We start from the raw sequence: 143,473 nt of genomic DNA on the forward strand, positions 1-143,473 counted from the left end.
CCAGGTCTTTGGGACCCTGCACCCATGTGGCAGACCCTGAGGGGGCTCCTGGCTTTAGATTGGCTGAGCTCTGGCTATTGCAGCCATTTGGGGAGTGAACCAGGGGATGGAAGATCTTTCTGTCTCTCCTTCTCTCTGTAAATCTTTCTAACAACAACAAAAGAATCTTAAAGACATTGCTTTCCAATCATATTAAAAAATACAGAGTATATGGGAATATGTACATATGGGTTATGTGCAAATATCACCTTACTTCATGTAAGGGAATTGAACAGTCATGGATTTGGTGCCTAAGTGGAAGAAAGGGAGCTTGGCTACAACTCCTCTGATATACTGTACAGAAAACAAACCTACTAAAGATGTCAATCACACAAAACATGATATCCTAGCTTAGGGGACTCCAATAATGGTCCATATTTGCTTGGCCGCCTCCCCCAGCTCTCCCCACAGCCAGCTCCAGTGCGCCTGCATCCAGCTATCTGCCCAGATTCTTTCCTCCTTTCCTTCCAAGGCAGCAGGGATTCCTGCTTAGCAGTTATGCGCTGGTTTTCCTTCATCAGTTCAGATTACAGGTCTCTGGGGAAGGAACGGATACACCTTGCCCGGGCTTCTCACTGCTTATAGAACGAACTCTTCAAGCTTCAAATACCGCTCACAATCCCAAATTAAAAAATTGTTCAGAGGCAGCTTAACTTTAACATTTTATTTTGTGTAAAAAAGGGCAAATTTAGTGAATTATTTTCATCTTGTACACAAAGTTATAATTTTAATGCTTTTCACATCCATGCTGAAAATTTGCAATTTGGTAAAAATGAAAGGAACATAAATTTCCCCGAAGGAATTTTTCACGCCATCATATATATACACTTCATGAGAAAGTTTCAAACACTTTCTCAATGATCACAAGTTACCAGAAAATAAAAGATTAAATTTATACAGATATTGATCTATATATCAAATACATACAGAAATGATGTAAAAACCTTATGCAGTTTACTTTGACCTCTGTCCTCAAAAGAGTTGCCCAGGGACAGATGCTTCTCTTTTGTATAAATGACTGTGGCTTTATTTTAAAATACGAAAAATCAAAGGAAGAAACCCAGTTTAATCACAGTATTTTTAAAATCCCTTCCCAATATTAAAGGATCATTACCAAATATATAGCACCATAATACAAATATTGATGGGAGAGGGTGTTCACATCACACAAAATTAATAATTAAAAAAACAAACAAACACTGAAAACCCGTGTTAGTATCCGAGAATAAGAAGTTGATAACAGCTTTAACTTTCCTCATACACAGCAAGGAAAAGGTTAAAGGTTTAAACTACCAAAAGTCCCCAAATAATCCTAACAGAAAACAAAAACAAACAAAAAAACAAAAAAAGAAACTCCAGGTCAGCAGTACACTTTGAACTGTAAGAGAATGGGGCTGTGGGTTGTACAGCTGCAGTTATGGCTAAGACATCTCTCCTCTGCACGAACTGCTTTTCTGTTCAGCAGCAGCAGGGGTTAGAGTCTGAACAACGAAGAGGGCTACGATTGTTTTAGACCGTATAAATCCTTACCAACCTCGAACTGTTGGTCACGGAGTAAGCAAAGAACACTTCATGAACAGGTGGAAAACTCTAAAACACTTGAAAGCCTGGTTTTGCTGTCGAATTGGAAGCTTACAGAACTAGCTACAAATGAGCACTTCAGAATTCACAGAACTAATTCCCAGGACTGACTGGCTCCAAATCGTAACCCTCCCTGGTTTATTCAGATCTCCAGAGGTTTAATCCTAAGGTACTAGTAAATGACACCACCCAACAGGTCTGTTGTGCCTGTATCACTAAATCAGAGTCCTGGGTTTAATTCCATCAGTCTGAGAATAAAGTCTGCTGTGAGCCATGCTTTAAGTTTGCACAATGATTCTTCAACATTAAGGATTTGGGAAGTGCGAGCATATCACATTTACAGTAGGCCCTCTCAGCAATGTTATTTAAGATAAATATCCAGTAATTGAACAGGTCAATTCACACACATCTGCTACGTGAGAATCAACCTGCGCTGATGTGATCTGCACTGATGCCCCAAAAGTCAGTATTACGAAATGGTGACATGTGATTCCATACATTCTTACACTATAAAGTAACACATTTTACTTCCAGTAGCTACTATAAAACCTTATGTTATTAACCCCTCTTGCATAGAATGAGGTAAACCTGTGCGTATTACCAATGCTATTATTCCCAAAAGTAGAGCATTATTTTAGAAAATAAATTGCTGGTTTTTAATGTTCTATGCATTTTAAAATTGAAAACAAAAATCTTACCTAAGACAGTCTCCTGGGGCTTTCCATGAACATTTTTTTTAAAGCATTCCATAGGCTGAAGGACTGTAGAGGTTAATCATTTTGATTAATTTCTAATTAGCCCTACCTATATTCCAGAGGAGATGGTCAATATTACTACTCTGAAGAGGCCAGGCTAAGACCCAGAAGCACTTGTAGAACAGATGCAGTTAATTCCTGAGAGTTTAGTTTATGAACCTCACTGGTAAACGCTAGAGCTCTCCCATTCAGTCACAACTCGCTAGCAAGGTACAAAACGCAGAGAGCAAACCTTTCACCAAGTTACCCTTGTATCCTTGTTTGTTTAAAGGAAGCCACACGAATTTGAAAATAGGGAATGTTCACAATGGTCCAAATCAGTTACTGTTAAAATAAATTCTGAATACAATTAAAGACGATTCATACTACATCTGGAACTTTATGAAAATTAAATTTCTTCAAATTATTTTATAAAAACTGCAGGATAATTAAAAATGGAGCTGGAATGATTTTGAAATCTCAACTTCTTTTGGTTTTGAACAACTTTTACTTTGGTTCTCCTGCTAACACAGAACATCTGTTTTGGGGAGCGGATATACTAGGTTGTTGATGGAGGGGAATGGCAGAGAACTGATCAGAATCCCAATTGTGGGGTATTTTTTAGTAAGCAAAATAAAATGAAATTAGGACAATATTGCATTTTCTCCAACCCCTCAACTGGTACAATGAGATCCTGTATATCTTATCAACCATTCCAGTTTAACACTCTAGTGTTAAATTTCAATTTTTTTAAACGTAAAACAGAACATATAAAAGTATCCAGAGTTCTTCCAGTTTCATACAGAACTCCAAATAAATTTCACAGAGTGAAAAACATTTCTGTACAAACATTTAAGATGGGCTGCAATAAAACGCCAACAAGCAGAATCATGACCGCTTCCGTGATGTGTGGTGACGAACCTCTGCGGAGGGTTCAGTTGCATATTTCTGCAGCAAAGGAAGCTGGAGATGTGACTGGCCTAACTTCTAGAATCCCAAAGTCTCCCAACAGGTACCAAAAAAGGTTCATTTGTAATGACAGTTCATTTGCATTTGCAACTATATCCTTCTTAAATCATTTCCTTCAATCCTGCTACCTAAACTTTAATCTTACCAAAAAAGTTAGAATTTCAGTTCTTGTTAACAATGCACATAAATCCAAACGTGGAAAATATTACAAAATTCTTTCAAAAGCTTCAAATACAACACAAAAAGTGTCCATCTTTATAAATTGAAAAATTTCCCCTCCCCCGCCCCCGGCTAAAATAGTTTCCCCACCCACCTGAAAAATCTGGAACTGAAATCTTGTCTGGTTAGCAAAACATCCCAGTAGAATAGCCCTGCTGTACAGCTGGGTTGATTAGAAATCAGTCCTGTGTCCAAACTGCCCCCACCCACCCTCATCTGAGCCACCTCACGGCTCTTGCTTGATGTAGAAGTTGGCAGAGCCATTGCTTTCCTGATCGGATGCTCCTTGAAGGAAATGATAATCTTCTCCATCCAGCAATTCCTCCTTTAGCTGCAATGTAGTCACTGTACAAAGGAGAAGAAAATGGAGGCTGTCACTATGCCTTTCCAGAATGTCTGAACTGCCTTTAATCTTCATGTTTTATCAAGCTTAACTGCTTCATTTTTGCAGGTTAAGTCTTAAAAACATATCCCACAAGTATAAACATTTAATTACTTTTAACTTTTCTGGTATATTAGCAATTATGGAATTGAATTATGAACAGAATACTGAATATTGAACATTGCATAATGAGAACCTTCAATGGAATGTGTTCAAGAAAAAATGATCACTAATTTGACCACAATAATTAGACATTCTCTTGTAAGTATTCACTTCTATGCTAATGCGTATAATGTGCGTATGATGTGCTTCTGGCATGGTTCTGAAGTACAGTACTTAATGAATAACACAATATGAACAATATTTTAGTTAAAGCATTTACTGATACCAGCAATGTTAAAATCTGAGACAAATCTGCTAAATGCCTCAAGTCTTGTCTATAATTCGTTTCTAATGAAAACAAACCAACAGTGAAGGCAGCCCTCAATTCGTGACTTGTCACGTTCCAATAGCTTTTTTATTTTGAATGTTTGATTTAGACAGAGACAGAGAACTACCATCCATTGGTTCACTCCTCATGTGGTCACAATAGCCAGGGCCAGACTAGGTTAAAGCCAGGAGCTTGACTTGGGTCTCCCACAAAGGTTCAGGACCCCATGTTCCTTGGGTCATCTTCTGCTGTTTCTCCCAGGTCATTAACTAGAGGCTGGATCAGAAGAGGAACAAATAGGGCCCAGGTGCGCTAGCCTAAGTGGCTGGATCCTCGTCTTATATGTACCAGGATACTATATGGTTGCTGGTTTGTGCCCTGGCTGCTCCACTTCCCATCCAGCTCCCTGCTTGTGGCCTGGGAATGCAGTCGAGGACGGCCCAAAGCCTTGGGACCCTGCACCTGCATGGGAGACCTGGAAGAAGCTCCTGGCTCCGGATTGGTTCACTCCTCAGCTCCGGCTTTTGCAGTCACTTGGGCAGTGAACCAGCAGATAGAAGATCTTTCTGTCTCTCCTGCTCTGTAAATCTGCTTTTCTAAAAAAAAAAAAAAAAGGGGTTGAAACAACCAGACAACCAAAACATGAACTGGTGCCCATATGGAATGCCAGCATTTCAGGCAGCGGCTTTAACTACTCACAATGCCAGCCTACCAGTAAGGTCTTGATTTCTGTGGAAAACGGTTTATTTAAAAAGCAGATTCATACACTTACATACAGGGAGAGGGAGACAGAGACAGATTCCTATCATTTGCTGGCTGACTACCTGAATGTCCAAAATGTCAAAATACTCAGTGCTGGCCTATGCGGAAACCAGGAACTCCAACCAGGTCTCCCACATGTGTGGTAAAACTAGAGCCATCACAGACTGTCTCCCAGGAAGTTTAGCAAAAGTTGGGTAGCAGCAGGGCCTGGAACTTCATCACAGGCTCTCCATCATGAGATGTGGACATTTCAAATGCTGGCTTACCTGCTCACCTGCCCTAATCCCCACCGAAGTCTCCATGGTTTTAAGTGGGGTTGTTTCTGGGTAGTCAATGAAGTCATGATAGTCAGAATTGCTAGCGAAAGGAATGTTCTTTCTAATGCATTGGCAGGGATGAAGAAAAAGAAAATTTAATTTTATTGACCCAAAACATTTTATATCACAGATTTATATCTGTGATTTTCCTACCTCCTTTTTTGAACTTTTGTTACTGCCCAGTACAACACAGGACCATTGGATTTGTTTACAATCTTTTCCTGACACCAATGCTCCTTCCTATAGACTTCTAAAATTTTACTTCCTGGAGCCAGTGTTGTGTAGCAGCTTAATTCACTGCACCAGCATCCCATATGGGCACTGGTTTGAAACCCAGCTGCCCCACTTCAGATCTAATTCCTGCTAATGCGTCTGGGACAGCAGCAGAAGACAGATCAAGTCCTTGGTCTCCTGCCCTCTCCATGGGAGACATCACAGAAGCTCCTGGTTCCTGGCTTTAACCTGGTTCAATCATGGCTGTGGCTGCCACTTACGAAGTGAACTAGTGGATACTAGTTTTCTCACTAACTCCAGTATAAAAAAAAGATCTTTTAATAGGCACCCTTGGAGGCCGCAGGTGATGGCTTAAGCAGTTGGCAGACCCAGACTGAGTCTGTAACTCGTCTTTAGCCTGGTCCAACTCCAGCTGTTGAAGGCATTCAGGTGGCAAGTGCGGTCAACCAGAGATGAGAGATCTCTCTGCCTTTCAAATAAATTATTAGGAAAAAAAAAAAAAAGAGGCTTCACACCAGCACAATTTAGCATCTTTCCAAGATCTGGTCAGTGGGAGCAGAGAGCTGTGACAGTCTGTCCACCACGCCTAGCTCAGGCTACCCACAGTTTTCACTGAGGTCAGACGTTCCTGTCCCTGCAGGCAGCTGGATCCAACAACAAAGGGAGAAAAGTGTTTCTGTTTCCGTCTACTAGTTGTCTTTTGATTAACAAACACGAAAGGTTGCTTATACTGTAGGTTCCTCCTGTTTCATTCTCTGCAGTCATCTAACAATACTAAATATACTAAAAAAGAACATTCCAAAAGTAAACAATTCATAAATTTTAAATTGCTCGCCATTCTGAGCTGCATACTGAATCCTCATGCTGTCTTGCAAGACATGACTCATCCTTCATCCAGATTATCCGTAACCAACGCTACTTTCCATGGGCCACCTAGGTTCTCACTGTCACAGCACTGCAGTTCTTGTGCTCAAGTAACCATCGTTTCACTGTAAAGGTCCCAAGGCGTAAGAGCATTGATGCTGACAACTTATTCTTAAAAAAAAAAAAAAAAAAAATCTATTTTTATTGGAAAGGCAGATTTACAGAAAGGAGAGACAGAGAGAAAGCTCTTCCATCCACTGGTTTACCCCCAAACAGCCCTAACAGTTGGGGCTGATCTGAAGCTGGAAGCTGATAGCCAGGAGTCCCTCTGAGTCTCCCATGTGGTGCACAGGCTCAAGGACTAGAGTCATCTCTGCTGCTTTCCCAGGCCATCAGCAGGGAGCTGAATGGGAAGTGCAGCAGCCAGAACACAAACAGGCACTCATATGGGATGCTAGCGCTTGCAGGTGGAGGATTAGCCTGTCGAGCCCCAGCATGGGTCCTGATGCTGGCAACTTTATTACAGCATACTGCCATGTTTGCTCTCTTCTTTTGTTAGTTGTTAATTTCTTATTGTGTCTAAGTTATATACTGAACTTTGCCACAGGTATGTATGTATAGCAAAGTTTCCTGTAATATACAGGGTTGGAACTATTCTTAGTTTCAGGCATTTACTGGGAGTCTTGGGCCTAACCTGTTAGAGAGGCCTACTGTACACAGACTGCCAATTGGGAATTGCTAATAATGAGAAAAATCTTTTATAAGGAAAATTAGAGGACTCAGAAAAATATTTTCATGGGTGGTAGGAGAGTAAGCCGTTTAGGTTTTTAATGAAGGAATAACAGTGCCACCACAAAGAATATTAAAATAGCTACATTTAAAACTGGGACCACGTTCTGGCATAGTGGGTAAAGCTGCTACCTGTGATGCTAGCATTCCATCGGTTCAAGTCCTGGCTGCTCCACTTTGATCCAGCTTTCTGCTCATGCCCTGGACAAAGCAGCAGAGGATGGCTCAAGTGTACGGGCCTCTGCTCCCAACATGGGAGAAGGGGAAGAAGCTCCTGGTTTCAGAACGGACCAGAGGCTGTGTTCCTGCCCTTGTGACCATCGAGGGAGTGAAGTAGCAGATGGGAGATCTCTTTCTCTAACTCTGCCTTTCAAAAAAGAAATTTTTCTTTGAACTTTTGGTAACGGTAATGATACATTTAATAGCACCAAAGACAGAAAAGCGAATACACCATGTATATAAGAGCAAAACAAACGCCAGGAAGACTGTTGGAAGGTAATGCAAACAAGACTTTGTGCAGCTTTTCCCTTCTTTAAAGTTGCTTAATGTAATAAAAATGCTTTTTCTGGAAAATATCAAACACATAATAATCCTTCAAATCCAAACAAAATAAATCCAGTGTTAGAGACATTTTTAATAACTAATACTATGAAAATGAGCACATGCAAGAGAACAAAATCAGGTTTCATTAAAGGTGCAGTACCCACAATAAAAGGTTGATCACAACGACACCTAGTTGTGTGATGATCAGATGGCTAAATGGATGGGAATTAACAGGCTGCAAGATCAAACACGTTCCATTCAAACAGATGTTTCTTTTAAATGTAAGATATTCTAAAGCACACTCTGAAGCTGTTTGCATGGTAAGAAATGGAAATGATATGTTTTAAAAAAGTCACTCAACAAAGGTGAAGCAGTCACTCGGATGTGGAATGTTTGTATGCAGTTTGTTCCATGGAATCTGGCGTCTTCATACTAATAATCATCTTTTTTTCTTTCTAGGCCTTAATGTCAATGAGTGATGGATGAAATAAAATAGATCCTGTGGCTCAATATCACCTTCTACACAAAGGCTTTGTCCTGGTTCTATTTTTCAAAGAAATTGCTTTGTTGATGCTAACACCAAGATTTCAGGGATAAAATAGCTGAAATAACCTATTGTCTGCCACAGAGCCCATAAGCAAGGACTCTCAACAGCCAAGTAACCCACAGCCTTCAGATACTGTAGAAATGCTATCCTTCCAGTTTCAAGAAAGTAAAATCACACCATGGCCCATCAGCTCCACCAGCGCACAGAAGCTGCTTCAGGACAACAGCAGGACAAAGTCTCAGAGGAGGCTGTGCGGCATCCATCTAGTGCGTCTATCTAAATTTTTGGGTTTTGTCAATTGCAGAAATCAAGTTCTGTTTTACATGAATCAGAACATCTCATAAAACATGACCCAAACCTCCAAAATGAGTCTGTTTCAAGGAAATACATGCAAAATCCAGTAAAAATGTCAACATATTCAGAACTCTACAATGTCCAACACTTAACAGCTAGAAGACTGTACCATAAATAACCAGTGCCAAAACAAAAGTTCAACAAGTAAAGCAACACAAACTGCTAACATTCTCCAGAAAGGTAACATCTGACTTACACATACAGTCGGTGGTTCACAGAGTACTGTCATCATCTGCTCTAGCCAGAGGATAGACAGCAAAGTGACAGGCACAGATGACCTCCCCGGGGAGAGGCAAAGGCTAAGGGACACACACTGAGACAGCAACAAAAGAGGCTGGTATCTTTAGGTGCAAAAATATTACAAACTGAAAGAGGAGAACATAGAACCAGGAACTAAGTTCCATGCAAAAAACAGCACCCCTTTAGTGAATTCTTAATCTTAGCGAAAGCAATCCAATTTAAAACCAATGATGAAAGAGAATACATGCCAAGTCAACCTTGACACTGCATGTTACACATCTACATCTAAAGCACACGACACATGAGTGAAGTCTTTCTATGACAACATATTTGTCTGAGTGACGACAAGGGCAAAACTCTCAAGTTTTCCTTACAACCTGCTACCTTGTTCTAACCAATTAAACTCAGATTAATTATCACCCATTTAATCATTATATGTTTATAAACATCACACAAACCAATGCCAAATTATACAACTATCTTGTTTTCCTGTTACTCAGCTAAGACAGTGGCAAATGACACCATCAAAACCTAAATCACACCAGAACCAGACACATCATTTCCCATGAACTGGACACTCCAGAATGCTAGCGTGGGAGTTCCTTAGTCAGACTAATCCCTAACGACACACTTCTTTAGCGAATTCTGCCATGTGAACTCCTCAACCATCAAATGATGAAACGGTACGTGACTCCCAAGTGTACACACCAAAATAACGATCCTATTCAAAGGCTCAGAAACATTTTAGCACAAGATAAACACTCTTCCCTGGTGATTTGTCTCAGTGAAGTGACCACAAACGACCAGTGAAAATGAATTTTTTTCATTGAAAGAAAAAAAGCAAACTTGACTGAGTCAGTGTTTGTCCCACCAGGCCACGCCGTGTCTCCCACCACCCTGCCCAGCACCTTCGCCCTCTGTAGTACCTGTGATGCTGACGGACTCATTACCTGGTTTGAGGCTGGGACTCAACTCCCGGCTAGTGCTGGGAGGTGGGAAGGCCTCCGGGGCTGTCAGTGCTGCAAGGGTTCGATACAGAGGAGGAGTCAACTCTTCGTCCCCAGAGAAGCTCCTCCGCACCCTACCCGACCTGGGCAGGCTCGACAAACTGACAGGCTTCTTCCCAACTGGCATCTTCCTCTCTAAATATCAAGTCAGACTACAGTAAGCTTTTACTGACATGCTGGGTAAGAAAAGTGCATCACATAACTAGGAAGGGCACGTTGCAGAGGACACTCTGAAACAACAAACAGCTACGCAAAGTCTGTGCTTCTGAAAATGAGCGAGCCCGTGTGTGTGTGTGTGTGAGCATGTGCGAGCGTGTGCCAGAGGTGGAGGATGGCAGAGGCTGCTCCTACCTTCTCATAGTCTGATAATTCTGGTCCTGATTCTCAAGAATAAAAAAAAACAAGAAAAACAAATCAAACGAATCAGAGAAATCAAGCTTGAGGTAGAGTGAAAACCCAAGGGAAGACAGAAAAGAGCCAAGGCTTTCAGGGCAGCACTTCTCTGTCCGAACAAGCCCCGGTGAGCTGGAGGTGGACGTCTGAAGGTACTATCTAGTGGCAGAAATTGATCAGCAGGAAATCAGCTGCTTGAGTTTTTAGTTTATTCTGAAAAGCCCTGAAATCCCAAACTATCTGTTTCCAAGTTCCTAGGTAATCTAGCTTCTTCTGAAACAAACCTAAGCCTAAGATTTGATACAATGCTTTTATCAATGAAAAAATACTCCACAGCCGAGTGCAGGCCATCAAGCAGGTCAAAAACCAAGATATTTACACATCTTTGTGACTAAGTTATGCCCATCTTCTTCCTAAGCACACAATGGCCCAGGTAGTTATGAGTAATCAGAAATCATGCTTTACAAATTCAGAGGAGAAAGATCACAGTAATTCTACAAGACGAATCTACAAACTAAGCCACTAGTTAGGATCCTGTCAAATCCCAAATAAAATCAAGTGCAGCACCATGGGCAACTACTTAAACTTTTTCTAACACACTGCATACTTCGAGGTAGAAAGAGAAGGAACAATCCCCAACTGCTTACAGTAGTGTCTGAAAATGATGACCTTGAAGACAGAAGTTAGTACTGCTTTTTCTGTTCTCAAGTTCCACACCTTGATATAAAGGTTTTCAAGCACTGTCAGTTTGTATGAACCCATGGGCAGGACATTATTCTCACATTCAAAAGTGCTGGTTAGTAACTGCTCCCTGATAGCATGAAGGCAGCTAATGACAAAAGCTAACAAAGAAGTCAATCACTATCCATTTATTGGGGGCTGGTATTGTAATGCAGCCCATTAAGTTTCTGCCTGCAGTGTCAGCATTCCACACGTGTCACTTTGAGACCTGGCTGCTCCACTTCAGATCCAGCTCCCTATTAACTGTCTGGGAAAGCAGCAGCAGATGGCCTAAATGTTGGGGCCCATGCACCCATGTGTGAGACCCAGAGGAAGCTCTGGGCTCCTGCCTTCAGCCTGGCCCAGTCCTGGCCGTTTTGGCTATGTGGGGAATGAATCAGCAGGTGGAAGACTGTTTCTGTTTCTGTTATGTAACTGCCTTTTGCCAAAGAAACAAAAACAAACAACAAACCAAAACCAAAAAATACCCCACCCCCCCAAAAAACCCCAATTATCCGTTTCTATAGAAAAATAACTACTACTTAAGAATGTCAACATTGAGGGCCCGGCATGGTAGCCTAGTGGCTAAGGTTCTTGCCTTGCAAGTGCTGGCTCTAATCCCGGTGGCCCTGCTTCCCATTCAACTCCCTGCTTGTGGCCTGGCAAAGCAGTCGAGGATGGCCCAAAGCCTTGGGACCCTGCACCTGTGTGGGAGACCCGGAAGAGGTTCCTGGCTCCTGGCTTCGGATTGGCTCAGCTCTGGCCATTATGATTACTTGGGGTATCAATCAGTGGATGGAAGATCTTCCTCTGTATATCTGACTTTCCAACAACAAAAAAATCTTTTAAAAAAATCAATATTGATAAATGATTTTAAATAATAAAGAAATCTAAGGGCTATAAGATGAAAGAACAGAGCCAGAACATAACCTAAGGCAAATAAAAATAAATAAAAAGTTTGGTGGCCCGCTTGCTACTGACTTAAGTATGCCTGGAATGGATGATTTGGGTTTCTAAGCCTCAAATTAATTACTTAGGGTTTGTGGAAAAATTTTGAACATTTTGTTTGAAAGTAATAAGATTATTTACATGTCTTTCACTCTAGCAAGTGCTCCCGAGTCTGCAGAGGGAGTTCCAAAGTGTACATCACACTATTCAAACCCCCTGAATTCTGAATTCCAGAACACAGCAGGCCTTGCAGGTCTCTAAGGAGTGACTGCGGGTTTGTATGTACTTCTTCTTCTTTCTATACCTCTAGGACAATTTAAAGCCACTAGAGATGATTCCGTAATATTGAAATCTATTAAAACACGACAGTTAAGGAACATATTAAATCTAAGCTTAATTCATTTTTTCCCACAAATCTAGAGATCTGGTCATTAAAAATATCTAAAAATTTGGATGCTAAGATTTCAGCAATTATATATTTCTGTGTTCCCAGCCCAGTATTTCAAAATAATCTAAACTCCACAAACCAGAAAGAAATCCTGCAAGAATCATACTGAGGTAGGTGTATGAACTCTATACAAAATATTGATAAATTAGGCATAAAAAGTATGTCCTTTAACCACTGAGTAATAATAAAAATTAATTCAGTGTCTTAGAAAATTGTGAAATCTAAACAACTTGTCTATCAGAAGGCAGAATGAGGCTATGTTCACCTGCTCCTCACGTTGCACAAAGCTGAGGGATTATGCCCGCCACGCTTTAGGGTTCACTGACAGAGTCCCCATGTTAAATTTTCAGATACAGAAGAACCCACTTTGCTTTCCTGGAATGCCACTGCTGAAGTTCTCTGAGGCAACTCTGGATCCAGCAAGCACTAGATGGTGACATTTCAAAAGTTTATTAAGTTCCTAAGTTCTTTTTGGGTGAGCAAAAATAATCCCAAGGTTGTGGGAGGCTAGTGCTAATAAAAGCCAGGTTCACCTGCAGGTTACCACCAGTGAGTCTGACATCTGTTTTGGATCTGCAGGAAATCTGTTTTTCAAATTGCCACTACAGGGCCTTGAATTTCTTAAGCTTCTCACTTGAAGAATTCTAAATAAGGGTCAGCACGGTGGCTCAACAGGCTAATACTTTGTCTGCCAGCACAGGCATCCCACATGTACCCTGGTTTTAGTCCCAGCCAGTCAAGTTCCTATCTAGCTCCCTGCTTGTGGCCTGAGAAAACAGGATGACTCAAAACTTTGGGATCCTGAACCCACTTGGGAACCCAGAAGTTCCTAGCCCCTGACTGACTCAGGTTCAGCCTCTGTGGCCATTTGGGGAGTCAACTAGTGGACGGAAGGTCTCTGACTCACCCTCTCTTTGTAAATATTCCTTTCAAACAAACAAGGAAGCAAGCAAGCAAGCAAGCAAACAAAACAAAACCAAAACACCAAACCAACCAAACAAAAAAAACCCACTGTTTTAAAGAGCAGGGTTTACTTGACTCTTCATGCTGTTTTTACTTGGTTGTTAGATTAGCATTTATCTGAACAAATGACAAGTCAGCTAAAACATCTGATTCAGTTCTGATAAGGTGTACTTTTTCCCTTTTTATTAACATGTTAAATAAAAGAAAACAATTTTATCTCTGAGTGAAAAATTTCAGGGCTTAGTTTACTATAATAGTGAAAATGATTTTAAAACAATGTAATACAGCTAACATTTCATATTGCTTTGGCTATTAATGCCAACAACTAGTCACTGGAAGGTAAAATAAAACATGGAGTAAAGAAAATGCTGCTTAAGTTTGATTTTGTTAGCCATCAATTTGGATTTCTTACAACATCATTCTTGAAAGAGAATTCTGCTTTTTCTTTATAAAAATGATATGTTTATTGGACTCCAAGTCTATGGTAAGCAACAAGCATCTCTTTTTTAAAAAACAAAGTGTTAAAAAAAATTTTCAGGAGGTTTATGTAGTATTTCAAGAATCATTCAAAGGTTCTATCCTTTTCCATGGGCATGTTAAATTTCAAAGTAATCATTTCTCTTGTCAATTAAAACCTTAAGTGGTTCTCCTTGTTGAAGAGGTTTGCCTTTTATGGCATACTGCACCTTTAAGCATCATACATAATGAATACACAGCAGTTTCTACTTTCTATGCAGCAATACTCTAGCAGCAATCAGTTAAGAATTAGAAAACCTAGGTAAACACCATGTGGTGACCCACTTTTCTTATGTCCTTTGTATTGCTGGGACTTAGCCTTTTTCTTCTGTTTTGATGAAGCGGACTGGCTTTCTCTGGATGCTGAAAAAACAAAAGGGAAAATTGGTACCAGACAACTGCTTACAATTCTGGATAAAATTTAGATGAAGTATCTTTACCAAGACCACTATGTTATACAAATACATGATGATATGCAAATAAAGATATTTGCTCCTACACAACCAGGAGCTTCAAGACCACACAGGTGTCACTATTTCCTCAACAGCACTTAGCATATGCTCACAGACTCTGCCTGTGATGCTAAACTTACTGAGGCCGTCAATCTACCTGAATTTGGTGACTGTGTTTCTACAGTCATGCAGCTGACTACTGAGCTCACACTGGCGGGGACACACGGTCTGACTGTTGAGCTTGTTGCTGAGTCTCAACATCTCACCTGCCAAACAATCAGACATTGGTATATTCTTGTTCTGTGAGCTCACAGGATGATTGGTGTGACACAGTCCTCTGGAGAAGTGAAGTTTTTACAAAAGAACACCTTTACTGTATATGAACTTACACTGTGATGCTGGAGGCTGTAGCTGATATCCAGTTAACTGACACCACCCTACAGGATAGAGGTCAGGGGACTCACAGTCTACCCACTGATCGTATTCTTCTTCCCATCCATCAAAATGTATCCTCAAGAGACGATGAATAATTCGAGTAACTGTAGCTACACATATTAAACGTGGCTCCATGAGGTCTACTGCTTCTAACTTCATTCCCACACGAAATCCATGATTTGGAACATCCTGACAGAGGCAAAATGTTAACACTTGTATAAAGAATGTACAACTGAACTGTCAATAAACAGCAGAAGTCAAAGCAATGCAGCTAAACAACAGAGCCCCAAATCTCAAATTGTTTTATTTATTTAAGTGTATTATGGAAGTGAAGCATTTGGGAATTAAGAAATGCATTACTTTCTATTTTACTCACATTAAAAACAGTTTGGAAATAAACTTCAGTTATTCAGAAAAATGGTTTGTTATTATTTATTTATATTAATGCACACTAAGCAATTCTAATACTAAGCAAAGACATCCTCATCAAAAAAGATCTGCATTTATGGGTTATCAAAAAGAAATGCCCACAGAAGATTTGCTCCAACATTTAAATTTACCTTATTAAATAGTTTCACTGGTGCTGCAATGGAGCCAGTTTCCCTGAGGTAGTCAAACCATTTAAAAGGAAGTTTTGTGTAACCTAAAAAAAAACAAAACTGGAGTAAGTGGCAGTTCATTGAAATGAGAATACTAAAATGCAAAAAAAGACACACAATGCATAGTTTCAGGTTTTAGCTTACATGATCAACTTTGACCTCAGGCTCTAACTCTGTCGGGTGCAATGATCCCTCTAAGGGATACAAATCTCATCCCCTTTCTGGACACACTGCTGCGTCTGTCTAACTTCATGCAAAACCGATTTCCTTTTCCTCAGTGTACCACAAAGATGATCTTAACTTTTTCAGAAATAGGCTACACAACAGTCTAGTATTTAACATTTGAATTAATGCTTTTCTTCCATTCAAAGAAAATCTAAAGGTGGAAATTTATTTCCTTAAATTAAAAAAAAAAATGTACACAATAGCCTGTTGAGCACATACTATCATCAAAGTTTAAAGCATCAATTTACATTGTGAAATGTACAAATGGCTCTGGAAAAATTCTGTCTTTATGCTATTTATTCATATAAGCTTACAAATAATGGCTTGCTTCAGGACACCAAACAATACTTGCTGTGTATATATTTGTATCACACATACACTACCTATTTGCTACACATATAGAACCACACAGCAAGAACATCTAGGACTATGTTTTATGTAAACGAATCCTGTGTGGAAAGAATGTAAGAATTAAGCTCCCATGTTCATATCAGTATGGAATACCTCTGGGTGGAGTAAGTTCAATCATATTAATTTCACAGAAACCGACAGGGAAAATAGAAGGAGAGGTCGCATGGTAACAGAACCAGTCAGACCCGTCTGCTGCTTCTGAGCCATCAATCCCAATCATGAGGAATCCATCAGCCAGCACCTTTCAAAGGAAAAGAAGCCCAAGTGTCTGAAATTAGATACCATTATTAGAAAAAGATGACATTTTGAATTGACACTGTAAAGAAGAGTAAATCTATTATCTAAGGATCTCTCAATAGTGAAAAATACTTCTCTGCTAAATTATGTTAGCCAACAGAAATTACAACAAGAAACCTATGTAATTTTCCAGTGTGTGCTGGAAATCAAAGCAGAATTAGTGAAGCGACTTCAGAGGTTTGGGAAAAATGCTGTCTTTGCCACCAGCAAAGCCGCTCACTCTTGCGGTAGCTGAAAGTGCACCAATTATGTGGGCTCTAAGTCCTATTCAGCAACACCTTACTTCTTCCCCACTGACATTTCAGTTTTCCAAGTATGCACTGTCAGGAATCTGGAATCAGGAGCAGGGCCGGAATTTGAACTATGATACGGGATGTGGATGTTCCAAGCACTATCTGGACTACCATGAAAACGCCCACTGTGACTTCTAATTCTTTTAAAGTTTTACTGGTCTATTTGGAAACATGAGCAGGAGGGAGAGACAGATGACTATCTGGTGGTTCATTCCCCAAATGCCCAGCACAGTGGAGTCTGCGCTAAGTGGAAGCCAGGAAACAGTTTGTCATGGGAAGGGCAGAAACGCAAGCATTTGAGCCATGATCTGCTACTTCCCAGACTCACTAGCTGGAAGCTGAATAGGAAGCAAAGGTAGAACTTCACCCTAGGCACTCAAATACGGAACCATCACTTGCTGCCTCCCAGGTTATGCATTAGCAGGAAGCTGGAGCCAAGGCCCAGACACGGACATCAAACCCAGGCACTCCAATATGATACCTAGGCATTGTAACTGGCATCTTAACCACTAGGCTAAATGCCTTGCTTTGTGTTTTCAATTTTTAAATTAGATTAATTATTTTGAATAGTTATTTGAAAGGCAGAATTACAGACAGAAGATGATTAGCAGGGGGATAGACTGAGTGTGCAGCAGTCGGGTCTCTGATTGGTGATCGTATACTAGCAATAGTGGGGAGGCCCAACTCCCTACGTAACAATGCCGGCCCATTTTGCTTAAGTTTTATCAGGTAGGTGTCCTCACTTGATAAGGTAAAGAATAGGGTTTGGAACCAATCTTATTTAGCTGTATCACTTTGAACACAGGTATTTGGGATACTCAGCTGCCACAGATTTTTTTTTTTTAAGACTTTATTTTTTATTGGAAAGTTAGATTTACAGAAAGAAGGAGAGACAGAGAGAAAGAGCTTTTGTCTACTGGTTCACTCCTCAAGTGGCTGCAACGGCTGGAGCTAAGCCTATCTAAAGCCAGGACAGGAGCTTCTTCCGGATCTCCCACATGGATGCAGGATCCCAAAGTCCTGGGCCTCCTCTACTGCTGTTTCAGGCACCAAGCAGGGAGCTGGAAGGGAAGTGGAATAGCCGGGATACGATCTGGAATCCATATGGGATCCTGGTGCATGCAAGCCAAAGATTTTAGTCACTATGTTACTGCGCTGGGCCCTGTCATAATTATTTTTCAACTTTTTGTATTTAAATGGAAATCCTAAAGTTACGCATTTAGGTAAGTAGACTTTGGATCAGTGGCTCATAAATATAGTTAAACAAGGCCTTTGAAAATGATACTGCCAAGGTACCAACCAGAACTCACTAAATCCTAGTATGGGAGGGAAGGGGTGCACCTGTCTCGAGCTTTTAAGCTTCTCAGGGAATTCTGATTAACTAAGGATATATTTGTGCAAATAAAATGGTAGCAGATTCCAAATAATCATGACAGCAAGCCATATACAAAGATGACTCAATAAGAGAATTCATGTTTCTCTTGAAATTACTAGAAAATCTCTCTAGATTTAGCCACACACATTTTATATCTACATTAATATGGTAGAGAGGCAGCCTTCTATTGTATTCTGTGTAAAACCTAGTCTCTTACCTTTCTAATAGTTGCAACACATATTGTAGAAAGATTTAATGGGTCTATAGCTTCCAATTTCATTCCTTCTTTGAACCATTCCCCAGTTTGGTCTACTTCTTTTACCTAAAGAATTATATGAAAGCACATCTACTATTATAAATGTTGTCATCTTATCATAATACAATCAAATTTGAAAAGGTTTACCAGATGCCTTCTCCTACCTACCTAGTATTATAATTCAAACTTTTCATTAGGAAGCAAGTTTCAGATACATAAAACAGATTTTAAAGGATAATTAGAACAAAAATGTGACACCTATGGATTATAATGTCTTAATCCTTTTAAGTGAACATAAGTGATTTTCATAATCTTAGGAAAAAAACCCACAACCCTCTTTCAAAGCTAATTTACAAATGAGGGTTCTTATAAAAACTTCTTACCTTAGCAAATAAATGTGGTGGTGTATCAAAATGTCCATCCTGTTTCTTTGTAATATCTACAAGGAAAAGTTACATACTAATCTGTCAGCATTTGTGAGAAGACCAAAAAACCACGTTTCTTTGAAGGCTTCAAACTCACAAGGTATGTAATATTCTAAAGGCCTGGCAGAAAGACACGCCTTCTACATTCACCGTGACCCAGATGCTCTCAGTCAGCTTCCTCGCCAGGGGACGTGCATATTCATACATTTCAGCCAATCAGAATGCCAGTAATTCCATTTAGGGAATTCTAACTTTAGAGGTATGTTTTAATGTGTTTGGTATCAAGTCTAACCACATCTAATCCTTTTATTCTGATTATAAACTGTGATGGAAAGGGAAAGGCTATCTTTAGATCTTTCAGAAGATCTAAAGAGAAGAAAGATTAGAACATTAAAGTCTATGCTATAAGTCTGTTGCTTTTTCAAATCAGAGGAAGTGGAAGAATGTAAATGATGACATTAATACGGTGCGAACTATTCAGTAATTAAAGTTGAAGAGTTCAGGATTCTTTTTTTTTTTTTAAATAGACACTATTATGTAGAAAAAATAGCCAAATGAGCATAATTTAGCCTCTGTCATCTTTAAAACAGAAATTCTTGTAATGGATACTTACCAGATCTTTTGAATCGATGGCCTATACTTCGAGACCAACCGATATGATGGATCAACGGGCTGTGCATATGACACCAGAAGTCATCTGTTCTGTCTTCACTCTCTTCGTACACCAGCCTTAATCTTCCTCCAATGACACTTTCCACCACTGCCACTCGTGTTCGACACAAATGCCTCTTGTCAACCACTTCTACTCTCATGCAAGGTTTGAAAGGATATTGCATACTCTCTGAAACCTTGAAACAAAAGCAGATGAAAACTTTGGGAATGCATGACAAAGGCCCATAAATAATTCAACACTGTACTTTAAAAATATTGACTGTACTCTGTATTTAACATAGATCACCCAGTAGATGAGGAATTCCTTAAAATTACCCTGTAAATTACCCTCTTTTTGAAAGCTGCTCAGTCCTTTATCAGAGCCTGTTTTTACCTTTTGTGAGAAGTCAGGAGGAAGGGTTTTGGCACCAGTCAGTCTTTTCACTAGAAAAGCTTTCCAGTTTGTATACTTATGTTGAATAGCTAAAACAAAAGAAATAACTATTTTACACTTCAGCAAAAAATGGAACTGCTTCAGAAATAATGTATTTTAAAATAGTGATAAATTTCCCTGCAAGTCACAGTATCAGTTACAGTCTTGAAAAGTAACAAAAAACAGAAAACAAGTGTATCACTTGTTGGCAAAGTTACTTGGTAATCAAAAATAGTTCATTACTTCATGTAGTGCTAAAGTGTGAAATAGCCTTAAAATACATATATTTAAAATTAAAGTGAGGTTAATTACATGTTTAAATTTTTAGATTTATTTAAAGAGGTGGGGGGCAGGAAGACAGGGAAGGGGGAGGAAGGGTGGAAAGGAGACAGAGATTTTGACTGATATCCCACTCTGGTTTACACCTCAAATGCCGCCAGGAGCTGATAATTCAGTCTGACTTTCCTGCCTGGGTGGCAGGAATCCCGCCAACTAAGCCATCACAATCTGCCTCCCATGGTCCATAGTAGTAGACACTGGAGTTGGGAGCAGACCTGGGATTTAATCCAGTACTCTGAAAAGGGATGGGTCATCCCAGGTGGCAATTTACTTACTGGGCCAAGCACTTGCCCCTAGGGTAATTTTTATAAGTTACTTACTTCTAGGGGGAACAAGAGGTTTTCCACTGGCTGCACACCAACCAACTGGATGTATATCAGAGCCACATATATTGCACCAGAAGTCCAGACCCGAGTCATTTTCAAATCCTTCATATCTTAAAAGCGCATTGTAACCTGAAACCAACAAATCATTGCATAATAAGGAAAAACAAAACGATACAGTATCCTGTGGTGTTCAGTTTTCATTGGCATCTGCCATAGAATGACCAGCACTTTAAATGACAAATGGGTAGGGCCCATCTTAGGCTGACTGAGCAGACTGTGGCTGGGTCTAAGAATCTGTATTGCTACCCAGATGTTGTTCAATGCCATCTGTTTATACTGAGTGTGGATCCTCCTTTCCACGCATTTCAGTTTCACCCATAATTTCTCAGTGAAAATTAGGGTGGGATGGTTTCCTAATGTTTAGTTTTGTAACAGAGAAGGTTATGACAAGTTAGTAAAATGCTGTCACGTCACAGAAACCCAGTTATAGCATATTTCAAAATTATTTAATCTCTGTAACTTGATGAATAATTACTCCTGGATAATCCCAGACAATCTTACTCTATTATAAAGCAATATCTGTTAATGCTACATGTGCTCAATAAACACAAAAGTTGGCGAGATCACTTAAAGACACTATATTTAATTATTTAATGCAAATAGAAAGCCTTATTTCCTGGAAGTAACAAAACATATTTATCGTGCTTGCAATTTAACAGCACATACACTGATAAAGGTTTAATTTAAGACTTTTAGTGGAATAAAGAAAAGGTCAATAAGTGTATTTCTGGCCAAAGGCTAAGGCCGGTTAGCATTTTCAAAGTTAAGACTCCACAGTGAAGATTAATGACATTCAATCCTTACTTTTAAAATTCAGTAGTTTACAGAATAATTTATGGGCTTGCTAATTACTGATTAACTGTAGCATATTAGCATCAATTATTAATTACTGGTATTAATAATTAGTATTAATTATTGATGAACTGTAATGTCAATATCAGGATAACTTCTACAATTGCATTAAAATTGTTTAAGAGAAGGTCTCTAATGCATTGAGATAAACCAATATAAAACCAGAGATGGAAGAAATAATTCTAGTATTAAATGCATTGGCTATTTAAATGTAAATGACTTCTACAAATAGAAAACAAATGGTATGCTGGTTTTAAATGACAGTGTAGGGAGCCATGGTGTGGCTCTGCTTCTTAAGCTGCCACCTAAGACGGCGATAGTCCATATCAGAGTTCTGGTTGCAGTCCTGGCCTGCTGGGTGTTTTGGATCCAGCTTCCTGTTAACATGCCTGGGCAGGTAGTGGACAGTGGCCTAAGTATTTGGGCTCATGCCATCAGGATAGGAGACCAGGATGGAGTTCCTGGATCCTGGCTATTGTATACATTTGGGGAACAAACAAGCTGATGAATGTTCTCTCGTTCTCCCCCATCTCTCTGTTTTCATATAAATAAATCTTTAAAAAGAAAATAATTTTCATAGTGTAGAGGATAATGAAGGCCTTTAGAGAGTGCTTACATGGCTGGGAAAATGTTCAAGGTAAAGCTAGGGGCTTCAACAAGGTGATATGGGTAAGAATAGAGCTAGGGGTTCTCTTTCTGGAGGAATTAAAGCACAAAGATGACGCCATCAGCTTTGTCTGAACAGATCACTGGAGTATGGTACTCAGCAAGAGCTAAAAACGTGGACCATTTTCTTCCTTTAAGGATGAACTCACCGAAGATGACAGAGCAGAAAAACTGAGTTGAGATTACTTTCAGCAGGACAGTGCGGAATGCAGAGGGCCTGGGGCAAAACAGCTGGAGATGAGAAGTAGGATGAATCAGCCACCTCTTTCAGTAGCAATCTAGGGACAACTTTAAGATCTGAGTGGCTGTCCCTTCTCTAAAGCACTACAGCAACCTGTCATCTACTCACAGAGTACTTTTTCATAAATGCCTGTTAGTTCTGGCAATTGTGCGCTTGATGAAAAAAAAGAGACAACTTCACTATGTATTATTTTTTCACAGTATCCAATACAGTTATTACTTTCTCTTTTTTAAGATTTATTTTTATTTGAAAGGCTGAGTTCCAGACAGTGAAAGAAAGACTGTTCTTCTAACTGCTGGTCCACTCCTCAGATGGCTAGAATTGAGCCAGGCTGATGCCAGGAGCCAGGAGCTTTTGCCAAGTCTCCCATGTGGGTACAGGGAATCAAGCACTTAGGCTATGCTTTGCTGCTTTCCCAAGCAATTAGCAAGGAGCTGGATCGGAAGAGGGGCAGCCTGGATTTGAACTGGTATCTAAATGGGATGCTGGCACCTCAGTTGAAGATGTAACTTGCTGTGCCACAGCTTCAATCCCTAACGTGGCTATTTCCTCAGTGCTAACGTCACAAAGGCTCAGGTGCAGTAGAGCAGTGGAATGACAGAATAAAGAGAAATCAACAATTGTTTACGTTTGCCATCACGGTCTTCATAACTTTTTTTTTTAATACTCCAGCTTTTGTTACTTCTCGAAGTATACTATGGCTCACAGATCTGGCTAATACACTTCAGTGTCCCCACACACACAGTTCCATCGGCACACAGTCATGCCCAGCCATGGCTATGTGCTGCAATTGCTGCTTTTATGCTCTATTGGTAGAAATGAGTAGATGGATAGATGGCACATGGCCTGCAAAATTGAGAATGTTTATTATCTTGGTTCTTTACAGAAAAATTGACCAACCTCGCCTTATATTAAAACCTCATTTATTTGGAAGTATCTGTAAAATACATAAACTTAAAAAAAAATGTTACAAGCATCACTGCCATTTTCTAATGAATAATGACATGCTTTTCACCTGCTAATTTTACAATTCCAGCGATCCAGAAGACTTTGGTGGGCAGGCTGCAGTCTGTATTGGGAACTTCTACCCTCACGTTTTCTGAGATATCACCCCAACAGGTTCCCATAGGTGCCTGTTACACAAAAATCATCAGATTACTGTCTCATTAACATAAAGCCTAAACACACACAAAATTAAGCATTTTCATTAATGGAGCATTAAGTTAAAAATGCCATCTTAACAAATGTATTTTTCTCTAAAGATGTAACTATCATTCTCTTATCCTTAAGTTTTATTTGGAAAATACAAGTGTCAGTGTCAAACTCAAGATGAAGATAAAATTAATGCAAATTAGATTCAAGACAAATTCAAAATTCAATACTATCGTAAAACAAGAATTAAGAAGTAATTTTCCTAAAATATAAACTTTAAAACAGACTTAATAAACTTACTATTTTCAATATGTACTGAATGTATACACTTTACCCTAATGTCTAGTTTTAGAAGATCTAGACAGAGTAGAAAAAAAATTGTTCCAATCAGCAAAGTGCTTCAAAAAAACTATATAAACAAAACTTAGTTATTATTTCCAAATTAAGCTAAATTGATAGATTACAAGCCAAGGCAGATATGGATGAAAAACACTGGATAAAGTTAATAAAAAGGTGGAATTATTTGAAGATGAGTATTATGGTAAAGTGTTAGATATCTGATTGTTTCAAAACTTCTTGGCAAGGAATTACCATACACAGAACATGTTAACATCAGGCTTGGTGCTCACCAGTCACCAGACCAAACAGGCAAGAAGTGGAGGTGGAAAACCGGTAAAATGAGTAGTAATACAATGGTGTTTTCTGAAATCTGTTCCCAAACCACAATTTCTTTTACATTTTAATCCTTAAAATCCAAATGCAACTCAAAATTATCTGTAACTTACGTAATTGAAAATTAAATCGAACTAGTGCATTTTGTAATACACGTTAAGTGCTGACAAACAGTCTCTGTGGCCCTGAAGAACCAGATCCTTAAATGTAATTTAGAACCTTGATCAAAAAGAAAAGAATTAAGTAAAGTTATAACAGACCTGATCATAAGAACAAAGCAGAAAAAAAAAACAGCCTCAAAGCTCAAAGATGAGCAAAGACATGTAAGAATCATAGCAGCCAGCCACTTTGTACAGTGGGCATGTGTCTTTCTAGCAAGGCCCTGGTCCTTGGTAGATGGATCCATCCAACTAGCGGACTAGCCCACAGCACAATTCATTCACTGTTACCCCAATAATGGATGCAATCTCTGCCGGAGAGGAAAAGAATGTCAAGTGATCCAAACTAGGATGTCTAGAAACCAAAGACAAATGAATCAGCAGCCACTACTTTCGGATATAAGCAATCACCCAACGCACCTCAATTAACTTGAATAACTTAGGAAGGGCACATGTACTATTTCCTCAACTTGTGCAAAAAAACACCAAAAAACAAACAAAACAACAGTGTTTTCATTATTACTAGCTCTTCTTTAAATTGAAAAATTGGACTCTTCAGGTTCTGCTACTCCCCTTATAACATTCTAGACTGTAGGGCAATCCCTGTTGCCAGCAAATATCATCAGAAAAAGAGGCTGGAAGGAAGATAGGTAATATAGATGAAGCTAATAATTATTAATATCAAGATCATGTATCCATTTCTGTGGGGATGAACCCAATTAGAACAGATTAAGCATTCATTAAATTGTACTAAATCAAAGTCAAGTATCCACTCCTCTTTGGCTGTATATCTGTGAACTGCATGCTTTTTTCATTGAGAAGAAAGAGGCATGGTTATGCTGACAAGTTGGAGGTGAGGCTGACACGTTGCTAAGCAAATTTGGCACATGGGACTTAACCTTTTGAGAGCTAGATATGACATTTTGTCACTTGTTTTTCAAGCCTTCACATTTGTTAAAATTTAATATGCTCACTTAAGAAATTAACATTCATTTTAGTGGCAGACACGATGTTTGGGTCCCTACAGTCTGGATTGGTATAGGAGAAAGTAGCAGAAAGTGACATTTGTTCTTGCCTGTAAGGTTGTGGTTCTGCTAGGCCCTCTTAAACCAATCCATATGGTTCACTCTAAGAAAGAGAATTAAGAAACATCAACAAAGAAGAGCACCAGTCATAGCATAGAATGTGCTCAATAGGTTGAAATAATAAGGTAATTTCACAGATACAACTGCCCTTAGGTTTAAAATGAATATTCTTAAGTTGGAAGACTAAATGACCCAGGGCTTGACAGCCATCTTCATCCAAGTCATCTGTCTTCTCCTGCTGGCAGGAGGGATACCTCTCAAAGTCTGGATTGGCACAGCATGAACCAGCAGAACCATAATTTACAGGTAACAACAAATTTACCTTCCAGACACAGGATGCGAGGCCCACCTCAGGCTCCTCCCAAACAAGGAAGATCTGCTGCACCACTTCCTGCTCCAGGGCCACTCGTGAGGGCTATCTGGGAGCGGCTCTCCTTCCCTGCAAGGTAAGCTGTCATCAGGTCCTGCAGGACATGGCCAAATCCAAATGCTGAGGGGGCCCCAACACCAATGTGGGTCACCTCCACCTGACTGTCTGTTGGAAGACAATAAGTGGGCGGGAAGTCTTATTTTCTGTACTTCAAGAGCATTCCCAGACAGTCCCAAAGCCCAGAGGGCTAACACTCAAATTGTAGAGGGCCTATTCACTGCATACACATAAGGTAGAAACAGGATTTCTCTCTGCAGAGCTGCCAACTGTAATTTCTCATAAGCACACACAACCTTCAATGTTAATAAACAACATGAGTAGGCGGAGTTTAGAGGCAAAGCTGTGCACAAGTAACCGTGAATCTATCCCAATTACATAGCAAATGTCTATTAAGTCACCACTAAAACACTCTAAGACTAATAGGCACGATTACTAAGGTGCATCTAGCTGGGAGAGGTAACATATTTCACCAAAAAGGGGAGAGAGAGAGAGAACTACTTAACAGGATTAAAAGTAAGTAGGAACAGAAACAGAAAAACAAACAAACAAAAAACAACAAAAAAACAACCCAGAAAACAACCAAAGAAGCCAAAAAACCCATTAAAACAAAACAAAAAACACCTGAAACTACTCCCACCTTCCCCAGAAGTCCATTCACATTCTGATTTAATATCAGAATCTACTTTTTGGGGTGGTTGTCATGAGAGACTAGGAATATAAGAAGACAAAAGGAAAATGGAAGTAAGATTAAGGATAAGCAAATGCCATGCATAAATAGACAAAGTAGAAGCTACTAATTGGAAAGGTATATTACTTTTTTTCTTATAAAGAATCATATCAAACCAGTGCTATTTAAAAATTGTGAAATGTGGGTCTCGCATGGTAGCCTAGCAGCTGAAGTCCTCATCTTGCATGTGCCAAAATCTCATATGGGTGCCGGTTGTAATCTTGGCAGCCCTGCTTCCCATCCAGCTCCCGGCTTGTGGCCTGGGAAAGCAGGAGAGGACGTCCCAAAGCCTTGGGATCCTGTACCCGAGTGGGAGACCCAGAAGCTCCTGGCTGCTGGCTTGAGATTGGCTTAGTTCTGGTTGTTGCGGCCGCTTGGGGAGTAAATCAATGGACGGAAGATCTTTCTCTCTCTCCTCTCTTTCCAATTAAAATAATTAAAAACAAAAATCTTTAAATCATAAAGGCAGATTTTACAAAGAAGGACAGAAAGATTGTCCATTTGCTGGTTCATTCCCTAAATGGGTGGCTGCAATGGCCAGAGGTGAGCTGATCTGAAGCCTGCAGCCAGCAGCTAGGAGCTTTAGCTGGGTCTCCCAAGTGGATGCAGGGTCCCAAGACTTTTGGCCATCTTTTATTGCTTTCCCAGGTCACAAGCAGAGAGCTGAATGGCAAATGGAGCAGCAGGGACATGAACTGGTGCCCACATGGGATCTTAGCAGATACAAGGTGAGGATTTAGCCATTGAGCCATCATGACAGGCCCATTATTCCTCTTCTGACTCAACTCCCGGGAAAGCAGTTTGATATAGCCCAAGTGGCTTGGGCCCCTCTGCCACCAATGTAGGACATGCAGACAGAGCTTTGTACTCCTGGCTTTGGCTTGGTCCAGACTTGGCCCTTACGGCCACTTGGGGAGTGAAATAGCTGATGTAAAATCTCTTTCTTCTCTGTCTCTCCCTCGTTAACAATGCTTTTCAAATATTTTTGTTTGTTTTTAAGAAACATAATCAGGTTTCTTCTGAAAAAAAATATACATTTATTGGAAAGCCAGATATATAGAGTGGAGGAGAGACAGAGAGGAAGATCTTCCATTGATTCACTCCCCAAGTGGCCACGATGGCCAGAGCCGAGCTGATCAGAAGCCAGGAGCCAGAAGCTTCTTCTGGGTCTCTCATGCGGGTGCAGGGTCCCAAGGCTCTGGGATGTTCTCCACTGTTTTCCCAGCCACAAGCAGGGAGCTGGATGGGAAGCAGGACTGCTAGGATTAGAACCAGAGCCCATGTGTGATCCTGGCATGTGCAAGACAAGTACTTTAGCACTAGGCTATCATGCTGGGCCCATAATAAAGTTAATCTATTACTAGTATATCTTTAAAAATGCTTTTAAGCCTAAAACCACATTAGGGTACCTTGAAAAGCTTATACAAAATACACTAAAGAGTAAATTTATTTTGGTGTAAAAGGCCTTGAAATCCATGATTAGATTTTTTTGTTAACAGGTGAGGAACAGCCCCTCAAATTTTAAGAGGAGTGAAACACTGCATACACATTAGGTAGAAACAGGATTTCCTTCTGCAGAGCTGCCAACCTGTAACTTCTTATAAGCACAAGCTTCAATGTTAATAAGTAACAAGAATAGGCAGAGACTACATGAATTCCAAAATTTTTTTCACACCAAAATTAACATCTTTCAATACTATTTTCCATCAACTTTCTGATGTACTTGTCTTGGACATTTGGTAAAGAAGTTATCACTGATCTAAGCCTTTAAATAATTTTTTCACAGGTGGCCTCCATTGTGTCACAGCCAGTTGAGATGTCACCTGCAATGCTGGCATCTCATCTGAGTGCTGGTATGAACCCCAGCTGCTCCACTGTTGGCAGGGAGTTGTTTCTAATCCAGCTTCCCGCTGACACATCTCAGAGAGCTCAGAGTTCCACGACTGGGGCCCCTGACATACAAGTGAAAGACCTGGTAGGGTTCTAGGCCCCTGGCTTTGGTCTGGATGACTGGTTGTTGCAGTCATCTGGAGCGTGAACCAACAGGTGTAAGTGTTCTCTCTCTCTCTCTCTCTCTCTCTCTTTCAAAAACACTTAACTAAGTAACTCTTCAAAAGAGAGAGTAGAGATTTGGGATATGGCTATGAATTGTGTAATATTTCAGGTAACTGGATTGCGTATGTGCCAGTGGTTCTGGAGGTCGTCTAGTAGTTACGGCTGTTTTAGTTTAGGTAAATTTCATGTTCCTACAAAGACGAACTGGCTAACAGTGAATGCATTCTCAGAATGTGTCCCTGCTGTAACACCACATGTATCAGTGAAAGTTGAATGAAAAAAAAGTATGATAAATCCAGTTGTGAAGTTATAGGATGCATGTGTACAAAGGACTTATTTTTGGAATAAGATGAAAAAATATTCTCTAGGGAGAAAAGAGTAATTATAACATGTATTAGTGATGACAATCATTAAGATAGAATATAGAGCTTAGGTACTAAACAACAGAAAAGTGAAGTCTGTTAAGTATACAAGTGAAGGAAACATTTTAGCCTTTGCATGGTTTCATGAGCATATTTAATATCAGCATATTTTGGCTTGTGTTGTAATACTTAGGAATGTTTCACCTCATTATTTTGTAAGGCAAATAATGAGTCAAAACAATTCTTGAAATTAAGACTACAGTCTTAAATTCTTTCAAAAAATTTTAATTAATTTATTTATTCACTCGGAAGGCAGAGTTACAGAAAGAGAAGGACAGAGAGAGACCTTGCATCCTGTGGATCGCCCCACAAATGGGCTGCAATGGATGGAGCTGGTCCCGTCTTGAAGAGCCTCTTTAGTTTCTCCCACATGGGTGGCAGGAGCCCAAGTACTTGGGCCACTTTCCACTGATTTTTCTAGTGGCATCAGTAGGAAGCTGGATCACAAGTGGAGCAGCTGGGACTCGAACCAGCACTCACATGGGGTGCCAGTGTCACAGGCAGCCACTTTACCCATATGCCACAGTGCTGACCTCTAAAATTTTTCTAAAAAACACTAAGAGTGCTTTAAAGCTAAATGTTCCGGAAACACAATCTAGAGACTCTTCCCTTGGATTAACAAACAAACAATATTGAAAAACAATTTGAACTAAGGTATATGATACATCTGACTGGTACATGGTACTATTTTGAGAGGCCTCCTAACTGCCCTTTTAGGACCAATATAGACATTGCTTTTAGAATCTCAATTTAAAAAAACACATTAAAAAACAAAGGGCTGGCATTACAATGTGGTGAGTTAAGCAGCTGCTGTGGCACTGCATCAAGGTGCCAAGTCTGTACCTTTACATCTAGCTCCCTGCTAATGTGGCTGGGAAAGCAGAAGATGCCCAAAGTGCATGCGTGCCTGCACCCAATGTGAGACCCGGATGGAGTTCTGGGCTTCTGCCTTCAGCCTAAATCATCCTGGCCTGTTACACCCATTTTGCAGAGCAATGCAGCAGACAGAAAAATAAGTCAATCAATTAAAAAAAAAAAAAAAAAAAAAAGACTAGTATGAAAAGCAGGTTAAAGCCCCAGAGTTTAAATTACAGTCCAAAAAAAAAAAAAAAAAAGAAATTATGGTCCACTTGCAATTTACTCAGAGAAGTTAACGAGTTCTTTATTTATAAAGACTTTGGAGCTGGCACTATGGTGTAGTGAGTTAAGGCACTGCTGGGATGCCTGCATGCACACCTCATGTGAGTGCTGGTTCAAGTCCCACTTGGTCCACTTCTAATCCAGTTTCCTGCCAATGTACCTGGGAAAGCAGTGGGAGATAGCTCAAATGCTTGAGACCCACTTGCCACATGGGAGATCTGGATGGAGCTCCTGGTTTTTGGCCTTGGCATACCCCATCCCTGGCTGTTGTGGTCGTACTGGGGGAGTGAATCAGAAGACAGAGGTTCTGTTTCTCCCTCTCTTTGAGAGTCACTCTCTTTCAAATAAGTCAATACTTATTTTTCCTTTTTAAAAGCAAATTGGACTATGTATGGCTAGAGGACTTTAAAGACACATTTCAGCTTTGTGACTACATGATTGAGGGTTCAAAGTGCTGTCACCCAATTATGTGCTTCCTCCCCTCAGGGACTGCCAAGGAAGGGACAACACAGGGTCAGGCAGGAGGCTTGTTGGCACCACTCTGCCTCTCTAGATCCATTTATGCAGCTTCCTCTCATCTCAGCTGTTCAGAGGTATGAATAATATTTTATTGGGAATAAGGGGAAATTGAATCCTTCAATCAAAGGTCTGAAAACCACCCTCAAGATAAACCATCACAAGAGACTGATTGCTATCATAACAAACAGTTTCTAAGAAGTAGACATGCAAACTGAAATTGGATCTCTGTTGCAACAAAAAACAAAAACAAAAAACCAAACATTATTGTACTGGAATGCGTATTAACCAACAGTGTGCAGACATTTAAAGGTAAGAGGATGCAAAGATCTCTATTCCCGAAGCTCTATGATTTTAGAGGAGAATGCTGGGCACAGCAGTTAAAAATGCCAACTGGGACACCTGAGTTTGAGTCCCAGCACTTCTGATTCAGTTTCCAGTCAGCGCACACGCAGGGAGGCAGCAGGTGATGGCACAAGTACTCGGATCCCTGCCACCCATCAGGCAGACCAGGATGGAGTTCTGGGCTCCTGGCCTTGGCCTGGCCCCAATCCAGCGGTTGAAGTCTTCTGTGGAGTGAATCAGCAGAGAATCATTGTTTCACTGCCTTTTAATAAGTAAAATAAGTCCTATGACTTTAGAACTAATCAAAGTTCTAATTGCTAGAGAACAAATCTTACTTGGTATTCTTACTTCAGAAGAGGCTGGGGTAACTTAAGGAAGACAGACAGTGGAGTAGCTCTTTTCCACCTCAGTCCCTCAATCAGAAAAGCTCTGATTCCATGATAAACACTGTTCTTCTTCCCTTTGTAAATAATGATTAGAAAAACAATCCACAAAGCAGGTCCGAGGGTGGGGCTGGGGGAAAGTCCCTACTGTGTGATCAAGCAGAGAAATGAAGGAAGAGGATCCACCTCCTGAGCGAGGTTTGTGCAGCTGTAAGGTCTTAGAGACAACTTGCAGGATGCAAGGCAGGGCCCTGTATTCCCAACAGCTCCAGATCCTAGGGTTTTTCAAAGTCCAAGCCTCCAATTCTCCTTGAAGACCCAGAGAAGTATCTTCAGAAAACAGAGAACCACCAAGTGAATTCTCAAGGACTAAACGGAGATAGCGTAAGGTCTGATTTCTTTGAGTGGTTTCAAACTGAGATACTGCCTAAGGTAAACCAACCCCCCAAATATCCAAAATACAAAAAGTAAAAAAAAAAAAAAAAAAAAAAAAACCTTGTCTCCCCCCCACCAAAAAAAACCTTTGCGAACCAAAACATACGTAACAGTTACGGAATTCCTGTTTTTTGTTTTTTTTTTCTTTTTGGTAACTGAAAGGCAGTAAGGAAGGCCAAGTAGAATACCACCACACGGGCATGGATAATCAAGGGAGCAGATGTCTGATCTCTGTGTCTAAGCAGCAGTGCATAGTCACGGCCAGCTGCTGCATTCTCAGGGACAAAACTCCTTATTCTGAAAAAGCTAAGGTGGACATATACACCAACCCATTTCATTAATATAAGAGGTTTTCTGGGAAGAAATATAAGGGTACTTGAAAAAGTTCATGGGAAATGGAACTGTTCAGATGCGGACAGGAAATAAAATATGCCTTTACATCTTCAAAATGTTTAAAGAACACATTCCGACTCATACACAAAATCGCTTCACAGGCCTATGCTACTAAAATCTTAAAAACACGGAAGAGAGTTTAAGTCTATCCAGAAAACAAATGTTCTGGAAAATGGAGATGAAAGAGTAAGAATTTAATTCTGAGCTTCTTGGCACCAGAAAGACAGAAGAGTTAAGGTCGCTTTGTAATTCTGTTTAAAGCTGCTGCTGCCAGGTATCTATGAGGTCTCACAAATGAGGCACTACTGTCAACACTACAACAAAAATAATTCACCTGTTTCGCACTAAGACAGGTTGAAGATAATGAGCCCACTAAGGGCTGTGTTTTCATTTATACTTGTATTACTGAATTAATATGCTTGACTTTGCTAAAAATTTCTACTGGCCATGAATGAATGAAGGTAACAGGATCCCAAGTTCAGTTTTGTTCCCATGCTGTTATTTAAAGCCCTAAATGAACAAATTTTCAAAAAAATTTTTAATTTCTCTTTTTTTCTTAAAACACCTAAATACATGTCAAACATCTAATCAGGCTTAAAAAAACACTGGAGAGAATCACATATAAATAAAATCAAAAGCCAAGATATATCTTAAATTCAAAATTCGGAATCACTCAGGCAGCAGTGGGTAACTTTTCTTTTGTTAAGGGTTATTTGGATAATAATAACATCATTTATGGGCCATATAAAATTATTAGCTTAAAAATCAGCCTGCTACAAACTTATTAAATTTCAAATTCTACCTGTGATTGCCTTGGCAAGTCCAGCCCAAGGCACTGTGCCTGTATGGCCCACAGGCTGGATGTTCCCCCCGCCTGTAAGAATTTCCAATCTTCTCACTGCACACTTGAGCTTGTAATACAACATCACGAATAATTTTTGCTTTGTTTTTGGCAATTCTTCATTTGACATTACAACAAATTGGAACAAAGATTCTATTTATAAAAATTATTAGGTTATATTATGACAATTTACACAACATGATGAATGGATTGTTAAGTTGAACCAAATGACACCGACAATATGCAACCTCTTTTACTAGATATACAAAACCAGCAATTTTATATAATTCAACATGTTAAAATTAGACAAGATTAATGGTTTTCCCTGTTTAAAAATCCAAAATGCAATTTCTTTACAGGGAGCTTTTACCCGTAAAACTTGGGTTATTTGTAGGTACCGATAAGTTTAGTGATAAAAGGGAAGCATTTTAATTACAATGTATCACAGAAGTCTCTCCTAACCATAAAGTGTCAAACTGTTATTGCACCTTTGGATTTAAACAGTAAACACACATATCAAAACAAAAGGTGAGAATTCTATACTCACATGTTTAAAACATGTAACTGGCGCTGCGATAAAGCTATTGCTATTGATGTAGTTTCCCCAGCTGAAACCTTCCATGGAAACTGCTGAAATAAAATAAATTCTGATTTATCACAAGTTTCAGATCTTTTATTCACAAGGTCATTATTGTTAAAAATGTCAAAGGGCATAAAATTAGTTGATCTCCTTTAAGAAAAATGTATTTCCGTAAAGACCAGAGAATTCTCTATTACTTGAGATTTGGCTTATATTGTGTTTGCAAGCAAACAAAAATTTCCAAAGTCTTCTACATGGAACATGTGCTCTGAGCTCTCCAGCTGGCAGTGAGCAAAGCACAGCTGGAGTGTCCACAGAACAAGCACTGCCAGGCCTCTGTGGCAGTTGATCGGGTTTTCTTCTCACTTAGCTCTTCCTCTGGACCTTAAAACTATCTCCCCATTATTCCCTAATATCTTCGCGAGGGCTTTTAGTAATTGCCACACTTCCTACTTATCTCCTTGCCCTGTGTTCTTGCTAAGAAATTTCTACCAGAAATGGTCTCTTCCTTGCATTAATACTCTCCTCTCCCCATCCCTTTCAAGTCCGTTAAGTGTCCTGTTTCTTTGTCCATTTTCTCCCAATGTTCCTTATCATTCATAGCACAGAGAATACACAAAAAACAAATCATAAGCCAAATAATTATCATTAAGAATATTTCCACAAGCACTAGAACATGATCTACAATAGCCATCACTGGGAAGCCTAGATTGATAATATTATAGGGCAAAGAAAAAAAAAGCACGCAAATCTAAAACTAAAAACACTCTTAATTAAACATAGATTTGGCCTAGTAATTAACATGCTGGTTAGGGTGTGGCACAGTAGCCTAGCAACTGGAATCCTTGCCTTGAACGTGCCAGGATCCCATATGGGCGCCGATGGGAGCTCTATATTAAGCTTCAATAAAAATTAAAGACAAAACAAAATTCCAAAACTAGATGTATGAACACCAAACATTATATTACCATTACATTAATGAACATTACCTGCTTTCGTTTTTGCTTGATTTTGCAAGGTAGCTTGATATTGAGCGTATGCGGCTAGTTTAGCAACTAAAGGTTGTTTCTGAAGAACTTTTGCTTTCTTTGTTGGAGGCTTACCCTAAAACAAGAACAGTTAAGTAAATAGGATTCTTCTTCACCCCCTGCCACTGAAATTTAATTTGACTGCATACTACTTATTCTGCTTACGTAAACAAAGGTTTAGAAAATTATTGAAGCAGGGGAAACATACAAGTAATTTTAACAAGGAAAAAAATGTTTTCTTAAGTTCTGCTACAATGTATATATATCTACACAGGTGGCAGAGTTGGCATAGCCTAAAACAGCAATATGCAAATTAATATGTTAATAAAAATTATATCTGTAAGATGTTAACATATAGGCTGTGATGGACACTTTATTCCTTTATACAGTAGCTATAATCAGTGGTTATTTACTCATGCAGGCTGCCAAGCATTGCTATTTATATGGTAAGAGAAGATAATTTAATGTTCAGAGAGCAAGTGACTGAGGTTTATACCTTTAGTGCTAACGCAAAAGATCAATGAAAAATGATCATGGGCCAAATTCAGTGTGACAAACTGCCATCCATGTGGGTACAGACCACTGCCAGGATCTTTAGGTTTTGTCTATCTGAAATATAGAAATACATCTAAGTGATGTATTTCCTTAATCTGAGGACTTAAGTAACTCAGTGCTATGTAATGATCACAGTAAACGAGAATAAGAAAAATGTGATCATATAACCAGATATTACAAAAACCATTTAGGTAATACCTTTAAGAGTTGTTTATATGAGATACTATAACAACTTGGTCCAATGGTCACTCTTCAGTCATTCTGAAGGTACTGATGTACACTTAATAAGCTAAATTACTTTCTTTGCACACGTTATATGTTTACAAAAAGATTATCTGAATCAACCAAATGTATCTGGTCAAAGTATCAGACAGATTGTGCTCAAAAGCACAAGGCAAGGACAATGGGGATTTAAGATGATCACACATTTTACTTTGATGTTAACTCAAAAGGAAACGAGGGGGGGAAGAAAATGGTTTAAATTACTTGAAGGTATACTTTGTATAAACAGGTATTCAGCATATTTACAGTTATCTGGAAAAGAGTATTTTTAATTCTTTTATGCAAACATTCATAGTTCATTTTAGATAACATGCTTTGTCCATCCAAAATTAATTGTTTAATTAAGAAAAAATTAAGTGGAACAATTTTGGAATCCCCTCATTTCCTAAAAATGTGGGGCGTAACATACTGGTTAAACTGGGTGGAAGGTGGAGTGCAGTGAATCACAATCAAATGACAGATAAATGGTGAAAGCCACAGAAATAACAGATATAAAGAATAAGAAGGTTTCTGTACCGTTACCTGAAGTCTGGCCAAAATGCTTGCCTTCTTGGAGTTGGACGAATAGCTTCTTGAACATGAAACGCTACAGAAACGCTTTGTTTTAGAGTAAAATGCATCTCGTACACCAACCATCCCACACATCTCGCAGGTAGCTAATCAACAAAATAAGAGTTTGGGTGTTAGGATCAAATGATACATTTTAATCTAACAACTCAGTAATATCTCCAAACATCTAAACATCTTTGCTAAATATTTGCCCTGAAAATTTCTTCTGTTTCCTGTACAAATGATAAAAGATACCCACATGAAATTTAGGAAAAAGATTGGTATGACATCACGATAAGGGTTTCCAGGTCTAATAACAGCTCAAGGTCTGAAAGGCTTTAAAAAGGCTGAAAAAAACAAAACAAAACAAAACAAAACAAAACAACACAAAAACACCACAATCAAATGTTAAGCCAGTTTAACTAGCATTTCCTTAGTGCTTACCATGTGCTTGGCATTTTTGCATGAACTCCTACTTTTGAAAGGATTATAAAACACTGGAAAGTGGGCTTGGCAGCGTGGCCTAGTGGCTAAGGTCCTTGCCTTGATCCCATATGGCCACTGGTTCTAATCCCGGCAGCTCCACTTCCTCTCTGTCTCTCCTCCTCTCAGTATATCTGACTTTGTAATAAAAATAAAATAAATCTAAAAAAAAAAAAAAAAAAAACATTTAAAAAAAAAAAAAAAAAAAAAAAAAAACACTGGAAAGTGCAACACAACTTTTTGCTACAAAGCACTGCATTAACTTTAAATTTACTGCAAAGGTTGAGATCTGGAAAGAGCTAACACTTCGATAAAAGCTAAAGGCAAATGCAAGACAAAAACAATGGTAGAAGCAGTAGAACTCCTGACTACCATCGTACATAATGGACAACACTCTGAGAGTCAGAATTACAAGAACATGGTTCACAAGGGCAATAACACAGCCAACAACTGCCTCAGTGGGTCAGTCTCCACCCACACAGCTTGACTAGAGACTTGTATCATCAGATGAAAAAATGCTATCTGATAGGGCAGAACACAGAAAGACTTTCTATGAGAAAAATTCCAGAATATTTTGTTAAAAATTCACATAAAAAAAAAAACTGTGTGGTTCAAAAGGGATACTGAATCCATGTCAAGAACCATCAGCCAAAGCACATGTCTGGAGACCTGGATGCAAATGCCACCAGTGTAGCGTCTTCATGTAGTGCTGTTAGTGGCCATCTCTCCAGTATTCAAAACAGTGTGATATATACAAAGTCTTGAAAACCTTTACTTCTTTTTCTGCTAAGATCATCAGACTGGTACAATCCTTGACAAGAATGTATAAAAACATGACATCTGAGAACAATTCTCATGTAGTTTTGTCAATCAGGATTGCAAAATCTGGGCTGGAAGAGAAGACACCTCAGCAGGTTTTAACTGATAGGATGACCGCACCTAGTGGGCTCTGATAAATCAATGTTTTTATACAGTCTGCAGGACTATTTGCCCCTGTGCTAGAAAATGAATATCTATTGTCAATGATGTAAAACTAGAATATTATTAGATGACAAGCATTCAACATGAGGTAACCAAATCTTTAATCAAAATTTCCAAGACCAGGGCCATGGTTGTGGCATAGCCGCTAAAGCAGACACCTGCGATGCTGGCATCTAGTGTTCTGGCTGCTCTACTTCCCTGACCCAGCTCTCTGTTAACGACCTGGGAAAATGCCACCTATGTGGGAGATCTAGAGGAAACTCTTGGCTTTTCCCAGGCCCAGTCCTGGCTTTTGAGGTCATCTGGGGAGTTAGCTAGCAGATGAAAAATCTGTTTATCCCTTTCTCTTTCAAATAAATAAATAAATCCTTAGGAAAAAGACTGCTAAGACCTAAAATGTATAAGAAAAAGGCTACAGGAACAGATTCAATTTCACACCTGGAGATAAAAATGCAATCAACTGCAAAAACACAATAGTAATTTGAACTGGTTTAATTTAGGTAGCATCCTAATGCTTCTATTTTAATTTTGTCCCACTTGCTTTCCATAAGGTAGGCAACACAAAGAGATCATACACAAGACTTGGTGTTTTCAGCTGGAATTATAAAGTTCGGATTCTGTGTCTACAAACAGCCACATAAACAGTTTTTTTCCCCACGTAAATACTGTAAGAAAAATGACAGAAGCAGTCAAACAAAACACTCTTCAACACAAAACTGTACCATCGATGAAGGTTAAAAATGCTCACCCATGCCAGATTTCCCATCCGGATATGTGTAGACTTGTCCATTGTTTTTGATGATGGGGAGGTTAGAAGGTAAAGGAGCAACTTCTTCTTCACTCTCCTCAGAGCTGGAGCTGCTACTTGTGTCCTCACTGCAGCTATCATAACCGTCAAACATCCCGGATGCGTCTCTTCGGTTCCTTGTGGGACGTGAGGAACGTTTGGTCTTAGGAGCAGAGCAAACCAGACACATGTAAGACCTCAGCGTGCACCCCGAGACTGGATCAATGAAAATATAGCCTTGAGAAGTAATTTTATTTGTACTGAAAAGCCAAATGCTTGTGTCAAAATGGAGTCCTTAACATCTAGGAAACAAACAGCTAATTGTCATGTTGACTGATAGGATTACTAGTTATGCTGAGAGCACCGAATGTGAATCAGCAGCTCACATACAGGTAGGAGTTGTGCCTAACAAGGTGTGTCACTTCTCTTCCATAAAAAGATTAGATCAAAAGATCTGTTTTAAAAAGAGGCTCTACACATGTTCCAATAATGTTGCCACAATCCCTAACCATTTTTAGCACTCTTTCAGAATTTTAAAAGTAAAATCTAATGCTTGTGTTCACTTTTGAACCACTCCTTCTCTATGTTCCAACAGTTTTCCCCCATTTGATCATCCATCTTAGAAAATAGGATATTTAAGTTATGTATTTTTAAAGATGTATTTTTATTGGAAAGGGAGATCAGATTTACGGAGACAGAAAGAAACATCTTCCATCTGCTGGTACATTCACCAAGAGGCCACGACGGCCAGAGCTGAGCTGATCCGAAGCTAGGAGCTTCCACTGAGTCTACTGTGCAGATGCAGGCTCTCCAGGCTTTAGGCCATCCTCCACTGCTTTCTCAGGCCACAGGCAGGGAGCTAGAAGGAAGTGAAGCAGCTGGAACATGAACCAGTGCCCATAATGGGATCCCAGTGCTTGTAAGGCGAGGAATTAGCTAATGAGGCATTGCATCACACCACAGGTTATTTCTTTTTCCCCTAGGTTACATATTGTTAAAAATTCAAAATTTGCTACCATTAGGAAACTTAAAAAGAATCAGATTCTGAAGGTAATTTCAAAAGCAAAGTTCTAGCAACATTTTGAACTGCTAAGGTGTTAGGTAATGGGACAATCCTTATTTAGACAGCGGGGTTGTGAACACACCAGGGTCTGGCGCTGCAGCTTCACTACCTGTTAGCTGTGAACTTGAAAAGTTACAAATTTCTTCTTTTATTCATTCAACAAAACATTTACCAAGCATTTATGTGTATCACAGTGACTCAGGTGAAAGAGTGAAGGACAGAGTAGACAGGACATGTGGATCTATACCGAGCAGCTCCTGAGCAAGGGCCCCTGAGGACACGGCCATTTCAGCAAGGGCACCCAGCTGAGATTCAGTGGTGAGGAAAGGTTTCAGTGAGGGCTAAACTCTCAGAACAACAAAACAGTATCTGGTGCTGAAACATTCTAGACAAAGAACAAGATACAGGCACCTGGGCCAGAATCAATGTGGCACACTGACAGGTAGGTGCAGCTGGTGTCCAGAGTGAGAAGTGCGGGTCAGAGCATGGAGCAGTCAAATCGCCAGGGCCCTTTAAGGCAGCTTAAGTAAGGAAGTGATGGTTTTCTTCTGAGGATAACAAGAAGACACAGTGAACTATTTATGGCGGTGTCAGGCCCATACATTTAACAAATACTGGAGTCCAAGTTCTAATCAATGCATTCTGGCCACTTTCACGCTGAGGTGACATCTTATAACCCTAGTTTTCATACAGACTTGTCTATGACAGAATCACTGATAACAGACATCTCGGTATCAGTGATTATTAGCTGTCAATATTTTCAAAAAGTAAGAATATCTTTAATGAAAGTATGCATCAAATACAGTTGAGAAATGTTTCTTATTTCTCAAGGTCTATCTGCATCTTTAATATCCTATGTACACCGAGATCATAAGAGGGACATAAGGCAGTCTTTCCCAGGGCATCTTGAAGGACTGATGCCTTCTGATATTCTCTGCTTCCGGCACACACAGGAAATGCGCATGGACACAGCGGCCCGAGGTCTCGGAGCGCCCCAGCAGGGCAGCCATGAGCACACTAGTTGGTAAGCCACATTCCAGTTCAGGAATGCTTTGCTAAAGTTTTTGTCTTATGCTAGGGTAGAATTGATTTACCTGTGTAAAACTTACCATGTGTTTTACTGTGGGGGTAGCTTGACTGGAAACTCCTATATCCCATATAAACCCTTGAAAAGGGACTGCAACTCATGAAAGAATGGGCAAGGAATAAAAACTAAATCATGTGCACAACAGACTGACAAGGGAATCTCTCCTGCCCACACCCTGGGTGAAGAAGCTTGTCTAGGATTCTGAAATCACAGGTCTGCCCTCATGATAAAATCTTAGGTTGTAATTAACCCTACCCTCAACAGGTAGAAAATCCACAGCCAGGAAATTAGAAGTAATCCAGAACTCATGGTAATGCCCTTTGGCAACCAGGCAAGCCTAAATCATATTGGTAAATTCAAGCCTTTCAGTATCCCGAGATTTTATCAAATGAGAGCACAATTAAAAATATCAAATATATAATACACAACCCACTCCAGAAAGGAATCAGTAGGAACACATGAAGAATTCTCAAATTATCAAACACTAAAAATGCAAGAAACAGTATAAAACGATCTTACATGACTACTGAAGGAGAAATACAACTATCACCAGATGAGCAAACACCCCAAAGAGGGGCTGGTACAGTGGCTCATCCTCTGCCTGCAAGCGCTGCCATCCCACAGGGGCAGTGGCTCATGTTCTGGCTGCTCCACTTCTCAGCGAGCTCCCTGCCAATGGCTTAAGAAGGTGGCAGAGAATGGCCCAAGTCCTTGGGTCCCTGCACCCACGTGGGAAGCTTAAAGGAAGCTCCTGGTTCTGGGTCGGCTCAGCCTCAGATTTTGCAGTTATTTGGGAAGTGAACCAGTAGACGGAAGATTTCTCTCTCTCTCTCTGTAAATCTGCTTTTCAAGTAAAAATAAAGACTTGAAAAAAAAAAAGCCAAAAAGATTAGGCACGACTAAAAAGAATTAGGGAAATGGGAAATGGAAGGTAAATGTTGAGAAAACAACAATACAGCAGAGAACAGGACAGTAGGAAACAAGAGGTTAAGACGATAGAATGGGAAGATCCAATGTCTATTAACCATCACAAAACTCATTGGTCCACCTCCAGCCTAACCCAGGTACACTTAACCTGACCAGCTGCTTAAGACCGGCCCATTCAATATGATGTCATAGGCAAGGACCATTGATCATCTGAGAAATGCTTTGAAGAGTATGAAAGATGAAAACTGGGCCCGGCAGCGTGGCCTAGCGGCTAAAGTCCTCGCCTTAAACACGCCGGGATCCCATATGGGCACCAGTTCTAATCACGGCAGCTCCACTTCCCATTCAGCTCCCTGCTTGTGGCCTGGGAAAGCAGCCGAGGACGGCCCAAAAATCCTTGGGACACTGTACCCGCGTGGGAGACCCGGAAGAGGATCCTGGTTCCTGGCTTCGGATCGGCGCAGCACCAGCCCGTTGCGGTCACTTGAGGAGTGAATCATCGGACGGAAGATCTTCCTCTCTGTCTCTCCTCCTCTCTGTATATCTGACTTTGTAATAAAAATAAATAAATCTTAAAAAAAAAATCTGATATTTAAAGTTAATTCTCATGTATGACATAAAAAATGGGTTTAATATATGTGAATATATATACATATTTTTTAAAATGGTGATCTAGTTGTGCCTGCACTCATTCCTAAAATGTCCACTTTGTCCCAGTGTTTTGAACTGTCACTTTAAGGGTTGGTTCTACAAGTAGCTGTGTGCATTTCTGGACTTTGCACTACAGTTGTGCAGTAGTCCAGGACTGACTTAATTAAATGCATAATTGCTCTGTAATTTATCCCATTAATTTCTACCTTTCTCCTTATATTTCCTTTTTTAGTTTTCTTGACTTTCTTCTTCTTTTCATTTGCTTTCTCTGATGCAAGAGATTTTCACTGTGCTGCTGTGTTTAGTATTCCACTGATTCTGATGTATAGTATTCTCAGGAGTGAAACCATCCTTTTACATTCCTCTTTGATACATCAGTATCAAACTGAGGCACACTTTGGAATGTTTATGAAAACACAGGACTTTGTTTTGGTCATTCTGGAAGGTTTCCCTCTATACTTCCCTGTCACTACCTCCCAGCTTTGTAATGTGGCATACACACCGGGCAGCCCTTCTCTGACACGTTTGGGACCAGAAGTGTTTCAGAGTTTGGATTGCAGCATACCGGCACATACGCAATGAATTAAAGACGGGACCGAGGTCTAAACATGAAATTCATGTCTTACATACACCTTATATGCATAACATTCTGGAATATTTCAGATTAGGGATATTAAAACTGTACTGAAGATTTTTCATACTTGGAGTAAAATTACACACATTTTGGGGTCTGTGTGTGTGTGGTTTTTTTTTGTCACAGCATGTTTTCCAGATTCATCCAGCTTATGGTGTTTTATAAATGGTTCACTGCTTCTTACTGCTAAGCAATATTCCACTTTATATCAATATAATATAGCTTATCTTTTCTCCAGGTAGATTTGATTACTGTGAACAAAGCTGCTATGAACTTTGTTGTACAAGGAGTAGTCCTCCCTGGTTCCCTCAGCAGATACTTGCCCCAAACGCCTGTGGATGTGTGAAACCACAAGCACCACTAAATCCTATTTAAACCACACCTACCTAAGACAATTTAAGTGAAAATTAGGCAATGTAGGAAATTAGAAACAAAAAGAACTGTAACAATATACTATAATAACATTCTCTCTCTCAACATGTCTTACTGCAGTGAGGCCAGGCTAACATAAGCACTGTGAATGCAGGCTGCAACAGAATGGTTCTTGCATACACACTGAGGTACCCCAACAGCCAACCTGATAACTGACAGGCACAAACAGGAACGCACTGATTCATGCTCTGGGCCTGAGGAGTGCAATGCTGTGGGATTATCTGCCTCCTAAGACTTACAATGCTATATTCATGAGATCACAAAGTTCAAAAGAGGAATTAATAGACTCTCTCAGGACAACTGGACTTAGTAATACAGAGCTATTTAACTCTTCTTGACCGAATTCCATCAGGAGGATATCGAGTACAGTCTGTCACAGTGACATACTCCTTAGCAGCTCACAAAGGCCTTCTTTCTTTCTAAGTCACTATAATGAGGAAAATAAATGATAAAGATTTAGAATTACTGGGCTTTGGTTTCCTACAAATTCAGTGCAAAGGTAAGAATAAATTTACATTGATGCCACAAATCTAAAAGAAACCACAAGCAAGTATCTCACTTAGAGAGGCTGAAAAGTTCCCAGACATCTTTATAATAATGCTGTAAGGTTTAAAGCAACAGTGAACAAACAGAAACTATTCTTTGATACATAAGAAACATAATTTTCATTTGTACTCAACACGTGGTTCTATTACTGTTGGGACTTCGAATGTAACTATTCCTTGGGTCTTAGTTTCCCTCTTGTCCAAATAAGGAAATATCACTTACCACACAGCAAGGATGTATGATAAAATAACTTCACATGGGCTTTCTATTCTTCAGACACAAGCTAGGAATCCTTAAGTATGATCCTGAAAATTAGTGAAAAATAAGATGACTGTGTCAAAATCAACTCTGAGAACACATACTAGCCTAAAGCAACTTAAGTTCATTAACAGCTATCTATTACCTCTATCCCAAAACACTGTAGTGGCAATCAAGATCACCTGTTAATATGTTACTATGGAGAAACTAAGTAAAGCAGGTTGCTCAGCCTTATGTTGGTTCAACAAAACACTGACAGATAATGACATGGTGTTTGCCTTTAAAAAATATAAATGAGACTTAATGATGAAAATACATAATTACTAAACAAGAATAAGCTACAGGGAATTAATAATGAAACAATTGAATATCATGCTTTTTGTAAGAACAGGAATTACATAATGGTGAGGAGGAAAAGAAAAACAGGGATTTTGGGGAGACATCATTATACTTAATTGGTTTATAACCACTCACATATTCTTATACACTGCTCATCACCTGAATCAGGGGGTCCTCAGAAACCTCTGGCAGGTGGCACAGCTGATATCTACCCTGTCACTTCAGATGAAAAAATGAAATTCAGGGAGATTATGCAATATTCCTAGCATTATAGCTCATGAGGTGGCAGAGCCAGCCCGACAGCAGGCTGACTTTCCAGAACCCACTTCCATCACACTGAATTTTAAACTATCAAGGCCAAAGTCAGAACTGGAAGCTTGGAAATCATCAAAGCAGTGTCCTTGCAATCAATCAATATGAAAACTTCCTGGGTTTAAACTAAAAAAACTCCAAAGGGTGATTCTAGTCATCAACTAAGCTTTGAAAACATTGTTCTGTAACTGCAAGTCTAACATGGCAGTCATAAGGCAATTTCAGTCTGTGTTGATGAAAATATTGAGTTCTTCCCTCTCATAAGCTACTTCGTAAAAAATATTCAACTGTTGTATGTGCATTTTGGCTCATCTACTGCACAGCAGCCACAGGCCAGTTCCCGGCAGAACTGAATTCTAACTTCATCTGCTGGAGTATCCCATCATATTCCATACTCAGGGTTTGTCTAAATGGAAGTTATTTCCTTTCCACTTTTATTTAGGTATTTATCTGGTGTGTGTACGTTCTAGCAAAGTAATTAGAGAAATTTCAAATTTGTGGCTCATCGTCCTTGACAATAACTCTTAACCAAACAATGTATAGAACTAAGAAAACCAACCAACCACTGCCCAAAACAATTGACAGGGCTAGTGCTGTGGTGCTGAGCTGCTCTCTGCAGTGGTGGCCTCCCATGAGTGCTAGCTTGAGGCTCACTGTCCACTGCCAATCGATCTCCCTGGTAAAGTACCTGGAAGGCAGCAGTGGACGGCTCCAGGGTCTGAGCCCCTGCTACCCACCTGGGAGACCTGGGTCAAGTTCTGGACTCCGGGCTATGGCTCTGCCATGACGGCCATCTTGGCAACTGGAGCAGCAGATGACAAACTGTCACTCTCTCTTTCAAACAAGTACACCCTAATAAAAATGATTAACCTAAACCAATCTACAAGCTCTGTATAAAATCAAAGTCATCCTGGAGAGTATAGAACACGGGAGACATCCTTTACTACTTGCAGTCCCGGCTCCCCTGTCCTGGTGGTGCTGGAGCTCCTGGAGTTCAAAGCCCGACATGAGTGGAACCTATTAACTGGCTTACCTTGAAATAACTAAGCATGAAATATAAAATCCTACTTAGCAGACATTTTCAAGATGTCAAATGGAGGAACTCAACCCTGACTTTTTTGGTTTTTGAATGTGGTCACTCAGACCACTGAGCACTTTTGGCACAATAATGTAGTAGTTTAATAGCCAAGAACCAGAATTTTACCTCCTTTGACTACTATGGCAGGTTTAACAACCATCCATAAAAAAAAAAATATGGGGCCCGGCGGCGTGGCCTAGCGGCTAAAGTCCCCACCTTGAAAGCCCCAGGATCCCATATGGGTGCCAGTTCTAATCACGGCAGCTCCACTTCCCATCCACCTCCCTGCTTGTGGCCTGGAAGGGCAGTTGAGGACGGCCCAATGCATTGGGACCCTGCACCCGCGTGGGAGACCCGGAAGAGGTTCCAGGTTCCCGGCTTCGGATCGGCGCGCATCAGCCCGTTGCGGCTCACTTGGGGAGTGAATCGTCGGATGGAAGATCTTCCTCTCTGTCTCTCCTCCTCTGTGTATATCTGGCTGTAATAAAATGAATAAATCTTTAAAAAAAAATATGGCAGTGTCTTCTTTTAAAAATAAAACCAGTTATTCCTGTCTAGTGTGTTTAGAATGCAAATATCTCCAAAGTCAGTCAACTTTAGTCATGACAGTTCATGCTGAAAGTGAGCAGGAAAACAACTTGGAACTCTGTACTAATGAAACATTTTAAAGATACAAACATGCAGCTCAATTAATTTTCTCTCATGATGCAGTATTCAATTTCATGTTAAATTCTACTTTCTAACTTCAGAGAAAATGTTATGTCAGAGTTAACACGAAATTAAAACTTGGACATAAATAAACCCACATAACATAAGACACTGTAAGAACTTTACTCAAACCAGAGTTGTGCCACAATATGTAAGACATGCAGAGGCCTTAAGTGTGGTATTCTTTACATAAGTGACTTGTTATTCAGAAAAGATGGTGCAAAAAAAGACAAATGTTTTCTTATTAAACACTCTTTGGTTTTGAGGCAAACAAATGAAAAACACAGTAACAGTCTAAGCACTCAGAGGCAAAGTGAACAGTTCCAAGTCATAAACGAGGGAGAAGAAAAGGGGTGTGTGCGCTAGCCTTTTAAACAGGGCATCAGCAACTTCAGGTTACACGCATTCCCTAGCTTGGCATAATACATGCTGTGCTTTGGCTTGCCCTTCACCGGAATTGCAAAGGGGAACACACGCTCCCCCTTCCCCTTCTGCTGCTGGAGCCGCACAGCTGACAGAAAAATCCCTAAGCGACAATGACATTGGATTGCCTCAACTACCAAGGGGTAAATACCTGGAAGCATTAAAATACCAACTACAGCAAGCAATGTCGGGATGTGGTGGTGTGCATCAAGGAGTTGTTAAAGGCGCTTGGGAGAGTGGGAGACCAGCTCGCCAGGAGCTGGAGGGAGGCTGTTCTGCCTCTCAGCCCTCTACCAGGTGAGGTTTGTTTGGGCTTCAGTGTTTTCCCCACAAGGCCATCTGGGGCTTCCTCAGGGAGAGGGACTTAGGCAACCGGCAGCCGTGCCTCACCGCAGCGCCACAGAGATGACGCGCAAACGTCCAACTTTGAGAAGCTGCAGGGACTGGTGACAGCCAACAGCCTGGACACTCTGCTGCGTGTGCACATCTCACACACACGCACACGTCTTCAGACACAACTCGCCAACACCTGAAAGCGGCCAAAGTTTTCAGCGGACCCTCACCCTCTCCCTCTCGAATTCTCTTTCCTCCACTTCCCCGTTGTTCTTTCCCAGCACACGAAATATAGGCCAATGAACAGTGGGGTGGCTGAGGAGGATGTGAGACAGAATTTGAGAAGTACACACACACACACACACATACACACACACACCCAGCGACTTCACCAGGCCCTGAATGACACGGGGCGATCCCACAGGACAGGGGCTTTCCTGGCACACACGCCCGACCCGGGGAGGACTACCTACCGCCTGTCAGGGAGGCTGCGGGGCGGCGGCGGCTCGGCGTGACCTCTAACGTCTCCTCCGGCTCTGAAACGTCCCCAGACGGACTTGACCCGAGAGAAAAGCCCACCCGCCCGGGCGCAGCCCCGACACCACTCCCACCGCGCCTTCCCACACGTGCCCACCCCGCCCCCTGGCAACCTCGCCACCTCCACGTGCGCGACGCCTCGCGGCGCCTCCCCCGGCCAAGCCCCCAAGCCACCCGGGAAGGGCGCTCTCGACCCTCCCACCCGCACTGGCTTGCTATTACTATTATTATTATTATTATTATTATTATTATTATTAATTTCCCGTTCCCTTCAGATCCAGCCGCGGCCGGAGCCGAGGTGGGAGAGGGGAGGGACGCGGGGAGATACAAACTTTTTCACAATTTTCTTTCCCGTGGCGGAGGGAAGCTCGGCCAGCCCCAGGCGGAGGGCGTGTTGGGGGGAGGGGAGCCCCGGCGTCGGTTAACGGCCGGGAGGGGGAGGGGGCTCCGCGGGTGGCGGGGGCGTGGGATGGAGGAGCGGGCCTGGGAGCGGGGGTCCCGGAGCTGCGGGCGGGCCTCCCCCCACCCCAAGCTGCCACACAAAGCGGCCGCCGCGCTCGGCTCTCACCCGATCCTTTGTGTTTTCCATCAGGGCCTCATGGGTAGGGGCTGTCCGTGCTCCCGGAGCCCGCGGCGCCCCCGCCCCGAGGTGGGGGGCAAGGGCCTCTCCCCGGGATGGCGGCGACGACAGGGGTCCCCGGTTGGGCCCAGACCCGCGGCGGCTGCGGCAGCCCCCGGATTTCCCCCCCTTTAACTCGGGTGGCCCCAGGATATCAACAACATTAGCATAGCCCTCCCTCCCAGCGCGCCTGCGCCGTGACCCGCGCCCCGATTGGCCCACTTCCCCACGTACCCTCCTCTCGCTCTTCCAGCGTGGGACCCTCGGCAGGCTCCGTACGCTACGGGCCGTACCAAGACCGAGGGTGGAAAAGGTAACTGAGGCTGGTGTTCAGTCGGGTGGCTATGAAGTCCGTAGGGAGAGGAGGATTTCCATTCGGTCATCCCAGTTTACGCTCCACTCCTCTTAAGCCTCTTTCCATATATTCCAGCAGCGAAGTTGTGTTGGAAAATGTTTCCACTCCAGTCACGCCGCTTCCCCCTACACCCGGAAGGTGAACTCTCCCGAAGGAACGCCCACAAGGGGCGGGACAGATGAGAACGGCGTGACGTAGTGAGGGGGTGGTGGTGAGTGTTGGTCACGTGGCGAGAGGCTGCGCAGGCTCCTTGTGACCCTCGGGGCTGCAGCGGCCGCTGACGGAGAGGTGCCTGGGCGCATGCGCAGGGGTTTCCACGTGAGCGCCTGCGTTTCTTCTCCAAACTCCGCGATGCCGCCGGAACGTAGGCGCCTGACGAAACCGGGCCGGAAAACCGGAATGAGGCCGGACCGTAAGAAGCGCACGAAGGCAGCCGGTGTAGCCGGGCCCAGGACGGGCGGGCCGCCCCGAAAGGCCGCCCCTTCATCCCAGCGGAAGGCGCCGGCGCGGCCCAGCGCGGCGGCCGCTGCGATGGCCGTGGCGGCGGAGGAGGACGAGAGACTGCTCCGGCAGCGCAACCGCCTGACGCTGGAGGACGACAAGCCGGACGTGGAGCGTTGTCTGGAGGAGTTCATCTTCGGCGACGTCGAGGACGACGAGGACGCGCTGCTGCGGCGCCTGCGGGGCCCGCCGGTGAGGGAGGCCGCTCGGGCGGGGCGCGCGGTGGGCGGCGAGGCCCCGGGGGCGGAGCCCGGGAGACCTGAGACGGCGGGCCGGGCGCCCCGGGCGCCCTGGGCGGCGGCGGGCCGGCGTCCGGCTCGGCTCGCGGGATCGGGGGAGTCCCTTCGTGGGCATCTTGCAGTCGGCGTGTGGGCGTGACGCTCGCCGGCTTTGGAGCAGGGTTCTGTGGGTCTTGGCCCCTTCCGCTGGCACAGGGGTAATTGCTCACCTGATGACTGGCACTGGCTAGGGGACAGCCCATGAGACCCGGCTTCCAGATTCGACTCCGCCCCGCTGGAAAGGACCCAGGCCAGGCGACCTGTTCCCCTACCCCCGACCTTGGGCTGGAAGGACCTTAAACCAGTGGCAGGGCCGGTAGAAATCACCTAGCTGTTTCTCTCGCTGGGGTTTTGGGAAGGTTCAAGCTCGCTTTAGAGCCGATATCATGTATTATAGATTACATTTTGATAGTGTGGGATAGTTTCTTAAGGAGGGAGGAGACCAATAATAGTGAAAAACGAAGAGAGATTCAAGCAAGGATGTGAGACGAATTGGGACATTTAGCCTTGCTAGCGTCCGAGCCTGCGGTGTGTGCCCTGCCAGCGCTGTGCCATGCCTGCCTTCGGATGTCAGCCTGTTCTCCTACTGGGTCGCTAGCTGTCAGCAAGTGGGCGTGGTGTCCTTGACCCTTGCAGCCCGTCCTGCCCGTGGTGCTGCTCTCTGGGTTTTCTGCTTCTGTCTCCAGCTTCTCTCGCGGCAGCCTCAGCAGCATTCATCATGGCAGCATTCCACCAGCCGTCCGACTGAAAGGGCCAGCTGTCTGCCGCCATGGGGTGGAAAGCTCAGGGCTCCAAGGTGTCTTGTCTTCTGTCCGTAGGCTCCTGTTTGTGAAGACTCCGGTGACTCGGAAGTGGAAAATGAAGCAAAAGGTGGTTTTCCAACTTCAAAGAAGCCAGTGTGGGTGGATGAAGACGATGAAGATGAAGAAATGTGAGTTGCTTGACTTTTCTTCTAGAACACCTCTGGGCACTTGAAAAGCTATATTGCAGATTTTAATATTATTCCCTGTGGATATACAATTATGTGGAGAGTTGAGAAACGTTGAAAGTGCAGCCGAGGGTCACTGTCCCCCGGGGAAGTCCTGTGCTTGCCTGCCTGACTGCCCGTGTCGGCTGTGCTGCGTGGGCTGGCCAGGAGAACAATGTCTGTTGTCAGACCTGAGTTTTGCCAGTTACCCATTGCCCATGGGCATGGTTAGAGTCTGTCTTTTTGATTTATAAAGTGCATCTATATCAGGAAGCTCTGGGGATTAAATGAAATAGCACCTGTAGAATTTGTTACGCAATGCTGGGGACTGAACAAGGCTTAAAAACAATCCAGCTAGCGCATATGAAATGTAAGTTCATAAATGAGAATCCACTGGCCACTTATGTTTTGATTTTTGTTCTCTACGAAGTCCTATTGTAAGGACTTCTCTCCGCTGTGTTGTGGTTCCTTCCACGAATTAACCACATTTCACAAACCTGCTGTTAGATACATTTTCTTATTCTCATAAGTTAATGAATGTTATATTTAACTTTGAAATATATCATTGTGAATAAACGTGTTTTAAAGGCTTTTGTAGTTTCTTAAGAGGTTTTTGAAGAAGTATTTATCTTTATTGGAAAAGCAGATTTACAGAGAATGATCTTTTATCTGTTGATTCACTGCCCAAATGGCCACAATGGCCAGAGCTTAGCTGAGCCAGTCTGAACCCAGGAGCCTCTTCTGCGTCTGCCACATGAGTGCAGGGCCCCAAGGACTTGGGCCATCTGCTGCTGCTTTCCCAGACCGTAAGCAGGGAGCTGGATGGGAAGTGGAGCAGAGGAGACACAAAGCAGTGCCCTTATGGGATGCTCGCGCTTGCAGGTAGATTAGCCAGTTGCTCCATCGCGCCAGTCCCAAGAAGGATTTGTTTTTTCTTTTTGCAGTAGAATTGACCCAAGAGCCCAGACGCTTTTAAGGCTCTGATAAATACAGTTAAGATTGCATACTGATTTTTCATCGCATTAAAACGATTAGTTCATTTCAGTCCATACTTGTAAGTAGTTATTTCTTTTTAAACTTTGTCAGTGGTGATGTGAAATATCTCAACTTACTGTGAGCTGAGAAAACATTTTGTTACTAGCTATGGGCATTTTTTTCCTCTATTACACCTTTGTCTACTGGTCTGTCAGAGGTGTTTTCTTCATGATCTTAGTATGCTAATTCCTACTGAGGACTTCAGACCTGTTATTGTCAGATTCATTGCAAATTTTCCTTCAACACAGAAGTTAAGATTTTAAAAAATTTACTTTATTCAAAAGGCAGAAGGGCAGAGAAAGACGCACAGAGACCTTTCATTTGCTGGTTCTTTGCCCAGATGCTGACAAGCCGGATGTACGGAACAAGCTCTAGGTGTCCCTGTGGGGCGTGGGGCCCAGCGATGAACCTCAGGAGGAACCCTCACTGTTGCTCCCCAGGGTGCACCCGGCAGGAAGCTGGGCTTGGCAGTGGAGCAGGAGCTGGAGCAGGAGCTGAACCCGACACACCGAGGGGCCCACACTGCTGCACCAGGTCCCCGCCGCCTCAGTGTTTGCTTGAACCTGTGTCTTCCTGTTGTTTCTAACAGTATGTTGTTTCTCAGGGACACCATTCACCTGTGGTTTTCCTTCAATATATTTTAAAGTTTGATTTTAATGTATTTGTAACTTTTCAGTTTATTTGTGGTTTATTTTGGAAGATGGTGTAAACTTTGTTAAGTCATGATGAATTTTTAGTGTAGAAATCCTGCCAAGGATGGACTGGAGGATGTCGGAGGCGCCTTTCCGCTGCAGGAGGAATGACGAAGCGTGTGACGCGTCTTTTGTGTTACAAATCTTGACCTGTATTATTTTTTCACATTTTTTCAATAAATATATTCTCAAAACACTAAACACAACAGCTGTTTGTGTTGACCTTAGAAGTCACTTAAAATATGCTTTTTTTTTTCTTGTAGGGTTGACATGATGAACAATCGATTTCGGAAAGATATGATGAAAAACGCAAGTGAAAGTAAACTTTCGAAAGAGAATCTTCAAAAGAGACTTAAAGAGGAGTGAGTGTCCCTTTTCTTGTGATGGACTAAGGGTCTGTAATCAGTGGTTTCGGTTGATTCTGTTTTTAGCTCTGGCAGCTTTTTGGATATTCAGATTTCCGTTTGGTCGTCCTTGCTGTTGGAGGCAGTAGTTGGGGATTTTGAAGGGTAGGAAGAAAAGCAAACACAAAGAAAATTTGAAAAAAAAAAAAAAAAAAAACGCTTGAAATTCTATCACTCAAATATAATCAGTGATAGTATCATTCACTTGTTCATTTGGATATGATAAATGATATCATTCCCATGATTTTCTCCTCTGTAAATTTGCACATATGTGAACTCCTGCCATCTGATGTCCAGTGGGATTTGAACATTTGGCTGCATCTGCTGTACATGTTTGGGGTGTGTCTTTTCCCAGCAGAGAATGAAGTATGTTTGATGTGGAGCACTAGCCCTACTTTTGTCACAGTGTGCTGCCCGATGGGGTGAGCGGGGGAACCATTTTTCTACCGAGGGCCTTTTGGCTGTTAATAACCTCATTCGTGAGACATACAGAAGTACCAGTGTAAAAGTGATCTTGCTGTAGGTTTACTGGATTTCAGGTCCCGCCTGTGGTTGCCTGGGCAGGGGCAGACCAGATAATTTCATGGTTCCTTCGCTGGCATGACATTAAGGGTGTTGTCCTTCCTGCGTGCAGTGCCATTATCACAATAAAGTAGTAGTTAATGACCTGTCCAGTTTAATTTCTCCAATTGTCATACGATGCGTACATTACATTTGGATTTTGTCTTTTTGTTTGTTTGTTTTAAAGATTTATTTGCTTCTTTAGAACTTTGAGTTACACTAAGAGGAAGAGACAGAGAGGGACTTTCCGTTGGCTAGTTCACTCCCCCAGTGCTGTCATGGCTGGAGTTTGGACAGGCCAAAGCCAGGACTCAGGGATTCCTTCTGGTCTCCCACAAGGGTTTAGGGCTCAGGCACTCAGGCCATCTTGTACATTAGCCGGCAGCTGAAACAGGTGGAACAGCCACAGGGGATGTTGGTGTTGCAGGTGGCCGCTTTACGCGCTGTGCCACAGTGTTGGCCCTGGCTGTGATGTCACTTAAAACTGTTTCTTTAAACTAGTACATCCATCTTTTAGTTTTTTTCCTGTGACATTAATTTTTTTGTGCTGTTTAGATAGTATTGTGTTGTAGAATGCCTTGCATCCTGAAAATGTCTCATTTTTTCTTTCTGTAGGTGAAATTCACATAACAAAGTTAACTATGTTGAATGACACAATTTACTGGCATTTAGTATGTTGTCAGTGTCGTACAGCTGCTTCTTAATTCTCCTTCCAAAAGACTTTCACCTCCCTAAAGGAAAACCCTTGTAGCAGTCACGCCCATTTCTTCCTCTCAGATTATTTGCTGTGTTGTTCATCTTGTTCTTGGGTGATCTCTGTTTTCTGTAAAAATAGACACAAGAGCTTGGTTAGAATCAGATTAAGTATTTTTGCAAAAGGAGTGTTGAGATGGTGTGGACTTCTACAGGGTGAGAAGGCCCTCTGTTAGTGCTGCAGAGTGCGCCCCCTTCTGCTTGCTCACTGCAGGTGCCTCTGGGGTGCCCCACCCTGCTCTGGAGGCCAGTGAGGGCTGGGGAATCTGTGAAGTCCTGGGGCAGTGAGGGCCTGACTTGTCCCAGGACAGTCTTATCTCATGCAAAGCATTCTTGATTTTTACTGCCTTTTTTTTTTTAAACAGTAGTTGTTACAAATGTTTTAAAAAAATTCTGTTATTCTTGAACAGTCCCCCTCACCCACAAAAAAAGGGTCTTGGAAATTATTGATGTATAAAGTTGGTTGTATTAAATTTGCTGAGCCAGAGAGCATCCTGTGAGTGTCTCCATGAGAGGATAGGGATGTAGGATTGCGATTTGTCTGACAGGTAGTTGGTACAGATGGTCAGGATGAACTGCACAGGCTGTTGGAGCAGTCACTGTGGAACGCAAGTACTCAGAGTTCCTGGTGTCATGGTCTGTCTCCATTTTTGTTTTTTAAAAAAGATTCACTTATTTAAATACAGAGAAAGCTATCTTCCACTCCGTGGCTCACTGTAGATGCCTGTAACAGTCCGAGAGAGGCCAGGCTGACGCTGGGAGTCTGGAACTCCCCCATCGAGTCTGGCATGGTGGGGAGCACTTGGGCCATCTGCCGCTGCTTGCCCAGATGCATTAGCAGAGAGCTGGGTGGGCACTGGAGCATCAGGTCAGGAACAGTGCCCATATGGAATCCCAGTGCTTCCAGGGGGTGGGTCAGCCAACTGAGCTGTTGCACCAGGCTCTGTGTGAACAGCTTTAAACCTTTGGAACTTGCATGGATTTTGTTGCATATTATGCTGTTTCTCATTTTAAATTCTTTTTTTTTAAAGCACATTTTCTCATTTTTTTTAAAGATTTATTTGTTTTTATTGGAAAGTCAGATATACGGAGAGGAGAGGAGACAAGAGAGGAAGATCTTCCATCCGCTGATTAACTCCCCAAATGGCTGCAATGGCCAGATCTGAGCTGATATGGAGCCAGGAGCCAGGAGCTTTTTCTGGGTCTCCCACGTGGGTGCAGGATCCCAAGGCTTTGGGCCGTCCTCAGCTGCTTTCCCAGGCCACAGGCAGGGAGCTGGATGGGAAGTGGGATGGCCAGGATTAGAACCAGCACATGCTGCGTGAGGACTCCAGCCGCTAGGCTGCCACGCCAGGCCCCATTCTAAATTTCTTGATGGGAATTCTTTCATTCTGCATTTTCCTGATGGACATTGTTTTGAAAAGAAGCACTCCCCTACTCTCTAGGATTTTTTCAGTATCCCTTTGGATTTAGAAATTTTTTCTGTTTTCCCCTAGATTCCAGCATGCCATGGGGGGCGTACCTGCCTGGGCAGAGAATAACAAGCGGAAAACATCTTCAGATGGTGAGCACTGATAACTCATACGTCAGAAAGGAAAAGCCTCCCCCCATTTCTATTATTTGAGCTTTGTTACGTTTGTTACAGCCTGAGAATTTTGAAAATGTGTTTTTTTTTTAAATGTCCTGTTTTGGAGTGTGTCATTTCACTGTGGGAAGCCCTCTATAAGTAATGTAAGATTCAAAACAGATTGAGCATCCCTAATTCAAAAACCTGAAATCCCAAGTTCTCTATCTGCCGCTCTGTGAACAGTGGTATGATGGTATAAGTAGCGAGTTCCAGGCCATCAAAATGAAAGATACAGGGTAAAGCGACTTCAGACTGTGTGTGAGGTACGCATGGGATGGAAGTGAATTGGATGTTCAGAATTGGACTCCACGCCCACGCCATCTCATGTGCGTGATGACAGAAAGGTAAACTCTTGGGCACTTGGGATTTCAGACAGATCAGATCAGAGATATTCAACCTGTGGCAAGCCGTCTACTGCAAGGTGATGAATTGTGTGTTTCTCAGCTGAACTCTGCTGCATAATGGCGTGTGAGGAAGGGAGGACAAGTGGTGCTGTGTGCTGATTCCGAGTCCCAGTGACGACATTACTAGTGACTTTAGCATCTCTTCGGAAATGGGACACGGCAGGTCCAGCGCAGGTGGTTACTCCTTTCATTAAAGGCTGTCTTGAGCTCCAGGTTCTAAGTTGGCTTGTGTGCTGATAAGGACGTGCTGCTTTGTGATGGTTTGGAGTGGGAGGATTTAACTGGGATTGGATTTGATGATCTGATTGGAGTTCTGCATTTCACACTTGGGCTTAGCCTTTGAAGGCCTGCAGGAACTCTGGGGTCTGTGCTCACGGAGGGGCGGAGCTTTCCTTGGTCCCTGGGGAATCTGATGGGCTTTCAGTTGACTACCACCCCCAGCTGCCCCCCTCCCCTGTCCACACCTGTCCCCTCACCGCATGCTGTTGACGTACAGGAGCCCATGCCTTGTTCCAGAGAGATGCTTTTGAAGGCTGATGAAATTATGACAGTGAGGCTGGTCTCTACCACTGTGAGATTCTTTTCTACAGCAAAATCTTTGCCTTAAATATATCAAATGGTAATAAGTATTTTTTTTTAAATTTTTGACAGTTCTCTAGTCCTCCCTTTTGAACTTATAAGTTTATTATAAAATGTTATCTTTTTTTTAAGATTTATTTATTTTTATTGGAAAGTCATATACAGAGAGGAGGAGAGACAGAGAGGAAGCTCTTCTGTCCAATGATTCACTCCCCAAGTGGCCACAGTGGCCAGAGCTGAGCCGATCTGAAGCCAGGAGCCAGGAGCTTCTTCCGAGTTTCCCACACGGGTGCAGGGTCCCAAGGCCTTGGGCCGTCCTGGACTGCTTTCCCAGGCCACAAGCAGGGAGTTGAATGGAAAACCGGGCCGCTGGGATTAGAACCAGTGCCCATTTGGAATCCCTACACAATCAAGGCAAGGACTTTAGCTGCTAGGCCACCACGCTAGCCCCTAAGTTTTCTTGCTTGCTTTCTTCTTCTGCTTCTTGTTCTTCTGCTTCTGCTTCTGCTTCTTCTGCTGCTTCTTCTGCTTCTTCTGCTTCTTCTTCTGCTTCTTCTGCTTCTGCTTCTTCTTCTGCTGCTTCTTCTGCTTCTTCTTCTGCTTCTGCTTCTGCTTCTTCTTCTTCTGCTGCTTCTTCTGCTTCTGCTTCTTCTTCTTCTTCTGCTTCTTCTTCTGCTTCTGCTTCTTCTTCTGCTTCTGCTTCTTCTTCTTCTTCTTCTGCTAATTCAGCTTCAGCTTCAGCTTCCATCTGCTGATTTAGTGCCCCGAATCAGGCATGACCTGGGGAAGCCAGAACTGTGTTGCTTTTGTATGTTTGTTTCAGGGAACGTAGCTGTGCAGGGCTGCTGGCACTCCCAGAGCCTCTTACTGCACCAAGCGCTTGGGAGGACTCAAAGCTGCGGGCAGCTCTTGAAAATTTTTCCTGCGGTTGATTGCACTTTTGATCCTGGGTGCAGGCTTTTCTAATCTCAATTCAAAGGCTGGGGTTTTACCAGAATCCCTCAAGAAGCTTAGGAGTTTTCAGTGTAGTTTTTGCTTGCTCTGTGTTTTGGGAAGCTTGCTGTGCTTCTCAGCTGTCTCTTGGGATCATGAGTCATCTTCCCAGGAAAAGCCGCCCAGTTAGTTCTGGAAGTTGTGGCACACTGTACTGACTCTGATCTTTCTGAGCGCAAAGTCCACCTTCATGTGAGTTTATGAAGCTGCATCTGTCCACTCTATAATGCATTTACCATTTTTACAAGTTGCTGTTTTCTATGTAGGAGTGGATTTGTTTAATTTTTGCTCTTTCTTGGGCCCGGCGGCGTGGCCTAGCGGCTGAAGTCCTCACCTTGAAAGCCCCGGGATCCCATATGGGTGCCGGTTCTAATCCCGGCAGCTCTACTTCCCATCCAGCTCCCTGCTTGTGGCCTGGGAAAGCAGTTGAGGACGGCCCAATGCATTGGGACCCTGCACCCGTGTGGGAGACCCGGAAGAGGTTCCTGGTTCCCGGCATCAGATCGGCGCACACCGGCCCGTTGTGGCTCACTTGGGGAGTGAATCATCGGACGGAAGATCTTCCTCTCTGTCTCTCCTCCTCTGTATATCTGGCTGTAATAAAATGAATAAATCTTTAAAAAAAATTTTTTTGCTCTTTCTTTATCTTGTTTATGTGTTACTTTCACTCCAGAATCCACGTTGGACTTAACATTCTATGCTAAAGTTTCTGTCACACTTCTCTTAATGTTTTGCGTTTTGCTTTGACCACTTGGAGTTGATGTTGAAAATAACAGAAGTTTGGGAGCGACAAAGGGCCACCTCCCTGATTCTAAAGACCAGTATTGTGGGTTTGTTTAACTTAGATGAAAGTGAAGATGAAGATGATTTGTTGCAAAGGACTGGAAATTTCCTCTCCACCTCGGCTTCTCTTCCAAGAGGAATCTTGAAGGTGAGAGTCGGTGAAGTAGGATCTGCCCAGCGTTTACCTCAACCTCCAGCCTGCTTCTCAGTTATTCGTGTGTGAGGCTCTCCTGTCTGTGGGGTGGCAATACACATGGTAGGTTTGTTTCCTTTCGTGAAAAGGCTTGAGGTATTACATTACGTCCCCTGTAATTCTAGTTCTGTTTGATTTCTTCCTTTGCATTTCTCCTCATTCGCTGTAGCAGCAGTGTAGTCCGTTCTGCTGTCACCTCGCTTGACACACTGCGGAGGCTTTCTGAGTGACCTCTCCTTTTCCACTTGATTTCTTCCCAAACCATTCTTCCCCCAGTAGCTTGAGGGAGGGTTTTTTTTGTGTGTGTGTGAAATTTAATTTTTATTGGAAAGTCAAATTTAAAAGAGAAGGAGAGATGTAAAGAAAGATCTTCCATCCACTAGTTCACTCCCCAAATTGCTGCAATATCCGGAGCTAAGCTGGTCTGAAGTCAGGAGCCAGGAACTTCTTCCGGGACTCCCATGTGGGTGCGGGGTCCCAAGATTTTGGACCATCCTCTGCTGTTTTCCCAGGCCACATGTAGGGAGCTGGAAGGGAAGTTGAATGGCCGGGACATGAACCGGCACCCATATGGGATCCTGGCATGTGTGCAAGGTGAGGTCTTAGGTGCCAGGCTACCTGCCACACCGGGCCCCTGAGGGAACTTCTTAATAAAACATGGGGAAGGGTCTTTCCCCAGCAGTTAAGATGCTGGTTGAGGTTTCTGTGTCCCGAAGTGGAATGCTTGGGTTCTATTTCTACTTGGGCTGTTGATTCTAGCTTCCTACTAAAGTGCACCCTGGGCGGCAGTGTGATGGCTCAAGAGCCTGGCTTCCTGCCACTTAGAAAGGCACCTGGGTTGAGTTCCTGGCTCCTGGCTTTAGTCCAGCTGTTATGGGCATTTGAGCCTATGGAGGAGCACTTTCTGTGTCTCTTACTTCTCTTTCCCCGCCCTTTCCCCTCTATGCTACCTTCTCTCTCTCAAATTAAAAACAAAAATTAGCAGGCCAGCCCCTTGTGGTGCAGTGGGTTGGGCTACTGCTTGCATCTTAGGCATCCCAAATCAAGTTCTGGCTATTCCGCTTTTAATCTAGCTCCCTGGGAATGTGGCTAAAGATAACCTAAACAACTTGGCCCAGGTCACGCATGTAGGAGACCAAGAATGCAGTTTCTGGCTCCTGGCTTTGATCTAGTTACGCCGTGGCCAATTGGATGGAAGCTCTCTCTGTCAGTTTACCTTCGGAAGAAATAAGTAGATCTTTAAAAATCAGCTCATGTGATTTTTTTTTGTTGCGTTCTGAAAGCTTATGAGTTAGTTACCATAGTCCATACTGCCCTTCCTAATGGGACTGTCCACTTCTTCAGCCTCCTCTTAGCCCTTACTGTCTGCTGATCTTTTTCTGTTTCTTGAACATGCTAAATCCTTTTGTGCCTCTGAACTTTATCTGGCTCTTCTGTGCCTGTGTGTTCTTCACACAGCTTGTTCTTGCTGCTCCAATGGCGCTGTGGAAAGGAGCAACCGGAAGTGTCCTGCACTAGTTACTGGTGCTGGGTCTAGCTGGCTCACTGCATAGCCAAGTGCCCTTCTGACATAGTGCTTCAGTTAATAGTTGTCAATTAATGGGTCACTCTATACAGAGTTCTCTTTCCTGTTCTGCAGTGGCGGGTATATCTAGATGGCACAGGGGAACCATTAGAATCTATTAGGGGACAGAGTGAAAGGCCCCTAGCCCTGAAGAGTATATCACAGGGAAATGACTGTATACTAATGCTGCAAGAATATGTGTTAAATTTAGATTTCTCCTTGGAAAGCAGCTTAGTCATGTCGTACTCTTCATTTGAAGGATGCTAAGAAATGGATTCTTGAGTTGTAAAATAACTGGCTAGACAGGGCTGAGATAGGGTCTTTTGGTTCCTGTTCCAGTTTACTTTCTTCTGCATTGTAAACTGTAATGTTTTTTCTTTATGCTATGAAGAAACTGATGTTAACCTGTTTGAATTGCTAAAAATTTTGGCTTCGTTTCTCCATAGATGAAGAACTGCCAGCATGCTAATGCGGAACGGCCTACTGTTGCTCAGATCTCATCTGTGCAGTTCCATCCGTGTGCGCAGGTGGTGATGGTTGCTGGGTTAGACAACGCCGTGTCACTGTTTCAGGTAGGCATTGCAAAGTCCCTGAAACGTGTTTCCCTGCAGCATGCAACATCCGTGGAAGTAACCCAAAGAAATGTTCTGTATTTACAGGTTGATGGAAAAACAAATCCTAAAATCCAGAGCATTTATTTGGAAAAGTTTCCAATATTTAAGGCTTGTTTTAATGCTAAAGGAGAAGAGGTTTTAGCCACAAGTACCCACAGCAAGGTTATTTATGTCTATGATATGTTAGCTGGAAAGTTAATTCCTGTGCATCAAGTGAGAGGTAAGATTTCTGCTGTGCACATAAGCTGTTCTCTCCCAGGCTGAATTTGTTTAACTATGCTGCGACATGAACTCACATCTATATGTGATGCTGACATGGCAGACAGTGGTTTTGCCTGTTATGCCACAGCACTGGTCCCAGCTGATCAATTTTTCTCAAACGCTAATGTGAAATTTATTCTTTTTATTTATGAGGTTAAAGGTTACAATCTTCTTCATGATGGGGTGCTTATGTGGTCAGCTGCTAATTTATATACATTGTTAGCTTTTTTTTTTTTTTTTAAGATTTATTTATTTTTATTGGAAAGCCAGATATACAGAGAGGAGGAGAGACAGGAAGATCTTCCATCCGATGAGTCACTTCCCAAGTGACCACAATGGCCGGAGCTGAGCCAATCCAAAGCCAGGAGTCAGGAGCTGTTCCGGTTCTCCCATGCAGGTGCAGGGTCCCAAGGCTTTGGACTGTCCTCAACTGCTTTCCCAGGCCACAAGCAGGGAGCTGGATGGGAAGCAGGGCCGCTGGGATTAGAACCGGTGCCCATATGGGATCCTGGCATGTGCAAGGCGAGGATTTTAGCCACTACGCTATCGTGCCGGGCCCCATTGTTACCTTTTGTGGCTGTTTTGGTGACAGTGCATTTTCATTTTGGGTACTGAACTTTGTGACAAGAAAGTATAATTTTTCTGCTTACATTTGAAAAGTTAGTTGATAAATTTACTGTTGGGAGAGCTGAATCTCTGACTTGAAATTAAAGAGGTAAATGGTAACCAAGGCAGAGAAGTTAGTTGAAGGTCTGCGATGACCGTGTGTTAGTGTTACAGTCAGTCGTTCATGAGGTCAGATTGTTTTAGACAAATATTTTAAGAGGTAAGAAGTTGTCAGTTAAAGAGAACTTTACTGAAAACCGTATTAAGCCTTTTTAATTGATTCATCTCTTTAGGTTTGAAAGAAAGGATAGTTAGGAGCTTTGAAGTCTCTCCAGACGGCTCCTTCTTGCTCATAAATGGCATTGCCGGGTATCTGCATTTGCTCTCAATGAAGGTGAGGCCATATTGTCGCTTGCTGGCTAAGGTAGCAGTGTGGGGGAGGTATTGAACCTGAGACAGAGACAGAGTGTTTCCATTTGCACGGGAATCCCCCAGCTACCTTCCGCAGCTGTGACTGGGCCAAGACCAAAGCCGGGAATGGCAGCTCAGCCCAAGGGTTCCATGGGGATTCCAGGGACTCCGCCACTTAGGCCACCACTACTGCCTCCGGGATGCATGTTAGCTGGGAGTGGTCGTGAGGAGCCTGGCTTGGGACCGAACCCGGGAGCTAACAGGAGTGTCTGCACCAGCAGTTGAATCGTTAGGTTAAATGCTCACCCCCAGAGAGAACTTGAGTATTGAGAACAGCGTCAAGTAGGTGTTAGAAGATAGAGAACTGGATTTTTAAAAAATTTTATGCAATGTGAACCTCCATACACTTAACAGTTTGATTAACAGTACTTATTCTTTTAGACCAAAGAACTGATTGGTAGCATGAAAATTAATGGAAGAGTCGCAGCATCCACATTCTCTTCAGATAGTAAAAAAATATTTACCTCTTCAGGTAAGTTACATTATTAACACAAGACAAACATCAGGTATGTTTCTATTTCAAGTTTAACCAAAATCCGTGTTTGATTTCCTATCTCCTTTGTAGTTAATAGGCCAACTTTATTTTGGGGGTTAATTTGTATCGCTATTTTCATTCTGAGTTAGACATGATAAAGGAGTAATTGTTAAAAGTGGCAGTATTCACATGTTTTGGTAAACAAGAGGGGACATGCATATTTAATACATACTTCATTTTTTTTTTTTTTTAAAGATTTATTATTATTGGAAAGCCGGATATACAGAGAGGAGGAGAGACAGAGAGGAAGATCTTCCATCCGATGATTCACTCCCCAAGTGAGCCACAACGGGCCGGTACGCGCCAATCCGATGCCGGGAACCAGGAACCTCTTCCAGGTCTCCCACGCGGGTGCAGTGTCCCAATGCACTGGGCCGTCCTCAACTGCTTTCCCAGGCCACAAGCAGGGAGCTGGATGGGAAGTGGAGCTGCCGGGATTAGAACCGGCGCCCATATGGGATCCCAGGGCGGTCAAGGCGAGGACTTTTAGCCGCTAGGCCACGCCGCCGGGCCCAATACATACTTCATTTTATCTTTTTTTTTTTTTTTGAAGTTGCTCAAACTTATCACCCCTGGTATCCCAACAGTACCATCATTTTGACTTGGAGGGTGTGAATACTTTTCTTCGTGAGTGGACTCATCTCTTCTGTGGCTGGTCACTGGTGACCTGCCCCAAGGGCACCCTCCTCTGGGGACAGTGCTAGCCATGAGCCTCGCTCCTGCCCAGCTGGGTCCTGGGAAGCGTTAGGAAGGCTCAGCCAGCAGCCGTGTTCTGCAGTCTGCAGAGCTTTTTATCTACTTCAGCTCAGAGCCTTTGGTAATTCAGCAGCATGTTTTTAGAGGTTTAAAAAAACTCTGAAAAGAGAAAGAACAGAAGCCTTGAGTGTTAGTATTTGTTTTGTCTTCAAATCAAAGTTTCACAAAATTGATTTTGTGATGGGTATCATATTATTTTAACTTTTAAACGCTTTTCCAAAGTTTTATTTATTTATTTATTTGAAAGGCAGAATCACGGAGAGAGAGGGAGAGCCAGAGTGGGATAGCTCCCATCCGCCAGTTCACTCCCCAATGGCCACCTCAGGAACTAGACGTTTCATCCTGGTGTCTCATGTGAGTTCAGGCACCGAAGCAGCTGATTCAGCTTCTGCTGCTTCTCCAGGCACATTAGCAGGGAGATAGACTGGAAGAGGAACAGGTGGAACTCAACGTCCGTGTCCGTATGGCAGCAGTTTTACCCTCTACTCCACAGTGTTGGCCCCACAAGAAATAGTTTTAGTGTGGTTTTCTATAAACAGGAGGTTATCATATGTCTTTATAGTTGCTTGTTCTCTTAACATAGAGCTGAGAATGGTCAGCCTTGAAGGCTGAAGTGAAATTAACCAGACTTCTTTTTTGGCTCATTTACTCAGGTGATGGAGAAGTGTATGTTTGGGATGTAAACTCTAGACGGTGCCTTAACAGATTTGTGGATGAGGGCAGCTTGTATGGATTAAGCATCGCCGCATCCAGGAATGGACAGTATGTGGCTTGTGGGTGAGTAAAGAGGAATTTTTGTCACCTTCCTCGCATTGCATCAATGAGAGTGTTAAGATTTGAATGTGCTGCATGGTACATGGATTTGTCAGCACCATGGGCGCCCATCTTTGCTGGAGTTGCTGGAGGTGTGTATAAACTGGACACCACTGTGAGGACTATAGGTCAAACCCATGGAAATAGCCATTTTTATCTTCTGTAATCAGGTTGTATCAGGTGGTTAGAGATTGTTGACTTCAGTCTTCGTTAACTTTTAAAAAATATAAAATATGATTTTTTGTTACCATGGTTTCCATATGGTTTTGAACTGTGCTTTGAATAGTTACAATGAGAATGTATCTTACTTACCATGTGCCAGGTAGTGCTTGATGTGTATGTGTTGCATAAGAAATTCTTATTTCTTGCTGCATGGTCGACTGTTAGGCAGCTGAGGCCCTTTGGGCTGAGCTTGTGTTAGATTCAGGGTTACAGCCCGGATTGTTTGGTTCCCAAGCCTCACCTTTTAAACACAGTAGTGCTGTTTTGCTGGGATGGGGAACTTTTTTTTTTTTTATGCCAGAGGCTTTTGGATATTGTTGGGCCATAGAAAATCAAATTGAAAATTAATCTGCTACAAATGGATTGAATTTTGAGTCCCACCTGTGATTGCCTTGGCAGGGCCAAGCTGTAGGATCCTGTGGGCCTGTTATATAGCCTGTAGGCCTGGTGTTCCACCTGTTGTAGCATTGTGTATTTTTTGTGTTTTTAAATGTGTGAATAGTACCATTACTAAGAGTTGTATGATTTAAGAAATCTTAAAAAAATATGGTTTAGCTTGCATTGATTGTGAATCAATTTGTGCCATTTATGTGATCTTCTACATAAATAGCCTCAGTGGTGAGTAGTTGGCCTAGTTCAAGGTGCTAGTTGTGTTTGGAGGGCTGGACTCAGTGCCCACCTTGACTCCTAATGCCAGCTTCCTGCTAGGGCAGACCTTGGGCAGTGGTCATGTCTCATGTAGTTGGGTTCCTGGCAGTTGCACAGGGAGGTGGACAGGGCAGCAACACTACAACCTTCTCACAATTCATGATCTTGACGGAGATGGATGTTTACATACATCTGTTTAGAGGCAAACCCTCATCAAGACTGTAGTTGAGATACGATATTTTTTAAAGAGCAGAGAGAATGGTATTTCTGATTGAACATTCAGGAAAGTGTTTTTGGTAATCACTGGTACTTGAGTTGGGTTATTTGAAGGCCAGGTAGGATTTGGAGAAAGGCATTGCGCTCGTGGAAAGGGTGAGAAACAGCAGGAAAATTTGTGTTTTGCGTGGAGTGGAGGTGGGATGAAAGCTAAGGATTGGGCTACAACAGCAGGCAGGGCACAGCTTTAGCGGTCTTTAGGATGTATTACAGTTTTGAAACTATTAAGTAGGAAGAAGTCCTCAGGATTTATAGAAATTTTGACAGTTACACAAATTTATGGGGTTCCATGTGGTGAGTCCATGTGTGTATGCTTTGTATAATGTTTAAAGCATGGTAAACATGTACTCAGACATTAACATTTCTTCATTGTGAAAACAGCTAAAATCTTTTGCTTGTAGCATATATACTTATTTGAGTGATAGAGAGGAGAAACAGAGCTCCCATCCACTGGCAGACGGCATGGGGCTAGAGGGTGTGGGCAAAAAATGACAGGTGCTTCGAAGTGGGAGAAATGGTCATTTTCAGGCTCTAGGCATGGGCAGCTGGTGGTTGAAGTTGCCATTGAACAAGGGAGGAGGAAGAGCAGTGTTGGAAGAGTTGAATTTATGTGGCCATGAATTCATGGTGGTGGTGGAGGGTGGGTATGTGGTTCAGTTTAATGTTGCTGCTTGGGAAGACTACGTCCCATATCACAGTGGCTGGTTAAAGTCCAGGCCAGTCTGCTTCCCAGTTGGCTTCCTCTAATGCATGTCCTGGAAAGTAGCAATTGATGGCTCTTATAACACCATGCTGGGGATAGGGAGCAAGCTGCACCAGACACCCAGCTAGCCAGAGTCCTGGTCTGGGCTCACCCCACCACTGCAGTATGGGATCCCAGTGGTGGCTTAACCCATTGTACCACGATGCTATCCCTGGGATGTGTGTGTCTTGTGCTGTGGGGTGGACTCGATAGCCACTGGGCCTTCTTTGCCATATGAATCCTTCAAATACCAGTTTGTGGGGCTAATTCTGTTTTTCCTTGTATTGCAAAATCCTTTTACGTGGTTTAAAATTCTTTACTTCTCTTTCTCTTTACAGTTCCAATTGTGGAGTGGTTAACATTTACAACCAAAATTCTTGTCTCCAAGAAACAAACCCAAAGCCAATCAAAGCTATAATGAACTTGGTTACAGGTGTTACTTCTCTGACCTTCAACTCTACTACAGAAATCTTGGCAATTGCTTCAGATAAAATGAAAGATGGTGTCAGATTGGTAATATTTCTTTACTCCTTCCTTTCATTTTTGGTAATTTTAAAATGTGAAGTGAGTGCATGAAAAAGAGGGCATATTTCAGGATAGAATTACTAGAATTGTAGGTTTTTTTTTTTTTTTTTTTTTTTTTAAGATTCATTTTTATTTGAAGGGCAGATTTATAGAGGAAAGGAGAGACAGAGATCTTCCACCCTTTGATTTGCTTCCCAAATAGTCACAATGGCCAGCGCTGAGCCAGTTTTAAGCCAGGAGCTAGTAGCTACTTCTGGGTCTCCCATGTTGGTGCAAAGACCTCAGAGCTTAAGCCATCCTCAGCTGCCTTCCCAGGCCACAACAGGGAGCTAGCTGGTCCAGAAGTGAAACAGGCAAGACTAGCACCTGTGTGCAGATAGGATACCGGTGTTGAATGCAGAGGTTTAGCCTACTGAGCTGTGGCACTGGCCCTAGCAGTGTAGGTTTTTGGGTGTGATTTTTAAGATGATGTACAGTGATCTCCAAGTATGTATTATGTCAGTTTCTTGGGGAAAGCCATCCTGTTCTTTCTTAGCTGTATGTGGAAAGTGGAATTAAAGGTAAGTTTATTTTGGTGCCAAAAAATTTGAAGTGTGTGCATACATAGAATTTCCAAAAAATTTGTTGAAAGATGCATATTCTAAAGTAATTATGCCTGGATTTCAGTGTTTTTTTTTGCATGCAGGTAAACTTTTAATTCTGTGTTCCACAAACTTTTAAAAAAGAACTATACTTACTTATTTGAAAGTAAGTGACAGAGAGACAAAGGTCATCCATCTGCTGGCTCAGTCTGCAGATGGCTGCAACAGCTGGGGCCAGGCCAGATAAAAGGGCCAGGATCTTCTTCCGAGTCCGCCAAGTGGGTGAAGGGCCCAAGCACTGGGGTCATCTGCTGCTGCCTCTCCAGGCCCTTAGCAGGAAGACCAGTTGGAAATGGGGCTACTGTTCCTAAGCCAGTGCCCATATGGGGTGTTGGCACTGTGGGCAGCAGCTTTGCTCATTAAGCTGCAACGCTAACCCCTCTGAAAAGTTTTTGAAGTGTTAAGGAATAGATATCAGGCAAATACATCATTTTTCTACATTTTTTTTTATTCCTCTGCCTTTAAAAACTTGAATAAATGAAGTATAAGCAGTTCTTCATCTGCTGGCTCACTCCCCAGAGGCTGTGGTCTCTGGAGCGAGACTGGAGCTAGATTGGTTGGAGCAAGGAGCCAGAACTTGGCTCCTCTGCCTCTCGTGTGGGTGGTGTGAGTGATGACGGGAACCGTCACTGCCACCTCTCAGGGTCTGTGGGAGTGGGAAGCTGGAGGCAGGGCCTGGATGGGGAGTGGACATGGTCGCTCTTCCGTGGGACCTAGCTGTTAACTAGCATCTTACCGCGAGGTTTGTGCCTACCCCAGTTCTTAGATTTTAAAATAAAACAGAACTTGAAAGTATTGTGAACATCCTGCCAGTCAGGTAGCTGGCAGTACTCGGGACCATCCCCAGCTCTGGTGATTTGCTAGAAGGACTCAGCATGTGGTGACTGTCATGGCAAAGATACAGTGAAAGGCAACAAAGCAAAACCAGCCAAGGGAAAAGATGGAGTCCGGAATCCAGAGGACTGCCCAATGGCTGCTGAAAGGCCTCTCCTGGGAGAGTCAGATGGGATTTGCTTAGCTTCCCCAGCTGCCCTACCTGCTTGTTAGGATTGCGGAGGCCAAATTTTTGTTGGGCGTTCAAGTGAGTACCATCTACCTAGCATTTGCCAAAGTTTTCAGCTTCCAGATGTAAAGCCAGGCTTAGTATCAGCTGCATTGTTTCTGTCCGTGGTTTTGGCACAATGAATCGCCTTTATCATGTCCACAGGCTACCCTTGCAAGTATCTAGGAATAGAGCTTTGAGCGTGGGTTAACTGTCTTGCCCAGCCTCACAGCTGGGCTTAAATTTGTTTCCTGCACTTCAGACAGAACCAGCTCTAGATACTGGGTATACTGAATACATAGAACTTAAGTAGCAGTATTACCTTGTGCTGTTGTATGAGGTTGGGACCAGACTAAATGCTTTTACAAAGACAGTTACTTTGATCTGGCTCAGTTAGTTCATCAATGTTTTATAGTAGTGTATAGTTTACAAACAGTTCTTCATAGGGTTTTTGTCTCAAATAGCAGTCCACTAGAGGATTCATATGCCCACTGTCAATAGTAAAGGACAGAATTTGCTTCTAGGTTTTGTACTCTTTCTGGCATCACAGTAGCTTTGCTGGAAGCTTCTCAGAGCCCTAGAATCTGTACAAAATTTCTGTGGTCAGTAGGGCAGGGGGTAAGTGAGGCTTCTGCCATATTACGAAGAACAGTGTTGCTGTTAACTGTATAAGATTTCCTGATAAACTGTTCCGACAGAAAAAATTGAAGAATAGGGCATTGCATGTTACTCCACCCTGTTGAATGGAACATTTGATACATGAGAAGGTTCTCACTCAAGTTGTCTTTAAAAATCCCTGCTCCTCTAGGCAGTGGCATAGTAGTACATATTAACCTCTCATCATTTTAATAGTAGTAAATTGTTTTTGAAAACCATGGGATCTATGTCCTGTTGACATAATCTATTCTGCATGATGCCTAATAGTTCTGCCTAGTTTGCTTCAGTGATCATGACAGCATTTATGTATTTTTATTGTGGCTGCATCACACAAGGAATTTATTAGAAGCAGCCAAATCGTGTTTTGTAAGTGGTAGTCAGCCATCATATGTAATGGAAGGAAGCCAGGCATGGCCGCTTCGGAGGGCCTCAGTGAAGCAGTGTTGGTGCCATTAAGTGCAAGTGCTTATAATGATTCCAGCCGTTTCTGTTTTCCCAGCTCAAAGCAGTGACTGTAAATCTAAGTCATTACATCAGTAGGGGACTCTGAAGACAGATTGCTAACATGTCTGCATTCTTGGCTGTAGGAGAAAGTGGTGGGACTCTATCCATTAAATCCACAGAGGAATAGCTTTTACTTGCTGATTTTGGATATGTGGACACTTAATGTCATGATAGAAATGGTTTTGGATGTAAAGGGAAGGAATTAATGAAGATGTGGCTTTATGGGATTTTCTGTTAACTAGTAGATAACCTTGTAGGACAGAGAAAGAGAGATCAGAACACAAAAGTCCTAACCCCGTGAGATCATTTGTGTGAAGGAAGAGGCACCAAATGCAGATGCAGTGAGAGATTTTACTGGGGAATTCTACAGGTAGATGCCAAGTCGGCAGAGGAGATAAAATTTAATAATAAATGTGGGTAGTTGATGAGTATCCTGGTGTGGATGTGGGCCTGCTGTGTCTGACTGTAGAGGTTCCTTATTGCATTATGGTGTTATATCCAAGAGGCATCATTTGCATCAAAGATTGCCAGTGTGCCCTGTTACTAAAGTGTAAAAATACACCATTACTTTTTGGCAAAAATAGATTTTAAAAAGTTGCAGTGCTTCTTTTCCTCCAACTTTTGCCCTTTTTTATAGCAGGCAATTACATGGGACTAGATTAAGAACCAATATATTCATGGAATTTGTTCCCTTTATATAAATTTTTAAAAATACAAACTTTGGGCTGGACTGGGTTGGCCAGATAACTAATTTGACTGTAATCCACCACTTTTAAATATAGATATGGAAAAAAAAAAAAAAAAAAAAGAACCAATATATTCCCTTTTTTGGTTGTGAATAAAAAGTGATTTAATACAAATTACTTGTAAGAAATTACTCAACAGGTAAATTGGTTCTTAACGTGTTTTCATTTGAAAGAGTCGGCAAACCAGCTCCTCGGGTGTCAGTGTCATGCCAGGAATGCTGAGAAGAAAGTGGTGGGGGCATTCTGTGGGAGTGTCGGTGACAGGTGGAAGGGAGCAGTGGTCTGCTGTGGCCCAGCACTGTTCATTGCCCTGCAGCAAATATTTGTCCCTAATGTTCTACTCTCTGATGTTGTGGATCCTTATTCCTAGTTGTCACTTGCTTGGTGGTGGTGGTGATGGGTGGAGCAAACTTAGAATAACCCAAGCAAAAAAGTTAAGAAGACCAGCCACTTACCAAAGTCAGGTGCTTTTTACATTGCCAAACTTGATATAAAAACATCGTGCAATATACATATCATGACTCCTCCCCGCAAAGTAGGAGTCTGCGTTGCTTACTTTAAAAAGAGCACACACTTAATGCCTTGAGATGCCTGTGTTTAAGAACTTCAGAAGTTAAGATCAAATTGGGGCTCTGCCAGTTTCTTTGGGGTAGTAGGTTGCCACTGCTTCCCCTTAGCAGGCGGGCATGCAGTGCAGGCCGATCCTGCCCCTGGCACAGTTGACAGTAGCTGTGTCTAGCCTGAGGAATCATCCTAAGCTTCCTTTTTGTGACAAAGTGGTCAGTAGTAATTAGTGTCAGAGCGAGTTGGCTGTGTCAGTGGCTGGCTGAAGCCTGTTTAATACACAGGTGTGTGTATTAATGGTTTTTACCCAATATTGCCTGAAAATCATCTTTGCTTAGGTGGCATGAAGTCATCCAAAATGTGGGTGAAGGCAGACTGCCTTACAGGACTGGCTGGGTAATGGCTGTCATGTATCTGAACGTGAAAGTGCTGAAATTCATGGACAAGTTGGAGAGCATTTGTCTACTTCAGGGAACTGCTTTTTTTACGTAGGTTCATTCATCCACTCTTGGAAAGCGGACTTGTCTTGCCTGCCTTGGACTTGAGCCCGTTTGCCACAGGAGTACACCCTGGAGGAAGAGACTGTGTCCCCCCGGCCTGGCTTCAGGGGAGCCCTGGCTCTGTTTAAACAGAACACAGTTCCACTTGGTAGATTGGGTCTTTGTCATTCACTTCACTTCAAGGAGAGATTGCAAAAGGCAAAACATTTAGCAAAAATATAAAAAATAAAAATGTAAAGGGGAAATTTTGTGATGGTGGGATACTTGGTGGGACTTTGCACATGAGTTGGATGACTTTTCATTTGCATAAAACCAGACTTCATTAATGTTTACATTTTCTGTTCTCTGTGATCAGATTTTAGGATTTTTTAATTTGAAAGGCAGAGTTGGAAAGAGGGAGAGACAGGACACAGCAAGAAACGACTTCCATCCTCTGGTTCTCTCCCCAAATAACTGCATTGGCCGAAGCTGTGCCCCTCTGAAGCCACAAGGTCTCCCATGTGGGTGCTGGGCCCATGGACTTTGGCCATATTGCGTTGCTTTCCTAGGCACATTAGCAGGGAGCTGGTCAGAAATGCAGCATCTGGGTTCTAACTGGCACTCATTTGGAATGCTCGTGTTGCAGGCAGTGGCTTAGCATGCCATGCCACAAAGCTGGCCCCAGGTTTTTGTTTTTTTAAGATTTGTTTTTATTTGAAAGGCAGATTTTACAGAGAGAAGCTGGAGAAGGTCTTTTATGTACTGGTTCATTCCTCAAATGGCTGCAGTGACCATAGCTGATTTGAAGCCAGGAGCTTCTTCCTGGTCTCCCCTGTGGTTGCAGAGTCCCAAGGCTTTGGCATCCTCTGCGGTCTTCCCAGGACATAAGCAGAAAGGTAAATTGGAAGTGGAGCAGCCGGAATACAAACCAACACCCATGTGGGGTGCTGGAGATGCAGAGTGGAGGATTAGGCTGCTGAGCCACCCATGTGAGGTGCTGGAGACGCAGAGTGGAGGATTAGGCTGCTGTGCCACCTGTGTGGGGTGCTGGAGACGCAGAGTGGAGGATTAGGTTGCTGTGCCACTGCACTGGTCCCTGTCCCAGGTGTTAGTGTTCTTTACTGTGGTCATTAACTTGGCGCATTAGTGGATGACCTTGACTTTTGAGTTCACTTTATTGATTTCCGCTTTGCAGTAGACATCTGAGCTTTGCAGGCACTGTACTGGATGGTGTAAGAATGCTGCCTCTCACACGTTTCACTTAAACATCAAGTTGATTACATGAGGACACTCTTTGAAATTATTTGAGAGGCAAAAGTGAGAAACTTGTCATTGGTTGCTTCACTGTCCAAATGCCTGCAATGGCTGGGACTGGACCAGGGCCGGAACCAGGCTCAGGCCAGTGCCCACATGCGGGTGGCAGAGATTGAAGTGCTTGAGCCTTCACCTGCTGCGTCCCAGAGTCTGCGACGACAGGAAGCAGGACCAGGAGCCAGAGTTGGAGGCTCCTGTGTGGCACATGGCCAGGCACCCAGGCACCCAGCTGAGACTTGGTGTCAGTGCCCCTTGTTCCGTCGAGAGAGCTGTACTTCGACACGTGCCACAATAGATGAGCTTGTTCCAACAAAAAGACAGAATGCAGATTAAAACTTAAGAAAAATGGTTTCTCAGTTGTAATATAAAGTCTTTCTAATCTCCTGCAGGTTCACCTGCCTTCCTGTACCGTGTTTTCTAACTTCCCAGTCACTAAGAAGAATATTTCTCACATTCACACCATGGATTTTTCCCCCAGAAGTGGATACTTTGCCTTGGGGAATGAGAAGGGCAAGGCCCTGATGTACAGGTAACGTGTTTATGTTCAAGTCACAGGCTCCTGTGCTTTTCCTTCAGAGCTAGGAAGGCATGGAGTATGTTCCTACAGTTGGGTTCAAATTGTACGGCATGCTTAATTGTGGAGTGTAGTAGTGTTCACCTTGACTCTTATCTTCCTTATTTTGCTTTTTTTTTTTTTTAAAGATTTATACTGAAATTGGAGATGCATAAAAGGAAGAGTGTAAATTGATTTTGAAAAGATAGTTCCCATTACACAGTAATGGGATTTCAAATTGTACTTTGAAGGGAAAATGGCTCCATTCTGGGCCACTTCCATTAGTCATTTCAGATCAGTCTCCAAGTGGCTGTTTCATTTCAGATTTTATGAAAAGGTGTAGATACTAATTAGATTTTAAAATTCCTTTCCAAAGCTTCAAAAATGTTTGCTTTTATTTATTTGCAAGGCAGAGAGGAGGGAGTTCCCTCCCCTACATGCCCACAACTGGCAGGAGCTGGGTCCGGCTGGCGGCAGGAATCTGGCTGCTACAGTTGTCTTCTGCTGCCCGTCAGGGTCTGAGTGGGATGAGGCTGGATTGGGCGTGAGTGGAGTAGTGGAGACTTGAACCAGGAACTCACTCCACCTTTGGGATGGCATCCCACGTGGCGTCTTAACCTGCCACAGTGCCCGCTGTGCCGTTAGAGCTCACCAGAGGGAGACTGTCCCAGCTGCGCTAAAAGTGGGTTGAATCTGACAGTATGTCTGTTGGCTGTGGCTGGTTCAGTGTTTTATAGGTCCCAATTTAAGGCTTTGGAGCAAGCTTAATTTTTTTTTTTTTTTTTTTTTTGAAGATTTATTTATTTTCTGTTGTAGACAGATTTACAGAGAGGAGAGACAGAAAGATCTTCCTTGTGCTGGTTCATTCCCCAAGTGGCCACAACAACTGAAGTTGGGCCGATCCAAAGCCAGGAGCCAGGAGCTTCCTCCTCCTGGTCTCCCACGCAGGTGCAGGGTCCCAAGCACTTGGACCATCCTCCACTGCCTTCCCAGGCCAGAAGCAGGGAGCTGATGGGAAGCAGAGCATCTGGGACATGTAGTGGTGCTGGTATGGGATCCTGGCGGTTGCCAGGCAAGAATTTAACCATTAAGCTACTGCAGCGGGCCTAGGAGCAAGCTTAATTTTTTTGCAAGTGTGAGGCATTGAAATTCTTCAGAATGTCAGGTTGAGGAGGCGGAACCTAACTGAATGAGAATTGTGATTGGTCCCTGCTCATGAGTTCCACCCCCCAAATCTTCCCAGTGGCTGTTCTGTTAGCTGATTGACAATACCATCAGTAATTATGAGTTTATTTTGCTTAAATTATGTGTCTTTCGCTTTTTCAGGTTACACCACTATTCAGACTTCTGAAGAGACTATCTGAAGTAAGAAAATCCTTTTTATGAACGATACTGACTTGAAGGACATACCATTGCTGTCCGCTTTCAGAGCTGTCCCTAGGTTGCTGCATCGTCAGGCCGTGGGCTGGGCGTGGGCCAGGAGGCTGGCCCTGGGCCTGCCTTGTGATTGCCTACCCAGATGGCAGCAGTCCAGCTTTGTTTTCCGAGGTCAGATCTCTAACGTGGCATCGCTGATTGTCGAAAATATGGTCGTTACTGAGTTTTATCCACATAGCAGAATAGACTTAATAGAGAGGTGCCCTCAGACACAGCTGTAGTGTAGCTTGCGTGGATTTGAGTCTTCTGATCGGGAGTGCTTCTCAGGAGAGAGCGTGCAGCTTTCCCTGTTTCCCATAGCTCATCAGTGGCCACTTCTGAGCTTCGCTGCCCACTAGTTAAGATACAGAACCTGCATCCCTTCTCATGGCTTCACCTCTGACCTCATGTGGTGACTTCGAGGCTGAACTTTGGAATTGTTCTGTTCATGAAGACTCATTGTTTGGTCTTCTCAGAGACTCGTAAATGTTGAGGAGTGATTCTGGGAGTGCAGCTGGATTTAATCAAGGGGTTTTGAGCTAAGCATTATCTAGGAAGATGCAGGTCATGTCTCTGTTGGGGACCTGGAGCTGTCAGTCAAATGTGTAATCTCTTCTGTTCTTTTCCTTAGATCCAGAGGAGCCCCAAGAGAAGCCAGTCCTGTCACATCTTTTCAGAGGCCTTCCTGAAGGCGTGCTAATTGAGGGCTAATGATTATACTAGAGTCAACTTTGCTTCAGTTAACTGCACTGTTTTAATAAACACCTGGCAGCTTTTGTTTGAAAATCAGTGTCTGATTCTTCCCCCTCCACACGTGGGCCAGCCGTGCACACACCCAGAGAAGTTGGTTGCATTTCTTTGAGGACTAAACATGAGCGATGCAACAGCGCCTCTCTGTGGCCAGCAGTTCTGATGCAAGCGGAGGCTGTTTGCCTTCATAGTCAGCCCTGAGCGTGACCCCCTTCCAGCAGGGGTCTCTGCATGCGCAGGACCTCAGCTGTGATGCTGTGAGGAGCTGTGGGGGTCTCCTGGCTCCCACGGGGTGAGTCCTAATCTTCCAAGTGGTGATCATGGAAATGAAAATGTTGCTACTCTGTTGTCATTGTTACTTGGGAAGGGACATGGGGAATCCTGGGGCTCTTGTCCAGCCAATGATTAGCTGCTCCCTTGCTAGAAATGCACTTAATGTTCCATTTAATTGAGGCTCTTTATTCATAATGTAGGCTTGCTATAGGCAAGTCCATGCATTTCTTAGGAAAAGATGCATACTACAGAAAGCATTTAAAAAGTACTAAAGGGATCGCAAAGTTGGGTTATGGTAAGGGCCCAGTAGGTCTTACAGCTTTCAGCCCGCCTCCTTGGAGGCAGTTTCCAGTGATACAGAGTGACCCTGCCCAGTGAATGAGCGCTCCCACTCTAGTGTGTCAGGCAGACAATACAAGATGTCTGGGATGCCTTCTGGAGCCTTCCAGCTCTGCTGGAAATGACCCAGATCTGTTTGATACCCATAGGGTATGTTCATTTACCCAAACATCTGTTGATTTTATGTATTTAAATGTTTTTGAAGTGGAGAGGAAACGTGCATCTGATTATGTACTTTCCAAATGCTGGCAGGAGCCTGGAGGCCGCTTTTGTGAGTGTGGGACCCAGGAAACTGGGTTGATGGCAGAGCCGGAAATTGAACCTACAGACTTGACTGTCGCTGCTGCCAAGTGGCTGCTGCTTCGGTCCACCAGGATCTTCTGAAAGGGTGTTTTCTGTTATGGTGGAGTATTACTGTCAAATTGTGCATTTTCCCCCTACCCCTTTTTTCCAGCAAGATCTTGCATAGCAAATAGTTTTCATGTGAAAATTAGACATTTCTGGAGCCCACAGTATGATGGTGCAATGGTTAAATCCTCACCCTGCAAGTGCTGGGATCCCATGTGGGTGCTCATTTGTGTTCTGGCTGGTCCACTTCCCATCCAGCTCCCTGCTTGTGGCCTGGGAAAGCAGTGGAGGATGGTCCAAGTGCTTGGGACCCTGTACCTGTGTGGGAGACCTGGAAGAAGCTCCTGGCTCCTGGCTTTGGATTGGCTCAGCTCTGCTGTTGTGGCCACTTGGGAGTGAGTCAGCAATTGGAAGTTCTGTCTGTCCATAAATCTGGTCTGCCTTTCTGATAAAAATAAATCCTTAGAAAAAAAAGACAATTGGATGTTTCTGGTGCCAGCTGGCTTGTTAGTGCTGTTTCTATCTTGGGTCACTAGAGGGCAGCATTAGATTATGTGAGCAGCTGCAGGCAAGGTGTTCTGTAGCTTTTTACCAATACCTTGTCTAGCTTCAGTAGAATCGGTTTGTTTCAGAAGTGAACACCAGAGTTTGTACATGCTTACTTTCCATATGGTTTCCAGTTCCAGGAAGTGTGGAGATTTATAGGGATTTGTCATTCTAGAGAAAATGATGGTAAGTATTTAAATTTTTAGAAAAAGATTTATTCTTATTGAAAAGTCAGACATACAGAGAGAAGGAGAGACAGAGAGGAAGATCTTCCGTCCAATGATTCACTCCCCAAGTGAGCGCAATGGCTGGAGCTGAGCCAGTCCGAAGTCAGGAACCCAGAGTCTCTTCCAGGTCTCAATCCTGGCACAATCCTCTGCTGGCAGCCACTCTGCTAGCATGGGGTGGCCCAGACCCCTCCTTGGGCAGACCGGCTTGAGCCATGAGGTGCAATGCCCTGTGGTTTGCGTGGGGTGATGCATGGAGAAGTTGGACTTTTTGAAGTGTCCCATTCACCCTGAGAATACTCAGAGAACTTAAAGAATTAGCCTTTGACAGGCTTTGGGCTGGAGCTATGACCCACAAGAAGCCGTTGGGTTACCTGCAGTCCAGCATGTGTGCAGGTATATTGATGGTGGGTACTTGGCATCCCTCCCGAGCGGTCCTCGGCAGGGGGTGCAGCCCTTGCCACGGTGAGCTGAGCCCTCTGGTTGGACCTGGAAGAGGCTGCCTGGCTGTGCAGAAGGGGCGATCCTGTGGAGTCTGTGAATGATGGGTTTACCTGGGGTGGGCATGGAAGCACCCGTGGAGTTGAAGCCCCGTTGCTTAGCCCTACACACAGGCAAGGATTTCTTACAAATGGCCCTGATGTGTTGCCATAATGTGGAATCCACAGTTACTCTAGTCAGTTTCAGTGGGTGCCTAAGTCTGACTTTAATCCTGAGATTTCTCTCCTCTTTGTCCTATTTCCACATCCTCAGCGTTCAGTGCACAGGTTTTTTTTTTTTTTAACATTTGTTTATTTTTATTGGAAAGGCAGATGAGATTTACAGAGAGGAGAGACAGATCTGACCACTGGTTTGCTCACCAAGTGGCCGTCATGGCTGGGACTGAGTCGATCTGAAGCCAGGAGCCAAGAGCTTCTTCTAGGTCTCCCACGTAGGTGCAGAGTTCCGAGGCTTTGAGCCATCCTCAATCTTCTCAGGCCACAAGCGGAAGCTGGATGGGAAATGGAGTAGCCGGGACATGAAGTGACACCCCCATGGGATGCTGGTGCTTGCAAGGTGAGCCGTTGCGCTGGGCCCTCAGCTCTGTTGTTAACCGATCCCCCTAATATGTCCTTAACCTCCATGTCAGTGCTTTGTGATCGAATCTCCACATTGCAACCAGACATTCTGTTTTAAAAATGTTTATTGTGGAAGGGTTGAAATACACTGAAGAGGGGAGACTAATATGATACTGTGCACAGCACTACCCAGCCTCAGCAAGTACCCGCCCTGGGGTCCTCACAGTCCCATCCACCAACTACAGGTATGTATTTTTTTAGATTTGTTTATGGAAAGGCAGAGTTCCAGGGTGAGTGAGTGAGCTTTCTTCCTCTGGTTCACTCCCCAAATAGCTACAATAGCTAGGGCTAGGCTTATCCATTGCCAGAAGCCAGGAGCTTCATCTGGGTATTCCATGTGAGCACAAAAGTCCAAACACTTGGGCCATTTCCCAGGTGCCTTAGCAGGGAGCTGGATGAAAATTGGAGCAGCTGGGACACGAACCTGCGGCCTTATGGGACCCTGGCACTGCAGGTGATGGCTTTTACCAGCTGTACATAATATTCCCAACTGTTTTTTTTTTTTAATATTTATCTTTTTTTTTTTTTTTTTTTTGCAAAGTCATATATACAGAGAGAAGGAGACATAGGAAGATCTTCTGTCTGTTGATTCACTCTACAAGTGGCCCCAACGGCTGGAGCTGAGCCAATCCGAACCCAGGAGCCAGGAGCCTCTTCTGGGTCTCCTACACAGCTGTAGGGCCCCAAGGCTTTGGGCCGTCCTCGACTGCTTTCCCAGGCCCCAAACAGGGAGCTGGATGGGAAGTGGAGCAGCCAGGACATGAACTGGCACCTATATGGGATCTTGGTGTCACATGCAAAGCAAGGACTTTAGCCACTAGGCTATTGTGCCAGGCCCTTTTATACATTTTTAAATAAGATTTATTTTATTTTTATTGGGAAATAAGATATATAGAGAGAAGGACAGACAGACAAGATCTTCCATCCACCAATTCACTCCCCAAGTGGCTACAATGGCCAGAGCTGAGCTCATCGGAAGTCAGGAGCCAGCAGCCAATCTCCAGCCAGGAACTCAGATCCTCTTCCAGGTCCCCTACGTGGGTGCAGGGTCCCAAGACTTTAGACCATCCTCGATTACTTTCGCAGGCCACAGGCAGGGAGCTGAATGTGAAGTGGAGCCAGGATTAAAATCAGCACCCATATTCATTGATAAATACTGAGTTTTGTAGAGAATGATTTACGTTTCGTAATGCTACTCTTGATCGAAATCCCTCAACAACAGTCTCTCTCAAGCTCTCCTTTCCCTGTGTGTAGAAAGGCCATCCAGGTAGACCTGCCTTGTAGGCTGGCCCCAGCCCCGACTGACTGAGTGAGTGCAGGCTGCTATCATAACCACCATGGTCATGGGCAGGTGCAAGATGATGCCTGTTGCTTTTGCTCAGCTCTTCTCTCCGGCTTTCTTCTTAGAAATTTTACTTATTTAAAAAGTAGAGTGACAGAGAAAGATCTTCCATCTGCTCGTTCAATCCCCAAACACCTGCCACAGCCTTGGCTGAGCCAGGCAAGGCAGGAGCCAGGAAGTCCATTTGGGTCTCCCACATGAAGGCGGGAACCCAAGTACTTGTACTGTCTTCTGCTGCCTCCCAGATGCAGGAGCAGGACCTGGGATGGGAAGTGGATGAGGGACTCAGGCCCAGGTACGCTGGTATTGCACATGGGCATCCCGAATGGTGGCCTACGCTCTGCGCTCGGTGCCTTCTCGCCCCAGCTTTCTTGCTGACTTTACACTCCACTCATAATGAGCTACGTGCAGTTCCCTGAATAACCCAAGGCATTTCCCTCTCCTTATCTTTCTTTGTTCTTCCCAGTGCTCCACACTTGCCTTTTCTTCTTCTGCTTCGAACACTGGTCATCTGAAAAACTCAGCTGGAATTTTCCATCTACTTGTTTTGGCCTAAACAACAAACACAATCGACTTCCATGGTAACCTAGACAGGTGTATTGGTAGAAATGGTTGTCATTATCTGGATAAAAAAAAATTTACTATATTTTTTTTAAAAACCCTTATTTTCATCTGCTTGAAAAGTGGGACACAGAGATTGAGAGAGAAAAAGCGCACATGAGAGCGAGAGTTCAAGCATGCACTTCCAGCCAGGTTTACCGGCTGGTCATAACTGCCAGGGCTGGACCAGGGTGAAGCCAGGAGCCAGGAACTCCATGTGGGTCTCCCATGTGGGTGGCAGAGCCCCACACCTCATCTGCTGGCTCCCAAGATGCATTTGCAGGAAGCATGTTGAAGCCGAGTTGCTGGGACGTGAGCCAGAGCTCTGCTACAGCCTGTGGGCATCTGGAGTGGTGACAGCTTACTGTGCTGCACTGCAGTGCTCACATACCTGGTGTTCACCAGCTCCTGTGGCAATTTTGATTTCTTCCGGGGGGACGAAGAACATTCTGTCAGTTCCTAGGGAGTAGCACCACCTGCCCCTGACCTCAGTCCTACACTATTGACTTGTATTTAGCATAGTTCTTTCCTGATAGTTACTTTTCTCAACTTGTTTCCAACATCTAATTCAATGCCTTTGCCATGTTCTAGATATATATAATTTTATGAGCTTTAAAAAATAATCCACAGGATGGCATTGTGGCACTGGTTTTGTGAACACTGGTTTTGTGTCCTGGCTGCTCCATTTCCAGCCCAGCTCCCTGCTGGGAGCTGCCTGGGAAGGTAGTTCTTGGACTCCCTGCCAGCCCACCTGGGAGACCTGGATAGAGTTCGAGGCTCTAGGTGCCTGTCTTGTGTAGCCCCAGGCCTCGATTCTGACTCCATCTACACCTGGGCCCTTTGCTCTCCAGTCTCTTCCTGCTGCGCCTTTGGGGCTCCCTCTTGCCACTAGAAGATAAGAAAGGCCCAGACTCTGGACTCCAGAAAGCCTCCTCTTTCCCACCTCAGCTGAGAGGGAGCTGTTTTGGGACCCTGCCCACCTTCCCCCAATTCCCAAGACTGCACTGTGTGGCTATTTTCCAGGATGGGGTGGGAGTGGAGGAGGGTGTGAAGCTCTTTCCTGCTAATCCCCAAGCCCGTCCTCTGGTCTAGGGAATACACCCCGGGACTTCCTTGCACCCCTCAGTGTTGCCTCCAAGGTGTCCCCGAACTATCCAGTCTGCTTTTGCTTGTGAGGGAGTGTGTTTTTCCTTGTTGGAGTTCTGCTGTGCATGGGCTCCAGGAGGCACATCCAAGGCCCAGAGCCTGATTCACTCCAAAGGCTTTGGTATAGGACTGATGGCAGCTTAAGGGGTGCACCTGCAGGCTGAGCACTTGGCCTCTGCCTGCTGCACACAGCAAGTTATTATTTGCTGGTGTGACCCTTGCTGTAGTCCTGGGATCCAGCTGGGGCAGGTGCTATTAACCCTTTCATCCCTCTGGGGAGGCTGCATTTCAGAGATGTTAACTGACTTGACTGGAGGTTGTGGAGTTGGTAAATGGCAGTCGGGACCCTAAGTGGCCCACGTATGAGTCCAATGCTCTTTACCCTCCTCTGTGAGTGGCCTCTGAAATGAATGCTATCTCCCTCGGGGACCTTCCTGCTTGATTTTCCTGTCTGCATTCTCTCCCCTTCCCAGCTGCTCCTCTTGTTGGAGACTCGAACCTGCATCTGTTGCTGCCGGGAGGCCAAGATGCAGGCCTCACGAGGCAGCTCTAGGCAGGCTCTTGCTGCAGGGCTACTGGGATTAGAACTGGCGCCCATATGGGATCCTAGCACCGCTAGGCCACAGTGCTGGGCCCAATATTTATCTCTTGTCACTTATTTTGATTTTCCTGAAGTCTTCTTTAAAACTTTAGCTTTGTCCCTTTTTCATAGCATCTTGCCCCTGTGTTATAAGTGTATTATCTATTCCCGTTGAAGAGAATTATTACAGATTTTAAAGCTAGAATGCCACTTTTTCTTGTTTGTTTGTTTCTTTCTTTCTTTTATTATGTTGGACTCAGTTTTCGTGTTCCTCAGATATTATTTGGCGATTCTTGGCTGGTCCTGTTGGTAGCAGGAATGAAGCCAGGTATGGCTTGGAGGGCACTCCATGTGAGGGGCAGGGGGCGTGTGTGATTGGCCAGCTGTGCGTGGGGGTGCTGGAGAGCAGAGCCACAGTGAGATGGTCTTTTCTCCTGAGTGGCTTTGCCTTTAAGGGAGGGAGCATCCCCTGCCGACTCACTAGTGTTCGGTGAGGCGGATGATGGGGTTAGGTGGTGGTAAAGGAGCAGGTGGAGGAGGATCCATTCTTACTCAGAAGTCAAGCAAACTTGCAAAGAACCTACCTGTCTTCCGCCTCTGTGTCCGGGTCACCCCCTCCTCCACTGACCTTGGGACTCAGCCGTCCCACTGCACTTATGGGAATCCCTTATCCATCATAATTCCTCCCGTCCCCATTGTCTTCTGGGGACTGCTATTGCTTTCCATGACGTTCCTGTGAACTTTAGCAGAAGGTAAAAACAGGAGATGAATACATATGTTCACTTGGCCCTCTCCAACGGGGAGCTCCTGGCAGTTCATTTTAATGAACCATCGTCTCAAATTATTTACTGGCGTGTTGAGTAGAACTATCTCTGCTTGTCCCCTTTGGGCATGTATGAAATGTATTTAATGTAGTCTACACAGGGTACTAACAACAATAACAAAAAGAGATTGTACTTATTTGGTTAAGTTTAGTTCTTTACTGGAATAGGTGCTAGGGTGGTGGTTTACACAGACATTTGATTTACTTTGTGGTGGATATAGAAACTCCTCAAACATATTTGCTAAGTCTGACTGCACTTGACTTACATTTTTATCTCCACGTTTCTGGGTTAGTGAGAAAGCAAAGGCTTAGGGTGGCAAGGCTTCTTTGGAACATGATGCCCTAAAACGTACATGTTGAAACTCTAATCCCAAGTACCCTGCAATGGGAAGGTGTTTGAGCAAGGGTCACCATCATGACATTCATTAAGGGTGAGGCCAGGCCATTGAGCCCTAAACCAGTCTGACTGGTGTCCTTGTTGGGAGGTGAGAGCCCAGGAGACCCCCAAGCCGAGCAATGACCCATGGGCACACAGCCTGGGAGTTGCCCTCTGCAGACTAAGGAGTGGGGGAGGCCTCAGAACTAACCAACCCTGCCAACACCTTGACCACTAACCTTCAGTCCCCAGGTCTGTGAGGGCACTTGGTCGTGACCAACCTAGTGAATTACACACCAGACTGTTGAGTTTCTTGTCTGTGTAAGGAGCACATGGGCGTGTGCTCTCCCCAGGCTGCTGTTTGCCCGCCAGTTCTGGGCAGTCGGCTAGCTGCTGCCTCGTGAGGGACTTGGCATGCTCCCTTCCACCATGGAGGCAACAGCTGAGCACAAGGACCCTCCTGCAAGCGGCGCTCGTGGGAAAGCCAGCATCCACAGGTGCAGTGTCTCAGGTGTCTCACAGCAGAGTCTGTGTCCCCTGTAGAGGCAGATGCTGAGGGCCCCGGTGCCAAGTGCAGGGTCACAGGCAGGAAACAGCAGACTCAACCAACGACTCCACGTTCCAAAGACATTGTCTCCAGCACATCTCATCAGCTCTTCCCAATGACCCTGTACACTGGCATGTTGGCCGGTGGGAACAGACCTCTCCAGGTGTTTTTTCTTATTGATTACATTGCATTATGTGACACAGTTTTATAGGCACTGGGATTCCCCCCTCCCCAAACGCTCCCCCCATGGTGGATTCCTCCACCTTGTTGCATTACCACAGTTCAAATGCAGTTGAGATTCTTTCATTGCAAGCATCTACCAAGCATAAAGTCCAGCATCTTATTGTCCAGACAAGTTCAACGGTTTTTTGGAAGGCCATCTCTGGTCTGAAGGTAGAGCCGGCAGAGTATCATCCCGATCAATTAAAAGCCCCGACATTACATCAGTAACAATTTATAATGTTATGGAATTAGTTGACATGGTTTTGAGTAACCAATATGTTAAAAGAGAAAAAAAAAAAGAATGCAAGTTCTGAACCACATCCTGTGACGTCTACATTGACATTTCAATTATTAGTTTATATACAACCGGGTTCTATACACCTTAAAATGGCTATAGGTTACTATTCAGCTGTCTCTTGTCTATTTTCATTATTGTATTTAGCATTTTATAGCGTTGAAGCATGATTTTGCTGAACCTGGCTGTTTTTCGGGTAGTCTAACTCTATAACTCTAACAAGACATGTGTCAACAGTTTAGGTGAACAGTTTTAGGAGGGGTGTGCAGAGAAATCTTCAATACCCCAGTGAGGAGTAACTAATCTTTGTGTCCCACCTAGTAAGGTATAAGTGCATCCCGGCTGACTGTTTCCTGTCTGTTTCTAAGCTTTCCTTGTTGTTCTCTATCTATTCTAGTTTTTTTTACTTATTTGTTTGTTTGTTTGTTTGTTTTGAGGGGTTTCTGGAGTGATTCTGATGGTCATTACGAGAGAGGGTGGGAACCCAAAGTCGGAACCAGGCAAGGACCAGAGAAAGCTCCCCTCCCTAGTCCCAAAGGAAGTTTACTGTTCTTCTGTTCCTGCGGACCGCTCAGTGGTCCTGGTTGTCGTTCTGATGACCTTGGATCCTGCAAGGTAGGGTTTGGGCTTCTTCCATCCCACGTGGTAGATCCAAATGGGGGTGGGTGACCTCAGAGTTCTCGGCCTCCGAAGGCACTCCAATTCCCCGTGGTCTCCTTGGCAGTTGGGATGTAGTCCTTGGTGCTCGTATTGATGGTCCTTGGTGAGGATCTGGGAGTCTTCAGGGTTCTCTCCAGGTGTTCTGAGGACCTGATTGGGTGCGGATGACATGTGGGGGGAGGGGGAGTGGAATTTGTTCATTGAGAAACAGCAGATAGGAGTATGCCCTTTAAAATTCCTTCTGGCTAGTTCTACTCTTAGAAATAATTTTTTTTTTAATCTAAATTTTTTTTGACATTTTAAAAAGAAATGTGTTTGTTTAAAAGGCAGAGTGAGCCACCGAGGAAGAGAGATCAAATCTTCCATCAGCTGGTTCATTTTCCAAATGCCTTAACAGCTGGACTGAAGTCAGGAGCCAGGAGCTGCAGGAGCCCAAGGCTCTGAGCCGTCACCAGCTGCCTCCCAGGGTGCATGCTAACAGGAAGCTGGGCTGAAAGTCAAGATGGGACTCGAACCTAGGCACTCTGGTGATACAAAAGGGGAGCATTGCAAGTGGGCTGCCTAGCTGCTGCGCCACCATGCCAGCCCCAGGCTTTGGCAGTATCAAGACCCCACTTGGAGTCCCTTCTCCAGCTCTTCCAGGAAGCTCAACGCTCCTCATTCTTTTCTTTTTATTTTTCTTTTTATTTTTCTTTTTAAGGGATCAGTTCATTTCTTTGAAAGGCAGCATTGCAGAGACTCTTTCATCAGCAGGTTCACTCCCCAGATGGCCTCATGACCAGATGTAGGAGCTTTAGCTGGGTGTCCCACAGGATTCCCAGGGGCTTAAGCACTGAGACCATCTCTCCCTGCTGAGAGCAGAGAGCTGAATTGGAAGTGGAGCAGCTGGTGTCCCCAGGGAGAGGGGCTCAGCAGGGGAGGGGGTCGGCGCCCTGCTCCACCAAGCATCTATGGCTACCTCTTCCTGGTGGGTGAGAGGAACTGATACTACCTGGCAGGTCCAAGTCATGAGGTGAGGGCTGGCTTTTCTCCTGCTGGGAGTTAATCCTGTCTCATCTTCAGTACTGGATGAGTGGCTGCAGGGGAAGGTGAAATGAAAAGAGGAGGGAGAAAAAGACAAAAAAAATACAGCGAGTCAGTTGACTTGTAAGTAGGGGAGAGCAAGAGAGCCAGCGTGGCAAGCATTCGTCCTTCCTGAGCTCAGCAGCGATTCTGGATTCTTCTGGAATTTCTAGGTACTCTCCATGCCTCGCCTCACTGAATTCTCCTCAAAGCCTTCTCATTAACTCCATTTTAAAGAGTTGCCAGGCTCTGAAAAAACAGCGTTTATGTTTCCCCTACTGTCCCGACTTCATCCACCTGCTACCAGCTCCCACCACTTGCTTGCACACATGAGAACCAGGAAGGGGGGGTCGGAGCTGGCAGGAGGAATGTGGGGGGGCTCCCCTGCTGGACAGCTACTCCCACTGGAGAGCATGAGCTGGGATGGGGGTAGACCAAACTAAGCAGGGCTACAACACCTATGCGCCTCATGTGAGCTAGATCAGGAAAAAGCCAGGCTGGGCTGACTGTTCCTACTGGTGCAAGCATAAATTAGAGTGGGTGAGAGTTAGTTGGGCTTAGCCGCAATATCAACTGGCAGATGCTGGCACAGGGGGCAAATTCTGTCAAGTTAAACTCCAGAACCACCTGGAGAGTGCATGATCCAGGAGTGGGAGTGGCCTACAAGGGAAATAGTGGGTTACTCCCTCTTGGGATACCACCCCCACTGGAAGGCATGAAAACCAGGACAGGGGCTGGGGTGGCTAGACAGAACAACACCCAACAGCATGTGTGGGCTGGATAGTCGGGCTCGTTGGGTTGAACTAGGTTTCAATGCCCATTGATATGATGAGAGCTGAATGGGATGTGGGACAGACTGGACTAGTGTGCTGCACATGCTGGCAAACCAGGGTAGGGGGCTGGCCTTGTGGGGGTTATTGTAGGTTGCTCCGACTAGGCTGCAGCTCCCACTGGTTTATGCGAGGGCCGAGTATGTGCTAGGCATAACCAGGCTGGACTGCAACACCCACTGGTTCCAGTGGAAGACAGGGATGGAAACAGAACCGACCCAGTAATTGCAACCACGAGCTGATTGGGACAATGGACTGTACCGGACCCTGTACTTGCTAGTACATACAAGAATCTGGCCTGGGAACACCTCAGACAAAGTGTGTTTGGGGATCTCCCCAATCGAACTGCCAGACTCAGAACCCTAACCATGAAAAGACAGAGGACAAAACAAGTCAATCAACCACCTCAGCTATATGTTGGCAGTGAAAGACTGGTCAGACGGAGACTCTATGATGGACTATGTCAATCAGTGGATTCTTCAACGACCTCATCGTGCTTAGAATGGCGAGATTGGCAGCAATTCAGAACTGTTGAACTATCAAAACCACCTGAGCAAGACCCTAGGAGCATGCCCCACATCCGGGACCTGGTGTAGTAGGTGGGAGACTGGGTGGGGCTTCTCCCTTAAAATCCCCCTTTACCTCAGATACATGAAGGAAACAATGTGGAAATAATAACCTTACCCACTTTCCTATAGCCCTTGAACCTTTCTGCCCTAATTAACTATGTAAAGAATGTCAAAAATATAATAAAAAATGGGAAAAAAAGAGACATGCGTCATTATTATTCTAAGATGCTTTCCTAAATGGATGTAGTGAGCTACATCGGGCGCCACATAATGTAATAATCTTATAACAAAACAAATTGGTTCCTATCTAGGCAAACATAAACAAACTACAAATAATGTTTGTGAATCTTTTAGATTTCAAGGCGAGGACATGGAGGGGGTTGGGAGCTGAGGAAGCAGGTGCTGAGTGACTTTGCACTGTCAGTGTGGACTTCCTGAGGTCACTTAGTGTTTGGGTGGTTTTGCCTGTGGATGCAAAAGGTCTCTGCTTCCTGGGGTTGCTTCCTGCAGAAACTGTGCTGCCCTGCCCAGGTGTACCTCCACCGGCAAGGACCTTCAGGGTTGAGGAGTTGGCACCACTTTACAGATGGGACTGCTGAGGTCAAGTGAGCTCAAATAACCAGTCCAGAGGTAACAAATGCATGTTTTCCCCTTGGCCCCAAGCCTACCTTCAGCCAGCATGCAACAATGTCTCAGTTGTGGCCCTATCCCATCATTACCACCATGCTGGGGTCCAGCAGCCAGTGTGGCCCCCAGTTCCTGCTGAGTCCATGCTTTGGGAACTGGGTAGGAAGAGGTGGGGCAGTGAAGCGAAGGCTGGGAGAGAGAGCCAGGGTTGTCAGTTACCCTGGAGCTGCAAAGGTCACAGGCTCTGGATTAATTCCCTCAGAATATCTATCTTAAAGGAAGGATGTCATGGAGAGAGAGAGAGAGGGAGAGGGACCTGCCATCTGCTAGTTCACTCCCCAAATGCCTACAAGAGCCATGACTGGGCCAGGCTGAGGCAGGAACCAGAGACTCCATTGAGGGCTCCTGTGTGGCTGCCAGGGGAGCCAGGTCCCTGGGTGGTGATCTGCTCCGTTAGCAGAAAGCTGAATTTGAAATTTGGAGGACTCAGGACTGAAGCCAGGCACTCTGCTGTGCGCTGTGGGTACCCTGAGCGGTAGCTTAACCGGCTTACCCAGCTGTGCCGCAGCTCCTGCCCTCGGGCTACGGATGCAGATGTACCGCAGCTCAGATCACGATGGAGGCTGTGGTGATTGACGGAGCCTTGACAACCTTCGCTTTCTCATGTGTGAAATGAGTCCAGTGAGACGCACTCAGCAGGATCATGTGTGTGTGAAAGGCAGCCAGCTCAGACACCGTGCGCATGTGTGATCCACTGGTCTCATTTCCTTTCTTGTGTCCCTGTCTCGCTTGTAGGACGCAGCCTGGTGCAGAGGACAGGCACATTTTGCATCCAGGCTGGATTGGCATGGGATCCTGGGTTGGCCATGGACTAGCTGTGTGGCTGGAACAGAGCAGCCTCTTGAAGCTTCCCTTTTGCTCACCTGGCAAGCAGAGCATCACATGCGATAATGTGTGCTCAGCCCCTGCTACAGAGTGGATGGATTCCTTGCACGCATGCTTCCTCCTCTGTGTTCCTTTGTGGGTCAGTAGAGTGAGTCATAGCTGTTTGCCCATCCAGGAGTGGTTAAGTTTACACACACACAGTAATGTCACACACACACATACACACACAAACGAACGCACATGTGCATGCCTGGGACTAGTCCTGTGGAGTATTAACTAAGACATCTGCTTTCACAGCCTGCCTGCACCAACAGCTGTATGTGGATACCAGGCATGATGGGATATGGCCGTGCACCTGAACATGGCATGGTCACATAGGGCCTCTGGCGCTGGCAGGATCCTGGCTCAGTCCTGACCACTTGGCTTCAGAGGCGTCCTCTCTGTTCTTTCACAAGTGCAGCCCCTTGCACTACACTTGTGAAAATGACCTTTTATAGGAAACCCAACCCTCACAGTACCGGCTGTGCCACAGGTACTTTTCTGCATTCACCCACTGAGGGAGTCCAGTGATTCCAGAGCTGCTCCGAGGGCTGAGTGTCCCCCGCCTGCAGCGGGCGCCTTCCTCTTCCCGGTCTGGTCTCTGCACGCTCCCAGCAGTCATTTCCATCATCTTGTGTGAAGAGTGGGGGAGGGTGGAAGGAGAGTGTTCATATTTGCTATTTCATGTTTTACTCTGCAAGTGCCCGCATGGTGGCACTAGGCCAGGTGAAGCCAAAATCCAGGATTTCCATCCGGGTCTCCCATGAGGAGGGCAGGAATCCAGTCACCTGAGCCTTGAATGCCATCCGTCTGCCAGGCAGTGCCATAACGGGAAGCTGGAGTCAGGAGCTTGAGGTGGGTGTCAGACCCAGCCTCACTCTTGTATGGACATGAGTGGTCTCAGCTGGTGTCTCCCCTGCTCAGCTTAATGCTGACCTCGTCAAACTGCAAGTAAGCAGATCCTGGGCTTGGAGTCAGACCACGTGTGTTGAAATCCTGACTAACATTAGTTACCTTGAGCGGATGCTTTAATGTTTTTGAACCTCAATTTTCCTATGAGGAATTCCTACAATGAGAGAAAAGAGTTATGATTTGACAAGGTTGTTAGAATTTTTCTTTTTTAATTATTTATTTGGCAGAGAGAGAGAGAGAGAGAGATCTTCCATCTTCTGGTTTACATCCTAATTGCCCACAACAGGCAAGGCTGGACCAGGCTGAAGCTAGGAGCTAAGAACTCAAATCCCCAGGCCTCCTGCGTGGGTGGCAGGGACCCAAGTAGTTAAGCCATCACTTGCTTACAGGGTGCATATTGGCAGGAAGTTGGCTAGGAAGCTAGAGCTGGGACTTGAACCCAGGCACTCTGAAGTGGCATGGGAGGATGTCAAGAGGTGTCCTAACCACAGTGCCAAATGCCTGTCTGGATGTTTGGGGTTAAATGCTGTACTGTGGCATCAGCGTCTAGCCTGGCACAGTGTCCCACTTCCTGTCATTTTGTCAGCAGTCTGCGTAAAAGCAGAGCTGGTGAGGTGCTCCTGGGGGGCCTCCTGGAGCCTAAGAGGACTACAAGTTTTCCGCTGACCTGTGGGCCATGTCCCAGGTTCTTGGGACCAGCTTGTCCAAGTCAAGAGGATCACATTGGAGAACTGGGCTTGCAGAAGCTTGTTTGCAGAAATTGTTCACGGGGCTACACTTTTCCCCTTGTCCCTTCTCTCCAGCGTCCTCTTGCAGTGTAGCTGCCACAGATGACACGCCCTTGCCTCCAGGGTGAAGGTGACATCACCTCGGTCCTGAGGACTGTTAGGTATGGGCATGGCTGCTGGGTTGCAACTTGAGCTCCGCCTTGTGATCAGCCAGGTAGCCACGCGTGGCTTGCTTCAGGCTGCTGCTCCCTCCCCACCCCAGCCGCCTCGCCAGGCCATTTAGCCATCCTCCAGCTGCTCCACTTTCAATCCAGCGCCCCACTACCGCGCGAGGGAAGGCAGGGGAAGCAGACCCAAGTACTTGGGCTCTTCCAGCCACGTGGGAGAGGAGGCTACAGCTCCAGGCTCCTGATTTGGCCTGGTCCAGCCCTGGCCACTGAGGTCAATTGGAGAGTGAACCAGCAGGGGGAAGCTATTTTTAGCTCTGTAACTCTGCCTTTCAAATAAATAAACCAATAGCTCCCCACTCCCACCCCACTGCCAGAAGAGCAATGCTGTTTTTTTTTTTCTTGATATACCTAAAACTTTGGAGATGTCTTAATAATTACTCTTACTGTTTTAGAAACACAGTCCTACATTTTTGTCTTGCATCTTAGTTGCTTTTGATCATCATATTAAAAATTGGAGATTCTTTCCCAGTCTTCGCTACAGCAAATGTGTGCCCTCTGCCTACAGTTAAGTAAGTTAAAATTGATTCACCCTTCAACTTCCATATTGCCTCTTGAATTAATAAAAGCAGCTGACATCTGCCAGGTGCTCTGCATTTGCCAGGTACTTTCAGGAGCATTCTGTTTGACTCTGTGGGTACTGCCTTTCTCTTCATTTCAGGGTGAGGAAGGAGAAAACCAGAGCAGCTGAAATGCAGTGGTCCTGAGCAGATGGCGGCATCAGGACCTGATCACAGGAGCTGATTCCAAGCGAAGGTCTTCCCTGAGTTCTGTCAACTGCAGGTGGCTGAAACCAACGGGAGCTTATTTATACGTTGTGGGAGATGGTCTCGGGTCCTCATATGTGAGGGGGTTTTAAAAAGTTTGCGGGGGGTACTCGGCGCCATGGCCTAGTGGCTAAAGTCCTTGCCTTGCATGCTCTGGGATCCCATATGGGTGCTGGTTCTAATCCCAACACTCTTTTTTTAATTCCATTTTCCCACAAGCTTTTTTTTTTTTTAAAGATTTATTTATTTTTATTAAAAAGTCAGATATATAGAAAGGAAGAGAGACAGAAGAAGATCTTCTGTTTGATGATTCACTTCCCAAGTGACTGCAGTGGCTGGAGCTGAGCCAATCAGAAACCAGGACCCCAGAGCCTCTTCTGGGTCTCCCATGTGAGTACAGGGTCCCAAGGATTTGGGACATCCTTGACTCATTCTCCAGGCCACAAGCAGGGAGCTGGATGGGAAGTGGGACTGCCGGGATTAGAACTGGTGCCCCTATGGGATCCTGGCATGCAAGACGAGGACTTTAGCCACTAGGCTATCATGCCAGGCCTGCACCTTTTAAGTTTTAAAAAGATTTATTTATTTGAAAGGAAGAAAGAGAGTGAGAGTGAGGAAGTGAGAAAGAAATGTTCTATCCATTAGTTCCTTCCATGTGCCCAGATATGAGAGAGAGAGAAAGATAGGTAGATAGATAGAGAGGGAGAGAGAGAGAGAGAGAGAGAGAGAGAGATGTTCTGTCTATTGGTTTCTTCCATGTAGCCACATCTGGCCCAGGCCTAAGCCAGGAGCCGGGAACTCCAACTGCATGGCTGGGGCCTCAGTATCCAGGCCAATTTCTAGTGTCTCCCAGGTGCACTAGCAGGAAGGAGAATCAGAAGTGGAGCAGCTGATGCTGGTTCTGGTGTCTCAGGCAGTGGCTTAACGTACAATGCCTGCCTCTAACACCTTTGTTTTAAAAATGGGATTGCAAACTCCTCCTACTGGTCCTACGTGGGTCTTAAAAGCCACCCTGTTTATGTTGCCTTCTCCCGACTACAGAGTGGGGATTGGAAGCCAAGGAATGGGATCTGAGCGGCTGCTGGAACAGTTTCCCTGGCTTGTCAGGAAGGCACTCCATGGCTTCTGCCCAGGCGGCTGCGCAGCCAGCAGGCTAGGTGCCTGCTGAGATGCCAGCCCCTGGGAGCATGTCCAGAGAGTCTGGTTGCTTCTGCAGCGCCTGCCCAGCGAGGAGCCGAAAGCTACAGCCTCTGCAAACCTTGTCCTTGTGGGAGGGACTCAGGTTGGGCGCTGTTTGCTCTTGGAGATGTGCATCCTCTGGGGACCTGGGGCATTTTTCCTCATGTCCATGTTGCTTTTGTCCTGGGGTTCTCAACCAAGGGTAATGTTCTTTCCATTTCCTATCTGTCCCCTCATGTCTGGGGACAGTTTTGGTAACCACACAGTGGCTGGGAAAAGGGACTGCTACTGACATTGGATGGGGAGAGGCCAAGGTGTTCTTCAGGGCACTAAATTGTCCCCTTAGAACACATAATTACCAAAAGCAACCTGTCAATAGTGCTGGGATTGAGAAATCTTTCTTAATCCCATTCTTTTTAGAGGGTTCAAAAAGCCACAGGGTAGTGGTCTCTGCTGGCTCCTCAGGTAGGTAGGACCACACCCCCCCATGACTCCCCAGCTGCAGTTATCCAACCCTTTTTCATCTGCTTGAATTCAGTTTCCAGCCACCGGTGCTGGCCAGGGCAGCAGCTCCTTTCCATCGTGTCTCCGCCTGGCTTGCCTTTGGCCGTGGCCTTGATGGCTGTGCCTGGGAATTCATGTGTTACTGTTTGGAGAGGGTCATATTTTTTACAGCAACATAACCCATTTTACCTTTATAGTAATTGTTTTGGAATAAGAAGTAATCATCCAGGACTGACCAACTTGCTCTACTAAGCGCTCTTTTCTCACTCCTGGCAAATTGCTTTGAGAATTGAACAAAGCCCGGCTCAATCATGCAGGATATCCATTCCAAAGGATGCTGGGGAAGTAAATCTCTGTTAAGCCAGCCCCAGTCATGCCTCCTCCTCCCTTTTCCCGGGATCAAGTGGGGAGCCTGTGTGTCGCTCCACTCTCTCCTTGTCTTGGACCTGGCTGCCTTAAGCCTGCGGTTGGCCAGGGCGTTTGTGCTGCTCGTGGGTTGGTGCAGGAGACTAGTAACAAGGAGTGTTGGGTGCTTGGGTGGATGGTGAGCTTGGCACTTTCCGCATGGCTGTTGAAGTTAATTTATGGATGTGTGTCCCTGACTTGCATGCTTTGTGGAATGTTAAAGAGGTATTGACTGAATAAATAGTTCAATGAGTTGGACCTCTGGCAGTTTTTACTCTCCAAGGTTGTCAGATTGTTGGCAAACTGTGAGATTGTCAACGGGCAGTTACAGCACTTGTAGTCTCCAACCTTCTTTCTGGAGTATCTTCCAAGATACTCCCTTGACCAGTGCTGTCAAGGACTTTGGAACCCTGGGAGAGGGAAGAACCAGATCTCTTCCCCTCTCTTCATCTCTTTTTCCTTTTCCTTCCTGCTTCTTCCTTTCTCTTCTCTTGCCCTCCTTGATAGTATTCAAAACCATTGTTCTGGAGAATTCCCTCTTTCTGTCAGTGAGTAAATTTTAGAATCCTTCGCCTCAAAGACTTCAAAAGTGCCGTTCTTTGTCCCTAAGAGAACTTTCATTTCATCTTTTCCCCTAAGCTTATTCCTGTTTCTCCATCTTCTGGGGCTCAGTTTAAGCATCACATCCGTGGAGGAGCTTTTCCTGAGCCCACAGGGATTCTGGGACCATATCCCAGGGGAGCTACTTACCAGCTAGCTGGGTCACATGAATTCAGTGGTTCAGTCATTGATGTAAGATGGAGAGACACACCAAGGTTTCTCTGCCACTGGCTCCCTTTCCAAATGCTCACAATGGCTGGGGTTAAGCCGGGAGCTGAGGGCGCAACCCACGTCTCCCTCATGGCTGGCAGGGACCTAGAGCAGTTGAGCCAGCTGTTTCCCAGAGAGTGCACTAGCAGGAAGCTGGAATTTGGAGCAGAGCCAGGATTCAAACCTGGGTATTGCCCTACGGCATTTGGATATGCCAAGTGGTGTTTTTAACTGCTTTAATCCAAGAAAAGCATGGTGAGTGTTTGGGGCCCGTATGGAGTCAGCAAGACTAGAATGGCTAACCAATCTGGCTTATAACAAAAGCTGTCGTTCTAGACTGCAGCTGGGGGCCTTGTGCGGGGGTGGGTTGGGGTGTGTGTGTGTGGTGGGGGAAGCCCTGTGCTGTGTGGAGCTCCGCCTCTGGAAGTCTCTTTCCTACCCTTGGTGTAGCAAAGGACACTGGAATGTGTGCTGGGAGGCCCGGGTTCCAGGTTAATTTCACATCTACTTCCAAGGCCTGAGGTCTGTGATTATGTTAGTGATTGAAGTGTAAAGAGTTGATCACTTGAGTAAATGATTTTCCTTCTGTGATCTCCCCACAAATGCTTTTATGGAGATTGCCGCTGCCTTGGCTGTTAATTATGTGATTGGGAGTCAGAATGGATGGCTCTGGCACTCGCTCACATCCTTGCAGCACCCCAGCCGTGTGAATCAGGTTCCAGCACAGCCCTATGAGCCCACTATCTTGGGAGGATGCTAACTCACTACCTGGCCACTCATCCTTATGCCTGCTTTGCAGATCCCAACAGAGCATGGGCTCTGAACTGGGCTTCATGTGGGCTAGGGGTGAGGAATCTGGAAATAAAAGACTGAGGGTTTTTTTTTTTTTTTTTTTTTCCTACAGGATCAGCCCTAGTTTCTCCAAACTGGAAGCATCAGCCTCTCCCACATTGCTCTTCCAGTGGGACTTGACTCAACTTCCCTCCACAGCAGCCAATGCTGTAGCTCAAGAGGTCTCTTCTTACCCCAGTGGCCCAGTCTCTAGTTTTTCAGGATAATAGGTGGAGGGGCCTCTATCCCCCCTTCTCCCTAGGGCCCTTCCTTGGCCTATCAAGAATGGAACTTCTGCTCTCGTGTGCTGCTGCTTGGGGAAGAGCTGCCGTGTACACTGGAGTTCCCTCGGCTCTCTTGCTTGCTTCTTGTCAATTGAGGATTGGTTTAGTCATGGTTCATTGATGGGCAGGGTTCCTGAAACTTCAATGGTAAGAAAGTGTCTCCCTTGTATCTTTTTAGTCTCTTCATCCTAGGACTCAGGGAACTTAGTCCTCACCCTGTGCCTGACTGGTGCTTGGGGGATAACTGCATTTGGGCAGGGAGTATGAGGCTTTCTCTCGGAGCTCAGCCTCATTTCTGTTTGCTGTTCCAGGTTTGCCTGTGAGTTTCCCGTGTGGGCCATTAATCTACCTGATGGCCCACTTCCCCTTGTACGTCTGTGTGGAATGCTCGGCTACTGGAGCAGAAGGACAGGTGCAAGTTTTCTGGCTGTGACTCTGAAACTCAGGGCCAGACAGGATGAGGCGCTTGCTCCTGGTCGTGAGGGATCCCGGTGACGTGGGATTTGAATTCTGGTCTCCTGACCCTTGATCTAATGCTCTTCTTCCATGGCTCCCCTCTGCAGGTGGGCACATCCATCCATTGATGTTCTCTTTGCTGAAAAGAGGGTATAGCTGTTGTAGACACAATGGTGAATGGTGGGTCAGAGAGAGAGAATTGCGCCTCCAAATTCTAGACCTCTCGCTGCACCTCAGTGCTCTCATGTGTGAGTAGAGCAACAATGTTGCTCTCCTTTGAGTAACAGGATAGCTGTGTAGTGATACACACACACACACATACACACACATATATATTTAGAGTTTTATTTTATTTTACTTGAAACACAGAGAGATAGAGAGAGAGGGAGAGACAGAGAGAGCAAGAACTTCCATTCGTTTGCCCAGGAGGGCAGATCTGGACCACGCTGAAGTCAGGAGCCAGAGCCTTGGCCTCCCTTGTGGGTCCCGCGGTCCACGGCCTCAAACCATCAAATGCTAATTTCCCAGGCAGATGAGCAGGGAACTGGATGGAAGCAGAGCAGCTGGAGCTCGAACTGGTGCTGGAGATGGGATGCTGATGTCTCGGGTAGTAGCTTAACTCACTGTGCTCCCATGCCAACCCCGTAATGAACAAATCTATGGGAAGTACACAGCTCAGTGCCTGATACAGAGTTAGTTGTTCAATAAATGTGGCCTATTTTCATCTCAAACCATGTGAAACAACAAAAAAAGATCTTCAAGTCAGGAAAATCTGTGCCCTGAGAGGCAAGTAGAATCCAGTTGATGTCAGGTGGCAGCTGGGCCGTTATCCTAACGAGCAGGGCAGTGGCTGAGACTTGGAGGAGCAGTGATTCCCATCTGGAATTCACCTGGTTAACAGAATGGCTCCCTCCTGGCTGCGCATCCTGGGCTGAACACTCTCGGTACCTTCACTGGAGCACTGCGGGCCCTGGAATCTATAAATAGGGAGGAAGTCATAAATGAGAGCTCATTAAGTTCTTACTGACTGCTGAAAAGTAAATTAGAAAAAATAAACAGAGCTGAACATTTGTGTAAGCCTCAATCTTTTTGATGTTTTTCAATTAGCAGAGCCATTTTTTATGTGAAAAAATTAATGGCTGTCATGTGCCACCTGGCTTTAGAATCAAGTGACAAATCTGTTTTAATGACCACTGTTGAATCTCTGGATCCAGCGAGGCACAAAGAGTTACGGGCCTTCTGGGCTTGGAGGGGACACAAGGGAGTGACCTTTAGGGACTGTCCTTAGGTGTCTATGCAGCCGTCCCATGAATCTCCTCCGTGGCCTGGTGAAGCTGTCTTTATCCTCTTCTGGTCGATGAGGCTCAGAGCAATCGGGAAACTTGCTGAAGGCTACATGGTAGACACGAAGGGCCATCTGATTCCTGTCCATGTCTGTTCCACCAAACCACTGTCTGCAGAGGGAGGAAGCCTGGCCAGACAGGAGGGGGAGTGTCTGGGCACCACTGGCAGGCAGCCTGCAGCCTGCACGGGGCTGCAGAGGAGCCCTGTGGGTTGAAGAGAGCCGTGTGTGGCTGTAGCGACACTGGTGTTGGAGCCAACTATGATTCTGTCTCCCTGAGTAATAGCATCTGTCAGAAAACTTAGGCCATCTTCCACTGCTTTGCCCAGCACCTTAGCAGAGAAGCTGGATTGAAAGTGGAACAAACAGCTGGACTTGTACCCACATACCAGGGATGCTGGCATTGCAGGGGATGGCTTTACCAACTATGCCACCATGCTGACTTCTTTTGGCCATTAAAAACAGGTAAGGCTATTTGTTTCCTTCTTGTTGAATAGTTTCGGCTCATTACATATTTTGAATTCTATCTCCTTATCTGAAGTATTGAGTGCAAATGATTATTTTTCCCCCAGTCTGAGGGCTATGCCTTTCTTCTGCTGTTCCTTTTATGGTGTAAGAGTTTTTGGTCTGGACATAATTCCATTTGTCTATTTTTGTTTTCATTGTCCATTGCTTTTGGCCTCATATCCAAAAATCATTGCCCAGACTAAGGGCATCATTTTCCTTCTATGCTTTCTCTATGAGGGTTTCTGGTTTTGCCTTTCATTGTGACCCTATGAGAAAGAGGCAGAACCACCTTCTGGTGTTCTAGGACTGACTGCGATTTCTCTGCTTTTCTCTCAGGATATTCTGGGTTGAATGAAATAGTGTTGCTGTATTCTTCTTTTTCTATTAACACATGAGGAACTGGATTTTTTTTTTTTTACAGTGCTTAAATATTTGAATTCTATTTCAGGCAGTTCTGCTGAATTTAGAATCGCATACTGACATTTTTTTTGGGATAGTCTAATTTTAAGAAAGTAAAGTTTAGTGTTGTAATTTTCAGCAGAAACATTCTATCTGCTTTGTAATATTCTGCCTTTGGGTGTAGACTGTCTTTTTCTGAAAAAGATCATTTGAGGAGCCTACAGTCTGAAGCCAGACCCCTTGTGTTCGAATCCTGGCTTCACTACTAAGTGGCTGTGCTATTTGGGGTCAATAACTTCACCTTTCCATGCCGTAATTTCTGTCTGTAAGATGTAGAAATTATGAGTTATTATTATGCATTGTCTAGTAATGCTGTGGATTCGTTTGCTCAATTCTCATTCTACCTTCCTTCTGGGCTGCTTTCCAGTACTATAGGGCCTGGGAGGCTAAACTACATTTCCCAGATGCCTCTGCAGCTTGGGCTCAGGAAATAATGTAGGGTCTGCTAGCTGAGACAGTTGCCCAGCAGCCAGAAGACCAAATAAGGCAGAAGCACAAACTTTGTTCCTTACCCTTATGCTGGCATGCAGTGGTGTGGAAGAGCTTTGAAGCAATGTTCCAGTGTCCTTCCCCAGCCTCTAGCAGTTATGGGGATAGCAGTAGGGGCAGCATATTCTTGATTGTGGGTTCTAGTCTCTGGTTTACCACAGTGGGACTGATGGTTTCCATGGTCACGGAGCTGACTGGAGTTTGCGTGGACCGGATGGTCACTTGGACCTTCCTCCAGACCCAGAAGAGGTGGTGTAGATCAGCAAGTCACCAGGGCAACGGAGCCCACGAGGACCAAAGACGGCCTCCGATCGGCACTTCTTTTCGTAATAGGGGCTGACATGGCACCTGCTCTGTTTCCGCATCAGGAGGAGTATAAAAGCCTCCTGCACGCGTCTTTGCACGCCTTTTCCTCCCCGCGGCTCCCCCATTCTCTCTGCCTCTCTGTTGTGTGGAGAAAGGGCCCGAAGACGGACTTCCCTTCCCCTAATAAAGGCCTCTTCCCAACAGTTGGCCCTTCTCTGGTAGTTGGCGAACCTGAGGGGCTGCTGCCTCGGTAGTTCCAATGATCTTTAGGGAAATCTCCCAGCATTAACCAGTTCTTACTTGATCATGGGAGCTCAGACCACAGTCTAATCCTCCAGCTTATGTAATGATTTTGTAACACTCATCAAACCACATACCCAGAGTTGTTCCTGATGGATGAAGGTGTCTCCTGGCGTCAATAGAATGTAGAAAGGACGTGAAAAGACTACGCAGCAGTGCTAGCAGAGTCTGTATAAAATCAGCATCTGATTTCACGGTGGCCCAGCACTATTGCCATTTTCCATTCCACAGGTGTGTCCGCCCTGGCCCCTGGGGTGCAGTTGAAAAGCCAGGCCGACTGACTGTATCCTCTTCCCATGACTTTTATAGTCCAGAGGACACAGGAATCATTTTATAAATCTGTTTTAGTGATCAGTGATCATTCTTTTATTAAAATAAGAAGGTGGCCACCAACATCATTATTACTTTCCACATTTCCAGAAGAGATTATTTCTTTATTTGAAAGGCAGAGTGACAGAGAGAGAAGGAGTGACATAAAGGGAGGGAGATGTGGTTCATTCCTCTAATGGCCACAATGACCAGAGACAGGCCAGTCCGAAGCCAGGAGCCAGAACTTCCTTGGAGTCCCCCATGTGGATGCAGAGGCTAGCATCTGGAGCATCGGAAATCAGAAGTTGGGATTTGAACACATTCTCTCACCTGGGCTGCCAGGAAATCCCAGGCATCGCAGGTGCTGGGTGAAGACCCAGTGAGTTGGCAGCAGCTTGTCTGTTTTGATTGATTGTGTGGTGTCTCAGCGCCTTGGCCTCCACCAAGACTCCTGCCAAGGAATTTGGTTCACTCTGAGTTGTTGGTAGTTAGAAGACTGAATGTGTACCATCCTTGGGGAAGAGCTCTTGTGCTCCAGGAGCCTCAAGTCCAACAGGGCTCATGAATAACGCTTGATAACCCCAAAGAAACCTCCCCAAAAGTTTTAGTGAGAGAGGCATTTATTTCACTTATGGGAGAGATGACCTGGTGATAAAGAAAACAGAGGCAAACACGCACAATTGTTTCTTGGCCCCAGGTGCTCTACAATGTACAAGGTATTAGGCATGCATCAGCCCTCCCCCACCAAGAGTGTACTTAAGATGTTTACCCTGGGATGGGGTGGCTGGCCTAGAGGAATCTCCTTCTGTGCCTTCTCTAGGAAAAGGCAAACAGGTTGCTACCATGCTCTAAACACTGACCATTGTTGGAGCCACAGGTGGATCTGTCACCTGGAGAGGGGAGTAGTTTTACCCAGGGTCTGAGTATTCCCACCTTACTTCAGCGGGAGTCGGAGCTGGCTCCCAGCAGTCCGGTGCAGCTCCAGTCACTGCAGCCAAGCTTCACACCTGTGTTGCATGATCAGCAGCCAGCTCTGGCCTGCCCGGCGTTCACTGTCTGCAAAGGCAACAGTAGTCAGTCACCAAAGGCAGCTGCAGCTCCAGAAGTGTTGTCAGGAGCAGGGAGACTGAGAGGAAAGACGTCACTCTCTCTTTCTAGCTGGAGTCTTGGGGGTGGGGATGGGCATCTGTCAAGAGAAGAAGGAGAGGGGAGGGCAGGCCTGGCAGAGGCAACAGCAGAACATGGGGCAGCAGCAGAGCTGGGAAGGGGCCAGGTCACAAAGGGGCTCCCAGCCAGGATCAAGATCTGGGATTTTGTCCTAGGGGTCCGGGGAGCCACAGAAGGGTCTTATGCAAGAGTGTGTCTTGATAGTTGGCTGTGTCCAGGGAGGGCGGCTGTGAGACGGGGGCACAGGTTTGGATTCAGAGTCCCCCCCACCCCCTCCTGCTGCAGGTCCTTCTCCTGCATGCTGGTTCTCAAAATGAAGCCCATTAGTCGTTGAACCTGTTTAGAATCACCTGGGGTGGGGGGATGGGCAGGTATGGGAGTTTGTTTAAGAGGCATTTTCTTGGCCACTGCCCCAGACCTAGGAATCTCCACAGATAGGAACAAGCAGTTCTTAATGAGCTTCCCCCAAGATTCTCAAGTTTATTTAGACAGCTAGAACTTCTACTATAGGAGGGAGTGTTAACGGCTGAATCCCTGCTGAGGAAACTTCTCAGCAAGGATTCTCTTCCGGGCCTGTGCTGAGGGGGCCAGGATCTAAATAAGTGCTTCTCCGAGTATTGTAAATGCAAATCACCTGACTTGGTGGGCTGGGACTGCCAGGAGTTTCCACCTTCTAACAGCAGCTCTTGATCTTGGATCATATTGAGATTGGCATGTAATTACCTTCCTGCAGACACAGCTGATTGGCTGTCCTCGGGTCATGTGACCACTGCTCCTCCAATTATAAGCTCGGGAGGCAGCCTGGTTAAAGGCTTGGTCTCCATGCTTCCATGTTGAGCATTTGTAGGGGTCGGCCCTCTCGCTCAAGGTTGGCTTGGGAAATCCAGGAGTAAGTGTGAGACCACGCACCAAGGGAGAAGAAGAGAGGCAATCTGCGTGGAAACAAGGGGCGAAACCCGAACTGCAGAGCGTGGAGTGAGTCCCCTGACTTCGTGTTGCCAGGCCCCTGCCGTTTCTGAACTGCTCCCCGTCTCTTGGATTTTTCTGGTAAGTCTTCTCCCTTTTGTGTAGGTGTCGTTGTGATAAATGCCCAGTACCTGAGGGGGTCATGTGGAGGGGGGCTCTCTGGGTGCGGTTCTACCTGTTGGTCTGCTTAGAGTTATTATGACAGAACACCATGAAACGGGCGCCTTTCAGGGCACAAATTGGTTTCCCCACAGTGCAGGAAGTTCTGAGGCCAAGGCCAAGTTTCTCCTGAGGCTTTCCTCAGGGCTTGCCTGGTGCTGTCACCTGGCCTTCCACTCTAAAAGAGCCTTGCTCCCTCTTTTGATGCCAACAGACTAGCCCATCATCTTCGCAGCAGCTGATGTGGGAGATCCTACAGAGACCCCTTGGCTGCAGGAAGACCACCAAGAATTTTGCATATTCCTGTACCCTTCTTCATCTGTTTGAAGCCTGCATCTCCATCCATGGATGCCAGGAGGGCTTGCTATTCAGATTGTAATACTTGGGACCAAAGCTTATATAGTTGTTGGCACAAGGAATGAAAGCTGGGAGCCCCGAGTTCAAAATGACCCCTTCCTTGCTCAGAACTTCTTTTGGGTCAGCTGTTCCCTTTTCTGGACCTGGCTTTTGGTGTTAAATGAGGTGGTTTTGGCCAGAGGGCTCCAAAGGTGCTTTGGCTGAGCCATTTGAGGTTTTTAAGCGCGTCCCAGGTGTGTGTGATGCTGGAACCAAATGCCGTGAATGGGCTGGGCTAATTAACAGTTACTGCTTACCCTGCTGAAGGTTGAACTCAGACCAGACTTGTCAGCTTTCAGCGAAGGCTCTCCCTTCTGGTCTCGCTGTGTCCTCACATGGCAGAGACAGGGTCTGGTCCTTATTGTGTACAAGGACGTGAGTCTTGTCAAAGGACCTTTACCCTCGTGAGCTCAATTAAGCTAATTATCATGGAAAGCCCCCATCTCCTAATACTGTCACATTAGGAATTAGGGCCATGAGCTGGGGGTGATGACTTAGTGGCTCAAATCCTTGCTTTGTGTGCACCAGGATACCTTATTGGTGCCGGTACATGTCCCGGCTACTCCATTTCCCATTCAGCAGCCTGCTTGTGGCCTGGAAAAATAGTAGAGGATGATTCAAAGCCTTAGGACCCTACACTCACTCAGGAGACTGGAAGAAGCTCCTGGCTTCAGATTGGCTAGGCTGCAGGTGTTTTGAGTGAACTGCTGGATGGAAGATCTTTCTCTGTTTCTCCCCTCTGGAAATCTGCCTTTCCAGTAAAAATAAATCTTAAAAAAAAGTTATGGCCACGGCCTATGAATTTGGGAGAAGAACATGGCATTTCAGTGCCTAGCCAAGGACAGGGGATGCAGTCTGGGGGGACGGCAGCAGAGGTGCCAGGATGAGAGCTAAAGGTGAGCTTGAGTAAGCATTGTCCACAGGTGCTGCTGGCACGGGTACGGGGTCTGTTTTTTTCTCTTTTTTTATGACAAAGCAGACTTTTTCTCTTTGTAGTGACTTCAGTGGCAGGATCCCCACTGCCACCCTCCTGTGGGGTTTCTCTTAGATGCTCACAGCTAGAGAGAACCACTTGGCCTTGAGTGTTCTCTGCAGCGTGCATGAGCTGAGTTCCTCAGGAGTTCCAGGGTGGCGTCCAGAGCGAAGGCTGGGAGGTCCAAGTCTCCAGGTCTGGTTCTGTTACTGACTCCCCTATGGGATCTCGCGTCACCGTTCCTGTGGCTGGGCCTCTGTTTTCCTGTCAACGTGATTCAGGGCCAACCCGTCATCTCACAGCAGCAGGTGTGGGACAGCCTTTGCAGGCCCCTTTTGTTGCGGGAAGACCACCAAGAGCTCTGCCTGTTCAAACAGCTTCTGCTGTTCTGTTCTTTCATCTTGGTGAGCTGACATCACTGCAGGTTCCTTGAAAGGTTTTGAGTTGTTTTCTTCCTAGTCTGGTCAGATCCAGAATCCTTTATGGGTTCTCTTTATGGAGGAGCAGAGGGAGTCTTCCAGGGTGAAGGCTTCTTTAAGGGATTTTGCTGGTTGCTGGGCCATCAGGGGCAGACACAGAGAAAGATCAAGAGATCCTATTTGCTGCTTTGTTCTTCAAATACCTGCAGTGGTTGGGCCCTGGCTTGAGTCTGGGAACTGAGAATACAATCCAGGCCTTCTGTACGGTTGGCAGGAACTCCACCCTAGGAGTCCGGGGTCTGCAGGTGCCGTAAGTTCCACCCACAGCTTAGAGTAAGGAGGTGGAGCCAGGAATGCAACCAGGACCCTTCAGTGAGGGCTGTGGGTGTCCTATTTGACATCCTAACTGTCGGGCCAAGTTGCTGTTTCCTGATTTCTGGTTATACTGTGGTTTGAGAGCTGTCATCTGGCTGCATCACAGTGCAAGGACCGAGTTTCTTTGTACGTTGTCCTGCAAACAGCTTTCTCTGTCATCTCACTGTCAACCCAGAGCTACTTGCAGGGAGGTACACTTGCACTGCTGTCAACCCTGAAAACCTGGGGTATGGGAGACAGAGGCCCTTTTTTTAATTGCCATTCCCTTTTTGTAGGAACCTTTATCTGTTAGCTTCCTGGTCCCTGAGCCTCACTTCCCCCATGCTTCCAGAAGGAAGCATCATTTACTACATGCCTTAAATGACAGAGGTGTCTTGTTCCTCATGGTTTTGGAGGTAAGAAGTCAAATCAGGTGCTGGAGGGCCAAGTTCACTCTGAAGCCGCAGGGGAGAAGCCTGCCTTGTGCCTTGCAGCTTCCGGTGGTTTATGGCATTCCTTAGCGTGGTTTGTTTTGCGGCCATACCATTTCAGTCTCTGGTGTCATCACCAACACTTGTCTCTACCCCCATGGCCCTCCTTCCCCAGATGTATGTGTTTTTTTAAATGACATGGGTTGTATTGAACTAAGGATCCACCCAGTTGCTAAATGACCTTATTTTAATTAATTATATGTATGTAATGACCTTGTTTCCCTGACTCGAAGCTGTGGGTGGAACTTACAGCACCTGCAGACCCCGGGAGGCAGATGATGGCTCCTAGGGTGGAGTTCCTGCCAACCACATAGAAGACCTGGATTGCATTCTCAGCTCCCAGACTCAACCCTCTGAGATTGGAGGGTTAGGACTTGAATGTATCTTTTGGGAGAACACACTCCAACCCATAATAATGTCATAGAAGGGAGATGTCTTTATCATGATTTTTGTGGGTGAGAAAGCAGCCTCAGAGGGATTTGTGTGTCCTGTAATTTAAGTGATGGGGTCGGAATTTGGGGAGTGAGCCATCTGATCACAGTGCCTTTGTGTCTTCTGCCATAAGTACCACCCATAGTTTGGACCACCCAGACCAGAAGCTCCTGGGGGTGGTGAGAGCTTGTTAACATGTCGGCCTGGGTACCAGTCTGTTTCTCAGATTTGGGTGTCTGTTTCCAAAGAGCTGTCCAGATGCTTTTGAGGCGTGTAGACACTTGGGAACTCCTGCGTCACATCTTGGTTCCTGTGTCAGGCTGACGGAAGTGGTATTGGGGTGGGACAGCTGCTGAGGGTCCCCATGTGAAGGGGTGGGTGGGTGCCAAGAACCAAAGTCTAAGCCAGCGTGTCTCCAGCTTTGTGGTGTGCATGAATCATCTGGGGAGTTTGAAGAAATGCAGACCCAGATCCAAGAGGCCTGGGTGGGAGTCGTGATTCTGACACGTTCCCAGGCCCACACTAGGAATAGCTGGGGTGTCAGGGGCTGGATCATCTGGTGAGATTTTGACATGCCAGGCTCCAGGTCCTGTCCCCACAGAGTATTTTTAGGTTGTGCAGGAAGTTCCACTGTATGATCAAGTTTAGGAGTAACTTAATTTATGAAGATTTCTTTCCTTTTTTTGAAATGTAGACTAACAGAAAAAGAGGCAGACATATAAAGACAGGCAGAGAGAGAGAGAGAAACAGACGGACAGACAGACACAGACATACTTTCCATTCATTGGTTTGTTTCCTAAATGCCTGCAACTGGGCCAGGCTGAGGTCAGGAGCCAGGAACTTCAATCTTCTCCCCCACGTGGGTGGTTGGGACGCCAACACTCAGGCCGTTATCCACTCTCTTCCTCGTTACATAGGAGCTGGACTCGAACTGGAGCAGCTGTGGCTCAAACTGTGCTTTGTCAGTCTGGCCACAGAGCATGTTTCCAGACATAGCCTTCATGTCCCGTTCCTGAGTGGTGGCTCCAGAACCCAACAACAGGAAGACAAGCCCTTGCTGGATGCTTGCCTCATCCCTGTGCCTGCAGTGGAAGGCTCTGGTCCATTCTGCACAGCTTGGCTGGGGACCTGCACAGCACAGTGGTCAGCTCTGTCTCACAGCTGTCTGTTAGGAATGTGAATCGACCCACTGTCTCTTGGATCTGCAACTGCATGGTTAGAGCCAGGGTAGGCCCATGTTGTGCATGGGACTGGGAGGCAGCCTGCATCTCATGTACACACGCATACATGTACATACATGGGTGTGGATGAGGAGGTCTGGCATGCACAATGTTTGTAACTGTACATGTGCCCCAGTATGGATGCATTCCTTCTCAGTGTGGGAGGACCTGGACAGAGTAATGAATGGGCACTGGCAGGCTTGTTTTCAGACTGTTTCCTGTGGGGTTTGTCTCTGATCACTGTGGTTATTCTGCATCTGTTCTGCATAATCAGCAAATTTGTTGAGCAACCGCGAGGTTACCATGGAGGACACTGAAGAGGGGCCGATTGTTTAAGCTGAGAATGAAGGAAAGGGGGATGAGAAGGTACTCGAAGGTTAAGTGACTTGTCCAGGCTCACAAATAAGGAAGAGGAGAAGCTAGCCAGGAACTCGGTAACATGGAGCCAGAGTCCAAGCTTTCCATTGTCGTGAGCTGCACTGATTCTCAGCTTGTGTGTGGCACCATGAGGTATCTGCCATGATGTGACCCACATCTTTACGCCAGCCAGTCCAGCCTGCTTGAGATGGAGATGATTTGTGGCTTGCAAAGTTGTGATTTGATTTTTGTAAATGGTGTGTGTGTGATTTTTGTAATACTGAAATAAGAGCAGGCCTGTGGTGTGTAAGACGTTATATAGAAATCGGGGATTTTTTTGGTTTGCTTTTGAGAGGCACAGGAAGCAAGAGACTTGGATTTTGACCGTCTCGGAGCACATTGGGGAGGCTTTGCATGGGTGCTCTGCTGCCTTAGTCTCCATCTGCCACGAGATGGCAGTCGTGGCACAGTCATGAATGGTCTGCAGAGGCGTGTTTGACTCCCAGCTGCAGACTTGCACTGTGGGAGGAGAGGGCTTTGAGAGAAGGGTTGCAGAGCTGACAACCCATGCTGACCCAAACCCTGGGCAGACAGGCAGTCACATCCAGAGCTTCCATTTGTAGTAACCCGTAGTTCTTCCCAGAACAGGGCTACATTGTCCATTTTGCTTTCTGATGAGAGGGACCCAGAGACAAATGATGGAGATTTCCAGGGACAGAATGAATGCCAGCGAACCTGGAAAATGGGTCATTTGTAATCTGCAGTCTGATTTGTCCTGTGACTTGTGTAATTCTGTCTTACTCCCTGGAAGGAAGTTGGTGTGGGAGCACTAGGGCCGGCCCCCAGACTGGCAGCTGGAAGCCTTCACTGGGGTCTTTCCAGGTGAATGGCTGCACAAGGCACCCCCAGGAAGATTGTCAAGGACGTGATTGACTCGGGTCCCTCTGGTGGAGCTGGATATGTGCCCTGGTGACTGGGGAGGGAATCTGGAGGTGGAGACCACTGTGTTCCTCCGACTTGTGATGCCCGGTGAGGCCGGCTGCAGGGACAGGAAGAGTGCAGCCCTCCGGTGTCAGTAGATACTTGGAGTCTCGATGTGTAATACAATGGAAGTCCATTTCCTGCTGCCACAGTGCTCAGTGTGGTTAGTCCCAAAAGCATTCATTGCTGCTGTTATGAAAGTGAATATTTAGAATCAATGCTTCACAGTCAGGGACTGGAGAAGTACCAGCATGTTTCCACAAAGGAGAGCTATGCGACCACCAGCGGTTGTGTTGGTAAGGTTTTGGCCTCATGGCCACTTCAGTGATTAATTAAACCATCCTAGTGCTTTGTTATTCAAAAAGTGCTTTATGAAATAGTACTATCAAGAAGCCTCCAGCTTCATAGGAATCAAGAATGAAGTAAAAATAAGCATTACTTATTTTCATGTAAGCAAGCCACACCTAGAATTATACACAAAAATGTTTTTAACAAAACTCATCTTGGCCTTTCTAGGAACATGGTGCCTCAAAAGCCGAGCGCGTGACTGGGTTCATCGGCAGACTCTGGGAGACTGTTTCATTCACTCCCTACCTCCCTGCTTCAAGGTCTGACTCCACCCCGAGCCACGGTGTCACAGGGCAGGGGCTGTGTCAGGCTTGTTGACTGAGAGTTGGCGTTTGGCAAGCATTTATTGACTGATGTTGAAGGGAATGGGGTGACATCAAGCGAGAAGCCAAGAAAGCAAGAAAATCAGGAGTATGTGGTGTGATGGCAGCTGTGTGAGTTCAGCTAGCGCAGGAAGGACAGCAAGAGGACAGAGCCACATAATAGGGTTTTGTCATGTTCCTCTGTGTAGAATCCCCCTCTTTCAGTTTCTTTGATAGGGAACCTTTTGTATAATAATTTGTGGCCGTCATTTACACAGTCAAGACTAAAAGAAAAAGCTATTAAAAAAATATCTGTCGAGTGGTAGAGGACACAGAGCTAGAAAGGGAGACGGAGAGGCAGATAGAAGTTATCCATCCACGAGTGTACTTCCCACATGTCTGCAACAGCCAGGGCTGGGTCAGCCTACAGGCAGAGGTCAGGAACTCAATCAGGGGCCCACGTGTGGGAGACAGGGAGCCAAGTGGTTGAGCCATTACTTGCTGCCACCCAGGGCATGCATCAGCAAGAAGGCAGCATGGAGAGCAGAGCTGGAAATTGATTGCCTTGCTGTGCTCCAATACAGAGGCTAGGGTCCCCATCTCTTCCTTATTGTATCAACTGTCCTGCCAGAGAAAACTATTCTTAACAAAGGCACTGTAGGGGTCAGAGATGGGACTCTGATACTGTGCCTTGGGGAAGATGAGGGACACAGTGCCTACTGGTAGTGCTGGGCAGGTGTGGAGAGCTACCAAGTCATTAGTGTTTCCACGCTTCCCAGAACCCTGCCTGGATGGGTCAGTTGGGATGCAGAGGGGTGGAGGAGGGGGCTGACTTTGCCTCTGCTGTGTGAGCACGCCCCTCATGGGTGATTGCAGTAGTGTGGGTTAGACCTAGGAGGAACTGGGTGTCGGGGAGGGAGGCAGGCTCACATCATGGCCCCGGCAGCTACGTTATGGTAACTTCCCCACCCTCTGAGGGTTGCTGGTAAAATACAGGATCCTGGTTAAATTGGAATTTCTTTCTTTTCAGTAAAATAAATAAATAAACCTTTGAAAGTTAGAATTACAGAGAGAAGGAGAGACAGAGATCAAGATCCTTTGTCCATTGAATCACTCAAGTGGCCACAATGGCCAGAGCTGTGCCAATCCAGAACCAGGAGCCTCTTCCAGTCTCACATGTGGGTGCAGGGTCCCAAGGCTTTGGGCCTTCCTCAACTACTTTTCCAGGCCACAAGCAGGGAGCTGGATGGGAAGTGGGGCTGTTGGGACACGAACTGATGCCCATATGGGATCGTGGCACATGCAAGGCGAGGACTTTAGTCACTAGGCTATTGCACCGAGCGCCAAATTGAATTTCAGCTGAACAATGAAAAATGTTCTAGTATAAATGTGTCCCTCAGACGATCCCTGACTTCTGATGGCTTAGGACTTTGTAACTTACAGTGTGATTTGAAAGTGATATACATTCAGTAGAAGCATATGTTGAATTTTGGTCTTTTCCTGCACTGCTGTTACTCAGTTTGATCCCCTCTTGGAAAGCTGGATAGTGACGGTGAGTGTCCCTCAGGGTCAGCCACGAGGTCATGGGAGGAAATGATCAGTACCCTGCCCAGTGTTGTATTGCTGTGCTGGTGGCTAGGAAGAGTGAAATAACTGCGCTTTGGGTCTGTGATTTTCACAAATGCTTCTGTATACATTATAGTTATAGAGGGAAATGAGAAAACCTTGCCTGGAGCAAAGCTCCTTTAGGACCCAAGTAGCAAAGGAACTTTATTGTTTGTTCACAGTCCTGCCCGCCCCCCCCAAATTCTTTTATAAAATCTCGTAGTGTAATTAACTTATGCTTTCAACTTACCGTGTGTTTTTGGATGTAGCTCCATTGCAAGTGGAGGAGAGTCTGTCTTGCACTCTTTGCTTGGCATCCCCATGCCGAGGAGCCTCACTTAGTGGAGTGACAGTCATTAGCCTGGCCCCAAACAATCTGTCTCTCTGCCTGTCTCCTTTCCCTCTCCCCTCCCCCCACAGTACTGCCAGCAGCAGTGCCCAAACCCGGGGCTGCATGGCCAGGCTTGGGGCCAGTCCCCTTGGGCTATCTTTTCTGGAGAATGCCACCTGGGCAATCAGGCCATGTGGATTTCTGTAGGGGACTTTGCTCGGCCTCATCCCGTTCTGGGTTGCCCTCTCACAGGCCTTGCTTTGCCCGGGTGCACAGCAGAGGTGCCAGGCTGCTAGGCACTTCTGCAAAAGCAGCCTGTGGTTTATTTTCAAGTTTCCCCAGAGATGGTTCAACCTTTTCAGGGGGAACAGAACTGATGAAAATGACAAATGCTTTGTCTTGCTTTTTCCTGCATGTTTAAAAACATTTGCAGAGGCCATCCTGTGTTCCTGTGTGTGCTGGTGCCAGCTGGGGCATGTCCAGGGAGCTAGGACAAACGGGATGGGGGGCTGCTGAAAGGGGCAGGGTGTCAGGGAAAAGTGTGACAAGCCAGGGGTGAGGTCTCTGAACTCAGAGTCCTGGGAATGGACGATGTGCTCCAAGCCACAGTGAGCAGACAGACACAGACAACAGGATAAGCTTGCCAGTAAACGAGGCAAGCAGGTTCAGGGCAGGTGATACCTTTGATAGTGAGCCCTCCCGCTGGAGCTGCCAGGTACTGGGTGTAATTGGGAGCGAGCCCTGCTTTCTCATAGAATCCCGTCTCTTCCACTTGTCAGCTGTAAACCAAACAGCTCCTTTGTGTTGCCTGTTGGTTTTGAAAAGTGCATTTTCAGTGGAAGGTTGTGAATAAATCATTCATGAAAATGGAATTTCCCGTTTTTCAAAACCCCAGGTCAAACCAAATGAAATTGCCAATACTTTTCTGTTTTGAACTTGGAAAAGCAGCAATTTTATGACACAATTGTAAAACTGCACACATACTCAGACACACATGTGCAAAACAATACTGCTGCGTGCAGAGTGACTTTGACAAAGAAGGAATATCCTATACATCTAATCTACCATATCTCTCTTTGAGAGACAATGAGGAATCTTCTAACTGCTGTCTCATTCCTCATTTGCCTGCAGTGGCTAGAAGCTGGGCTGTGGCCAAAGGCTTGAGCTATAACTCAATCTAGGTCTCCCATGTGGGGGGCAGGGACACAAGTACATTAAGCATTACTTGCTACTTCCCGCAGTCTACATTCGCAGGAAACTGAAGTCAGGGGCTGGAAATCAAACTTGGGCACTATGCTGTGGTGTGTGGGAGTTGGCCCTTAGGCTAAATGCTAGCCCCCTGGGAGACCATTGTCCCTTGGGCAGGACCAGCCTTATTATAGACTGCTCTGACAGGCATGGTGGCACATGGCAGTCTCCTGGGTTTTAAGTGGGTTGAACAAGTTGGCACGATCTCTTCTGCTTACTAAGTGCCTCCTCCTAGGGGTGTTGCTTTACTTCCAGCCTCTGCCCATCCTGGGGAGTCAGGGCAGAGTCCTGCTAAAGTCAAGTTCTTGTGGCCAAGCCCAGATTAATTTGGCCCATTCAGGGGACAACCAAGTCTTCAAATGTTGTCAGAAGGCCTCCTGCCTTCAGTGCTCTGCCTGAGACCTTGAGGTGACCTGAGATGTGTGGGATGGATGCCATACTGACAATGTGGGCAGGCCGTGGAAAATGTGTGCCTCAGGGGTGATGGAGGGTTGGAGCCCATGCCAGTTAGAACAGTAGGCATTGCAACCTTTCACTCAGACTTTTTTTTTTTAAAGATTTACATTTTTATTGGAAAGGCAGATATACAGAGAAGTAAGACCGAAAGATTTTCCATCTGCTGGTTCACTGCCCAAATGACCACAACAGCCAGAGCTGAGCCAATCTGAAGGAGCCAGGAACTTCTAAGCCTCCCACATGGTACGGTTCCCAAGGCCTGGGGCCATCCGCTGCTGTTTTCCAGGCCGGAAGCAGGGAGTAGGGTGGGAATTGGAGCAGCAAGGACATGAACCAGTGCCCATATGGCCTACTGACACTTGGAGGTAGAGGATTAGCCAATTGAGCCATATGCCGGGCCCACTGAGATTGTTCATAGAAAGATCTGGCAAGGCCCAGAAGCAGGATAGGAGAGTGTTTGATCTGTGAGTATTTTGGGGGACAGTGACTGCTTGGAATAGGATGGTTTCTTTTCCTCTGCTGCTTCTGGGAGCTGTGTGGTCCCAGGCAGATTTTACAAAGTCACCCTAAGCCTTAGTTTCCTCATGTGTAAAATAAGCAATAATGCCTACTTCCTGAGGTACCCATGAGGCAAATTGAAGCATGCCGTAACCGTAGTAAAGCCATGTGTGTGTGGCATGATATGATGAATAGTGGAAACTCTTCTCTTTGTCACTTAGAGGAGGGGGGCAGTAGACTTGGAGAATTTGATCCTCAAGAAGTGATCCCAGCAGCCAAGAGAGGAAGAGTGACAAGAATGGAGCAGATTGCTAGGGAATGAGCCTCAGTGCTGTTGGGATAAAGGGTGTGACACAGGGTGACAGACGTACTTGACCCCAGGCAGTGACTGGGATTACCCCTGCCCTGACACCCCTGTTGTATGACTTTAACCTATGTTCCCTCGGGACTGAAAACTTAGAGGCCATAGGATCTCTTCTGCCACGTGATCCAAGGACTTAGAGACGGTATGTTGTGGTGTGGTGTCCATATGTAGCAATGGATGGCAGCAACAGCTGGAGTATGTTCCATAGCCATTAGCAATGGAACCCCAAATACATATGTAACTCACAGACCAAAATGGCTTGCATAACCTGTGCTCTTTTAATGAACATGCCTGCTATGAGCTTTGGTACCTGGGACATCCTCTGACTTCTTTGAAATGAAAGAATCTTATGTGCAAGTTGTGGAACACAATGCAGACTTGCTTAAGCTAAAAGAAACATGATCAGTTTGATTCCTGAAGATATCAGCGGGCAGCTGCTTTTAGGACCCTGTGTTTTGTCTGTCTGTCCCTGTCTCTTGGACCAGTTGTTGCCGCATGATGGGAAAGATGCCACTAGTATCTCATGCTTGCATTTTGTTGGTTATTCACACCAGGGGGAAAGGCAGATCACTTTGAATAGGGATGGCAGGGAAGTTTCAGGGAGATTCTGATTGGCTCCCCTTTCATCATGTGCTCATTCCTAAACCAATCACAGATGGGAGTATTTTGAGCTCTTAGAGTAGAATCATAGAATCGGCCTCCTTTGCGTATCACAGAGCATATGGCTGTGTTGGATCTGAAGCAAGGGAAGGATGGGTGCCTGAGGACAAAAATGATAAATTCCCACTCTAATTCTTTAATGTGGTAGCTTGTAAACTGCCCAGTCTCAGCCTTTTAAGGAAAATTATTTTTTTAATTTTATTTTTAATTTTATGGCACAATTCCATAAGGCTCTGGGATTCCCTTACCCCCTCCCCATATTTCCTGCTTTCAAATGATTTCCCTTGTATGATTACAATAGTGCAGCCCTTCTTAAGCAGTCCTAAGTCCATCATTCTACTGTCTAAATGTGTCCTGACATTGCTGGTACAGACAATGACAGACGGTCCAGCATCCTATTGTTAAGATATATCCAACAGTTTCATTGGGAGTTTAGGCAAGATAATATCTTGCTCACTATAGTCTTAGCATAATGCTTGATCTATGATCAATGCTGTATATATATGTATTTGTAATATTTTTACATTAATGAATACATGAGCAAATAAGATATTTCAGGAAGTTCATCTTTTTAAAAAAATTGAGTGGAGGGCGGGCTCGGCAGCGTGGCCTAGTGGCTAAGGTCCTCGCCTTGATCCCATATGGCCGCTGGTTCTAATCCCGGCAGCTCCACTTCCTCTCTATCTCTCCTCCTCTCAGTATATCTGACTTTTTTATAAGATTTATTTTATTTTTATTACAAAAAATTGAGTGGAAGGGGGCTAGGGAAATAGAGACCATTCCATCCTCTGGGTCTGAGCCAGGAGCTGGGATTGCAATTAAGGTCTCCTACATGGATGGCGAGAACTTGATCACTTGAGCCATAGCTGCTTCCTTCCAGAGTCTGCGTTCGTAGGAGGCTGGAGGCTAAAGCCAGGAGCCAGAGCTTGGAATTGAACCCAGATACTCTGCTGCAGGATGTGAGCTCCTTAACTACTAATCTAAATGCCCATCCTGAAATTTGCATCTTGAATGGGACTTCCTGGTACTCATAAATGTAGCATAATGTTTGTATTCTTCAAAAACTGAAGGTGAGATTCCTGCCCCATAAAATTAACCACCTGCACGTGAACAATTCAGTGATCCTCAGTATATTCACCAAACATGTAGCCAGCATTTGTACCAAGTTCCAAATCATGTTCATTGCTCCCAAAAGGAAAACGGCACGCCTGGTAAGTAGTCACTCGCTTTCCCCTACCCAGCTTCTGGTACTTACCCATCTGTTCTCTGTCTCTCCGGGCTTACCTAAACTGGATATTTCATGCAACATACTGTTTAATGAGAACAGCAAATTAGTGGGTTTTTTTTTCTTTTATAATGACCAAAGTTAAAAGATGACTTAACCTTGATTTTTCCTTACAAAAACCAAAGTTAAAGGATGACTTTAGATATTTGCTTGAAAACCACACAAACCAGATCGGACCATCAGAGGGGAATTATGCCTCCCTCTGAGTTCCTTCCAGAGGGTCTGTCTGGAATTAAAGACCTGCTTGAACTCTTTCATTCCTGCTGCTTTCTGCCTGCTGCTTGCGGCCTTTTTGTTGGGTTCTCCATATTCTGGGACACATGGCAGGAGATGCCTCTTCTCCAGCTACTGGGGTGGTGTGCCTTCTGTTCCTGCCACATTCCAAGGCCAATGAGCCCTGGACTCCACCTCCCAATTTCCATGAAAGGGAATGGATTGGTTCAGCTTGGGTCAGGTTTGTTGCCCCGTATGGTGGGTGTCAGGGCAGGGCCATCTGGTAAGCTGACGGAGGAACTTATGGTGAGCAGAGGGTGATGTGAATCCGGAGCCAGCTGGGAGAAGCCCAGAAGCAGCTCCAGGCTGGGGCTCCTCCTCTGGAGGCCTGCCTGTTGCTCAGCAGCCAAAGGGCTGCGTCGGCCGCCCCGAGCACGGCTGTAATTGATTTTGCTTTAGAGGATTTCATGACCCTACTTGAGATAATAAAAAGGACTAACATCAAATTCCTCCAAACAAAATCAACTGCATTCTTTTTCCCACCAGTGCACAGAGGCAATCGGCCATTCTTCTGAGCGAGCTGACTGCTGAAGCGTGGAGCCTAGGGGCCTCCGAGGGTGGGTGGCCGGGTTTTGAGGGTGTGTGTGTGCTGGTCTCAGTGGTTCTAGGTCTGTGGCTCTGCCCCTCTTAGATCCTCATCCCATTTCTTGACTCAGAAGGTTTTCTATCCTCTAGGCAGGAGGCTCTGATGTTGGTGGTCTCCTAGGGCCAGGAAAAAGGGGGTAATAAGGTGTGGTGACAGCTTAAAGGGAGGGACCACAGCTGTTCACCAAAGGCATTTTCTGGGCAGTGACTGGGAAAGGGAGGCATCAGTATGTTGGAATGGGTTGGCGCACGTGGCTTTGGCAGTTTCCTGAGAAAGCTAAGCATGAGTTTCTTGGCAAATAAAGGCTGGGTGCCAAGCCATCTACCTGGAATCACATCTGGAAAATCCAGCTGAGCCCTGTGCTCTAGATGAACCCAGCCGAGTGTCTGTACAGTATGCAGGCTGACAGGACAAGGAACCTGCCGTTAGCAGCAGGCCTCTCTTGGGGTTCTAGGTCTGTTTCTTATTAGTTGTCTTGCCTTGGACAACCAGGCCTCAGATGCTTCATCTATGAAAGTGAACTAGCAAGGTGTGTCTTTGTTCTGTTGACGAGGATTTTTTTTAATTTTAAGGTTTATTTTTTAAAAAATTTGAATGATTTACAGAGAGGAGAGACAGAGCTCTTCCAACTGCTGGTTCACTCTCTAAATGGCTGCAATGGCTGGAGCTGACCCAAAGACGGGAGATTTTTTCTGGGTTTCCCACATGGGTGCAGGTACTAAGGCATTGGGCCATCCTCTACTGCTTTCCTGGGCCACAAACAGGGAGCTGGATAGGAAGTGTAGCCAGGACATGAACCAGCACCCATTATAGAATGCCAATGCTTGCAGGTGGAGGATTAGCCCATAAATACACATTGCTGGCCCCTTGCCACGGTATTAAAGATGACTTTTTTACATCGGCAATTTACAATGAGTATAGAGAATTATTTTCCGGTAATGACTTTTCCATGCGGTTTAGAGCTTAAAAATTTGATCTTGTAGAGGATAGTGGACCAGAAGAACCCCATACAACAAAATGTCCATTATATGGCTATTTCTGTAGACAGTCATGAGCTTTAATTTGCAGTATTGAATAAAAGATTTGACTGTTGGCAAGAGCCAGTTCATTTGCTCCAAGGAAACGCTGGGCTTCACTTCACCATGGATGACCTCCTTCACAAAGCCCAGTCCAGGCATGCCATGAGACGTGATCAATTGCTTATTTGCCTTGGGACTCTAGACCTCTTGGGATGCACTTTCTTTACAGTGTGCATGTTGGGAGACTGGTGGGTGCTGCTGGGTGCTAGGGAGGAGGTTGTGCCACATGGGAGAGAGGACATTGGAGCTGGAGGTGGAAACCTGGCACACCTTGCTCTCTTTGCTGTGTGGTTTTGATCTCATTGTTTCATCTCTCTGAGCTTTAATTTCTTGGCTTATAGTGTAGGAAAGTAAGACTTCAGGAGGCGGATGTGAGATAATGTGTGTTGAAATGCTTTTCAAACCATATAACCATATAACACTGACCTTGCAAAAGTGAGACCTTTTCTGCTTGTTAATAGGTTATTATAATTCCTTGTCCAATGAGGATATTGGCAGGGTTTGGGGGTGAAGGCAAAATTTCTGGGAGAAGTTAAGGGTACTAGGGTAAATCTGTTTAACAGGTTGAACATTTGTGTACAGCCACCTGGCTAGGAAGTCTGACCTTGCCTACATCCAGGTAAATGCAAACTCTCTAGTAGTTTCTAAACTCTGTTCTGTGGAGATTTAGATTATTCCCGAGGACTTCAGGGGTCCTGCAAATGTTTGCCTGTCACTATTGTAGCAGATAGGGGTCCAGCAGTGGTGTTACTGAGCAGCTGCATTATACACCTTGGTGGAGTTGGAATCCTTGTCCGCCTCTGGCTCAGTGCTGTGTTTGCTTACCTCGGTTACCCCCACATATGAACATCCTGAAATGCCTGGAAGCATCATGTTCAGGAAGTCTCCAGGCTTCTCTGAGTTACGTAAGGTCCTCTTCTGCCTTGCCTGGGGTTTAGTGACTGTTGCGGACTGAGCAGTGCTTGGCTCCTCAGCCTCATGTAGATGTTTAAACACTGAAGCTTCATGTTCAGGGTTGGTGGATAAAGAGCAGAGGCTTGATCTAACCATGCTGCCTGACAGCTGGCTGTGGTGGGAGGTTGAGCTCCTTGGGGGTTTGCCCCAGAACATAGTTCTCCCAGAGGGGTCAGTGATTCAGGCGGAGTTTGACCTGGCTTCTCTGTCTGCTTCCTGGTTCAATCTGTGATCTTTCTTTTGCATCTGCTGTGCCCTTGCCAGCTTGCTCCAGATGCCAGACTGAGATGCCCATTCTGAACTGTGGGCCTAAAGGCTGCCAATGGAAATAAGCCTTTTCCTCTCCAAGAACCCCTTTTTAGGGACTACGCTACAGTTGAACGGTGGAGAGCTGCTGAAGAGCACACGTCCAGATGGGCTGGCTTGGAGTTCTTCAGGCAATGGGGAGACAGCTGGGCGGGAGCAGGGTGCCTGTCCTTGTTAAGTTCAGGGGTAATTAACATGGTGAGGAGGAGGGACATTCTGTGGCTGCCACTGCATGGCAGCTTGCCTCTTGAGAATGCCTTGTGCTTGGGGAAAATGACCCTTCAGGTTCACTGTAGCATTTTCCTTTGGATAAATGACAAACATCCATCATGTAATACATCCCTCGCAACATTTTAGCCTGTCACTAATGACCTTATTGGAAAGAACATTTGATTTAAGATTTAAACCTTTCACGACAATCTCTCTTAACTTAGATACATACATCTGAGATAAAATTAATATGGTTTTAGCCTGCGGTCAAGTAGTAAATCCGTGACTTTTCTGTTTAAGAGTCAGAAATCTATCCTCCCCCCCTACCTCTACTTCAGCTCTTTAAAACAAATGTGTTTAAATCAAACTTTGCTGGATCCTGGAACTAAGATGACTTCATCCATTTTTGTACAACTGATGGAAGATTCTCTGAGGTGTCAAAAGAATTATTATCTTGTTTTAGGAGTCAAGGTTGCAGCACCAAGTGTCTGTTATTCTCTCTGATGGCTGTAGATCAGATTCTAAACTGATGAGCTGGTGGCTGAGAAATGATTCAAGTCAGGAGAAAAGATAGTGAATACTGTAGAGGCATCGGACAACATGTATAAAGCTAAAGATGTGTTGTTGCTTCTGTGAAACCATGCACACCTTTGTCCACTATTTTTGATTTTTTTTTAAAATTTGAGAGAACATGAGAACTCTCACTCATTGTTTTACTCCCCAAGTGCTCACAATAGCCTGGACCAGGCCAAAGCTGGGAGCCAGGAACTCAGCGCAGGTTTCCCATGTGGGAGACAGGGACCCAAGCAATTGAGCCTTCACCTGCTGCTTCCTGGGGTCTGCATTAATGGGAAACTAGAATTGGGAGCCTGAGCTGTGAAATATTTTTAAAAAATTTTTATTTTTGATGTTTAATTGAGAAGGACAGATAGCCACGTGAATTACTGATTAGGGTGAGAGGGGTCGAGGAATGGGGGAAAGTGGATGAGTTAGTTGTTCAATTGTTCCCATTGCCCCCTACTGCCCCCCCCCATCTGGAGGAGGGAAGGAGAAGATGGGAGAGGAGTGCTCCCAGTAGCCTAACCACATCAGTACCCAGGGATGTGGGACGGCCACTCAGTGTCATCCCCGAGTCCCCAATATCACCTATATTCTAATAATGGGTGTGGGTATCCTAACTTTGAGGCCAAGTGCCTGCCCGCCCCCCCCCCCCCCCGTCCACATTTATAAATCATTTTTTTTAAACTTGGCTTAGCATGTTCAAGTGTATAGTAGTAGTAGTTAGATCAGTGTAAGGGTGACAGGTCCACAAATAGGGCTTTTCTTTCTTCTATTCTTGCCTGTAGAACAGTGGGAACTGCAGTTGCTTTTGCATTCCTACCCACTCCCTGAAGAGATCTCTGGTACTGGAGGGTGGCAGGTGGCGAAGGTGTCATCTTTGAGGAAGAAGCTTGATCCCCATCAAGATGGGGAAGTACCTCCCTTACCCCGCAATTCCCCAAGGCCAGTGCCAGCACCCTTCCTGGTGCTGGGCATTCAATCATGACCAAAGCAGACGTGGTCTCTGGGCCCCCTGGTGGTTTCCTCTAGTGGGGAGGGTGAGGAAGTCAGCAGGTAAATGCTGTCGAGTTCATCGATGCTATGAGAAGACTGTGGGAAAATTGTGTGGGGAAATTGATTTTCCTGGTCTAGGTGAGATGACATTTATGCTGAGGCCTTTGGTGCCACACTAGAGGCATGGGACATAGACAGTGAAACAGAGCTGGCTTCTGGCCATGCCGTCTTCTGCAGTGGTCGTGGAGCTCTTACTCCAGCTGGCTCCTCTTCCCAGGCCTGTGGTCAGAAACTGCTCCACCCTCCCTGACCTTAACAAAAAGGTACATATTGCACTTTCTCTTCCTTCAGGATCTATGCCCCAGGAACCCCCTAATTGCCCTATGGGAATCACAGGCGAGGAAGGAGCTCTCTTTCTGAACTCTGCAGCACTGGCCCAGGAGCTCCCTGGCGGGAGGGACCCAACGTAATCATCTGCGCACAGCGGCTCATCCGTCTCTGTCTTGGTATCACCTCCTGTCCACTCCCTTAACCGATGCATCACTTCATTGCCACTTCCTTCCCCTGCCGTAACCGGGACCTGTCTGTCGTCTCTGGCTCAGCCCGTGTCACAGTCTTGATAAGTCTTCATCTGTTCCTTCTTCATTTTCCACACAAACCCCGCAGTGGTCTTTTACAAGTGGAAATCTGTTCATGCCATTTTCATGGAAAGTTTTGTGACTTAAACTTTTTAGGATAAAATATAACTTGGTACATGAGGCACCCGCGGCTTGCTCAGCTCTCATCCCCCTAGACCTACTTTCCACTCCTTGCCTTCTCCCCAGCCTGGGACTGCAGGTGCTCTGGCCTTTGGGTGCCACAGCCAGACTCTTCCTGTTTTCCTTCAGAGCCTGCGCCATGGGTCACGCTAGTACGCGAATGGGACTGTGAGTGTCCACCTTGTCTCCTTTGGCTCTGTGAGGAAAGTGCCCAGGAACGTTGTGTTCCCTCTCCTTGTACAGGGCCTGGTTCCCAGTAGAGGCCCCATACTGAAGGACAGACATAGCACTCAGTATTCTACTGTGTGTCCACTGTGGCATCCACTAGTGTGGCTATTCAAATGTAAAAGAACTAAAATTTAATCAAGTTCAAAGTTCAGTTTCTCAACCCAATGATCATAGTCTTTGTTTTTGATTTTATTTATTGATTATTTATTTTGATAATCTTACATAGTTGATTAGGGTACAAAGGGTCAAGGGGCACAGGAAAGGGGATAAGACCATTGTTTCTACACTAATATCATCATTTTCTCCTGTTTCTGGGGTCAGGGGAGAAACAAAGGGAGAAGCCCCACCCAGCCTCCCACCCATCCCAGGTCCTTGATGTGGGGCCCGATGCTCCGAGGGGTCCTGCTCAAGCAGTTTTGATAGTTCAACAGTTCTGAATTGCTGCCAATCTCGCCGTTCCAAGCATGATGAAATCTCTTCAGAATCCACTCGCTGACATGGCCTCTTCATGGTTGGGGTTCTGAGATCAGCAGTTCAGTTGAGGATTTACAGACAGAAGGAGAGACGAAGATCCTCTGTCTGCTGGTTCACTTCTCAAGTGGCCACAACAGCTGGAATTGAAGCCAATCTGATCTGAAGCCAGGAGCTTTTTCCGGGTCTCCCATGCAGGTGCAGGGTCCCAAGACCCTGGACTGGATAGGAAGTAGGGCAGCTGGAGCATGAACTGGCACCCACATGGAATTCTGGCACATGACTATAGCTACTAGGCAGGCTACTACGCCAGGCCCCAAAGGTCCTATCTTAAGTGATCACGTGTGGCCAGTCATGCAGGTCAACTTGGCCATGAGGTTCCATGGGGCTCTGCAGCAAGCAGGTGTGCCCTTTCCTTGGAGGGCAAAGAAGTATTAACTTCTCTCTCTGGACTTGAGATTTATGTCCAGCCTTTTCTGAGCTGGGTGAGAGGCTCCAGGAAAGTTTCCTGGAGTTCCTCTCCCCCTTTCCAGAGTGGGAATAGCCCTAGGAGTCTTAGGGAATGCCAAGGTCTCAGTGGGGTTCTTGACACTGTCTCTGATGTCATAGCTGGGATGTCTTCCTCCTCAGTTGTGGCTGGACATCAGTTCATGCAGGGCACATTGTGTTGGAGTCTTACCATGAACAGCCCTGACCTCCCATGGCTCCTCTCTCTGCTTGTCATTCTCCAGAGCTGTCCCTGTACATTTTTACAGGTGGTTTCTCCAGGTTGATAAATAATCGGCACCGGGGGCCATCTCTTGATTTGCTCACTCCTGGCATTCTCTGGTTAACTCCTGTCATGGTAGCTGAGGGATTTTCAGCTTCTGTTTTCCCCCTTCAACTTTTGTCTCTTTCCAGTTGGGTTGTTTGGCAGGATTCTTGTCCTTATCCTGACTGTGTCACCATCATGCGTGGGGTCCTGCGTCCTTTCTGAATGATTCTAAGAGTGTGATGAGGGTGATGTGCTTTTTGGGCTTTCTTGTTTCCTTGGCCCTTCTGGCTAAGCCTCTTCATGTGTTCCAGTGATTCTGTGAAGTTATGTTTGATACATGTTTCCATGTCATCAAACATCAAATCTTTTTTTTTTTTTTGCTACCCTGGATATGTCCCTCCTGGGGCAGTGGTTCCTGCCGCTCTGCCTCCAGGGTCTGTGGGGTAGTTACTGTCCTGGGGCGCCCTTGTTGCTGACCCATGCTGGGGACTCTGCCTCTTCAGTGCTGGGGATGTACTTGTCATGCTTGAGTTCTTCACGGTGGCAGAGTACAGCATCTGACAGTTTCCCCAGCTGTGCATGCACGCAGGTAAATTTCTCAGGTCTGTGAGCATCTGAAAGTATCTTTTTCCTTGTTTGGCCACAGCCAACTTTAGGATGTAATTTTTTAAACTTTTGCTTTGCTGGTTATACATGTTGACTTGGGGACAAAATGAGGGAAACAGTGCCAGTATGTAGATATGAGGAGACGCAGGTGACTCAGGGATGTCTTAGTGGCTGGCCACCCTCCAGTCTGCTTGTTCTTCATCAGGATCTCCAAGAAATGTATGTTTTCAGCGGCCCACCTGCCAAGGTGTCTGTTGCAACTTCCCCACCCTTCACTTTTGACTATCTGGGGCTTAAAGTGGATAATAGATTTGATTCTAACTGATGGCCTGTTTTCTTGAGATACTCAGATTTGATCTTCATCCAACATATACCCCCTTTCTTCCTTCTGTCCTGTTGTGTGTGTCACAATTTGACTTTACACGGAATGTGTCGCCTTAGGAATTTGGAGTTGCTGTTTATCTTACTCTGGTTGTTACTATGGGATGGTTTTTGAGAACGAGGGTGGGTAGAAAGTCGGATGCTCCTGGATTGAAACCAGATGGCTTCCCAGGGAGTTTCCTGCCAGTTCAGCTCTGTTCTTCATGGATTTCTGGACCCTAAATTCTGGATGGATTTAGGATTCCCAGTTACTAAGCCAAGAATTGACTCACTTGTTCCATCATTTGCTATGATTCCTTCCCTGGGATGGCAACTGTAAAGCCTGCTTCAGGTCTCACAGTCTCCAACCTCAATGATGTGAATGTCTTGCAGGAGAAGCCTTCATCACAGCTAAGCAACCTTGCCCTAGAATAGGAGCAGATGCAGACTGCACATCTGCCCCAGCACCAAGGAGGCGAATCGTGCGGTGAGTGACAACCTGCTGAGCTACAAAAGTGGCAGCAGAAGCTTCTGCCCCTACCTTCAGTGTAAAAACACGGTGACTGGAACTCCCTTCCTGCCAGATCTTCCCCAAGAAACTATCTTGTGTTCTGCTTGATCCAGAAGCACACGGGCTAGGACTTTTAGGGAAGTTGTCTTCCATCCAGATGCATCACAAAGCTCCCATCCTGGTCCATCTGGGGCACTGGATTGAAGCTGCTAGTAATGAATTGTGAGTGCATGCACATGTGAGTGTGAGACTGAGTGTGCACATGTGTGCACATGAGTTGACTTGTGGAGCTGGCAGCAACTCAGAGAATTGCACGATCAATGCAGATGGGAAGAGCAGGGAGATCATCAAAGTGGGAGGAGATGTTCCAAGGCCGAGCTCACTCGGCTCCCTACTCCCCACTGGAAGCTGATCTTGGTGCTTCCTATAGGTAGTGTGGGAACAGTGGACACAAACATGCTTTCCTTTCCATCTTTCTTTTATAAAAGTTCAAATTGTCCCAAGAACCAAAGGGCGCAAATTCCTGAATGCAGGGCTTAGATTGGAGATACCAAAGACTGTACACTGGGAGATGGGAAAGAGAAGCTTATGTACTCAAACGTGTCTGGTTTAATGTTTTCAAACAGATCTTTGTGGCTCAATCTCCCGCTGTTAACAGTTGTGTGTGTGGTTGGTATCTTTAGCCATAGCTTGAGGGCAGAATTTTGAGTTTTAGAATTGGAGATAGGTGCCTATAAGAGGGAAAATTAAACGATAAATTTCTTGGAGCGGGTAAAAAAAAAAACACTTTGGGTGCTGAAAGGCAGCTTATGATAGAGTATGTGTGATTGAGCTGTGTAGATAGTCAGCATTTTTTTGGGGGGTTGTGAATTTAGTATTCGCTTGGATTGTTACATTTAATAACTTCTAGTTTGGAGAACATTAGTTTGTTTCTTTGTTACCATTGATGGCGTCCATGCTTCATCCACTAAATTTTTTTTTTTTGACAGCCTGTTAGCTTCCAGGTTCTGTTCCGTGTGAGATTCTGGGAATTTAGCCTTGGACCATGAGGAAGCTGGCCAAGTGGGGAAGAGGTAGCATGGGCTGAGACGACAGCTTACTGAGACATGCTGTGACAAGAGATACCCTGGGTGGGATGTGACGAAGTCCACTGGTCTTGGTCTGTGGGATGTTGAACAAGTGTCAGCTTTCCCTTTGCTCCCATTGCCATTTTAACATCCTAAGTCATCCGTTCAGCCTTCTGAAAATCCCTTTCTGCTGTGAGGTTATTGTTACCTGCCTGAGCAGGCCAATAGACTTTCAGAGAAGGTGCCAGCTTCCTGGGGCCTTCCAGGATGGGCAGTTCTTCCAGCTAAAAAAAAACAGAGGGAAAGGCCCAAACAGACAGTGGAGAGAGAGCAGGAGGAGGCCAAATGTATGCTTGTCTTACAGTTTAGGCTGCAGGCACAGCTCTTAGTTACCATCAATTTCTGGTGAGATGACGGTTGCGTCGCTCTTCACATGGCCTCAACAGCTGGAGCTGGGCTGATCTGAAGCTAGGGGCTTCTTCCAGGTGTCCCAGGTGGGTGCAGGGATCTAATGCACTTGGGCCATCTCCCACTTCTTTGCCAGACACCTTATAGGGAGTGGGATCAGAAGTAGAGTAGCTGTGATTTGGACTGGCACCCATTAGGGATGCCAGTATCATAGGTGGCATCTTTACCAGCTACCCTATGGCACTGACCCCATATTGTTGCTCAATCTGTTTTGTAGAACAATTCCCCTTGTAGCCCAGCTTGTAGAAAATCTTGTCCTTGCGGACAACAGCGGAAAAAAAAATCAATGAACCATGGAGGTCCATTTAGCATTGAGACTGATTTAAAGTGAGAAAGGTACAGAGATAAATGTCTTTGTGCAAATTGGGGTTCTTTCCTAAAGTTGTTTGCATAACTGGCTCATGGTTAAAGATTTCCCTACAGAAAAGGTTGAGTCTTCTGTTGTTGCTACTGCTTTTCTTTACTAATCCCAGAGGAAGTATAATTGACATTAAGTTGGTAGGATCTTTGAATAGGTTAAAAGTCAAATAAGATTTTTTGATTATTTTTGAGTTTTGTAGTGGTTGATCAGCTATAATTTCAGAAACGTTGATGTGATTGGTAGGCGAAGGAAGAAGCTTTTGATAAGCTTTAAAATGACATCTTGATCAGATTCTGAAATGGGAAAAAAAGCGCAGCACTGCCCTTAGATTTTGCAAAAAAAAAAAAAAAAAATTAAACCAATTTGTCTTGGCAAAACATACAGCAATTTCTTTTTCTCTTTCCTATTTGTAAGTTAAATAGGATTAAATCCCAATCAACCATTCATTATACACTGGCCAAATATGTAGACTTAGACTTGGCTCTGAGTCAGGTTTCCTTTCCAAGTTGCATGTCAGGTGTTTTGATTTATGGAAACTTCTGGAGCTTCTTGTGGTATCCCTCTTTCCTGCTCTTTCCTTCATGACGTAGAACCCAATCCTCCTATCTCTAGGTAGGATATGAGGATGCAGAATGTGGACTAAACTCTTAGAATGTATAACATAAGGCCACATGGAAGGAATATACAACTCCAAAACCTCTAAAATCCATTGCTACTTACAAAGTGTTAACATTTTATTTTTTGATGCCCATTTTCATGTCTATTTCTATGTTGAGATCCCATAGAATGTGCATTTGGTTTCTTTTTGCCACAGAGGAGATGTATTGAAAACGGAGATTCTGTGTATACTGTAGCCAAATACTAGGGCTCTACAAAGACTTTCCTTGCCAGGGTCACTGGGGACTGAGATGTCGGCGTGGATAACCGATGGAGTGAGGAAGTGAGATTTCATCAGTTTGCCTTTGGCCTCCAGAGTGTGGTCAGGTGATCTTTATTGGATGGGAATAACAATGCTACCTTTCTCTGGGCACAAAACATTTGGCTAAAGTAAGACCTGTGAGATATATGAGCAGAGATCTTGGGAGATAGAATAAGTGTACGTGCCTGGTGGACCCACCACACCCAAAACTCTATGTATTCATAACCTGCAACTGCCCTAAAGGGACAGATTAAAATTCAAAGCATGCACATCCCTGGCTGTTTGAATCCAGACACAAAATTGGAAACGGGCTGAAAAACATACGCAGCACGAATCCCACTCTCATTCCTTCAGTGTTCTGCTACACTGGACTGGGTGGCAAGGCAGAACCCCATACACTCTGGCCTAGGAAGGCCTCTGCCCTGCCCTCGTGCGTGGGAGTCCCATCATGTGGGGGGTGGAGGGGAGCCTCTTCAACTCTCCATTTCTCTAGAGGGTTTGAAAGAGACAGGAACTGGAGGGGCCCTGATGGGAGCAAGCTCTTGCTTATTTGGCAACCTTTCCTTGGGCGGGGAAAGAGCCTGCCCTATACAGGGGTGTCCCGCCTTAGTTTTGAGAGAGTATGAGGCCCATGAGGTTCTAGTTAAAATTGCAGTGACTACATTTGCTTTCCATTCTTTCTGTGGTTCAAGTCTTTGACCAGGTTCCCTTTTCTGGTCTGTCTTCCAAGTGTTGGCTATTTGATGTCAAACTTTGATTTCCTGAAGTTTTGCATTAGTTCTTGCAAGCTCAAGCAATGGTGCTCAGATTACTGTTCTTAGTTCTAACTGTAAAAAGGGATGCCTGGAGGCCCCAACTCAAACCCTCTCATGTGTGTTTGGACTTCCTGAACCCTTAGAGGAAATGAATATCATCTTTTTGTAGGGACAGAGCAGCTGGCAGCAGCAGCATTAGATGCTGGGAAAGAAAAGGAAATGACAATTTGTAATTAGCAATTCACGAGTCCTCATTCACAATGATCAGTTTGTTAATGATTATTGAGTATTACAAGCACTAATGAAACTATTATTACTTTTGAATAGTAGCAGAGTTTTGTGTCCCTTTTAGCTAAGGATGGAAGGAAGGCTGTTTCCATCATGCTGACTTCCTGTGTACAGCTTTACGGGTAAACAGACCGCCTTCTCAAAAGTCTGGAGCACAGTGCCTCAACTCTTATCTTTGGTCACTGCCTGCCACCCACAAAGAAGCAGTTCCCAAATCACTCTTTTTTTTTAAAAGATTTATTTATTTTTATTACAAAGTCAGATATACAGAGAGGAGGAGAGACAGAGTAAGATCTTCCGTCCGATGATTCACTCCCCAAGTGAGCCACAATGGCCGGTGCTGTGCCGAGGAATGTCCAGGCCAAGCTTGGCTGGTCGGGAAATTGTTTCTGCAGATGTGGACTCAAAATCCCAGGTGTCTCCTTTTAGGATTTCAGTCTCTTTATCATATGCAGCTGATTGAGTCAGGGTGGAAGCCTAACCTGGGCATCTCTGCTGTGTTAAGCCAAGCTGTGATCATCATTGGCAAATTATAAGAAAGGACAGACTGGCTGAGCAGGATAGTGTTGGGCAAAGGACAGTCATACAGTCACAAGGCCAGAGTTGGTGCCCAAGCCAGCCAGACCCATGGATAAGCTGGAAGTGTTGGAGAATTCCAAAGCCTTATCCAGGAGGATGAGCAGAGATGAGGGAGCTTGTGTCCTGGAGGGATTGTTGTGAGAGTGTCCTTAGTCCAAATGTTCCTAAATTTCCTGTCCCTGAATGCCCAGTTGCTTATCATAGTCCTATAATAACTGCCAACTAAGGAGAGATTTCTTCATGTTGCAAACAACCACCAACCAGAAAAGGACCCTGATGATTGTGGGTGACTCATCACACACACCAGAGGCTCTCAGATGTGTCTGCCTGGAACAACGGTATACCATTTTTGCCAGGCAAGGCATGCTATGCAATGACCTTACTGGGCACAGGTATCCTGGGCTTGGGGGGAAGTCAAAAAATATGTGAAAAGTTGTTGAGCACCTATTGGTGTTCCAGGGTGTACTGGGTGTTTTCCAAATGAGGGTACTTTGAAAAGTTCTTGGAAAATGGAACTAAGAGATCAATTTATTATGGTGCAATTAAAAAAAAAACATACTTATTTGATAGCCAGAGTTACAGGGAGAGTGACAGAGACAAGGCCAGAGAGAGCGTTTTTATCTGTAGGTTCACTATCCAAATGGCTATGATGTCTTGGGCTGGGCTTGGCTGAAGCCAGAAACCTGCATCTCCATACTGGATCTCCCATATAGGTGCAGGAACCATTTCTGTTATATTTCTGGGAGCATTAGTGGGCAGTTGGGTTGGAAGTGGAATAGCTGGGATTCAAATGGGAGCCTGTATGAGACGTCACATTGAGGTGGTGGTTAATCTGGTGTACCACAATCCTGGTGCAAAATTTTTTGAAATCCACAAGTATGAGAGGTCTTTGAAAAAGTTTGTAGAAAATGCATTTTATAGATTTCATTTTTAAGAGCAAAGTACATTTTTCAATTCCATTTCTTGGGAACTTTTTGAAGTAGCTTTCTTTCTCTCATTTCACCCTTTAATATGTGTGGTAGAATGAATAATGGCCCCAGAAATAATATCCACATCCTATACTTAGATTCTATGACTTTGGTTTACACAGAAATAGAGACTGCAGATGTGCATAAAGATGTGGAAAGGATTACCCAGGTGAGTCTGAGGAAATTACAAGGGACCTCATGAGAAAGAGTCAAGACGACTGGAGTTGGAGAAGGCAGTGCAAGGAAGCAGAAGTTGGAGTGATGGGCTTTGAAAATGGAGGAAGGGGCATGAACAAAAGAATGCAGGCAACCACTGGAAGGTGGAAAAAGCCAAGCTTTATGGGTTATCTCCTAAGAGACTTCTGAAGGAGCCAACCTGCTGCTCGCTTGACATTACTTTAGGAAATCTGAGTTCTGAGCTCCAGAGCTGGAAGAAGATCAACTCATGCTGTTTTAAGCCATGAAATCTATAGCGTAAGTTACAGTAACAGCAGGAGACTAATCCACTGGTGGTCTTAGCATCCCCAGGTTTATAAACAAGTGATCTTAGTGAGGTTAAGCAACTTGCCCAAAGGCACAGCTAGTAAGAAATAGAACAAAACTTTGGTCCAAAGACTGTCAAAATCAAAACCTTGGCTTTCCACAAGCTGAGTTTGACTGCTTAAGAAATCTGCTTTTCTGGGCACATCTTTAAAACAAATTTAAATATTATATTAACATATGTGCACATGTGCTTACATATGTATGTCACTGATTTGTGTATAGGTTGAGAGAGCGTAAGAACACAAGCATGAGTGTGAGCACACTTCCATCTGTTCAAATACAGAAGTAAGGGCTGAACCAGGTTGAGGTTGGGAAGGACCTGGGAGTGCATTCCAGGTGTCTCACGTGGGTGGCAGTGACTCTATCGCTTGAGCTGTCACAGGTGCCTCCCAGGTCTGCAGTATCAGGATAGGGAATTAGGATTTGGAGCTTGAGGTTGCACCAAAGCACTTCAAAATGGGCTGCAGGTGTCATTCCTGGCAGACTAAAGGCCTGCTCCCTGAGAACATGGAAGGCTCGACCTGTGTGCAGAAGGTGATGCAGGGTCATCGGGAGCCAGGGTGACAGATAGGATGACCTTTCAATATGCTTCTATCCTGCAGGTGTGCAGAAATGTGTTTGTCCCAGTGGCCCCAGCAGCTGGGTCCTCCCAGCATGATCTGGTGCCAGGGACTCTTCCGTGCTTGTTTCTTTCAGCATGCAGAAATGGCCTGACTTATTATGGAGTATCCTCCAATTTCATGGCAAGTGATGCAATTCTACTCACCCTCAGCACTTAGGAGAGGCTTCCTGCTGGGCTGTCAGAGAGGAGACCCTGGTGGGCCAGAGCATTTCGGACCGTCTCACCTGATAACTTATGGCAGGGCAGGTGGCATTTCTCCCACTTTGCTGCAGGTTTGTGAATCACAGTGTATAGGAGAAGGGGAAGGGAAAGTTTTCCTGTTTCTAAAGTGAAGTCAGGTTTTAATGAGGAAATATGATGATGTTTTAACTGTATTTTCCCCTGGCTGCTGAGCCTGTCAGCCTGGGGTTACTTGTGCTCTGTGAAAAGGAATGGACATTTTTTGACTTGACATTATCAAAAAATGGCTGCCACAGTTAAAGAGGCGCCATGTGCTAGGCACTGTGCAGGGTGATGGACAAATCCCCCTGAAACTGAACCTGCCAAGTGCGTGTTCCTGTACTCCTCTCATCATTCAGGCTCAGAATGATTGGCCATCCCTAACTTATGATTTTCATTCCTAACTTATTCTGTGATAGCATGTAATTTGAAATTTTGGAGTTTATTGGCCCCGTTTGCATACTGCAGGGGTCAGCTGATGTCGCTGCATCCATGCAGCCTTCTCTTCCCTCTCAAATGTAGGTTCTCCTTGCTACTGGGTACTCATGCCATGTATCACGCCATGTCCTCATTATGCCAGAGATCTGTGATGACCAAGGTTGCGTGCTGGATGCCCAGCGCAGAACAGCCACCCAACAGCTGCTTGCTGGGTGTGTAAATGAATGAAGGAAATATGTACTCATAGATAGTGACACTGAAAATTACCATGAAAGATCTTTAAAATGTTTTTATTTGAGAGGCAGATTTTACAGAAAGAGGAGAGACAGAGAGAGGTCTTTTATTCACTCCCCAAATGGCAGAGGTGATGCAAAGCTAGGAGCAAGAAAGTTCTTTCAGATCTTACACGTGGGTGCAGGGGCCCAAGGACTGAAGCCATCCTCCACTTCCTTCCCAGACCATAAACGGGGAACTGGATGGGAAGTGGGACAGGGACAGCTGGGGCATGAACTGGCACCCATTTGAGATTCCAGCGGATGTAAGGCGAGGACTTAGTCACTAAGCTATCATGCTGGGCCCAGATACCATGAAATTTGGATACTGTTCAGGAAATCCCCATCATTTACAGAGTGCATTCAAATACCATTTTGAAAAATATGGAACTCAAGAAGGGGATAAAAGTGACAGATACAATGAATTTATTAGAATAATTTGTTGTTTGACTAAATCTTGTTAGACCTCTTGAGCCAGTGGGTTTCCTAAATGCTGCTATTTCCTATAGATTGGCACGGAAGGACTGTAACAGCATTGCTTTGTTTCCAGATTGTACTGGACTTTTCAGAGCATCCCCTTTGGATGTGTTTATCTTATTTACCCACACCATTTATTTTTTTTAAAGATTTATTTTTATTACAAAATCAGATATACAGAGAGGAGGAGAGACAGAGAAGAAGATCTTCTGTCTGATGATTCACTCCCCAAGTGAGCGCAACAGCCAGTGCTGTGCCGATCCGAAGCCAGGAGCCAGAAACTTCCTCCATGTCTTTCATGTGGGTGCAGGGTCCCAAGGGTTTGGGCCGTCCTCGACTGCTTTCCCAAGCCACAAGCAGGGAGCTGGATGGGAAGTGGAGCTGCTGGGATTAGAACTGGCGCCCATATGGGATCCCGGGTACGTTCAAGGCAAGAACTTTAGCTGCTGGACCACGCCACCGGACCCTACACCTTTTCTTAAAATGTATTCCTCTGGGCCCCTTTAAGGCAAGCGCTGTAAGGGTAATGCTGTGTCTAGTTCACTGCCATATGCCTCTGGTTGCTAGGGCGTTGCCCAGCTCATGGGAAGCTTCCCATTAGGGTTTGGTGGTTCATTGGAGAGCTGCTTCAATACCATGTGTTGAGAGTCCAAAACTGGGTCAGGAGTGGAGCCACGGGGACTTGATGGAAAGGGAATGGAGTCGGCATGGAGGCAGAGCAGGTTAAGTTACCAACTGCAACACCAGCATCCCACATCTTCCCCTGTCCAGGCAATGCTGCCCTGAACCAGTGAGAATTACTGTTTCTGTTTTTAGTGTTACCCTAGGGAAAGCTATACTAAGGTAACGGACTCCTCCACCTCCTGTTTTTACTGTCTTTCTAGCTATAAAGTTATATACCCCGGGTCTGACATGCATCCTTCATGCTGTGCCTGAGGCCTGTTTCTAGGAGTTCAGATCACCATGGGGATGAACAACAGATCTGAACCTTGTTCAGGCTATCTCATGATCCAAAATATATCCGCTCATGCCTGTCTCCTCTTAGCACAGCACCAACTCCTTCCCCTGCTAATTAGAACAGTGAGGGCTGACAGGGCTGTGGCAGTAAGGGGTCTGGGATCCTTCTGATGGGAAAATGGCATGAGCAATGATGAGAAGCACACATGACTAAGTTCTAGGAGCACCCTGGCTTCAAGCTTGGCCTGATTTATTTATGGGCTGGCCTCTGTCCTCTAGAGCACAGCATTATATCAGCCAGCATGTTGAAGGTGCCCCCAGTGGTTTATGGTAGTGATAATGGAGTTGTTATGGTCCTGGTGAACAGGGATTTATCAAAGTCCCTGTTCTCTGTGTAGCAGAGATATAACTTACCCTCTGTTTACAACCATAGAAATAATAACAGCAACAATAATCAAACTAGCTTACACCTGCTAAGCCTTTCCTGGGTGCTTGGTACATATACTAACGTTTAACATACACTGTTGCACGCTCCTCACACAGCCCTGGGAGGAAGGCATTTTTTTATTTCTCACAGGTGAGGAGGCGGGCATGTTGCAGCCTCCAGGGCCATGCTGTTCTGTTAGGATTTCAGCTGGGAACTTACACTCAGTCTGAGCCTATAGCTCTGAGCTTTTACTGCTCTGTCCACAGCTGTAGAAGGAGAGGCACTTCAGTTGGGTATGGACATGGAGGGCTCCTTAGTCTTGGTAGTGGCTCACTTGTGTGCACAGGTATGTGCATACCTGTGAGTGTGAGTGCATGCATGTCTGTAAGGACAGCTGCAGCCACTGCAAGCGCACGGAGAGCTTTGCCAGTTGGGTGCTGGATACCCACACACATTGGCCCATTCTCCCACTTTTTTGGGGGGGTCCTATGGAAGACAGACCAGTGATAGACATCTTATGGTTATTCCTTGTTCTTACTTCACAGCACGTGGATCCCAGCTGCTAATCTCGGCCTCCTGTCATGTTCCTTGTATGCAGGCTCAATCGGCCCTTCCTTGGGGACTGAAACCCACAATTGCATACACCTCATCTAGACCTTGCAGCGGGTGGTGAGGAAAGAATGAGCTCAGACAGAGGAGGCAGGGAGCATGACTAATAAAAATTAGCCAAGGGATTAAGAGACTCAGTGGTTCCCAGGCCACACTATAAGTCAGATTGGTGGATATTAATTCACCTAAAGGAAGAATGAGTTCAATGGCAGGGGAACTGGTTAAATGAATTATGGCTCATACTTATGATGTGCTACTATGCAGCCACTAATGTAGTGATCAAGAGCATGAAAAGGTAGCTGCATATGCATTTAGTGAAGGAAAGGTAGCCAGAAAGTATTTTCCACATGACTGCATTCTTGTAAAAGCACAACACATGGAAAATGCTTATTATTTTGAATGACTATGAATGGTTTTCAAAATCTTTTGCACTAAAGCATATTTTACTCTTATTTCCCAAAAACCTTTTTGAAGTACATCTTTATGCATGTACACATGTGTGCATGTATTACATGCATGCAGAAAATTGTTGAATGTTGATATTTTGTAATATTGACCATGGTTATCTTAGGGCCATGGGATTGTTGATAATCTTGTAAATTTTTCTTTGCTGTGTTTTTGAAATTTTCTGCAATGAATCTGTATTTGGAATATAAGAAACATTTATTAAAGGAAGAAAGAGCAAGCCGTTGAAAGGGAGATGTGTAGTTTCAAGGTCGGGCCAGTGGGGAGCCAGATAACAGAAGGCCTAGATTTCGAGCCATGAGCATTCCATGCCCTGTCTTTTTTTTTTTTTTTTTTTTTTCTAATAGGCTGTACTAGAAATCATGTGGGCAGTCCTGAGATGTTGGACGTTTGGGCTGTTGGAGACAGCCTGGCACAAACATGGTTTCACTAACGTGTTCTTTTTTTTTTTCCCATGCCCTGTTGTGTCCAGAGATGGTTCATGGGCTGGGTCTTGCCTTGGCTTTCCATTCCTCTGGCTCTGATTTCACACTCAATGGGATTTTTGTTTTACTTTCGTGTTCCCTGATATTGGGAAGGGGTGTTTGTTGGGTTAGGCTCTGGAACATTCTACCTATCAAACAAGCACCTCCTCACTTCACCCCTGTGAGCTAGGTTGCTTTGGCGTTCTGATGGAGTATGAAGCCTGTATGGGTGTGACCAATGGGAGTCTGGCCTGCAAGCTGACAATGTGGTGTTCAGGCTGAGTCTCTCTCTGGTCATAACTCTCCTTGGGAGAGGGTGTGGTAAATCAGAAAGGACTTGACCTTGGAACTGGGCAGTCAAATCCTGTCTCTGTGTCACCTCTTAGCATTGTGACACTGAGCTGTTTTCTCATGTGAAAAGTGGACATGACACATCACAGGGTTCCTCTGGCATTAGATAAAATGTGCAGCTCAGGTTCCTGATGCATGGCTGGTATGGAGCAGCTGTTGGTTCCTTTCTCCGGCTTGGTCATATTTTCGGGGAAGGCAGGAATGACAGGTAGCAATATCATCTCTGAATTCAGATCCAGGGAATTTGCATCCCTTGGTCATGGTAGAACCAGACCAGGGCTTAGATCTTAAGCTTTCAAAGACTTGTGGTCCAGTGTGGTTTTGGGCCTAGAGCAGGGATTGGCAAATGATGGCCAGATTTAAGGTGTTGTCTGATTTCTAAGTGTATTAACAGATGGACATACTCATTTGCATATTGTTTGCAGCTCAACAGCGGAGCTGAGTAGTTGTAGCAGTTTGCATGGCTTACAGGGCTTCAAATACCTGCTCTGCTGCTCTGTGGTCCTTGACAGAAAAGCTCACAGATCCCTGGTGGGAACCTCATTGCCGTCTTGGGGGATCAGAGAGGTGGGTGGGTGGTGGAACTGAGGTTAAAGGTTAAAGGAGAGAACACCTGGGAGTAAGACACACTTTCTTGGGGAAAGGAGGGAGGAAAGTACTGGAAGAACACAGACCTTCACCAGCCCTGTCCGTAGTCCCTGAAGGTTAGCCAGGAAATATGAGGAAATCGATAGATCTGCTTCCTTTAATTCCTCCGCTGCTGTGGGGGGATGAAAGCCGTTTGCGGAGATTATGAGAAAATGTGTGCTGAATGTTTGGCAAAAGGCCAGGTCTCAAGATGGTCCTGCGGAAAGCCTGGCTGGCAGCAGGGCTCTCAACTACTATTTGTCTTCTCTTCCTCCGGGTTCTCCCTGATTCAGACCTGCAACTTGACATTTGTTAGAAATCCATCATCCTTCCTCTCTCATTGGTTCTCAAATCTTGTCTACCCTGGCTCTTTAAATAAACCTCTGCTTTGTCCCTTCCTCTCTAGCTCCAACACCCTGGGCCTAGTTTATCTCACTGGGATTACTGTAATAGCATCTATGGCCCATCCATCCATCGATTCATCTCTCTGTGTAGTTGTACCTGCCACGTGCCACCTGCTGCGTTGAGCACTGGGACCCTGCTGAACACAGCCCGGGGTCTTTGTCTTCAAGGCCTCATTTTAAGGTCTTTCGTAACTGGCTTTTCACTCCCACCCTCACATCCGTCCTGATTCTCCTTTCTTCTGCTGTTTCCCCAGTTAAAACTTTTTAATGATTTCCCATCACCTGTTTGAGACATTTAGGCTCCTCTTCAAATTGATTGCAGTTTAAATTTCCTGTGTTTTTCTCCCATAAATCAAAAAATTTAGAGACTTATATTTATTGTTCAAGCTCAACATGACGTTGTAAGCTGTGTTAGGGTAGATAGTGGCAGGCTCTATTAAGGAAACTTGGAAATCCCAGTGCCTTCAACACCAGAGTGTGTGTGTCTTGCCTTTGCTCAGTCCAGAGGGTAACCATTTTAGAGCAAGACCTCTCAGTCTGGAAGCCTGAACCTGCTTAGAAGAGAGCAGTGCATTGGGGCCCTGGGCTCCTCCCGTCTCTAGGATGTCCTCAGGCTCCTTCTGGAGTCATCCAGCTGGTCGAGGAAACTGTACGGAGCGATCCTCAGGAAGCTTTAGGAGCCAGACCTTGAATCATTCTGATGTCCCATCATCAGAACGTAATCCTAGGGCCCCACTCACTGCAAGGGAGGCTGGGAAATGTAATTAATAGTGTATCCAAGGGGACAAAGAAACGGGGTTGATGGACTCCTAGCAATATTTCTGTTATTCATCTTTGTGCCTGTGTCATTTTTTGCTTCCTGGGCCTGGCTTCTCCTTCCCCTGCTTCTGTGGGCAGTTGAACATTTCCTTGTCCTTTCAGCCCAGCCTACCAATCCTGGGAAGCTCTTTTTCCCCACACAAGCCCCAGTCCCTCTGTTCCACAATACTTTGTTACCATCATGGAGAAGATGTTTTTCCATGAGCCAGACCCTGCTCTGAGCTGTTAACACACATGAACATTTATGATCTTCACATAGTCTCAATGTGACAGATTCTATTATCCCAAACTTAAATATGAGGAACATAAGCCTTGGTTGATAAAGCGTGTGTTCAAGAGCTTTAGTAGTGAATTACAGTCCATTATACTGACTTGTTTTCTAGTTGATCACTCTTTTGTTTTCCTCTTAAACACTTCTACCTTATTTATGACATGCTTAGCACTGTTTGAAATACTATGTCTTTAATTAATTATTTGCAGATGCAGGAGGGCAGTCTGTTGCTCTTAGAGAACCATGAGTTCCTTGCAGTCCGGATTGATTTATTTTTCTATGCTCAAAAATATGACAAATCATGAACTGTTTTTTGTATGAAGACATGTTGTTAATCAATGCTGTATTTATTGATCAGGAAAGTTATTTTATACTAATCCATAATGGGATCCACTCAATAAATATTCCTTCCATGGTTCACTTAAGAACCAAGTCATTAGCCTGTGATGGATGGCCTCTTTTAGAAGTAGCCAGTGACCAGCTGGATACCGAGGTTGTTTCTGCAAATGCTGGAGCAGAAGTCTATTTTTGACAGGTCGCTTGTCCTGCAAGCTGTTTGGTCTTGGCTGTTGTGGGCTTCATGTAGTGATGTTCAAACAGCTGATCTGTCACATGCCAAGTTCATGACCCTCAAGAGTTGTCACAGATGAGGTGTCATGTAGCTTTAGTTCAATCTTCAAGAAGTGTTTTCTTTTTATCATTTATTAAGGTAGCCGATAGCACTTTTGTTGGCTCAGAGAACCAACAGTACATTTAAATGAACCCAAATGAACCAGGCTGGAGCTGTGTTCTAAGTCTGGACTGATGCGGAGGTGAATAAGACATGTAGGGTTCATGCATTGTAGGGGCACTTGTGGTTTGGAGAAACAGCATAGAGTGGTTGTTCTGGGAAATACAGAGAGACAGTCACAGGGGAATTACAATTTGAACAAGACTTTGGATGAGTAAGAGTACTGTGTGTAGGTAAGACAATGTCGGGGTAGGAGTAGGAATGGTGAGGGTACAGTGGGAGTAAACTGAGGGGGTGTGGAACTAGGGGCATGGAAGTAGGTTTTGATCTCTGAGAATAACAGCTTCAAATAAATATTGAAAGGCAGATTTACAGAGATGGAAGGGAGGAAGGAGGGAGAGAGAGAGAAAGAAGAGAGAGAGAGATCAGAGATGAGATACACAGAAAAAGAGCTTCCATTCATTGATTCCCTACACAAATGGCTGCAATAGCTGGAGTTGGGCAGGTCCAAAGCCAAGAGCTTCTTCCGAGTCTCCCATGTGGGCTATCTGCTGCTGCTTTCCCAGGCACATGAGCAGGCAGCTGTATCAGAAGTGGATCAGCTGCGACTTGTACCAATGCCCATATAGGATGCTGGCACCACAGGTGGAGGCTTAACCTATGCCATGGCACCAGCTCCAAGGTGGCTTTGGTGAGAGTTGTATAGGAGAAAGGAGAGGAAAGGCAAAGATAATATGGTAAACTGAAGCTTATCCTCTCACCGCCTAATGTCCACACCCTAATCCTGGACACCTAGGAATGTTACTTTGCAATATGGCACAGGGGAATTAAATATTTCTGTTGCTAGTCACCTAACCATAACCTAGAAAAATGACTCTAGCTTATATGGATGTCTCCAGTATAACTTAAGTGTACTTCAAAGTGAAGAAAGAAATAAATTGATACAACATGAGGAGGGCTCAATGGGCTTCAAACTCAGTTTGTTTTAAAAATGGAGAAGATGCTGTGGTAGTGCCCATGGCTTCTGGGTGGCAGGGAGGGTGAGAAAGGAAAAGAAATGGAGTCTCCTTGGGAAGAAGCCCGACCCTGGTGACCCCTTGATTTTTAGTCCAGTGAGAGCCATGTTGGAAGTCATTGTCTTACAGTTCTCTCCAGGACTAGGGTAACTGTCCTTGGCCAAGGGGAAAGAGGAGGAAGGAGGAGTTCTGGAGAGGCAGGGCTGAGTTATGAAAAGCTTCGTAGGTTACACTTCTTTTCCTCCAGGACAGATTCCAGAAAAAGCATTCAGAACCAGGGCCCAAAGATGAGATGACTCTGGGCATCATGGCATACGCTGCTCCTCATTTGAAGATTCATAATGAACATTAATAATTCAAAGACTTCTCAGAGTCCTGCAGCAAAGAGCCTTGTTTAACGTTGTTTAATCAAGTAGTTCTGAAATTTATTTGATCATCAAGTTTCCTTTTTTTCCCCATAAGACTTGTTAACATCTCCACACACTTCAGAAAATTCTGCTGTAGGTGATGGGAACTCACCAGAGTATTAATTTTAACAAATAAATATGTTTTTAGTTGAAAAGGTAGTTGAACCTTATTATGAAACGTAGATAAAAGGAAAAAACGAGTTAATCCCGTCACCTTAGCAAACTAGTTGGTGTATTTTTACAAATGTCTGTTCTTGTACATTTGAAACATGTATTTATAGCACATAGAGAGGCGTAGACAGAGAAAACAGACATATAGACAGAAGTCTCCCACCTGCTGATTTACTCCCCACTTACCACAACACCTGGGCCTGGCCCAGGCTGAAGGTGAGAGCTGGGAACTCAGTCCAGACCTCTTGCGTGGGTGGCTGGAACCTAATACTAGAGTCATCAGTGCTGCTTCCCAGGGTGTGCATTAGCAGGAAGATGGAGCCAGGAGCCAGGGCCAGGTATCCCAGAGACTGAATGTAGGACATGGGCGTCTAAGTGGTGTTTTATTTTTTTATTTTTTTAAAAAGATTTATTATTGGACAGCCGGATATACAGAGAGGCGGAGAGACAGAGAGGAAGATCTTCCATCCGATGTTTCACTCCCTAAGTGAGCCGCAACCGGCCGGTGCACGCCGATCTGAAGCCGGGAACCAGGAGCCTCTGCCGGGTCTCCCACGCAGGTGCAGGGTCCCAAAGCTTTGGGCCGTCCTCAACTGCTTTCCCAGGCCACAAGCAGGGAGCTGGATGGGAAGTGGAGCTGCTGGGATTAGAACCGGTGCCCATATGGGCTCCCGGGGTGTTCAAGGCGAGGACTTTAGCCGCTAGGCCACGTCGCCGGGCCCTAAGTGGTGTTTTAGATGCTGCTTTAAATGCTGTCCTCTGCTTTTACATTTTGTATCATAGATTTTTTTCCCATAACTTTATGTAGTACTTTAACCATTTCTCATGTAATTCTTTAGCCAGGGGAGGGAAATGATGTGATTGAGTTGTGTGCACATCACTGAAATTGAAGAGGATGGGGAAGATGAGTTTGGTAGCTCTCAAGAGAAGTGGAGCTCTGAAGCCAGGGAACAGCGACCGTGACAGGGAACTTGCACAGACCTGGAGAGGACAAGGGAAAGAAGGCAAGGGTAGTGTGCATTCTAGCTTGAGTGGGATTGGAGACGTTATTATTAGAGAACTGTGATAAAGGAACAAATGAGTTAAAAAAAATCATCTATGGGTATGATAAGTTTCATTTTGCACACAATCATCTTGGGATTCCACTGAGAGAGACTCCAGTGAGCCTGTGAATGGTTTGGAGTGAAAGTCTGGGCTGTCAACAAGGGTTTAGGCATTGTGCATATTTGGGTAGTTGGTTTTGGAGTGCTGTTTAATGAATACCTAGAACTGGGTTTTAGAGTCAATGTGAGTATGAGAGAAAGTGAAGGATTGGACTCTGGGCCATGGATTTATTTGAAGGTTATGCCAGGAAAGTTGAGTCAGTGAAGAGAGTAAGACCAAGAAATAGTAAGAGAACAAGAGGAAGAGAAACCAAGGGAACCCTGAATTCTAACAAGGATTCGGTGGTTAAATGCCACAGTGAGGTCGAAGGAGGAAAGTGAAAAGGAGGAAGCCATTGGGGGTGACATGTGGCTGCCAGGGACATGCGGTTTTTAGTGTGAATAAGCTTCAAAGGAGTCATGGGATCAGCCTTGGATGATGTTGACTGAAGCCTCGGTGGGCTTGTGCTGCAGTCAACAAGGTATTTTGAAAAAAACCTTATGCTAAATATCACCACTTGTTGTGTAAATTACATGTTAATTCTTAATTTTTAAATCAATTAACATTGCTTTAGAAAACACAGAAAGTGCTAACAGCAAGAACCAAACCAATGTGGTGTATGTACACAATGACATGTAGCCATAAAAGAATGAAATGCTGTAATTTGCAGCAAAACAGTTGGAACTTAAGACAAATCATGTTAATGAAATAGGTTAGCAGCAGAAAGACAAATACTGCATATGTGGAAGATAAACTCAATCTGAACATAAGGATGATTAGATGAAGGAAGAAGGAAGAGACTAGACGAGTTTGGATAATGAGCACCAAATCCAGGCTAGAGAGGAAGAGTAAGTTCTTGGTGTTAAACGGTGTATGTGGCTGACTGTGGTTCACAATGATGTGTTACATATTTTATGGTGAAGGGGAGGATGGGAGCCCTAGGGCTCCATTCCTAAAATAATGTCAAGGAAAGGGAGATGTTAGTTATCTTGCTTAAATGCATTGTGTACTAAAGGCTCACACTATAGTCCATAAATATGTATAATTGTGGTCATTAAAAAAATCAAACTACATAAATAACTTGCAAATCTCATCAGTGAATCCTATATGAACAAGTATGTGTTAATAAACACACAAAAAGACCAAATTTTATATAAACCAGGGAGTTGAAAATAGATTAGGGAGGGGCTTGTGTTGTGGCATAGCAGGTTATGGTACCACCTGCAATGCTGGCATCTCATTTAGGTGTCAGTTCAAGTCTTAGTGGTAGCACTTCTGATCCAACTCCCTGCCAGTGGCCTGGAGAAGCAGTGGAGGATGGTCCAAGTGCATGGGCCTCTGCCACCTACACCAGAGACCAGGCTTTGACTTGACCAAAGCTGGCAGTGTGGCCGTCTGGGAAGTGAACCAGTAGATGGAAGATCTATCTTCCTCTGTCTCTATCTCTCTTTGTAAGTCTGACTTTCAAATCTTTTAAAAAAGGGATCAGGGAGCTATAAGTGATTATTGAACTTATGATGTGACATTTTTGGGAGCAAATATGTTAGCGAATGAGAGATAAGGCTTAGAAATTGGAGCCGGAAAGAAGAGCTGCAAGTGCCAAGAGGGGCTTCCAGCCAGCAAGAGCCCTTGGACATGGCCAGAGTGAAGATTGTACTTGAAACAAAATCCTTTCAATCTAGGTTCTCAAGAATTCCCATGGTTAAGTTCTATAAACTGTAACTAAGATGTTGAGCACACCTACAAGGAACTAAGCCACTGTAAATGAGTAGGAAAGAAATGAGAATTCAAACCAGAAGACTTAAAATATTGGGTTATCAGAATATGACTGTGTTTGAACCATCTAAAGACTGAAACCAAGCAACTATGAACAAGACTCAAGAAATCATTAAGATAGGGCCTGGCACAGTAGCCTATTGGCTAAAGTCTTCACCTTGCATTTGCCAGGGTCCCCTGTGGATGCTGGTTCATGTCCTGGCTGCTCTGTTTTCCTTCTGACTTGCTGCTTGTGGCCTGGGAAAGCAGTAAAGAATGGCTCAAAATCTTGGGCCTCTGCACCTGCGTGAGAGACCTGGCAGAATCTCCTAGCTTCAGATTGGTTTAGCATCTTTTTCTGTCTCTTCTTCCTGTAAATCTGCCTTTCCAACAAAACAAAAATCTTGAAGTCATTAAATGTCCAGGCTTATTTTTAAAGAGATGAGCAGACACTGTAGAAATGAAAACATAATTATTGAAATGAGAAACCCAGGGAAGATGTTAAACAGCAGATAAGAGGGAGATGAGGAGAGAATTAGTGAACTGGGAGATAAGTCTAAAGAAATTACATAAAATAAATTGGGAAGTGATAAAGAATTGAGAACTGTTAAAGAGCTAGACATTGAGAACTAAATGAATATGTAATGTGCATCAGTAAGATCACTGAGTGAGATAATGAAGTATTTGCAGAAATAATTTCTGGAACTCATGAAAGTTAACTAATATTCAGGAAACAACAAATCGTACTCAGGTTGAGTAAGAATAAATATATTCAAAGACCTTTTATTTAGAAATTGTAGGACATTTGAAGATAAGATTTAAAAAAAAACATATTTGATAGGTAGAATTACAGAAAGACAAGTGTGCTATCTGTTGGCTCATTCTGCAAAGAGTCACAATGACTGGAATTGTGCTGGTTTTGAAGCTGGAAGCTTCATTGGAGTCTCCCATATGGGTGGTAAGAGCCCAAGTACATTGGCCATTTTCTGCTGCTTTCCTAGGTGCATTTGCAGGGAATTGGGTCAGAAGTGGGGTATCCAAGATTCAAACTTATGCCTGTGTGTGATGATGTATTGCAGGTAGCAGATTAACCCTTGGCACCACAATCCTGGCCCCAAGACAGATCCTGGCTGTCATGTGAACTGCCATTGTCACAGGTGGCAGCTTTTTGTGCAGTGCCACAATTCCAAGCCTGATGACCAGGGTTCATAAACAAAGGGCACACTGCCTCCCTTGCAGCTGATAGGCCATGCACACCCTCATCTTTCTTGTATCGCATCTCCCATGGATAACACATCTGGTTTCTCTGCTTGTTCTCCAGCATCTTCCTCTGACTTCACTTCCTCTTCCCCTGGTAACTAATCAAAGCATATCTTTGAAATGCTGTCTGCCTGCCTGTGTCTGGTAGAGGACATACGCACTTCCTGTCAACACCTGGTTCTTGAAGAAAACCTTCATGGGGAATGATTTGAGCATCCTCTAAAGGTCTATTGGCTTGTGGTATACCCTCACAGTCAAGGGACCCTGAATATATGGATTCTATTTGTTGTTTCCTCATTTGGGCTTAGCTTTTCTGTTCCCAACTCTTTCTCTCTTATCCTTTCTCTGTAAGTCCAAGAGTCTACTGGCAGAGTCTTTGCAGAGATCTCACTGGAAGGTAAAAGAAGAGTATTTGAGAAAGGATTTCTTTATTTGGAAAAACATATTTATACTTTCAGCACTTGAAAAAGATGTGAAGGTTACAGTAGATTTGTCCCAACTGCATCTCTTCACACAGAAATCAGCACAGGTTACTTGTAACAATATATGCCAAGGCGATGATATATTGGCTCAAAATAATTGGAA

At 44.9% G+C, this 143,473-nt stretch overlaps 2 protein-coding genes across 11 annotated transcripts; one reads left to right on the forward strand and one right to left on the reverse strand.

Moving 5' to 3' along the window:
• Positions 1-1,898: 1,898 nt before the first annotated feature.
• Positions 1,899-48,712, reverse strand: MBTD1 (mbt domain containing 1). Of its 9 annotated transcripts, none has more exons than XM_058676616.1 (18): positions 48,516-48,712; positions 47,599-47,661; positions 43,897-43,979; positions 38,296-38,497; positions 36,051-36,190; positions 34,659-34,773; positions 33,637-33,719; positions 23,351-23,468; positions 20,511-20,645; positions 19,813-19,901; positions 19,381-19,615; positions 18,726-18,781; positions 18,304-18,408; positions 16,215-16,362; positions 15,447-15,529; positions 14,841-15,075; positions 14,285-14,362; positions 1,899-3,887 (listed from the first exon to the last, which is right to left on the reverse strand). In XM_058676616.1, the coding sequence occupies exons 4-18, from the start codon at positions 38,447-38,449 to the stop codon at positions 3,769-3,771; spliced, it is 1,893 nt and encodes a 630-aa protein (XP_058532599.1). In that variant the 5' UTR covers positions 38,450-38,497; positions 43,897-43,979; positions 47,599-47,661; positions 48,516-48,712; the 3' UTR covers positions 1,899-3,768. The 9 variants fall into 9 exon arrangements, with proteins under 9 accessions (XP_058532599.1, XP_058532597.1, XP_058532600.1 ...); XM_058676614.1 differs by lacking the exon at positions 48,516-48,712 and adding an exon at positions 48,231-48,442; XM_058676617.1 differs by lacking the exon at positions 48,516-48,712 and adding an exon at positions 47,995-48,054.
• A 224-nt stretch (positions 48,713-48,936) lies between these two features.
• UTP18 (UTP18 small subunit processome component) lies at positions 48,937-75,131 on the forward strand. Of its 2 annotated transcripts, none has more exons than XR_009246997.1 (14): positions 48,937-49,329; positions 50,234-50,346; positions 52,373-52,471; positions 55,324-55,391; positions 58,276-58,361; positions 60,417-60,542; positions 60,630-60,804; positions 61,745-61,845; positions 62,304-62,394; positions 63,867-63,990; positions 66,253-66,427; positions 72,776-72,915; positions 74,266-74,487; positions 74,987-75,131. XR_009246997.1 is itself a non-coding variant. In XM_058676620.1 (14 exons), the coding sequence occupies exons 1-13, from the start codon at positions 48,937-48,939 to the stop codon at positions 74,288-74,290; spliced, it is 1,716 nt and encodes a 571-aa protein (XP_058532603.1). In that variant the 3' UTR covers positions 74,291-74,304; positions 74,987-75,131. The 2 variants fall into 2 exon arrangements, 1 of the variants encoding a protein (XP_058532603.1); XM_058676620.1 differs by having other exon boundaries at positions 74,266-74,304.
• Positions 75,132-143,473: the final 68,342 nt, after the last annotated feature.

This window comes from Ochotona princeps, chromosome 17 (genome assembly GCF_030435755.1).
Source record: "Ochotona princeps isolate mOchPri1 chromosome 17, mOchPri1.hap1, whole genome shotgun sequence".
Classification (NCBI taxonomy): Eukaryota; Metazoa; Chordata; class Mammalia; order Lagomorpha; family Ochotonidae; genus Ochotona; species Ochotona princeps.

What these genes read in the sequence shown, in the direction of transcription:
- MBTD1 (XM_058676611.1), bottom strand. An exon ending in GGATGGGAAATCTGGCATGG is followed by an intron (nt 36,191 to 38,295) that starts GTGAGCATTTTT and finishes TTTGTTGATTAG; the next exon opens with CTACCTGCGAGATGTGTGGG. An exon ending in TGGCCAGACTTCAGGTAACG is followed by an intron (nt 34,774 to 36,050) that starts GTACAGAAACCT and finishes TTCTTGTTTTAG; the next exon opens with GGTAAGCCTCCAACAAAGAA.
- UTP18 (XM_058676620.1), top strand. Translation starts at nt 48,937, where the DNA reads ATGCGCAGGGGTTTCCACGTGAGCGCCTGCGTTTCTTCTCCAAACTCC. An exon ending in GCGGAAAACATCTTCAGATG is followed by an intron (nt 55,392 to 58,275) that starts GTGAGCACTGAT and finishes TGTTTAACTTAG; the next exon opens with ATGAAAGTGAAGATGAAGAT. An exon ending in AAAAATATTTACCTCTTCAG is followed by an intron (nt 62,395 to 63,866) that starts GTAAGTTACATT and finishes TCATTTACTCAG; the next exon opens with GTGATGGAGAAGTGTATGTT.